At 42.6% G+C, this 144,179-nt stretch overlaps 2 protein-coding genes across 11 annotated transcripts; one reads left to right on the forward strand and one right to left on the reverse strand.

Annotated features, from left to right (window-relative positions):
- The first annotated feature begins 2,475 nt into the window (after positions 1-2,475).
- LOC103181535 (upstream binding protein 1) lies at positions 2,476-52,847 on the forward strand. Of its 9 annotated transcripts, XM_007898090.2 has the most exons (18): positions 2,476-2,538; positions 4,995-5,096; positions 19,340-19,491; positions 25,333-25,409; positions 26,512-26,617; positions 26,945-27,051; positions 27,922-28,074; positions 30,450-30,560; positions 34,494-34,601; positions 42,077-42,174; positions 42,835-42,889; positions 46,808-46,901; positions 47,303-47,393; positions 48,255-48,376; positions 48,520-48,662; positions 51,279-51,330; positions 51,414-51,499; positions 51,595-52,847. In XM_007898090.2, the coding sequence occupies exons 1-17, from the start codon at positions 2,522-2,524 to the stop codon at positions 51,449-51,451; spliced, it is 1,626 nt and encodes a 541-aa protein (XP_007896281.1). In that variant the 5' UTR covers positions 2,476-2,521; the 3' UTR covers positions 51,452-51,499; positions 51,595-52,847. The 9 variants fall into 9 exon arrangements, with proteins under 9 accessions (XP_007896281.1, XP_007896280.1, XP_007896278.1 ...); XM_007898089.2 differs by having other exon boundaries at positions 51,414-52,847; XM_007898087.2 differs by lacking the exons at positions 51,414-51,499; positions 51,595-52,847 and having other exon boundaries at positions 51,279-51,393.
- A 2,486-nt stretch (positions 52,848-55,333) lies between these two features.
- On the reverse strand, positions 55,334-117,337 carry fbxl2 (F-box and leucine-rich repeat protein 2). Of its 2 annotated transcripts, XR_488212.2 has the most exons (16): positions 117,208-117,337; positions 110,101-110,162; positions 97,007-97,061; positions 96,106-96,180; positions 95,828-95,922; positions 91,814-91,882; positions 91,636-91,731; positions 71,885-72,011; positions 70,274-70,348; positions 67,567-67,697; positions 66,246-66,306; positions 65,246-65,290; positions 60,508-60,564; positions 58,460-58,672; positions 57,645-57,826; positions 55,334-55,354 (listed from the first exon to the last, which is right to left on the reverse strand). XR_488212.2 is itself a non-coding variant. In XM_007898097.2 (15 exons), the coding sequence occupies exons 1-15, from the start codon at positions 117,235-117,237 to the stop codon at positions 57,719-57,721; spliced, it is 1,299 nt and encodes a 432-aa protein (XP_007896288.1). In that variant the 5' UTR covers positions 117,238-117,337; the 3' UTR covers positions 57,432-57,718. The 2 variants fall into 2 exon arrangements, 1 of the variants encoding a protein (XP_007896288.1); XM_007898097.2 differs by lacking the exon at positions 55,334-55,354 and having other exon boundaries at positions 57,432-57,826.
- Positions 117,338-144,179: the final 26,842 nt, after the last annotated feature.

The following is a 144,179-nucleotide window of genomic DNA, read 5'->3' on the forward strand; positions in this document are numbered from 1 at the left end:
ACAGGACTCCACGATAGAGGGATTAAGGGATATGGGGATAGGGTGGGTAAATGGAATTAGGTTAGAAGATCAGCCATGATCTTATTAAATGGCGGGGCAAGCTTGAGGGGCCGAATGGCCTACTCCTGCTCCTACGTCTTATGGTCTTATACATTGTGAAAATAAGAGCCAGTAGTATTTAGCTGTTAATGAAGCTATGGAAAGGTTTATATTAGTTTTGGCGGATCTCTTTTCCGCTTCTTTATAATTTGCAGTATGTAAATGACATTATTTCTAAATAGCTAAGAAGATTGATGTAAATTAGCCATGAAATGGAGGAGGATGATAATAATAATAATCCTTGCTTTTGATATAGTGCTTTATCATGTCTTCTAGATGTCTCAAAGTGCTTCACATAATATACTGTAAAGTGGATTGACTGTATATTTTGTGGGTGAAACATGGCCCAGCAGGTGTCCCACAAACATAATTAATTTTTAATTTTTTTTTGAAGGGATTATTACTCCTGGAAATCAACTAACAACCAAGTTCCTACTTACTGCTAGGTAAACAGAAGCGTGTGGAGTAAGGAAACATGCCCAAAGTTTCGCCCTGACCAGAAATCGAAACCAGGTCCTCTGCTTGTGAGGCAAAAGCTCTAACCACAAAGCTACAGGATTTCACTAAGCTACAGGACTCCATCATCTATACTAATAAAGTTGAAATGTCTGTCTATGCGTGTGTATCTGACAACCACGCAATAACCGATTGACGTAGAGACATGATTTATACTTCATCGGAAAGGACTTTCATCTAGCTGTGTCATTACCATATTTTGGGGGGGGGATCTCCTATTGTTGGTGAGCTATATTAAAATAATCTTTAATTAAGCCCCAAAGTATGAGGTAGTGATGGAGGAAAGCACACACTGATCAGAGAGATACATCTATATTCTGCAACACATGTATGGCTTTTTTTTGGTTGTTATAGGAGCTAGAGTATTCCCATGTGGAATAGACAGAGAGAGACACAAAGAGACTGTGAGATAGAGTATATTATAAAGTGTGGTGACTATGTGTTTTGTGGGAGGGACACAGAAAGACTGAGCGAGAGAAAGACTGTGCTAGTGAGAGAGACTGAAAGAGAGAGAGAGAGACTGGAAGACTGTGAGAGAGACACTGAGAGAGACTGAAAGAGACTGTGAGAGAAAATATGTTTAAAGGAGTCCTCCCAGCTTGGTATAGATAAATACAAAAAGTCAGTGTCTGTCTGTGTGTCAATCTACATTCTAAATTGCATCCTTTGGTTGCAAGCGAATCCTCTCTGGGATAGGCAGCCAGTGCAGTCTGGCAAGGACTTGGGTGATCGGGGAGCGGAGTTTCGTCCGGGTGTCAATGTGGGCGGCAGAGTTTTGAATGATTTGGATTTTATGGATGGTAGTGGATGGGAGACTGGCGAGGAGGGCGTTAGAGTAGTCCAGCCGAGAGGTGACAAAGGCATGGACCAGAGTTTCAGCGGCTTTTTCAGGACACTATCTTGGGATTGTTACAATCCTTTGGTTTAACATCTCTGCTGAAGGATGGCACTTTTAATAATGCAGAGCTCCTCCAGCGCTGAATTGGAACATCAGCCTGGACTGTGAGCTCAAAATCAAAGCTTGGGGGGGGGGGTTGAACCCACATCTGTCTGACTCATAGTAATAGTCAAGGCACTAGAGGTAAGTTTTTGTCTGACACAATGTTTTATTTTAAAACTGTAGTACTACAGCATACAATAAGAATGCACAGGTCCAGAAAAGACCATTGGAGTCTATCCAACCTGTATTGTCATTAAAAAAAACAACATATAAAAAAACTTCACATATAAACAGAGATTAGAATTTAACTCTAAGATGGCCTCAACATCTGAGTATCAACAAAGCAGTATCTCCATCTCTATGTGTCTATCCATTTATTTTGGTTGTGCTGCGTGTTGATACTGATACTCTGCTTGTTGTTTGTAGTTTAATCAAACTGGCTTCAGGACTTTATTTTCTTGTTACACAAAGCAGTGTGTACAAATTGAGATCGGTCACGGTCACCACTTTGCTTCCTATGTTTAAAATATGTTCTGTAAAGTTCACTAAAAGCATTAGCCGGTGTGAGTGCCGTTACTAATCACCGATTGCGCTCTGGGAAACTTGGAAAAAGTCATGAAGTTCAGTAGAACTGGCGCTTGCGCATTATAAATATATTGAGTAGCCCTTCAAATACATATTTTTTAATGCATTCAAAGTTTTTGATACTTATGGTGCCAACATGTCTGACTGTAGCATCTATTGCAACAATTTGGTGGGGCAACTGACTATCTACAATTTGCATAAGTGAAGGGGGAAGGTGTACTGTTTTCATATTAGGTCACTTAAAAGATGATTTTGATTGGACCATTGGGTACCCTAATTTGGGGAGGGGCTCAATGTACATAAAAGAATAAGCACCATGTGCTTGTGGGGGTCACTATTTTTCTTCTAGAAAACAGCAGGAGGTGTGTGCTTTGACTGTTGATGAGCAGTAGTCAGAGGTTGGTTCTTCGTGCACTTTACATTAACTTCATTACAAGGGGCTGCTAACGTGTGTAGTTTAAGTGTGATTAATGTTTGTTGTCTCATAGTTGCTTTTCTTTATATTTATCGTGTCGTTTAAGATTTAATGCCGAGGGTTGCGGATTTCATCGAAGCTACAATAAAATTCTGTGCCTTCTCGAGCTTTCTGGAAATCAAAGAAGGAGGCAATGCACAAACAGGTTCAGCCTAGGTCACAGAGGTGTTCGAAAATAAACCTGATTAACTGAAGCTTCCCAATTTGCTTTAACTTAAATAGCAGTTGGTAGTATATGTCGACATGGAAGAACTCATTAGTCAAGTTATACCTAGTTATAGGGACTTGCATTCATTAGTGAGGATTGAACACAGAAGCCACCCAGTACACTCTGCGAGGAGGAAGCGAGACATATTGTGGGTGTACATATAAGGGGGTGTAAGAAGCATCTCAGATTGTAGCCTCAAATGAAACCCATGAGTTATGTGGCGTTCCCCACGTATAACAACAACAAGATTACATTTATAGAGTGCCTTTCATGTCGGGAGGACGTCCCAGGGCGCTGGACAGTTGGGCTGGGACCTGAGCAGGGGGGAAATGGTCAGGGTGAAGGGAGGGAAGGAGCGAGGAGAGGGTAGAGCGTCGAGAGGGGAGCTGAAGGCACGGTTGAAGAGAACCGTGCTTTTTATCATTGCAGATAACCAAAACCATCTTAGAAATAACATCGCCATTTAAATCATTTTCCTTATTGTCCAGCAAACCTTGTTTATATTATTGATAATAATTTATACGCAATGGCACTGAGGAATGCTCGATTATCTCTTTAAAATGATTCCTTTTGATTTGCAAAAATAATTTTTAATAACAGGCCTGCAGGCCAACTAGAATAAGCAGTCAATTGTTTATATATTAAAAGAGGTTTCTTGCAATAAACTGAATTAGGATTGGGGGACTAAAATGTGGAACAGGAATACTTAACAGGAAATTTGAGGGTGCAAATGGCAACTTCCCTTTTTTTATGGATAGCCGGGTGTCTGACACATGTGGAAACTCATCACCGTGGTTATCAAAGCCAAAATGACAGTTCCGTGCATTCAACCTACACGTGGAAATTCCTATTTATTGGAATGGAATTTGTGCTCTCTCCCTGGAGGGATGTATCCTGTTTAACTAATTCCGGAAAGTACTAGGCACAGGTTGGTAAGAACCAAGACTTGGGGATCCTAGAGTGTGTATTGGAGTCTAACCAACTAAAACTATATAGCTTGCCATTGAGAGCATTGCCTCCCAAGCTTCCCTGCTGCTTGCCCGGCGAGGACCACCCTTGTATTTAAAGGTTTGGCTTACAGGGTTAATCAGAGCTGAGTGGGTGGATTTCCTGCCCCAGTGACAGCTGCCCCTTCATGTCCTACTTATAAACCAGTCTGGGATCAGCACTGCCAGTTCAGCTCCAAAGAGACCCTACTTACCCCCCACCAACCTCCCCTCCAAGGAGGACTTCCCTGATTAGAGGGAATTCTGTTCCAATGCAGTCTATGGCTGGAGGAGATTTCCCCCGAGTTATGGGGAATTTAAATGACATTGCTTATTGAAGAGTTCCAGAAATTGCATGATTTTAGCATTCCATCAGTGACTTTTTTACCCACAAAATATACAGTCAATTCACTCTACAGTATATTCTGTGAAGCGCTTTGAGACGTCTCAATCATGTGCTAAGGTGCCATATCAAATGCAAGAATTATTATTTGCTAAGAAAAAAATTGCTACACACCGTTTCAATTAAAATCCTGCATCTTCAATGTTTTCATAAAAATAGCATTAGGCAAACAGTTAATGTCTGGACATTTTATTTTAAAAAGGCACATAATAAACTGATAATTGTAATGTAATGACAGGCACAGTGAGTTAGTTATTATTGTTTAGATAGGCAACCGTGGATTCTCCACACACACAGCGCCCTCTGCTTTCTAGTACCCAGAAACCAGCTCCTTTGCAAATGCAAAATGCAATCCTGCAATAATCAGTCATATACGGTAATACTAAATAAATCAGGGGAAAACAACTATTAAAAACACCCAAAAGTAGAGGCAAGTCGTTTAATCCAACTCCAAGATGTGTGTACGTGATATACGATTTAAGAAAGTGAGTGAAACTCTGTATAAGATTGCCCCTCAGCAATCACACAGAAGCCATCGGAATTGTAATTCTGAAGTTGTTTGTACCAGATGTAAGTTTTGGACAGGTTGCTGAATGATTGATGTGTAGTGTGTGTCTATGTGTGAATGCCCTTATCTCCACTGGGTTTAGCTCTGACACTGACGTCAGATAAAGGTAATAAAGCAAGTGGTTCTCAGGTAACACCACCCACCGCTTCCTCTCTCTCAGGATATGTGTGATGTGCGTTTAAACCCAACTTTGTTTTGCTTTTTATCATTGCAGCGAGCTCTCGACTGAACACTCCGGACCGCACCACAAAATGTTGTTCTGGCACTCCCAACCCGAGCAGTACCATCAGTACCCAAGCAGTAACAGTTACCTCCGGTAAGCCATTCTGCCTGCCTTCACTTTACATTGCTTTGCCCTTTGCTCACCTCTCTCTGGGGGTGCAACTGAACACAACCAGCTCCAGCCTCTGTACACATGGCTTCTGCTCATCATCAGGCACTTTAAGTACTCTTTGATGTCTGCTACCAAAACCCATGCAGAATATTGCAGGTTAATAATGGACTCTTGCAGATAGTGGCTAGTGTGCTTGCCTCGCAAGCAAGAGGACCAGGGTTTGCTTCCTGAGCGGGACAAAACCTTAAGTTCCTTACTCCACACGCCTCTATTTAGCGAGCAGTAAGTAGGAACCCGGTTGTGAGTCGATTGGCAGATCGCTTTCCCCAGGTAATAATCCAATATTTTATTTAATGGATACAAAACTGTGCTTAGATATTAATCATATTTTGCACACAAAAAAAAGTCACTGGATTTTACAGTAAATCCTGCCAAAATGCTTTGGGGCACACCCCCAACATGAAGGGTATTTTCCATAGTATATTTTAATGGTAATAATCATCCTTGCATTTGATATAGCGCTTCATTGCTTTGTCTAGTTGTCTCAAATTGCTTAACGGGATGTACTGTAAAGTGATATGGTAATGATAAGAGCATTAACCTGACAGAACACACTGTGCATTAATTATTGTTGTACAAGGTTTCTCTTTGTCAAATATATGTCAAAACCTAGCATTTGACATTTCGTGTAGAGCACTTTGACATCACACATACAGATATACACTACTTGCTACCCTAGAGACACCCATAGAACAGGAAGAATGTTTGGTATGGTTCTTTGTTGATTGACAGACAATTGTAATCTGATTTTACTGTAGTTTTTTTTAAAAAGGGATGGGGGAAGAATCATTGACTTGAGGGACATAGATATAAGTTTGTCACAAGAAGAATGGAAGGAAAGTTAGGAGAATTTTTTTTACTCAGAGAGCTGTTGGGACTCCTGCCAAGTGGTAGAGGCAGTGTCCATTGTGGGTTTCAAGAGGGAAGTTGAGAGAAAAATGAAAGATAGAGGATATGGCGTTCCTGTGGGATTGGATGGACAACTTAATTTGAGAGCCGCTGCCGACTTCGTGAGCTGAATGTTCTCTTTCTGTGCTGTGAATTTTTATGATTCTACGATGATTATATACGGGTCACTTATTATAACCAACAATCGCTCATTTTGATTTCCAAATATTGCATTATTTTAAAGCGTGAAACTTATTTCAAAAGAGAAAAAAGCATTTACATGTTTAAATGGACTTGCAATCCACAGTACAGTACTGGATATAGATGTTCTTAATATTAATAAGTGTTATGAATTAATATATTAATATTAATTAATATGTTAATGTAATAAATAATGAACATGTCCCAGAATTAAGTAAGCAGGATGCGTCCCTCCAGGGAGAGAGTGCGCATCCCATACCAACAATCTCTCCAGGATTTCCGTGTGTTGATGGGATGAGTGGAACTCGCAGTTTGGTTTGGATACTCTTAAGCACGGAGATGGGTTTCGGTACGTGTCAGACACCCGGCTGACAAAAACATACGCTTAATATTGTTTGCCTACAAAATAACAAGGTCAGGGCACTTGATAGTGTAACCTCCTCCCGATGTGCAGGGTGATATAATAACAACAACAATTTGCACTTGTGTAACGCCCTCCACGCAAGGGTAGCGCCTCAGAGCGCCTCACAGTGGCGGAGCTTGACTCCGAGCCGGGGTGGGTGGCGGGGGAGGAGAGATGGCCGGAAGCACGGCCGAAGAGGGAGGTTTTCAGGCGGGACTTGAAAAAGGGCAGAGAGGGGGCCGCGCAGTGAGAGTGTGGAGGAGTACATTAGCAGCAGGTGTAGCCCCCCCAGCCCCTCTCACCTCACACTGTAGCCCCCTCTCACCTCACACTGTAGCCCCCTCTCACCTCACACTGTAGCCCCCCCTCTCACCTCACACTGTAGCCCCCTCTCACCTCACACTGTAGCCCCCTCTCACCTCACACTGTAACTCCCCTCTCTCTCACCTCATACTGTAGCCCCACCTCTCTCACCTCACACTGTAGCCCCCCTCACCTCACACTGTAGCCCCCTCTCACCTCACACTGTAGCCCCCCTCACCTCACACTGTAGCCCCCCCACCTCACACTGTAGCCCCCCCTCACCTCACACTGTAGCCCCCTCTCACCTCACACTGTAGCCCCCTCTCACCTCACACTGTAGCCCCCTCTCACCTCACACTGTAGCCCCTCTCACCTCACACTGTAGCCCCCTCTCACCTCACACTGTAGCCCCCTCTCACCTCACACTGTAGCCCCCCTCACTCACACTGTAGCCCCCCTCTCACCTCACACTGTAGTGCCCCCTCTCACCTCACTGTAGCCCCCTCTCACCTCACACTGTAGCCCCCCTCACCTCACACTGTAGCCCCCTCTCACCTCACACTGTAGCCCCCTCTCACCTCACACTGTAGCCCCCCTCTCACCTCACACTGTAGTCCCCCCTCTCACCTCACACTGTAGTCCCCCCTCTCACCTCACACTGTAGCCCCCCCTCTCACCTCACACTGTAGCCCCCCCTCTCACCTCACACTGTAGCCCCCTCTCACCTCACACTGTAGCCCCCTCTCACCTCACACTGTAGCCCCCTCTCACCTCACACTGTAGCCCCCTCTCACCTCACACTGTAGCCCCCTCTCACCTCACACTGTAGTCCCCCCTCTCACCTCACACTGTAGTCCCCCCTCTCACCTCACACTGTAGCCCCCCCTCTCACCTCACACTGTAGCCCCCACCCCTCTCACCTCACACTGTAGCCCCCCACCCCTCTCACCTCACGCTGTAGCCCCCCACCCCTCACCTCACACTGTAGTCCCCCTCTCACCTCACACTGTAGTCCCCCCCTCTCTCACCTCACACTGTAGTCCCCCCTCTCACCTCACACTGTAGCCCCCCCTCACCTCATACTGTAGCCCCCCCACCCCTTTCACCTCACACTGTAGCCCCCCCCACCCCTCTCACCTCACACTGTAGCCACCCACCCCTCTCACCTCACACTGTAGCCCCTCTCACCTCACACTGTAGCCCCTCTCACCTCACACTGTAGCCCCCCCCCTCTCACCTCACACTGTAGCCCCCCCCTCTCACCTCACACTGTAGCCCCCCCACCCCTCTCACCTCACACTGTAGCCCCCCACCCCTCTCACCTCACACTGTAGCCCCCCACCCCTCACACTGTAGCCCCTCTCACCTCACACTGTAGCCCCCCCACCCTCTCACCTCACACTGTAGCCCCCCCACCCCACTCACCTCACACTGTAGCCCCCCACCCCTCTCACCTCACACTGTAGCCCCCCCACCCCTCTCACCTCACACTGTAGCCCCCCCACCCTCTCACCTCACACTGTAGCCCCTCTCACCTCACACTGTAGCCCCCCCCACCCCTCTCACCTCACACTGTAGCCCCCCACCCCTCTCACCTCACACTGTAGCCCCCCCACCCCTCTCACCTCACACTGTAGCCCCCCACCCCTCTCACCTCACACTGTAGCCCCCCCACCCCTCTCACCTCACACTGTAGCCCCCCCCACCCCTTCACCTCACACTGTAGCCCACCCCACCTCACACTGTAGCCCCCCCCTCACACTGTAGCCCCCCACCTCACACTGTAGCCCCCACCCCTCTCACCTCACACTGTAGCCCCCCCACCCCTATCACCTCACACTGTAGCCCCCCCACCCCTCACACTGTAGCCCCCCCCACCCCTCACACTGTAGCCCCCCCACCCTCACACTGTAGCCCCCCACCCCTCTCACCTCACACTGTAGCCCCCCCACCCTCACACTGTAGCCCCCCACCCCTGTCACCTCACACTGTAGCCCCCCCCACCCCTCTCACCTCACACTGTAGCCCCTCTCACCTCACACTGTAGCCCCCCCACCCCTCTCACCTCACACTGTAGCCCCCCCACCCTCTCACCTCACACTGTAGCCCCCCCACCCCTCTCACCTCACACTGTAGCCCACCCACCCTCTCACCTCACACTGTAGCCCCCCCACCCCTCTCACCTCACACTGTAGCCCCCCCACCCCTCTCACCTCACACTGTAGCCCCCCACCCTCTCACCTCACACTGTAGCCCCTCTCACCTCACACTGTAGCCCCCCACCCCTCTCACCTCACACTGTAGCCCCCCCACCCCTCTCACCTCACACTGTAGCCCCCCACCCTCTCACCTCACACTGTAGCCCCCCCACCCCTCTCACCTCACACTGTAGCCCACCCCACCCCTCACACTGTAGCCCCCCCACCCCTCACACTGTAGCCCCCCACCCCTCTCACCTCACACTGTAGCCCCCATCCCTCACACTGTAGCCCCCACCCCTCACACTGTAGCCCCCCACCCCTCTCACCTCACACTGTAGCCCCCCCACCCTCACACTGTAGCCCCCCCACCCCTCACACTGTAGCCCCCCCACCCTCACACTGTAGCCCCCCCCACCCTCTCACCTCACACTGTAGCCCCTCTCACCTCACACTGTAGCCCCCCCACCCCTCTCACCTCACACTGTAGCCCCCTCACCTCACACTGTAGCCCCCACACCTCACACTGTAGCCCCCCCACCCCTCACCTCACACTGTAGCCCCCCACCTCACACTGTAGCCCCCCCACACCTCACACTGTAGCCCCCCACCCCTCTCACCTCACACTGTAGCCCCTCACCTCACACTGTAGCCCCCTCTCACCTCACACTGTAGCCCCCTCACCTCACACTGTAGCCCCCCCTCACCTCACACTGTAGCCCCCCCTCACCTCACACTGTAGCCCCTCTCACCTCACACTGTAGCCCCCTCTCACCTCACACTGTAGCCCCTCTCACCTCACACTGTAGCCCCCTCTCACCTCACACTGTAGCCCCCTCTCACCTCACACTGTAGCCCCCTCTCACCTCACACTGTAGCCCCCCCTCACCTCACACTGTAGTCCCCCCTCTCACCTCACACTGTAGTGCCCCCTCTCACCTCACTGTAGCCCCCTCTCACCTCACACTGTAGCCCCCTCTCACCTCACACTGTAGCCCCCTCTCACCTCACACTGTAGCCCCCTCTCACCTCACACTGTAGCCCCCCCCCCTCTCACCTCACACTGTAGCCCCCTCTCACCTCACACTGTAGCCCCCTCTCACCTCACACTGTAGCCCCCCTCTCACCTCACACTGTAGCCCCCCTCTCACCTCACACTGTAGCCCCTCTCACCTCACACTGTAGCCCCCCTCACCTCACACTGTAGCCCCCTCTCACCTCACACTGTAGCCCCCTCTCACCTCACACTGTAGCCCCTCTCACCTCACACTGTAGCCCCCTCTCACCTCACACTGTAGTCCCCCCTCTCACCTCACACTGTAGTCCCCCCTCTCACCTCACACTGTAGCCCCCCCCTCTCACCTCACACTGTAGCCCCCCACCCTCTCACCTCACGCTGTAGCCCCCCCACCCCCTCACCTCACGCTGCAGCCCCCACCCCTCTCACCTCACACTGTAGTCCCCCCTCTCACCTCACACTGTAGTCCCCCCCTCTCACCTCACACTGTAGTCCCCCCCTCTCACCTCACACTGTAGTCCCCCTCTCACCTCACACTGTAGCCCCCACCCTCACCTCACACTGTAGCCCCCCACCCCTCTCACCTCACACTGTAGCCCCACCCACCCTCTCACCTCACACTGTAAGCCCCTCTCACCTCACACTGTAGCCCTCTCACCTCACACTGTAGCCCCCCCCCCTCTCACCTCACACTGTAGCCCCCCCCCTCTCACCTCACACTGTAGCCCCCCACCCCTCTCACCTCACACTGTAGCCCCCCCCACCCCTCTCACCTCACACTGTAGCCCCCCCACCTCACACTGTAGCCCTCTCACCTCACACTGTAGCCCCCCCACCCCTCTCACACTCACACTGTAGCCCCCCCACCCCACTCACCTCACACTGGGCTGTAACTCACCCAGGAGGGCGGGCTCTGATTGGCTGTAACTCACCCAGGAGGGCGGGCTCTGATTGACTGAACGAGGCAGTCACTCAGCAGGGAGGGCAGATTCTGCGTGATGATTGGCTAAAGCTATGTGTCACTCAGCCCCGGGGAGGGCGTGCTCCGGACTCAGATTGGTTGGTCCAAGCTATCAAGTCAGCGGGACCGGGACGGCTGCTGTGCGCAGGCGCGGTTTTGGGGTCGGCGGCTGGGTGGAGGGTGACGAGCGGCCATGTTTGTGCCGGAGTCGGTGTGGGATCGGGAAGGGAACGGAGGAGGCGGCGACGACGACAGCAACCGCAGCTCCGGGGGCGCGGGCAGCGCGTGAGGCGAGAGCCGGGAGTGGGGGCGTGGAGCCGCGTCTGTGGGCGGCGCTGGGATCAGCCGCCAGTGCGTGTCTGTCAGCCCGTCCGTGTGTGTGTGTGTGTCTGTGCGGCACCATGGCCCAGTGAGCGGGGCCCGGCCCCGGGCCTGTCACAGCACCGCCCTCCACACACACACACACACACACACAGCCCGGGCCGGGGCCGGGGCCGGGCTCGGCCTCCCTCACCATGGCCTGGGTGCTGAAGATGGACGACGCCATCGAGTCCGGCCTCGTGCACGACTTCGACGCCAGTTTGTCCGGAATCGGCCAAGAGCTGGGGGCCGGGGCCTACAGTATGAGGTGAGAGAGAGGGGGGCTACAGTATGAGGTGAGAGAGGGGGGGGCTACTGTATGAGGTGAGAGAGAGAGGGGCTACAGTATGAGGTGAGAGGGGAGTTACTGTATGAGGTGAGAGGGGGGGGGCTACAGTATGAGGTGAGAGAGAGAGGGGTCTACAGTATGAGGTGAGAGGGGGCTACTGTATGAGGTGAGAGGGGGGCTACTGTATGAGGTGAGAGGGGCTACTTATGAGGTGAGAGGGGGCTACTGTATGAGGTGAGAGAGAGAGGGGTCTACGGTATGAGGTGAGAGGGGCTACGGTATGAGGTGAGAGGGGGCTACTGTATGAGGTGAGAGGGGGGTAGGTGAGGTGAGAGGGGGCTACTGTATGAGGTGAGAGGGGGTTACTGTATGAGGTGAGAGGGGGGCTACTGTATGAGGTGAGAGGGGGCTACTGTATGAGGTGAGAGGGGGCTACTGTATGAGGTGAGAGGGGGCTACTGTATGAGGTGAGAGGGGGTTACTGTATGAGGTGAGAGGGGGTTACTGTATGAGGTGAGAGGGGGTTACTGTATGAGGTGAGAGGGGGGCTACTGTATGAGGTGAGAGGGGGGCTACTGTATGAGGTGAGAGGGGGGCTACTGTATGAGGTGAGAGGGGGCTACTGTATGAGGTGAGAGGGGGTTACTGTATGAGGTGAGAGGGGGTTACTGTATGAGGTGAGAGGGGGTTACTGTATGAGGTGAGAGGGGGCTACTGTATGAGGTGAGAGGGGGGCTACTGTATGAGGTGAGAGGGGGGGCTACAGTATGAGGTGAGAGGGGGGCTACTGTATGAGGTGAGAGGGGGGCTACTGTATGAGGTGAGAGGGGGCTACTGTATGAGGTGAGAGGGGGCTACTGTATGAGGTGAGAGAGGGGATTATAGTATGAGGTGAGAGGAGGACTGCAGTATGAGGTGTGGGAGGGGCTACAGTATGAGGTGAGAGAGGGGTGGGGGCTACAGTATGAGGTGAGAGTGAGGGGGGCTACAGTATGAGGTGAGAGGGGGGCTGCAGTATGAGGTGAGAGAGGGGTGGGGGCTACAGTATGAGGTGAGAGTGAGGGGGGCTACAGTATGAGGTGAGAGGGGGCCGCAGTATGAGGTGTGGGGGGGCTACAGTATGAGGTAAGAGGGGGGGGCTACAGTATGAGGTGAGAGGGGGGGGCTACAGTATGAGGTGAGAGAGGGGCTACAGTATGAGGTGAGAGAGGGGCTATAGTATGAGGTGAGATGGGGCTGCAGTATGAGGTGAGAGAGGGGGGGCTGCAATATGAGGTGTGGGGGGGGGCTACAGTATGAGGTGAGAGGGGGGGGGCTACAGTATGAGGTGAGAGAGGGGCTATAGTATGAGGTGAGAGGGGGCTGCAGTATGAGGTGAGAGAGGGGGGGCTGCAATATGAGGTGTGGGGGGGGGCTACAGTATGAGGTGAGAGAGATGGGGGCTACAGTATGAGGTGAGAGAGAGTGGGCTACAGTATGAGGTGAGAGAGGGGTGGGGGGGGCTACAGTATGAGGTGAGAGAGAGGGGGGGCTACAGTATGAGGTGCGAGAGAGGTGGGGCTACAATATGAAGTGAGAGTGGGGGGCTACAATGTTAGAATGAGAGAGGGAGGGGGCTACAGTATGAGGTAAGAAGTGGAGGTGACTACAATATTAGGTGAGAGTGGGGTCTATAGTATGAGTTCAGAGAGGGGGCCTTACAGTAATAGTAATAATCCTTGCATTTGATATAATGCGTTATCAAGTCTTGAGCTGTCTCCAGGTTCTTCAAAGGTTATACTGTAAAGTGTGGTGAAAATTTTCCTCTTCAACCGTGCTTATAGCCAACTCTCCCTCCTCCCCCCCCCACCCACCCCGGCACAGAATCAGGCTCCGCACTGTTAAGCGCTCTGAGACGCTACCCTGCGTGGGGCGGAGGGGGGCGCTACATAAGTGCAAGTTGTTGTTGTAGAGACTTTTGTGGGCAAAACACGGCAGCTAATTGCACACAGCAGTGTCCCACAGTATGAGGTTAGAGAGAGTGGGGGGACTACAGTTTGGGGTGTGAGAGCGGGGAGGGCAACAGTATGAGGTATCTAAGAGAGAGATGGGGGGGAGGGGCTATAGTATGAGGTGAGAGAGATTGTGAGGGTGCCTACAACATGAGGGGAGAGAGAGAGTGGGGGGGGGGGGGCTACAGTAATGATAGAGAGATGGGGAGAGAGGGGGGAAAGGGTTCAGAGTGGGGGGAAGGGCAGTGGGGGAAGTGGAGTGAATGAGTGAGGGGCAGAGGTAGAAGGAAAATGAGAAGTTGTTTACAGTAGAAAGCAGAAAACATGTTTTTGAATACAGAATGAGGCCTTTTAGCCTATTATGTTTGTATAACTGACAGCTTTTTTGTCACTTTAAAAATTAATTGGCTCTTCTCCCTGTATTCCTAAATTATTTAGTACCTAGGTGATTATCCAGTTCCCTTTTAGGATTCAAGGTCAGTACTGTTTGTTTCTCTGTCTGCGCTTGCCACAGCTGTCATTGGCATACAAACAATTTGCAGAGTCATCCACACAGACTTAGTCTCAATTCCTGGTGTCAGACACTAATCTACGTTGGTACCACCTAGATCAGAAAATCTTATTTTATTTAAAAAAAGTTATTGACAAACCCCTTCTCCCAACAACTTTTAGTGACTATATTTATCACTAGAGGACTCGCCTTGCAAAGCGAGAGGACCCAAGTTCAATTCATGGGCAGGACAACACCTCAGGCAACTCTCCTGTTTACCTAGCAGTAAGTAGGAACCTGGTTGTTAGTCAATTGGCAAATCGCTTTCTGGGGGTAATAATCCCTTCCAAAAATAATAATAATAATTTGGTCACTCAATCCACGGCTGTTTTCGTGGGACACTGCTGTGTGGAATTGGCTCCTGCGTTTCGCCCACAAAATATCAGTCAATCCACTTTACAGTATACTCTGTGAAGTGCTTTGAAGTCTGTGATGTAATACGTCGCTATAACATGCAAGGTATTACAATACGTTTGGACTTTTTTTAAACTATCTTTTATACCTATTGCGTGTGCTTTAAAGGAAGTGAAGTTTCAATTGGGAGTTGGCTAGCTACTCCATTTGGCGAAAAATTGATTGAAGATATGAGAAGTAACATGTGGCATGTTTTTTGCTTTGGAACAATAATGTTTTTTTCTGTTCCTGTACATTATTTATTAAAATAATAATAAATCGGGTCACTTCAATCCACGACTGTATGTGGGACACTGCTGATCGCAATAGGCTGCCGTGTTTCGCCCACAAAATATGTAGTCAATTCACTTTATAATATATTTTGTGAAGTACTTTGAGATGTCTTGAAGACGTGAAAGGCGCTGTATCAAATCTGAGGATTATTATTCCTATTTGGGTACCCAAAGTGCAGTATGACAATTACCGTATGATTAGACATTGGTTGAGGGGTGTAAACAGACTGAATTAACCTGCCATTCCCTGGGGGTGTAAACAGATTGAATTTAGCCTGCCATTCCAGAAAGCAGATGTTTTGTTCTTGCCATTCCCAGTAAGCAGATGATTTGTTCCTGTCATTCCTGGAAAACAGGTGTTTTTATTTTTATAGATTGATAAATACATTTTTTTGGTCAGCCAGGTGTCTGATGCATGCGGAAACCCATCACCCATGCTTAAGAGCATCAAAACTAAACCTGGAAATTCCAGAGATGTTTATTGGAATGGAATGCTTGGCAGGCTTTCCTGGTGTTTGTCCAGCTGGGACCGCCCTACTTGTTAGGACTTTGTTTTGCAAGGTTAACAGAAGCTGAGTAGAGAGAGGGAGTCCCTGCCACCAGTGACTGGTCTGTCCTTCCGTGTCCTACATGTGAGCCAGTCTGGATGTGCTGTCATCAGCAGCGTCCTGTCATCAGAAATGTGTCAAGAGTATTTCCACCATCCTGCCCACAGCTCCTACACATGTCCCTCCCTTCCCAATAAGCAATGGTTCCACTATTTGGAGGTGCCTTTTAACCTTTCCACCATTTGGAGGTCACCTTTTTAAATGATATCTGAAGCCCGAACCTCCATATTTATTTTTCTGGTTTAGACAAGAGACCCCCACCCCCTTCCTTCTTTGTCACGACCAGCGAGTATGACTTGTTGCAATTCATGCGTATAAATTACTAGAGAGATTACTTTTGATATGACTTGTAGATGATAATTGTAAACGGTCCTCCGTTAGGGTCTTCTTGGAGCTGAACTGACTCCAAGGTGACATGTCTGGCAGTGGAATGTCGGAATCGAGCCAGCCCTCTGTTGCGGTCTTGGTAGTAGTCCGGTTCCTGAGCCGGGCGGGTCCGCAGTATTCTAGGGCACTACTAATGACAGCACAGTCAGCCTGGCTCATCGGCGGGACCTGGAAGGTCAGACCAGTCACTGGGAGCAGGAAGTCATCTAACTCAACTCCTGTTAGCCCTGTTATCAGTAAATATAGTGTAAAGTTTACCACCTGCTGCCTCAATCCCCTTCTCACCCAGCTGCTGGTCACTCAGCTCCCCCTCCTCTCCCTACTGCTACCGTCCCATTTCTAACCTACCCTTCCTTGTCAAAGTCCTGGAATGCATTATTGCAGGTCAACTTCGGTCACACCTCTCCCTGCACTCCCTCCTCAAGCCTCTGCAGTCTGGTTTTCGCCCCGTCCACAGCACAGAGACACTTGTCAAAGTCACAAACAACATCCTCGCTATCTGTGACCAGTGCTCCCTCTGTCTCCTTGTCCTCCTGGATCTCTCTGCTGTGTTCGACACAGTCGACCACGCCATCCTCCCCCATTGCCTCTCCTCTCTCATCCATCTTAGTGCGACAGCACTCGCATGGTTCAAGTCCTACTTAACCAACCGCCTTCATTTCATGTTTTCTCCTCCCGCCCCCGTCCAGTCACCTGCAGGGTACCACAAAGCTCCATCCTTGGCTCCCTTTTCCTTATCATCCTTCTGGATGATGTCATTTGCAGACACGGAGTAAACTTCCACATGTATGCGGACAACATACAAATCTACTTTGCCTCTTCCAGTACTAACTCTAGGTCCGTCGATGTTCTTCGACCTCTGCCACATTGCCTGCCTCCGAACACACATTACCCCAAATACAGCCAAAACCCTTGTGCACGTGTTTGTCACCTCCTGCCTGGATTACTCAAACTTACTCCTCGCTGGTTTCCCCAGCTCACTCAAAAGACCTAGCTCATTCAGAACTCTGCCGCCTTACCCAGACCAAACTCTGCACCCACATCTCACCCATTCTGGCCAGGCTCCACTGCCTCCCCATCACCGAATAGATCGACTTCAACATCCTCACACTAGTGTTCAAATCCCTTCACTCTCTGGAACCTCCCCACCTCTCTGACCTCCTCACTCTCCAATCCACCACCTGGCGCCTCCGATCGACTGGCACCGGCCTCCTGCTCATCCCGCTCACCCTCTGCCCCACTATCATTGGTTGCGCTTATAGCCACTACACCCCGTAACTCTGGAACACTCTCCCTCAATCCCTCCTCCTTGCTCCCTTCCCTTTTTCAAGTCCTGCCTGAAGACCTTCCTCTTTGACCGTGCCTACGGCCACTTCCTCCCCCCCCCCCGGCTCTGCCATTCCGCTCTGAGACACTACTCTGCGTGGAGGGCGCTATATAAGTGCGAGTTGTTGTTAGCCCTGCCCTAGCTGGACAAGCAGTGGGAAAGCTTACCAGACTGCAGAATCAGTGGCAAGCTATGCGTTTTTAGCTGCTTAGACTTTAGCAGTACTCCAATGCACACTCTGAGGTCCCCAAGCCTTGGTTCTTGCCAACCTGCGCCTAATACTTTATGTCTTTCTGCCACTCTGCCCCCACCCTTTGGAACTCCATCCCGCAGTTCCTCCACCTTGCCCCGTCCTTTGCCTCCTTCAAGACCCATCTCAAGACCCTCCTCTTCGACTCGTGCATTCGATCACCCTGCTTCCCCCCCCGCCCTCCACCCTTCCCAATCCCGACCCCTAGCTCGGGTGCAAAACTCTGATTGTCCAGCGCCTTGGGACGTCCTCCCGATCTGAAAGATGTCCCCCCCATGTAAAAATTTATTTTATTGTTGCTGCTGTTGTTTCGCTAGAAAATTGAGAAAAACAAGCAAATATTTAAAAATCTGCTGTTGAAAGTGTTTATTAGGTGTTATTAGGTGTTACAACTGTTTTGGGTTGGCTGAGAATTTTAGTATTGTGCTGTAAGACGGATTTAGGATTCGTCTGGTCTGACTATTTTAAAAGTGAATAAAAACTTTCAGTGGTTGGCATGGAGTTGTCCTGAGGACCCCTATGGTGTCTCGTGCTTTTACAAATTCCTTACGTAATTCTTGTTTTTCAGATAGATATTAAATCTTAGCACTTGGTAGCCAGAGGGTAACTTAATACTTAACTGACCTGCTGTGACTTTAAATTACTGGAGAGATTGCTTTTGGTATGACTTGTAGGGTGATACTTATAAACTTATCAAGAAATTATGTTCGTTTCAGACAAGATCAGGTTTACCTAAGCCATTTCAATGATAGCTAAATTATTTGCTTCTATTATTTATCCTTTTGAGGTTGAGCAAATAAGTCTTAAAATGTTCCTCCTTCATTACAATAAATAGACCTTAATATCAAGTTAGTTGAGCTTTAAATGTATTGAAAGCTTAGGTTTGATAAATTTGTACATTCTGTTAAATACAGGAATACCAGATCTGATGCGCCTTGCTATAATGTGAGTACGTAATCTGATTGGGTTGTGGATCTTGACATTTCCTTACCTCAAAATCTCAACATTGTTCCAACCACATTACATTATCTTAACAACATAAATGAAGTGCACTGAGGTTTTTTTGAAGCAGTCCAACATTAGAGCAGTCAGCTGGCTTTCTGTGCACGTGTTCAGTGATGGTAAGGATCTTATGGTTAGTGAGGTTGCATTGCTGCGTCTGATCATGCCTTGATTTTATGTGGGTTATAATTATCAGTTTGGCTCAGTTGGTACCATTCTTCCCTCTGAGTCAAAAGGTTGTGGGTTCAAACCCCATGTCAAGACTTAGAACCCATATAGTCTATGTTGCATTGCTGTGCTATATTGTTGGAGGTGCAATCCTTCTGATGGGCTGTTAAATGGGGTTCGTTCTTCCTGTCTGGGTAGATGCTAAAGATCTCATGGCATTATTTGAAAGGAGAAAGGAGTTTATCCCTGTGTCCTGGCCAACAGTCCTCCAAATAAAATGGATTATTCTCTTCATCCTCCTGGAAAGCTGAGGAGAGGAGCTGTTTGTGGGACATTGCTGTGCACAAATAGACTGCTACATGTGCCCACAAAATACACATAGTCCCACCGTTTTACAGCATCTTAATGATGTGATAAGGTGATAATCAAGTAAAATGATTATTATTCTATAATGATGTTGACCTACTTTATTTTACATTTAAATATTAGTCTTTTCCTGTTACACATTGTATTGATAGCCATCTTTTTCTTGGAGTGGGTAGATTGTATTGATATTCTTATTCCTGATTTTGCAGTGATGTCTTAGCCCTACCCATTTTCAAGCAAGAAGACTCGAGCCTTCCATCAGAGAATGAGACAAAACATCCACCATATCAGTATGTGCTCTGTACAGCCACATCTCCTGCAGTGAAACTGCACGATGAAACCCTCACATACTTGAACCAAGGTATGTTTAAATGTATTCAGTTATGAATCCAGTTTGGCTTATCTGCGTGCTTGTACATGTATAGGGAAAGAGATGAATTTTTATTTTCTTTATTACCTTATAACGGTTTGAATTAACTCTTGTCAAGAATGTGAGCAAAATAGCAGCCGAGACAGACTCAGTCCTCCAAATAAAATCAGTTACTCTCTCCATCCTGCTGGAAAGCTGAGTAGGAGAGGAGCTGTTTTTATGGGAGTCCGAGTCTAATCTGCGACTGTTTTCAATTTGAAATTATCACTTGCTTTCAAAAGGTACATTCTAATGCCAAACGAGCAAAGGCAGTTCATGGATGAGGAAGACCTTGTAATGCGGTGGGAGATTTGGGATGCATCTTGTTACGTTCAGTGAGAATTATGTGCGCAACTTAGGCATCAGGTTCATTTCCCAGCTGTTCTTTCCATCCCACATCTGGTCCCTGACCAGGACTGTTTTCCTCCATTTCTGCCACATTGCCTACGTCTGACCACACCGCAAGCCCAAAACTGAAAGCCTCATCCACGCATTCGTCACTTCCCACCACGATTTTTCAAATACCCTCATTGCTGGTCTCCCCAGCTCCACCGCCCCCAAAATCCAAACAATCCAAAACTCCACCACCTTTATTCTTGCCCATACCAGGCTCCACACCCCATCATCCCAGTCTTTGCGAGGCTCCACTGGCTATCCATGGCAGAACAGATCGATTTCAAGATCCTCACACTTGTGTACAAATTAGTTCTTTTACAGTCCCTCATCCCCTCCGATTCACCATTGGTGGCCCTGCTTTCAGTCAATAAGCTCTGAAAGTCTGGAAATCTGCCTCAGTTCCTCCAGTTTTCCCCCTTCCTTGCCCGTCTTCACATCGCACCTGAAGATGTTCCTCTTTGACCTGCGGTAATCTCTCCCCACCTCGCTTTCAAGCTCCGTGACTGTTGAGCATTGTGAGACACTACCCACATAAGTGAAAGCTGTTGTTGTGGTGATCCTTTATCCTGTTGGAAGCTGAATAGGAAAAGATGTGGAGTCTTGAAGGATTTGTAAATATGAGTTCTGCCTGGAAGGAATGAAGTTGTTAAAAAGTGATCTGTGTCAGCGACAGTCTTGTCGATCACCAGATAATACAACAATAATTTGGGCTTATATAGCGAACTCCACCCAGGGTAGTGTCTCAGAGCGCTTAACAGTGGCGGAGCCTGACTTTGAGCCGGGGTGGGGGGAGGTGACCATAAGTACGGTTGAAAAGGAAGGTTTTCAGGTGGGACTTGAAAAGGGGGAGGGAAGGCTTCCTAGTTTCCTGATAGTCTGCTTTGGGGATGTGAAGGGAATGATGTGCTGTCAGAAAAGTGCTATTGCTTACCTCCTTGCCTCAGGATAGTTGTGAAAGTTGAGTCTTGCTTTCAGGCAGTGAGCTTCATCTATAGAGAGCCTTGGGAGATCCTCCAGACATGAAAGGCACTATAATTTGTTTATATTGTTGTTCATCTTAGAAGTTTGGAAGTCTTGAACCCCTCCCTTTTTTAAAAACAAACAAACTGGGAGTTGCATTCTCTCTGTGAAAGAATCTGAAAGTATGCTTGTTCAGGTCCTCAAATGATAAGATGGGATGTTTCAATGCTTCATCTGTAAAGGGGGAAGGGCAAATGAAGGTTAGCTAACAGAGCCAATGCTCTTAAGTTTTGTGAGCTGCTTCGCACCTTTACAGATTATATTGAAAAGTACTGGTAATAATAATCTTTGCATTTGATAATCTGTCTTTCACGACAGGAGGCCATCTCAAAATGCTTCACAGGATGAAATAATAATAGTAATAATAATAATTCTTACATTTGGTATTGCGGCTTTCATGTCAGGTGGACATCTTGCAGCACTTTATATGATATACTTTAAAGCGCATTGACTGTGTACTTTTTTGTGGGCAAACGAGGCAGCTAATGTATGCACAGCAGTGTCCCTAATTGTTTTTCCAATAGCATGGGATCTTTAACGTCCACCTGAACAGGCAGATGGGGCCTTGGTTCAGCTTCTCATCCAAAGGATGACACCTCCAACAATGCATTGGAGTTGTCATCTTAGACTGTATGAGTTCCAAGACCCGATGTGGGGCTCGAACCCACAACCTTCTGACTCAGAGATGAGAGTGCTACTGACTGAGCCAGCCTGACACACAAAAAATATGCTGTAAAGTGTTGTGACTGCACTTTATAAGTCAATGCCTACGCTGCTAACAGTAATTGTCGTGAAAGACAGAATATCAAATGCAAAGATTATTATTACCAGTACTTTTCATGGAGCCATTTCAGTTCCAAAAACAATTGCTATGATTAATTTGTTTACTAATTAATTCAGTCTGTCTTGGGTTCTGTGCAATCCTCACAGCTTTGAAATTTACCATTAATTGCTGTCCAGAAAGATATGCTGCTGTTGCTGCTCAAGTTCAGTATCAGAGGCTGTAAGTGTATAGGCAGAATTAAGTTACTGAATTTAATAGCGTTGGCTTAGTTGGTGGGAAGAAAGTAGTTTTGGTTATAGATGTGACCTGACTGACTCACACCGCAGACTGAAACATTTCTATAAATAGTTTTTTNCACGTACTTGTATACAAAGATGCAAAAGATAGTGCAGTTTCCCTATTTTGTTCTTTAGTTTTATTAAGTCTTTAAATTGTTCACCTTTATAATGTATGTTCATTTTTAATAGCAGAGAGCCGACTGTTTAAACCAGTGCTAAAGGTAGGTTTTTAAGAGGGTTTTGAAAGCAGACGGTGGGTTTTAAGCAGAGGGATTCAGGAAGCGTAGTTGTTAAAAGCTCAGTGATTGGACAAGTAGACCAGAGTTATGCAGTCCTGGCCTGCGTTTGCAGAGCAGAGGGAATGGGCAAGAGACTGGGGTTGAAGAAGATTGTAGAGGTAGGGTGGGGCGAGGGAGTGGATGGACTTGAATGCCATAATGAAAATCTTGAAGCTGATTTGCTGCAGAACAGGAAGACAGTGGCATGAATTAGGGTTTCAGAGTCACAACTTTTCAAACAAATTTTCTTGCAGAAATTCTGGGGATGGTCTGGACAGGGCAGGGAGTGCAGCTGAGCTCTCGGAATAACAGGTGGTCATTGCACCTGAAAACAGTGGGAGTAAAGTAAACTGTTTACTTTATCATCTGACGCAGTAGGATAATGAAGCATTTGTCCACTTTCAATGAATATGAGATTGGGTTAATGTGGTTTGAGTTTTACAGTGTGTATTGGTGAGTTCACAATGTTGAAGCATATTGGTGTTGCAAGAAAGTGAACTGTTATACTGTTCATAAAATTTGTACTCGCAGATACTTGTTGCTGCCCATCCTTGGAACTCCTGTTGGTGGTGTAAATGAGGCTGTGCTGGAGGCACTATTTAAAATGAGAGCAGGTGCATACACTAACAAAAAGGGTGGGGTGGGGGGCGTGGAGTTGAGCAGCTGCTGACTTCAAAGAGAAACTTTACTGCCAGTTGCAGCTTCAGGTTCTGATGCAGACATTACTACATTAACAGAAAGTGGTTGAACAGCATGTGCTCAGTTATTTGTTGTCTCCAGGTTAAACATTATGATCTAATTATTTTGCTACACATATGTTTTGGCTGTATGCCAGTCATTAAATGTCTGCTCTACAATTTTCAAACTACCCCCAAATACTTTACCATACATTTTATTCTGGAATGTTGAGTTTTCCTGTTCAATTATTACTTTTCCTTGGAGCAGACGCATCTGCCCAACTTCTGTAAGAGTGAAAGCACTTGACACAGCTGAGATAGTTAGAACTCAGGTCAGGAAACATTTCTTCACACAGTAATTACTGTGCCCCACAAAGCTGTAAAGATGGAATCAATAGGAATGTTCAAAGGAGAGATGGAAACACATTGGGTTGTAGAGATATTAAGGGGAATAGTGCCTTGGGACGTCCTCCCGACATGAAAGGCTTTTCACATGTAATTTGTTGGTTGTTGTGTAGTGAAAGGTGGGCAATAGTATTAAAAGGTCTGCAAGAAACATTAGGGAAGTTTCCTTACTCCACATGCCTCTGTTTACCCGGCAGTGAGTAAGAACCCGGTTGTAGTCGATTGGTGGATCGCTTATTCGGGGTTGATAATTCCTCCAAAAATTTTCTTTAAAAAATAATAATTTGGTCACTCAATCCACGACTGTTTGTGGGACCATGCTGTGCGTAATTGGTTCCCATGTTTAGCCCACAAAATATGCAGTCAATTTGCTGTACAGTAAATTCTGTGAAGTGTTTTGAGGCGTCATATCAAATGCAAGGATTATTATTATTAAGATTGATAAATTGGTGTAGCAGGCTTGATTATATCAATGTGATCCTCCTGTTCTATGTCTTCAAAATGTAATAGAAGAGCAGAGATACTCAGCACTGAGCATTGTAACCTATAGTAAGAAAATAGAACTTGTCTTTTTATAGAGCTTATAAGGCTGAACATTTTTCTTTGGAAAGGCGGGTGTCTGACACACGGGGGAAACCATACCATGCTTAAAAGTATCCAAACCAAACTGAGTTTCATGCATCCCACACGGAAATTCCAGAAATATTTGTTGGAATAGAATGCACACTCTCTCCCTGAAGGGATGCATCCTGTTTACCTAACTTCAGAAAGTATTACGTGCAGGTTGGCAAGAACCAAGGCTTTGGGACCCTAGAATGTGCGCAGGCGCTTCCTGTGTTTGTCACAAATCCACCTCACTACTTGATCCTGGACTTTGTAAATAGACCGTTGGAAGCGTATCTGCTGTATCCCCAGGAGCTCTGATCCACAAAGGGAGACTGTTTGCACACAGGTTTTATATGCTGCGTCTGGGATCTTGCTGTCCCTGGAGAACGCATCATTGATGCATCAATCCAAGATGAAATGCTAGACTAAAAAGAGACCAAGGTCCATCTAGTTCACCTTCCTGGCCGTCGCATGCACATATGTCCCTATATACTATATCCCATAATGTTATTTTCTAAAAGAAAATTTATCTAATCTGTGTTTGAAAGAATCAACATTTCCTGCTTCAACCGTCTCCCTAGGAAGCCTATTCCACAGGTTCACTATTCGCTCACTGAAATAGTGTTTGGCTAGATTCGCTCTGAACCCCTTCAATCGCAGGGCATGTCCTCTGGTTCTACTATTCTGGACCAGTTTTAAACAGTCTGTCATGATCTATATTGTCTCGCCTCTTTAGAATCTTAAAGACAGCAATCATGTCGCCTCTCAATATAAGAACATATGTATTCCCACGGCTTCCAGTTTCACCATGAGGCAGTAGGTCGGAAGTCTTGTGGAAATCGATCAACATAAGTGGGTCTACTTAGCCTTATAATCCTCTGCGATCTCGTACAAAACATCTCAAAAGCATTTTGCAGTAATTTCGAGTATAGTGACTATTTTGTACATAAACTTTGTAGCCAACTAACTGACAAATGATCAATTTATCTGGATGGTGTTCACCAGGACACCAGAAGAAACTCTTCTCTTGGGATTTAGTACCTTGAGATCTTTAGCATTTGTCTGAACTCAGGCAGATAAACTTCAGTTAAATGTTTAATATGGAGGACGGCATTTCCAACTCTTCCCTCCCCTGCAGTTTGAACTGAGCAATTACAAAGATTTAGTACTTGACTACATTCTTAACAATGCTGTGTTTGAATAACATAGTTATCAGGGATATGAATATGGGGCGCACTGCTGTTTTGCAATACATCCATTAAGATGTATGTTGTTTTGTAAACACATATTTGAACTAAAATCACACTGATTCTCAATTGGGCTTTTGTGTGACTTCTTAATTTCAACAGGTCAATCTTACGAAGTCCGAATGTTGGATAACCAAAAAATGGAAGATTTACCAGAGTTAAATGAGAAGATGGTTAAGGTGAGTAACTTTTTTGTTAAATGGCAGATGGTGGTTTTGTAAGCGTCGTTGAGAACTGCTGGATGGTGAACCCTAATTTTATTTGAATGCAGTGAGAATCCTCTGTTTGAGGCAATCTGTAATGCCCATCAACACTGAAATAAGCAATTTGCCAGCTTCAAACAATATTCTTTGCTACATAAATTTTCCATACTCATAGTAAACTCTTATGCAGCTAGGCAACTAAATTCACATTTTACAGCGCTCTATTTTTCAAAGTTATAGATTTTTGTCATGAAATGAACAGATGGAAATACTTAGCTGCCAGCCAAAAAGTCTAGTGTTTTTTTTTAAGTCCCACACCTATTGGGTATGATTCGCCCATTATTTATCAGGGCTGCCAGATAGAATGCCACTAAGTTGGGGGAAGTGATTTAACTAATAATTATGTGTAGGATGGTTGAATGGCAAAAATGCTGCCTAATAATAATAATTCTTAAATTTGATATAAGCCTCTCACGTCAGGGAATGTCTCAAAGTGCTTCACAGGATTATTGTAAAGTATAGCGACTATTTAGTAGGAAAACAATATTTAACCATAATGTAAGAGCAGTAAAATAAAGACAAAATTGACTGATATTAAACTGTTTCGTGCTTTCAAAAGAAAATGCTCATCACTTACAGAAGATTCACAGTAGAACTGGTGAAACCAGAATTTTTTTTAAGGAAAAAAAAGCACGAAACACATGCAGCCAGGTGTTAGTATCTGGAAAATGTTGAGCCCTATTCCATCAGTATGTCTCAGGTGCCTGAATTGACTTGGTTTTGAGGCTTAGGTTCTTGTATTACCTTGTGTGGCAACACTGAACAGTAACATCTACTGGCAAAAACAAGCTTTAAAAAATACATTCTGTGTTTGTGTAGAGAGGGACCATAAAGAAATAAAAACTGGAATGTTAATTAACTTGTTCTTCTTGTCACAGGGAAAACATGTTATGCCTGAAAACCTAAATCATTCAGGCTATAGGAACACATCTACCTTTGTACATTGTCCAGTGGCGTAGAAAAATGAGATTGCTACAAATCACTGATTTTTGTGTTTATTATTGTAACCTTTGACTAGAGTATTGTGCGGGTTGTGTTCCATGACCGAAGGCTACAGTACACAGAGCACCAGCAGCTGGAAGGGTGGAAGTGGAATAGGCCTGGTGATCGACTTCTTGATTTGGGTAATTTTTGTTTTCTGTTCTTTGTGCCTGTCCCTCTTTATTTTCCTTCTGCGGTACATTGTTTAGAAGCTATTCTATCAAGTTAAAATTAGATTCAAATGCCCTGCAGTGAGTTTTGTCCTCAGTCATGTTAGAGTTGGGGTTGATTTGTTCTGATTATCACAGTTAATGATTATCCAAATAATTTGGGAGTTAATGCTGGCTTTAAATATTGCAATCTATTATATGTAATGTTTGTTTCTATCGTTTGTAGTGTATTAGGTATTGTAACCTTTCCTGCTTGCCCTTTAGTGATCTAATATTTTTTGTATAAAAAACACTTCACAGATATTCCAATGTCTGTTGGAATTATTGACCCCAAGACAAATCCTGCACAGCTGAATTCAATTGAATTCTTATGGGATCCGACAAAACGTTCATCTGCTTTTATTCAGGTTCGTTCGAACATTTCTATTCTTATAGAAAAAGTAGTTAGATAGAATATCTGAGAGGATCCCATACTAGTTTGTACTATCCTAATATCTGGTTGTATAAAATATTCTGTTTTGTTCATGGAATTGTTTCATTCTTGAGTGAATGTAATGAAAACCACCAGTAAAATGGGCAGGCAGAGCAGATTAAATGGTTATTTGATGGAAGTGCAAAATCTACATGCTCTAACATGAGTGTAACAGTTAACTTTCTCCTTGAGCTCTCATTGCATGGATCACAGTTGTGGAGGGTGCTGGCAGTATGTGCATCTTTATGTCTGTCAGTTCTGTTCTTAAGACTGGCACAATGATTGATATAGGGGAGAGTCCTTAGGTAACTTCTTTCGATAAAGTAGTCTCTGATCCTCACAGTTGTACAATTGAGATTAGTGTAACAAAACAGCATCCTGCTGTTCACCTCAGGATAAATTACTACTTTATACATTTGCTTAATGCAGCAGTCAAAACTCTGATTAAAAACTGAGGAACAACAACTTGTACTTTTGTAGCGCATTCCCTGTAAAAAGTTTAAAAATATTTGATTGTAGTTTCCTGACATGAAAGGTGCTATACAAATGTAATTTGTTATTGTTGTTGTAGTTCTGGGAAAGTGTTTTGTGCATTTTAAATGTTCTTCCATTCATTCATTGGAACAGTCCAAATTGCCAGTGATGTCTGAAAGGCGTAAAAACTGCTGAATCTGAAATGAACCATTTGTTGCTTTCAACATATCATGTTGTACCATATGCTGGAAATGCAACATGTTCTGCCAGTGGTTTGTGGCATTGTTGATTTTTAATTTCTAATGTGATAATAAACAACATTTTCTTACAGGTACATTGTATTAGCACAGAGTTTACTCCCAGAAAGCATGGGGGTGAAAAGGGGGTTCCATTCAGGATCCAGATTGACACATTTAAACCGAATGAGGCTGGAGAATACACAGAACATCTTCACTCAGCCAGCTGCCAAATCAAAGTTTTTAAGGTATTATTGTTTACACTTTTAAATTGTGGTGGTACTTGCACATAGTTTGTGAAAACCAAGTATTTATGCATCGTGTTTGTAATCTTTTGACAACTATACAGTAGACCCTTTTTTAAATCCATGAGTCTTCACACCACTGTAAAAAGCTTTGAAATGCTTAAGCTTTTCATGTACTTCTCTCATTGACATTATTTTTATTACTGAGGAATATAACAACTTGCATTTATATAGCGCCCTCCACGCCGGGCGGCATCTCAGAGCGCTTAACAATGGCAAAGGCCGAGTGGGGAAGGGGAAGGTGACAGTAGGCGCGGTCTAAGAGGAAGGTCTTCAGTCACGACCTGCAGATGGGGAAGGAAGGACGAGGCAAAGTGGTTGAGGGAGGGTGTTCCAAAGTTTTGGGTATAGTGACTGAAGGCACGACCATCGATGGTGGAGCGGAGGATTCAGGGGACACGGAGTAGGCTGGAACCAATAGAGCAGAGGCAGCGGGTACTGCTGTGAGGAGAGAGGAGGTTAGAGAGCTGGGGGGGTGCCAAGGAATGGAGGGATTTAAACACTAGTGAGGATCTTGAAGTCGATCTGCTCTGTGACAGGGAGCCAGTGTAGTTTGGCAAGGACTGGAATAATCGGGGTAGGACGTTTGGTGCGGGTGAGAATGAGGGCAGTAGAGTTTTGAAAGAGCTGAATTTTGTGAATAGTGGAGGAGGGGAGTCCGGTGAGGAGGGCGTTAGAGTAGTCCAGCTGAGAGGTGACAAAGGCGTGGAAGCGAGAATAGAAGCCATTTGCAGAAATGTAATGCTGGCGGTTTGTGAGGTAGGACTTGAACCAAGCAAATGCGGACCGACTGAGATAGATGGTGGAGGACAACTCCATGCACTTGCTTCCAAAACACATTTTTTGTTCCTTCTTTTCAAACTGATCACAGGAATACGTTTCATATGTTTACTTCTTTGCATGTCTTTTGTGATTATCCATATTGTTTTAGAAAATAATTTGCGTACAACAACAACTTGCATTTAAATAACAATCTCATAGGATAGTGTTTCAAAGAGCAAGGGTTGAGGAGTTGGCCAAAGGCATGTCTGAAGAGGTAGATTTTACAGCTTGACTTGAGACCCAAGAAAAGGGATGGGAGAGGAAGGGAACTGCAGAGATCACTTGGGCAACTTTCTGAAGCTAATACTTTCGTCAGTATTCCGTGAATTAATTTGATGTCTATGATAGTGAAAAAGCAGTATTGATAGATTTTTCCTCATTCATCCAGGTCTGTGTGGACTTGCACCATGTGTACTTTTGGCTCAGTATCTGGCTCATATATCTATGCACAGGTCCAATAGAGGAGCAGTTGAGAAAATATTAATAAATTACAGAAGGCAAAAAAGTAAACAAGTTTTAAATAGGAAAACGGTCAAGCTTTTAAAAGCTAGTAATAGAAAGTAAGCAACATGCATAATTCTCTCCAAATGGGCTATATTCAAACGCTCTGAGATGCTACACTGCGTGGAGGGCGCTATATAAGTGCAAGTTGTTGTATATTCCATCATCTTGGAGGAGCATAAAAGCACATCAACCTGGCACCAGAGCCTGGAGTGTAGTGCATTGACATCCAGGCGAAAAGAGTGGATCGTTTGGACACATCATTTGGAATCCAAATGAGTTTCTGTCAAATCTCTACAATCTGCAATGCATTCATTCAGTCATAATGCGTGTGATCCCCTAATCACGATACAATATTGTGTTTCATGTTGGGGCGCGCCTCAAAGCGACAATACGTGTTGGGCTCTCAAACTGGGGTGTGGGAACTGAAGAGGGTGTGGATGGGAAAGATGACCAAATATTCCTAGGCCTGTGGATATTTTAGTAAAATGTGTAAGAGGGCACCAGCCTCGCCACCCCATCTTGTGTGAAACCTTACAATAATAATCCTTTCTTTGGTATAGCACCTTAACATATTATCAAAATGCTTCACAGGATTTTACTGTAAGGCGTAGTAACTGTATATTTCCAGACGTATGAGGCTGCCAGTGTGGACACAGCAACGATTAAGGAGATCATAGGCAATATGGTTGAATCGATCCATTGTAGTTTGCTGAAGCTTTTGTCATATGGTCAAGAGATGAATGACCAATTTTTTTTGTCTGAGGGATTTTTACACAGAACACTGGGAGAAATTCCCTTTTGATTGCTGTCAACGGTCTGTAAGATGATTGCTTTTTCCAAACACACACACATACATATTTTGAAAGGGAACTGAGCTCAGTAGTTTTTTTAAAATGGAGAATTTTCCTCATGAAAGGAATGTAATTGTAATGAGATAGTCCTGACTTGATGACTGTTAGTTTTAGATGCTATTTATTTTCCTTATTTTCTAGCCAAAAGGAGCAGATAGAAAACAGAAAACTGATAGAGAAAAAATAGAGAAACGAACACCTCAAGAAAAAGAAAAGTATCAACCTTCATATGAAACGACAATCCTGACTGAGGTAAAATACAAGATCGGCAGTTAAGGAAGAGCAATCAGAATGAAGCAGGTGCCGTTTTTCTGAAGGGAATCCTAATAACACAGTAAAACTAGAGTACTATAATCCCAATAATTCTCTAATATAATTTGTATCTAATCTGCACCTATTGCCTTTAGTACTTGTATATAAAGATTGCAGTGGTCTTATCGTGCTGTTAATTTTCTGTCTTTTATCCTCTTTCATTTTGTATTTCTATTCTAGTTCTGTAGATTGTCTTTCCTTTTTTCTCTCCACCCTCTCTCTCTCTTCCCAAAAAATAATGCAATAATTTGTGGATGAATAGGGAGGTAAACATTCAAGTATGGAACACTGAAAGGGCTTTTGGCACACAAAGCCCATTTCCACAGGCCTTGTATGATTTACATTAATCGTTGACTCCAGCGTTTATTTAAAATTTTGAAGGATATTTTTGAGTAATTTCCTGATCTTCAAAGGTAATCGAATAGACTAGCCATCCGTCTTGCTGCTGCTTCTGACTAATTTTCACTGACCACTCTATCTTTTCACAAAATACAATTCTGTGGTGTTTCATGGAGGAGTTTGATTATCTCTCTCTTCCCGTATCCTTATAACTTTCAATTCTGTTCCTCAAATTGAAGTATAGCCACCATTTTATTTATGAAGATGGTGATGTTATTTCCTGGGAGTCTCAGATTGCCACCCTGTGAAATTTCTTATCTCTTCTCCAGCTTGAAGGGCTTTATTTCGGACATATGTCCTCCAGTTCTATGCTCCTTGTCTGTGTTAAATAGTCTTCTTCCATCTACCCTGCGTATGGTTGAAGCATTTTATAAAGCATAATAATATTCTTTCTCAGTCATTAATTTTGTGAATGTTTCTTCATAAGTCAAGAGCTTTAGATTGGTGGCATTATTATTGACATTCAGTCCTAACATCAATTTGTCATTAACTTTTGTACATAGGATCTACATCATTGGATCCATTATTTCAAATGTTATCATTGAGTTAATCAACTTGGGCAGATTTACTTAAAAAAGGCCTTGTTGGTCAGTTTTATATTGATAGGAAACATGGTTAAATGGTCAATAACAGAATTAAATTATTTTCTAATATTGCTTATTGGACATTGTGCTTTATGTACCAATGTCCATTATCTTACATTCACTGTATCCACACTAAAGACCATTTCTTACACCAATCTGGCCTCTTATTTTTAAAATATCATAAGTACATTTTTGTCTTATAACTCAATTTTAACATGTTGGTCTTCCCTGGCATGCTATGGTGGTGCATTGTGCTTCTAAAAAGAAAATCTTGGAACAAATTCCATCATCATCTTTCTCTCGATTTTCTACTTTATTTGTGAAGCCTCCTTCACTTCAAGTGTGTCATTTAGTTCTTCCAAAATCTAGTGAGTCCATACTGACTTGAAGGTTACAGGTTTGAATGCACTGTTATCTGATCTCAGACAAGGCAACAGTTGAGACCCTACAATTGACCTCAGCAAGCCTGAGTTAGGAAGGGAAAATCAACCAGGTTTTCTGCTTGTATGCTGGTGGGTGTTTGTATGGACATCGGATGAAGTCAGGATGCCCCACAGTTGTACAGCTTGACGAAGATCATACACAAATGATAGTCATTTAGGCAAGGTACTAGAGGGTGATCTTGGAGCCATATCCCAGTAAAAGGGAAGAGGAGTCGAACATTTTTAGGGCAGAAGGGAAATTTGGAAGATTTAAAGAGAAATAAATGCGTTTTTGTTTCTCCTTAGATCGTTGTTTCTTTTGAGCATATTTAATATAATTTTCAAAATGCAGTCTGAAATAGTCTGACTCCACTGGGTTTCAGAGTAGTAAGCCTGGTTTGGTGTTGGATAAGCATTGGAATGAAGGTTACAGGAACCAAAAGTGGTAGCTCATCTTAATGCATCAACAATGGATTATTTCAAACAAGATGTTGTGTGAAGTACTGGGTTGGTATTTAAAAGAAATTTATAGTGTAATGTTGATCAATACGGGAAGAGAAGTATGTGTGCCCAGAATTGAATGAAACTTGCTCTGTTGTATAGTTCATGGGATTGAAGATCTATATGTTTACAAAAGAAGCAACTGAACAACAAGGAGTATTCTTCATTTTAGTAGGCAGTTAGTTTGGATTTTCAACTGTGGTAAAGTTTTTGCTGAGGGAAAGACGGTGGTGAGTTCTGTGTTAGGACTGTTAATAGGCAATTGTACTGTGTATGAATTTGTTGTTGCTTTCAGAAAAAATCTGGCAATGTGCTGTCATTGGGGTTCATCCCAAGAGAGTGTCTTGAAACAGTTTGTTAAAAATTGAAGTACAGAAATACTTTGACCCTAGTATTCTGCAACATTGGGTTCATTTGGGGATCTATTTCCAGGAGATCACGATTGGATTAAAGGAGTCAAAGTGGTGAGATGTTTGCACCAATAACAGCTGGCTATTTTTTAAAAGTGTATGTTAAGGATAGTAATGGAATGACTGACAGATTGCTGTTACTGAAGCAATTTAAAAGTATATTGCTATTTAATACCTCTACAGGATGTTCAAAATCAGTATGTTGACTGGCTGAAGTAAGCAAGTAGAAACATTGTGCATTCGTGGGTGGGCAAAACTATGTTTCTGGAGTTTTGGATGGTGGAATCTGATTGTAGAGTTCCTGGTTTATGTTTTGTGCTCATCACCTGTTCAAATTTGTTATCACGTTTTTTTGTGGGTCCTATGTAGCTCGACAACTGTTTAGGGTGCTGCTCATCTAATATGGCAGTACCCTAACTTGCAAATGTCCAACCACAGAAGGGCAAGTGTTAGTAGTATAGAGTGGACTTGTAGGAAATTTGTACATTTAACGGAAACCTGGCTCAAGTGGGAATTAGTCCTAATCAAAAGGCTGTGAGTTTTAAGTCCAAAGTCTCTTTTGTGCACCTCTATTAAGTGAACAAAAACAACAACAACAACAAGATTGCATTTATAGAGCGCCTTTCACGTCGGGAGGACGTGAAGATCAACATTTCTGAGCCAGGCTTGAAGATGGACCACTACAACAAAGAAACATATCTTGAGAAGACAGAAACTGGCATCCAGCATGCCATGCTATACTACTCTGTAACTGTTGCTATCTGATCAGCTCAATAATCATTACCGTATTGAAACATTCAAATGCCCAGACAATCCCATAATCCTGGCTCGAAAATGTCTGAATTTAGATTGAGAAATTCTCTTGTAGTTTACGTTTCATTGACAGCTACCCTCAATGTGAGCTGCGAGAGGGTTTCTAAGACATCGCTGGAACAATCATGATATTGGGGTGTGTGTGCTACCCTTTGTGTAAAGGTCATATTGTAAAGGTTGCTGTGAGCTCTCTGTAAATGCTTTTGACTTAACTTGCAACGAAGTAAGTTTTTTTAAAAAAAACACACAACTGATTTTATGCCAGTCTGCCTGTATTATTGTGGTTTACAAAACAAAAAACATTGCACTAAAAGTTTGGAAGTGAGCAGCTGGATGTGACCTTCTCTGCTTGTAAAGATCTTTTTTCAAGCTCTAGGACCAAAGCCTCAAATGTTTTTTTAAAAAAGTTTAAATCTATTGCATGACAATTACTTGTGCTATATGTAGTAGGTTGTTTGTTTTCACATTCTGCTCTTGAGGTACATTTGCACTGAATGCCAAAGTAGTGCCAGATCTGAAAAAAATTAACCTTAAGATCATGACGATAGAATTATGAGTCACTTATGTGTGGGTTAATTGGAAAAGGGCTGTAGTTTAGCAGTGTCATAGTATCTGACAAGTAAGTTGAAGACCCTGATTTTCTTTCTATGAAATTTAACATTTTAAGTCAATGTTAAAGCTTTCGCTACTAGTGTGCTCATGATGTACTGTATAAATTGATCCGAGTCTTTGGTATCTGTCCAGATGAGGCTTGAGCCTATTATTGAAGATGCACTTGAACATGATCAGAAAAAGTCCACCAAGCGGACTTTGCCAGCAGACTGCGGTGATTCTCTGGCAAAGCGAGGCAGTGTAAGGACTTCTGCTTACCTTTTCATTGTACAAGGCCGCTTGTGCAAGAATACAATCAAAGTGTTAGATATAGGATAAGATTTGATGTACGTACAACATTTGCCGTGAAAGGAAAAAAGTTTGGGCTTGTTGTGCAAAATGTTGAACTTCTTAGCCCTTAAAGGAATTTCCTCCTAAATCTAACACTTGATGCAGATACTCTTATTTCCTCAAAAGGCCACAAAAATTTGTAGCTGCAGTTAGTATTATTTAAATTGGATTGTGTTAATCTTCATCACATTTCAATGTTTGAATCCGCAGTCACGGTTTTAAAGCAGTTGAGGTAGAATATTTAGGGAAATAAATACGGTGCAAGTTTTTACCTCTGCAGTTCAGAAAGCTTTTGATTACTCGTGAAATGATTTAACACTACACAAACAATTTTCTGAAAATATACTAAATTATAATATCTTGATTTTTTTTATATATTGGTTTTTGTGGCCTAACACAGCAAGAAAGTGCACGATTTAACAGGTAGAAATGATTCGCCACTTTGCATTTCATAACAAATGTGTCTTTGGGCTTTTTCCCTATGCTTTTGTTTTCCTCTTTCCTCCCCTTCCCCACTCTCACTAGTATACTGTTTTTTTTCCCTATTCTTTCTTTAAAACCCTTTTGCTGGTTTTGCAGATAACTCATTTGCCCATTTTAACCCAGACTGGCTAAAATTTCCTATATAATGAGATACAAACAATTTTACTGTGTAAAGTTATAGTGCTGCAAATCAAATCGCTTTTCTGTTGTCTTTATACTGTCAAATATAGAATTCAGTTGAAGGTAAACTTCTGATTTTATACAGATGTCTTTAATGCACGAGGCACCACTACAGATATTTAGTTTATTGCACTAATTCATTTTTATTTTCTTTACATCAGTAAACAAGTTTCAAGATGGAGGTTATTACTTTACCTGTTAATATTGCAGCAGTCTTTTATAGTATGATATTGGCAAATCCTGGCAAAAATATGTGGATAGCTAGAAAATATCTATGTAGGATCTATTTATATTGAAAATTGAGACATTCAATGAAAATAGTTTCTTTCTAGGGAAATGATGAAATAATTATTTTCATGGATATGCATATTTGAAGGGATAAAAAGTCCTGAGATATCTATGAATAACTGCCTAGGTACTTTCCCAAATAAGAGATCCTACACTTTGAAACTTGATTTAACTTTGCAAGTAAAATGAGTAGTTGAGAAGAAGGGCTAATAATATTTAATTGAGAAAGAACTTTGAGATGCAGTCTGAACTTCTCAAAATGCTCCTGGCTTGAAATGGTTGATTGTTACTTTGAGCTATTTTGAAAATTGTCGAATTCGCCATTCTCTTGTACCAGACAATTTCTATTCTGCTATTCTGCTATCTCATCTTAGTTGTAATTTGTTCCAATAAACACACCGAGGTGGAATGACAAGTAAATTACAACTTTGGAAACAATTTTTCAGACATGTTTGAAATTAATGTAAAACGAAAGGAGACATTCTTGGCTTCAGTTTTATATTAAGCTACATACCTTCAACAGTTTTACATATTCATGTCTATAACACTTAAAAGTTTTCATCAAAATTCTCAGGGACCAGAATCTTAATTTGGACATTTCTCACTTCTTTATATGATTAGGAGGCGGAGATTTAAATGTTTTGATAAAGTTATGGTGAGAATGGCAGAATTTTATTTTTCCTAAATAAGTCAGTTTAGTTGGCAGTAGTTGCATGTGAACAGCTTTGAGACTTTTTACATGGGAGGCCTGTAAGCTTATTTGTACATTTGGGAGTTAATATACCACCCACAAATTGCTAGAACTGGCTGGACCTCACAATGTCTTCTATAATTATTTAATCAAACACTTCAACAGTTTTGGAGCTGAATTAATATCTAATAAGGGTACATTATTGAAATTAACAGGTGATCAGTAATCTGAGTCATTTATCTGAGTGGATTTTTATCAAACTATTACGATAAATAATATTGTGCTATATTCAGATTTATAGATTTGGGGAAGAAGATTTATTTATAAATAAGAAAGCAAAAGGCTTCCAGTTTTATGGGAGTTGGCATGCTGGATGGAGAATGATACATTTGGAATATGTTCACTTCCTTTCTTTACTCTCCTTGCCCCTATTTAGCTTTTGAAGCTTTGCATAACTGAAAAGCTAGGAGTGGAATATTTTATAAAGTGACTTATGTGGTCAATAATAATGTTATTCAGACCATTTTGGTAGAGCAGACTTCCTAAATTGCTACACTACTATACAATGCAAAACTACATTTGTATAGCGCCTTTCATGTCGGGAGGATATGAAAGGCTACTATAATGACGTGAAACATACTATAATATTTTAAATGCACTTGCATATTTTTCCCTTCTGATTGTATCTTTGGCTTGTTCACTGCAAAAAGTGAATTTTAACTTTGCAGAGATCACCCCTGCATCCATAAGAGTTATTAATCCTACTTGAAACTTCCCAATTGGAATTGTGAGATAATGAAGAATGTATGAGTTTCTGATCCAAATCCTAAAACTTGAGCCTGAATTTGACATCCTCAAAGTGCTTGTACTGAATTTGCCTGTTAAAATACGTAAATAGTCAATATTTCTGGATCCATAAATGTTATGTTTTTTCAAGATTATGTGCATTGTTTTGTTCAACTATAATTATACAGGAAAGAGAAGAGAACAAATCTGGCAAGACATGTTTTACCCCGTAGGAATGGTGATTCTGGTTAATCATAGGCCAGCATCGATGGTGTCTAAAGACTATCCCATAAGAAGTGGGAAGTAACATAGATAGAGTGAAATAGGAAGTAAAACAAAGCGAAAGAGAGGAGACGATGCCAATATTCTCTTTGTTCCTGCAAGTGGAATCATATCTACTGCAATCTTGGAATGTGGCCTTGTCTTATTGGCCTTACAGAGTGCCTAAGGTTAACCATTGCCTACAACTAAACCCTATGTATTACATACATGGCTGTACCCATCCTACAAAACCCTTGAAATGGAGAGGATTGAACATAACCAGAAGTTGTGAGACTAGATACTGAATTTAAATATACAAAACTAACAATGTTATCAATATTAAAGGTACTTAGCCACTAAGATAAAGCGCATAATTCTTTTAAACCTTCAGACTTTTAATTGAACAATGCATGGAGAGTGTTTTATTGTTTTCTTCCTATCTCACAGGTTTTCACTTAGTGTTGTCTGTATTATGTTGCCCTAGAATCTCCTGCAAAGAATTTCTGCTTGATGATCAAACTTGAATGCTAAGTTACTGGTGGCTAACAAATTACAAGCAGAAAAGCTGCTGTTTTATCATGCCAACCAACCATAATAAAAAAGGAGCAGCTTAATGTGACGTGCTTGTGGCTGAATACTTTGAACACTTTTGCCACTGTTAAATGCTGTGGCTAAAGATAATAGATCAACTAGATAATTATTTGGGGAGGACAAGTTTGCAGGGCTGTGGGTAGAGCGCAGGGGAGTGGAATTGAATTGGATAGCTCTTTTTAAAGAACCGGCACAGACACGATGGGCTGAATGGCCTCCTCCTGTGCTGTATAATTCTATGATTCTATAAACAGAGAACAGTGTCAGGTTTTCCATGTAAAAACTTTCCAGACTGTTTTCTTCTCATTGGCCCTATCTAAATAACTAGCCAAACTGGAAAAAAAAAGTGGGAGCAAAGCCACCTCTTCAGATGCAGTTCCTGCCCTTTAAATAGTAACAATCAGAAGAGAAAAAAAAACAAGCAAAAGGTCTTATGCATGTACACGCTTGGCAGGGATGAAATTGTGTCATATATTGGTAACGTCAAGAAACTGTGACAGAATCATATGTGACACAGTGTCCTGGAAAACATCAAACCAAGAGTCAGTTAACTGTTAACTGTTGCTCATAGCTGGAGACGAGTATAAAAGAGACATTAGAATTGCCTTTCTTTGTACTAAAGTTAGATACTGTAAGTCTGAAAGGTTTCCACTTCAAGTGAAAACCTTACTTTGATATTAATGACATTTTGCTGGCTTGTGAACTGTGAGATATTTTTGCTTATGGGTCAAGCCTGCATAAATTATTTAGTTACTTTGTATAATTATTCATAGCAGTGAATCAACCTCTTTTCAGAATATAAAAGAAACTGGAGTCTTTTATGTTTACACTTGAGGCTTTTCAGTTCTGGCTGATTGATCAAGGCGGACAGTTTCAAAGCTTCAAAGCTTCCAAAAGTTGACATCCAATATTACCATCATACACTTCCAGGATAGATAACAGGGTAAAGTCTTGAGAGAATTGGAGTGGATTGACCAATGGTCTACTCTTACCTGGAATTATTACTGTTCTAAAACTCCCTTTGCTTTGTTCCAACAACTTTTTTTTTAATCCTATCACAGACCATCTCTCATTACTGCAGTATAATATTGCTGATTTATGAACCAGCCAGGCTAAGGAAGATCATTGCTTAGAAGCATTCAAGACAGTTTTTGGAGCTGAACTGCCTTGGAAGTGGCATAAATCATAGAAACAGAGATAAGAATTCGGCCCTTTGACCCTGTCCTTGCCACTTTTGAAGATTGTGGCCAATCTGCAACTCAATTCCATCTCCCTGCCCTCCTCTCTCCATATCAGTTAATACCCCAATCTAACAAGCAGATACAATTTGTCTTATAAATTCTTCAAATCACTGCCTGCACTGCCTGCTGTGGGAGTGAGGATTCACTTCCTGTACGAAAAAAGGTTTCTAGTCCAGTCCTCAAGTTTCCACTTGCGAGACAATTGAGGACTAGAGGTCATAGTCCTCAATTCTCTTGCAAGAGGAAACAGTTGCCTGTCAAATCCCTTCATAATTTTATACACCTCAATCAGATCCCCCACAACTTCCTGAACTCGAGAGAATACAAACCAAGTTTTTGTATTTGATCATAATTTTGGCCCTCCACACCAGAAAACGTTCGCCCACTAATACAATCAATTCACTTTACAATATATTTTGTGAAGATATTTTGAGATGTCTCAACGATGTGCTATATCAAATACAATTATTATTATATATTCTAATCATTCCAGTAAATCTACACTGCCCACTTCTGGCCAATATATCCTTCGTAAGTTTTGAAGCCCAAAACCACATCGCTGACTCCAAATAGGGTCTGACCAGCATTTTATACAGCTGTAACATAATTTCCTGACTCTTGTATTCCAGCCTCCTTGTGACGAATGCTGACATTGCATTAGCCTTTTCAACAACCTTCTGCACCTATATGCTACTTTTTAAAGATTTATGAACCTGAACACCTAAATTTCTTTGTTCATTAACACTGCTAAGAATTTCTCCGGTCAGAATGTAGTCAAACTAAACATTCTTAGGTCCAAAATGAATCACCACATTCAACTCCATGTGCCATATTTCCGCCCATTCTCTTAATCTGCCTATCCTCCTTTGCATTTTCCACTGCCTCCTCACAAGGTACCACACCTTCCAACTTAGTATCATCTGCAAACTTGGATAGATCCCTTCTACACTTTCATCTAGATTGCTAATATATCAGTGAAAAGCTGCGGCTCCAATATTCCCTTTATCTCAACTGTGTCTCCTAATCAATTTCCCATTCATGCCAACAGGTTGCTTTTAATCCCACGTCTGTTAATTTTAGCCATTAATGTCTTCATTTAATTGTAAATCAAATAGTAAATCGATTAATTGTAAAACTTCAGGCCTGGCTTCTAGTTCAGGTAAAAGGATAGTATGCTATAAGCTACAATCACCCATCCACGTGGCTTCTTAATATAAATTAGGATCTTGAGATTACATGTATGTTTTTCAAGCTTCAACTACTCTTGCATCGTGCTTAATTCAGCTCCATAAGCTAATATCCCGCAATTTATAACTGGTGTCTCACATTCCCTATAAATTCATGTGAGATTGAACTGCTTTCTTAATATTGGACAAACATTTTTTTAAAAAATGAACAAGAATTAGTTCTTCCACATTTCTTTGTTGAGTTTAGCACCAGTTCTGATAATGGTCATGAAATACATGTTTACTTACTTTCTGTCAGCTTTTGCGTCCAACTAAAGATAGAATAGTAATTGTATTGTATGTTTCCTCTGGGTGTATGAAACATAATAAAGAGGAAGAAACTGTTTCCTGTGGCGGGTGAGTCAGTAAATTTTAAGATAATTGGCAAAAGAACCAGAGGGGAGACGAAGAGAATGTTTTTTCACCCACAGAGTTAGGATCTGGAATGCACTGCCTGAAAGGATGGTGGAAGCAGATTTGATAGTAGTTTTCAAAAAGGAATTGGATAGGTATTTGAAAAGGAAAAACAGCAGGGCTATGATGTAAGAGCGCAGGAGTGGGACTAGTTGGATAGCTCTTTCAAAGAGCCGACACAGGCACGATAGGCCGAATGGCCTCCTTGTGTGCTGTAAGATTCTATGAATTGGAGTTTTGGGTTCTCATCCGTGCCTTTGTCACCTCCAGACTTGACTTCTATAATGTCCTGCTCTCCAGCCTTCCCAGCTCTAACCTCCTCAATCACCAGATCATACAGACCTCCGCAACCCACATTCTTTCCCACACTAGCCCACCACTGTCATCCTCATCTGGCTCACTGGTTACCTACCGCCAACAGATGTACTTTGAGATCCTTACCCTTGACTTCTAATACCTCTATGGCTTGCCCCACACTACCTTTGTGATATTTTGAGTGTTATAGCCTACCCACTCTCTGCGTTTTGTCAACTTGGCTTGATTCTTGTCTTTTGCCCTTTCCTTGCCCCAGCCCTTTGGAGCTCTTCCAAAATCCCTCTCAGTTTTCAAACTCTGTCCAAAACCTAGTCGTTTATTGTATCTTCGGCTACTGTTTCCTTCCACCCTCCCCAACCTCCCTTCCAACTATGGCACTGAAGTTGATGTTCTGGACTAAATTATACTAAAATCTTTAGCCCCTAGATTAATCATAGCATGATATGTTCAGTATCTTGGTCTTGTGAGGTGTGCTTGAAGCAGGATTCTTTAGTTGAGACAAATATAATGCATCCAGGGCTAACCAGGTTCCTAGATGTTTAGTGCAAGGTTCTACAAATTTGCATTCTATCTTTTGTTAGCGACATGCGCTTATTTTTATAGTATCTCCATTCCCTTTCTTGCTTACCAGGTTTTTTTTTCAAGTTTCGCTATAAACCCCCCCCCCCCCCCCCCCTTACCACCAAAAGAAAGTAATTTAGGTGTTGGAATTGCAGATACTTTTGTCTATGTACTTGCTGGTCTTTAAATGCGTAGTGTGAAGAGTATTTTCAATTCCTCTTAATTTTTCTGCTTAGACTCCACTACACGTGCACCATCACTATAATTTATACCAAGCACAGACTGTCCTTGTGCTGTGGTTATGAAGGATTCGAAGTTCTAATCTTGATTTTGTTTTACATACTACAGTGTTCCCCGTGGCCAGATAATGCATGTGTGAACAGCAGCCCTTCCACCACTCCTGTGTTTACTTCGGGACAGCAGAGTACTTACAGTGTACCTGACAGGTATAGTCATGCCAATACAGTTGAATACAATTGTGTTAAAAGTTTTTTTTAGGTCAGCCAGGTGTCTTGACACATGCAGAAACCCATCACCATGCTTAAAACTAACCAATCCAGACTGAGAATCCTATGTATGCCACCGACAAGTGGAAGTTCCCATGCGTGGGATAGAATGCACACTCTCCCATTAGGCACAGGCTGCGAAGTGCTGAAGTTTGGTGACACAGCGTGTGTGGGGTGCTGCGGGAACCTCGCCAGCTAAAACCACATAGCTTGCCATTGAAACGCTGTCTAGCAAACTATTCCACTGCTTATCCGGTTAGGACCACCCTTCTTGTTAGGCGTTGGCTTGCACGGTTAACAGAAGTTGAATGGGAAGAATCCCTAACCCAGTGATTGGTCTGCACTTCCAAGTCATGCCATTGAGCCAGTCTGGCTGATCTATAGTAAGCAGTGCCCTGGAGTACTGTGGACCTGCCTGGCTCAGGATCCGGACTACTGAAACAGGCATTTATTATTTTGGTGAGACAATGATAAACATAACCATCTGTTCGTGCCTAAGTCAGAATTGCTGTCAAGGACTTGGGGAAGACAGATTAACATTAAGTAGTAAGATTTTTCCTGAAATTGAAACTGCATCTCACAAGTGCTATTGTTTTGCAGTAACTCCTCTTCACCAAATCACCATGGAGAAGGGACAACACAATGTGAAGTTGAGGTATGTGTGGCTCCTATTTTTGCTTGTATTTGGTAGCATAGTATGTGGTTTGCAAAGTAAGGGAAGAGGCATTCAGGCTTGACTGTGTGTACTCTACACGTATTGTCATGTGCTACCGAAAAATGATGTGTGTAGCACATCACAGAAAAGTGACTTTCTTGTGATGTAGTAAGTTGTAATATTTATTCTAGAAGTTATTATTATAATTGTGCACATAATCATCTGGTCAGTCCCAAAGTCTAACAATATAGTCCAGCACTACTTCATCTTTCATGTTCCTCAGTTGAATTATTTGCTAAATAGCTGTCTAATTCCCTCTTGAATTTGCTGATGCAATCTGCCTGTCTCCTTTCTGGGTAACATCCTCGACACATTCACCATTGTGCAAAATAATTAAATCTGAACTGTTCACTTTTTCACTTCTGAGTGCAAGTCAATGTCCCGGCACAAGCTCTCTGGGACGCTACCCTGTGTGAGGGGTGCTATATAAATACAAGTTGTTACCCCCTTCATCTGGATTTGTGTTAAACATATTAATATACAGGTTATCTATGCCCTTGGGGTTTTTGGAATATTTCAGGAAGACCTCACTTGAATCCTCTCTTAGTATGAATATTCCCAGCTTCTGTATCCTATTCACATCACTCTTGTCTAATTGCAGCTTTCAATCTTGTTGATCTTGACAATTACTGATGCATATATTGCTGAGTGAAGTAGTAACAACAGTACAACAACAGCAGCAGCAAGATTACATCTGTATAGTGCCTTTCACGTCGGGAGGACGTCCCAAGGCGCTGGACAGAGTACAGCATTTCAGGCCCGAGCTGGGGTCAGAGGGGGGAAAGAGAGGGGAGGGGAAGGGCGGTGGCGGATGGGATGGTCGAAGAGGAGGGTCTTGAGGTGGGAATTGAATGAGGCTAAGGAGGGGGAGTGGCGGACTGACTGGGGGATGGAATTCCAGAGGTTGGGGGCAGAGTGGCTGAAGGCTCTCCCGCCAATGGTGGGGCGGGTGGGGCGAGACCATGAAGGGCTTTGTATGTGAGGACCAGGATCTTGAACTGGATCCTCTGAAGGATAGGGAGCCAATGGAGTCAGGCGAGAGTGGGGGAGATGGGGTCACGGAGTTTGGTGCGGGAGAGGACACGGGCTGCAGAGTTCTGGATTATCTGCAGCCTGTGGAGGGAGGAGTTGGGAAGGCCGACAAGCAGGGCGTTTGCATAGTCGAGCCTGGAGGTGATGAAGGCATGATCAAGAGTTTCAGCGGCTGAGAGGTGAGGTAGTGGCGGAGTCAGGCGATGTTATGGAGGTGAGGGAAGGCAGAGCAGGTCATGGCTTGGATGTGGGGGGAGAAAAGACAATTGAGGGTCTAACGAGACACCGAGGCTCCTGACTGACTTAGTGAGTTGAAGTGTGCAGCCATGGAGGTTGATGCTGCCAGAGCCTGAGGTGCTGAGGCGCTGGTGTGAGCCAATCAGGAGGGCCTCAGTCTTGTTCACATTCAACTGTAGGAAATTTGCTCTCATCCACGACTTGATGTCTGACAGACAGTCTGTCAGGACACAGTGGTCCTGGAGTTGAGGGTGGAGGCAGAAAGATAGAGTTGGGTGTCATCCGCATACATATGGAAGTTGACCCCATGTCTGCGGATGATTTCACTAAGGGGGAGCATGTAGATATTAAAGAGGAGAGGGCCAAGGACAGAGCCCTGGGGATGCCAGATGTGACAGTGCGGGGACTGGAGAAGAAACCGTTAGAGGCAACAAACGAGACGGTGAGAGAGATAGGAATCGAACCAGGCAAGGGCAGGTCCGTGAAGATTGAGCAAAGAGGAAAGGCGGTGTATAAGGATGGAGTGGTCGACAGTGTCGAAGGGGTCAGAGAGGACAAGGAGGCAGAGGGAGTCCTGATCATTAGAGATGTTTTTGAATGTCATTAGTGACTTTGACCAGGGCTGTTTCCGTGCTGTGGGCAGCGCAGAAATCGGATTGGAGGAGTTCAAAGAGGGAATGGCGAGAGAGAAAGGAGAGGAGCTGGGACACGACGACTCGTTCCAGGACCTTGGAGAGGAATGGGAGGTTAGAAATGGGGCGGTAGCTGGAGAAGGAGGGATGGGTCCAGGGAAGGTTTTTTTTGAGATGGGGGTGATGACGGCTGTTTTTAGGGGGGTGGGAACTGAAGCGGTTGACGAGGAGAGGTGCCAGAAGGTGGAGCTCGGAGAGAGGTGGGGATGGGATCGAGGGAGCAGGTGGTGGGTTTGAGTTTACGGACAGTCGTGGTGAGGGAGGAGGGAGAGATAGGGTTGAAGGAGTATGGAGGGGATGGGTGGGGGGTGGGCCATGAGGGAGAGGTGATGTGGGGGTGGCTGTGGACGGGGCTGAGGTGGCTGAACGTATCCCCTCGGTTTTAGATTCGAGGAAGTCCAGCATCTCCTCACAGTTGGAGTTTGAGGAGAGGATGGGCGAAGTATGGGAAGGTGGACGGAGAAGACGGTTAGTGGTGGAAAAGAGAAGCCTGGGGTTGTCCTTTGTAATTTAACAACCGTAATTTTCTTTTTAAAATTGGAATAACATTAAAGCTTTACTGTATGACATTAATATCCTCATAAAGTGACATTGATATCTACAAATCCATTATCTTATCGTTAGCCTTTACTGTTCCTTTTGGTAGAAGAACTATGAAACCACTCATTTCTTGTTCATACGGTCAAACTTGCATAATCGGACTCCTTAATCCACTATCTATTCCCTCCACTTAACTGGGTCTGACTTCCTTCTTGTCTTTCGTGTTCTCAGTTCCACCATGGGTGACCGTGCTTTCAGCCACTTTGCCCCCAAATTCTGGAACACTCTCCCTCAATCCCTCCACCTTGCTCCCTCCTTCCCCGTCTTCAGGTCGAGCCTGAAGACCTTCCTCTTCAACTGTGCTTATGGTCACTTTCCCACACTTCCTGGCTCAGGGTCAGACTCCGCCACTGCCAAGCTCTCTTGGGCGCTGTCCTGCATGAAATGCGCTATATGAACGCAGGTTGTTGTAATCTTTATAAATGCCTAAGACGTACATTTACCTGCGTCCCATTTAGTTTCCTTTCAAAACCACTTTTGATTTCTTTACACTACTCCTCTTAATCACCTCCTAACTCGTAACGTTGCTCCCCTCCCCTCATTACTCCCATGCTTACTTGGTTCTTGAATCGTGGGAAATGATGTCCTTACCAGTCGGAACATGCGCACTTACCGGTCGGTCAGCCACATTGAATTGTGGGAAACATAGTCTTCATCTGTCGACGCATGCGCGGAAGAACTGCTATTCCCACTACGATTCCAATGTTTGCTAGTAAATGCTCATGTGATGGGTCAAAACATGTTGAATCGCAGGTGATGTGGTCTTAGCCTGTCACTGCATTAAAACTGACTGCGTTGAATTACACATGGGCAGTGTAAATCATTGATTAAATAGGATTTTCTACGACTTCAGCCTGCAACTTCGCGTAAGTCATATTAAATGTTATGGTCCTGACTGATACAATTTATGTGAGTTTTACTGTAGTTAAAATTGAGCCAATTTAGTGAAAAGGGTCAATATAGGATGTGATGTAAACATTATAAATTTAATGGAACTGAATGAATCAAAATCTCACACAGTCTTACCACAATTATTCTTGATGTATTCAAGGCTCTGCAAATGCATCATCCTCTTCCATTATTCTTCCCCAATGTTTTTCTATGCCTCAATTTCTGTTACCTTGTAAATTTAGACTTAAATAAATTGTTTTTGTTTTATGTTAAGTGGCAGGGGCTGAAGGTAGATTTCTTCCAATTCATGCTTTTAAAATGCTTAATCTTTATAAGTTGAGAATTTAGCTGTAGTATACAGGTTAATAAAATGTGTGACTTTGTATATGTAACTTTTTTCCTCTAGCAATTGTATCCAACAGCTACAATACCAGAGGCTCAACAGTGGTTGCTTAAGAATAGATTCTCAGCATACTCGAGACTTTTTTCAAATTTCTCAGGTACTGATTGTGATTCCTTTTTGTTCTATAATGTGATTTATTTTAGTGTGTAATTACCTTTCTCAATGGGTGGGGTGCGGTGGGGGAAGAAAACCTGAGTTGGCATCGTCCCTGAATTGGCCCTGTGGGGAGTTATTGCTGAGCAAAAAGGGACCGAGAGATTTGCCTGCCCACTCAGCTATACGGTTTGTATGGCAGGAGATAGTGAGGAGAGAGAAGAATTTTAAAGCAGGTGCAGATGCCGTTGCACTGAATGACAATTTGGAAGTAATGTTTGCTGATTGTGCAGATGTGATTCTTTTGAGCATCTTAAACCAAATATATTGCTTATCTTCTGTTAGTTCCCATAGAAGCTTCATAACTAATTGGATATTTATGATTGATTCTTTCTGAATTCTCAGGTTCTGATTTACTAAAGTTGACAAGGGATGATTTGGTACAGATCTGTGGCTCAGCTGATGGGATTAGACTGTTCAATGCACTTAAAGCAAGGTACATTTACACAAACTAATTTGTTACTTGCTTTCTGTTTATAAGGGATTTGATTTATGGGTTTAAGTAATCTGGCTGGCTGGATGGATGGTTGTTGGACACTGAATAAATATTAAGGCAGCAGTCTGGGGTGTATATGCTGTGTACACCTGTGAATTTTAGTTGATAATGTTCCACAATAAAATCTGAGTCGCTAAAATGCTATTTCTCTGTAGTATTGGGAAAAAGTATGGTTATGGTGATCGGGTTAATGGATAGATTTTCAATGTGCGTATTTAGCTTTGAAGAACCAGTGATTAGTTTATGCACTTGCAGAGGGTGGAAATCTACAACAAAACTATATTAAAGGACGGGTTTTCTTCTATTGGGATGTGGGTCCCAACATTTAATGACTCCAAAACAAAATCTAAAATATGGTCTTCGGCTTTTCAATTGACTGGTTGACTTGTGAGAGACCAAAATGTCCGACTTCTGGTCACCAGGTCACCGCTGATGTCACTTCTGGGAGGCCGTAGAGGAAATGATGTTAGCAATCTGATGATCCAGAAATTGGCAATTTGGTCTTGTTGAATGCTGGCCAGCAATGCTGCGCACCCACCGCGTGGCGGTGTCATTGTGGGTGCGCAGACGGTGAATGTACAGCCTCACTGATTGGAGAAGCTCATGTCTTATAAACTGGTTGGGATTTTGTAGACCACTCCCCCCAACTACCCTGTTGTGGAACTCAACTGTAACTTATGCTTTAACATGACTTACAACTTTGGAGCACCAACATGTGGTCCAATAGACTGCAGAGATACAGTGTGTGCAGTATTGTCTTGACTTGTTGTGGTAATGCTGCTTTATTTAAATCTAATGTAGGTCTATTAGACCACGGTTAACCATCTATGTCTGCCAAGAATCTCAACGTATGAGAAGTGTTTTGCATTTGGAGAGACCACAAGATGATGAAAATGGAGAGAGCAACAACCGTGCAATATATGGTATGTATATTTGTTTATATTTGTTTTGGGGTTCAAGCTCTGCCACTGTTAACACTCTGAGATGCTACCCCTCGTGAAGGGTGCTATTTAAGTTGATTTTTACCCTTTCTAAAAACCTTTCTTATGTTCCTCAAACTGTTCAGTGTATCACGCTATCTACCTGGAAGAGCTGACAGCAGCAGAACTTACTAAAAAGATCGCCAGCATCTTTAGTATATCCCCAAATCAGATAAGCCAAGTTTACAGACAGGGACCTACAGGCATTCATGTCCTGGTCAGTGATCAGGTAAGTAAGTCTGTGAAATCCAGTGATTCGTGCTGGGTGTGGGGTGGTGGGGGGTGTGGGGAGAGAAGAGTATTGAGGCAGCAAGTCTCTTGTTGACTCATTTGCAGTGAATGTGATTTGCGGAATCTCGTGTGGATTTGTTGGATGGAATGGTTCCTGGCACAGTGCTGCAATACTAGCTTAAATTTTATCCAAGGATATATATATATAAAGATATACAGTAAACTCCTGATAACAAGAAAGTAGCTTAACTTGTCACTACCACTTAAGTAGCCATGCTGTCAATATCCCAGCTGCTTCCCATGCAAAATGTTAATTAGGGATTTGTCACTCTGTTTAACATGTAACTAGTTGCATTCTAGACTTCTAGACTTAGTTCGGATACCTCGTCGTATAAGATAGTGTCTTGTACTGCAGAGGTCTGACACCCTATCCTGTAACTCGTGTCATCAGACTGGGAAAATGTTACCAGTGAAGTTCCACAAGGGTCTGATTTGGGATCTTGTTTAATATTTTCATAGATGATCTGGAGCTCGGAGTCTCAAGCACAATGCAGATGACACCAAGCTAATGATGGTTGTAGATTGTGAAGCTGAACAAGAGATAGGTTACAGGTGGATTGAACATTCTTGGGAATTGGGTGGACCAGTGGCAGATGAAATTCAATGTGGAGAAATGTAAAGTACTTCACATGGGGACAAAAAATCCAGGAAGGAACTATTATTTGAACAGAAGGGAAATAATACGTATGGAAAATGTTAAGGACCTTGGTTTGATTGACAATAATAATAATAATCCTTGCATTTGATATAGCGCTTTTCACGTCAGGAGGACGTCCCAAAGCGCTTCACAGAAGACACTGTAAAGTGAATTGACTGTATATTTGTGGGCAAACGCGGCAGCCAATTGCGCACAGCAGTGTCCCACAAACAGTCATAGATTGAAAATTACCAATTTATTTTTGTTTTGGAGGGATTATTATTAGGTGTGTGGAGTAAGGAAACTTGCCCAAGGTTTCGCCCTGCCTGGAATTGAACTCAGGTCTCTCGCTTTCAAAGCGAGTGCTTTAACCACTGAATTGAAGCTCTCACTACAATGCTCTGTGGCAGTGAATAAAGCGAAATAGTAGGGCAATCCTGCCACTGTATAAATCATTGATGAAACTGTACTTAGACTACTGTACAGTTCTGGTCCCTGTAGTACAAAACGGATATGGGAGTAATCGAGAGGATACAGGGGAGAGCAAACACAATGATGGAGAGACTGGACTATGAGGAGCGACTAAGTAAATTAGAGATTGAGAGGCAATACGATTAATAATAATAATAATAATCCTTGCATTTGATATAGCGCTTTTCACGTCGGGAGGACGTCCCAAAGCGCTTCACAGAACACTGTAAAGTGAATTGACTGTATATTTGTGGGCGAACGCGGCAGCCAATTGCGCACAGCAATGTCCCACAAACAGTCGTAGATAGAAAATGACCAATTTATTATTGTTTTTGTTTTTGGAGGGATTATTATTAGGCGTGTGGAGTAAGGAAACTTGGCCAAGGTTTCGCCCTGACCTGCCTGGGATTGAACTCAGGTCTCTCGCTTGCAAAGCGAGTGCTCTAACCACTGTCTTTAAGATGCTAAAGAAGCTAGACAATGTAGATCACATTGTTTCAACTAGCCCTGAATAATAAAACCAGAGGAGACAGCCTGCGGTTGAAGGTGGATAATCTATGGAAACAGTATTTCAGTGAGCGAATAGTAAACCTGTGAAACAGATTCCCTAGGGAGACTGTTGAAGCAAGAAATGTTGATTGGTTCAAACACAGATTCGTTTTCTTTTAGGAAATAGCCTTATGGGATATAGTACATAGGTAGTTTGGGACACATGTGCACACGAGCACCAGGAAGGTGAACTAGATGGATCTTGGTCTTTTTTTCATTGATAGTTCTTACGTTGTGTGGGCGTTCAGCAGTGTTTGGGCCCAAGTAGTTAGCTGCGTTGCAGAGGCCTCTTGTCTACTGTGCCACTTCCTGCCCTATCTTATGAAAGGTGGCCACAGGACAGCCCTCCAAATAGACCAGAAACATCTGTAATGTATCTGAGTGCCCAACCTCTGCCATGCAATCTGCACTGGACCCAGAGGCCCAGGAGGCCTATACCTAGCTCGCCACACTGGGTAACTCATCGCTTGAGCTCTTTTCACTTCAGAGTGATGAATTATCCGGAGTTTACTGTTATTTCTTTTGAATCAGAATACCAATATGAAACTGGAAAAGTTCCTTTAAAAGTTTTATAACTGTTTTCTAACAGCAACATTATGAAGGGCAAGATAACTTGACTAGATGATAGGGTACAATTTGCTCTGCCCTACCTCAATGACCTGTCTTCTCGTTCCAGTATCTAGTCAAAGGTTGGGATTAACTAGAAAACAATAAAAGCTTACTCTGCTTCTATGCATTGTCCAGGTGTGCCTGTTGTGAAAGTATTTTTTAAAAAAGTACCTGTCCCAAAACTATCATCCATTCATTTGGACAAGCATTTACACCAAACGAGTCAGTGTTTTAAGTATTTAAATAAATGTTACTCGCACTTTCTGGAAATGGTTTATTGTCTTGCAGATGGTTCAAAATCTCCAAGATGAAAGTTGTTTTATAATCAGCACTGTGAAAGGTAATGTATATTTCCCTTCAACTACATGTTTCTGCTTTAAACCAAATTGACAGCACAGAACATTTTGTTTCTTTTTGTTGCAGCTGAAAATGGTGAAGGCCACCACGTGATACTGAAGTAACCTGTCCAATATAACAATGAATCTAGACTATGCTTTTGCGTATTGAAGGTACGTTTATTATGTCAAGAAAAGGACATTAAACAAATCATGTAAATGTTAGAATCTGACTTCACTGTACAAAATGTTTCATATTGAAAACGCAGCTTGACTGTCGAATTACCTTACTGTGGAGTTAAAACTTCTGGGAATATCACTGCCACCAATCAGCACCCTCCCTGAATAATCTAAGGCTGCAGCAAGCTCTATGGTAGGCCTGGAAGGCCCAGAAATTATGATTCAAAGTGGTCTTCGTAACTCATGAGAGGAGGAAAAAATGGCCAGTAGATCTAGTTTTGCACAATAATTGTCTCTTTGTGAAGCACTTATGCTTCATCGTGCCTGTCTTGATTATTGGTTGAGATTGTTAAGGTGTGTTTGCCATGTTATTTTATATGTTTGCCTTTTACTTCATGTGCCGCCATGCGTTTTACTGCCTATATACCAGTTCTCAACGTGCCCGGTTGGGAGCAGTTTCTGCAAGGTCTCCATAGAAGCCTGCTGCATTCTAGGAAGAAAAAAAGCAAAGTTGTATAAATTCAGTTATTTTGTGAAATCAGCACATTTGTTTATTTTAAATTTGCAGCTTGCACATGTTTGAACTTTCTTTTCACTCTGTAAGGCCAGAGTAGTTTTTTTTAAAGCAACAGCCCTTAATTGTGGAGTTTGTTCTCATTTCTGCTTTTGAACAGCTTTTATTTTAAAGCGTTCAATTCTAAATCAAACCTTTTAACTGTAAATAAAGGACTGCTGTGAAAGAAACAGCAGCTGCTCAGTTTTGTTAGCGACTGAGATTTGCTTTTAGATTAGAGGAAAGAAATGTTCAGCAGTTAAATATTTTATAAATTTGTAAATGTGCATTCAAATATTGCGCTTTTATAAATGGCATCTAAATGTAGTTTGTCCTATAACTTGTTTTTGGATTTGTCATAACTGTGCCTCTGTGACCAAATCTCACTGCACTGATATGTGAACAAAATCAATATTGTTCACTTACCCTTCAATGGGTTTTAAGGGATTGTAATTTTCATTTGACAATCAATGTTTTTTTTGTCGGGTCCTGCACAAGTCAATATTTTTCACCATGGAAAAGACTTCTTAGTGTAGATGTCAACTTTAACCTGGCCTTCCGAATTGCTTGAAAATAAAACAGGAGACAAAGAAGCTCCTGGCATGGAATTTCAGATTGCAATGTAGGTACACTGGTGCAAAACAGCCATAGGTAATGTCCAAATAGTATTATGTTTTACTTAATTTGTGATTAGAATAAGCACCAGCAACTTTTGTTACACCGGCTTTAAGATCTTATTATGGTATGTACAAGCATTCACATTACCTCTGTAATAAAGTTTTCAAATCATTTTTGTAAATGTCTCTTTAACTGTGTAAAGTGTTAAATTTACTTACATTTAAACCTCAAATGACACAATATGATAGTGTTGCAGAACAATGGCGTCGTGATAGGATTTCACCTTTACATTTCTTGTTCAGTTAGCTTGCACATGGGTTAAGGGCCAATAGGATACAGTACTTATAGCCTTGGTTTGTCTGCAGTTCTGATTAAGTTATGTCCCTAAACTCACATTTAGTGCAGTATTGGATTGTATGATTCAATATTTCATTATGTAGCACATTTCGCACTGAATTGTCAAGAGAATGTTCAACTATTCTCCTGTTAATTAGCTGAGTGTGTTTGCTTTTTGTGTAGTTGACATTTACATAATTCACTGTCCATCTCCTCAGAGCAGTCTGGCTAGACTGACTGATGTACGCTGTTCCAGGAAGTAATTTTTATGATGCTTGTTCACTGTTCGTAGGTAAATAGGAATTGCTCTTGATGATTTACACTAAATGACTCCTTCGGTCTCATGTTAGGACTGTATAAAGATTGAGTGTCCCAATTGCTAACTTTAGGTAATGCTTGCTTGGTAGTTTTTCTTTATTGCCCACAAAATATAGTCACAACACTTTACAGTATAAATTCTGTTACATCTCTAGGATATGATAAAAGTGCTGTCTAAAAAGCAAGTATTGTATGTTCATTATTCAGATGGAGATATTAAATTGATGCCAGTTCATGTGAATGTTAAAAATCCCCTGGCACTATTTGAAAAAAGGATGTTTATCTTGGTATCCTGCCCAAATTTGTCATGGCTATTTATAGAATATTACTGTGCTCAAATTGTCTAATGCATTCACCTACACCCTTCACTGTAAATCCTTTGAAATGTCCTGTGAAATAAGTTATATCACAATGTAAGAATACTTAGAGGTTACCAGTGAATGATCACAATTTAAAATGAAGAATGCATCTTTTGTGTGTGATTTTACACACAAAACAGTAAATGCAAATACACACATACTGCACTTGCAGATCTATGAAGTGGTTTATTAACCTTTGCTAGTTGGATAATGTGATTGGTCCTTTTACAGCTAAGCAAATCATTAAAAATGGATGACCCAGTTGAAGGCCATTTGAAACCCATTTTTTCATGTCAGTGTTTGCTCCTCTAAAAAGCCCTCCATCACTTTCCCTATACTGTCTCTCCCTTCAAAATCTACCTTAAGACCCATCTCTTTGACTGTGCCTTTTCAGACACCTTCCCCAGTGGTAGCACTCTCGCTTCTGGGTCAGAAAGCTGTAGGTTCATGCCCCATGTTGGCACTTGAACTCACATAGTCTAAGCTGACACTCCAAATGTAATGCTGGGGGACGTGTTGCATTGTTGGAGGTGTCATCCTTCAGATGAGATGTTAAACCAAGATACCTACCCGTATGCCTGTTAAGGTTGATGTTAAAGATCCTACCGCATTATTTGAAAAGAGAAGGGAATTTCTCCAGGTGTCCTGGCCAACAATCTCCTAAATAAAATTGTCACTCACTTCATAGCTATTTGTAAAATACAGTTACTCCACTGAACAGTAAATCCTGTGAAGTGCTTTGGGATGTCCTCTGGTCATAAAAGTCACCGAATAACTGTAAGGATTACTATTATTCAGTCAGATCCGAGCTGCCTGTTAGAAAATCATACTGTGTGTTCCTTATCAATGCCATCTTTTCTAAATGTTTTGACATAATCACATCCCAGATTATGATCTCAAACAGCTTCTTTACAACTGACATGAGACTCAGTGGTTCCAGTTCACTAATTCATCCTTTTACCTTGCGTTTAAAAAAAACTTTTGCCACTCAGCAGACCTCTGGGACAACCCCTGTAGCTACAGACTTTTTGAAAATGATAAGCCAAGCCTTTATTATTTCATCTCAGGTGCACCCCATTGGGACCTGGAGATTTATCTGCTTCAGGCTGCATAAACCCTGACACCCTGTCAGGCTGACACTCTTTTTACCTCTACATGTCCTATCTGTTTCTCGATATTCCAACATTATCTGCCTCTAAATAATGGTTTATATGGTCTAATAAAATGGTTTATCTCTGAATTTCTTTTTCTTTCCTAACCCTATAATACCCTGTAAAACAGACTGCTAAATAAACCCTGAGGTTTGCATTGTTGGTGCAGTCACACTGCAGGACAATTTTGCCATAATTTTCTTGTACTTTTTACTGGAATCCTTTTTTGATACGTTCTTGGCAATGCAATTTTTGAACCTGAAAGTTGCCCAAAAATTCGAAAAACAATTTTGCCTCTCTCTGGCCAAGCTGGAATAACATTGAAGTCCTGTGAAGTGCTTTGAGAAGTTTCAGCAACATAATTAGGTACTCGTATCAAATGCAAGGATTATCCTCTATTGTAATTATGAAAGAAGTCTTCCTTTAAATGAAAAATAAGCACGTTTAAACCATTCATTGCTGTCCATGCAAACCTTTTAGTTTCTTCTGTTCTCCAGTTGTCCAGTTTAGACCTCTAGTTACAAAGAGAATAAATCAAAAGAAGTTAGTTAATTTCAGGATGTACACAGATGTATACCTTTAATTGTACATTGAAAATATCACTGACAAAAATGAAAGCTGAGAGAAAATCTCGTGAAATATTGGGTACTGGGAAACAAATTTAGATTTTTAAGTAGCAAGAGGGCCCTGAAATTCTTATTTGTCAACATAAATAGGCAATGTTTATGCCTATTTATGCAAACATAAATCCTATCTTACTGGTATGACAATTTATAAAACTAAAGGTATCAAGCCACTATATGTGTAAAACAAATCCAGCAGTTGGAGCAAACTGTGGGTCGGTGGTGTCTTAAAGATGATTGGCTTCTAACTGTTCATGCTCATGTGTAAGTGTGATGGGAGTGAAGAGAACCAAACATGTTGTCCACAGACAATGGCCAAATTCTTTAATACTCTACTAGAATTGAATACTTTGAAGTCCCAAACTGAACTTCAACACATGGTTTGTTAAGATCAAAGGCCTTTGTAAAGGTGTTTGCAGACCTCTGAAATAGTTTGGGTTCAAAGTCTCACCATGGGGTTAAGTCCAAGCTGTTAAAACACAAATAATCAGTTTTGTCCCATTTCCATAAATCTCTAAATTCTCCATTATTCATTCTAGGGACATAAGTGAATCTAAGGCCTTGGGCCAAAGAGCAGGTCACCACTGAGAAGATTTCATTAGGAGAGAAACAAAGCCAGAGGTCTGATTGTAGTGCCCTGCATCTCAAAAAAAAAACTTTTTGGAAAGTAAAACCATTTGTCCGTAATACATTCCTTTTTAAAATTGTATTCATTATTTTATTATTGCTTTTGCTGTACATATATAAAAAATAAATGTAGAGATTGCTGGTATATATCCATCCTTATTTTGTGAAAACTAAAGAGCGATTCCCAGTGTTTATTACAAGGATATAACTATTTTAAATTTGGATACACACACACACACGACTATTAATTCCCACTGCAGACAAACCCTGGACAAGGAAACAGTAATTATGAGTTTATTCCATATCTTTAAATTACACTTTAGCAGTATGATTCAAATTGTAATAAGATACACAGAAAAGAGCTGTTATAAATACAACATTGGATAAGAAATAATCAATTTTGTGCCATTTCTATAAATCTCTAAATTCTCCATTATTCATATTTGGGACATAGGTTTTCTCTGTCTTGATCAGACGGGTTTAAAAAATAATTGTTTTCCAGGTAAAGTTGAATGAACATATATTCAGATTGTCAGGTCTTATTACTATGGTTAAATTTAGAACATAAAGGGAATGCTAACACGTACTGCCTAACACAGCCTGTACAGTGTTCCCTCTGCAAAGATGGTCAGAAAACAGCCATTTTCTGACTACTACATATTGTCTTTTAATGTTAGTATCAAAAATTACATTTCTCTATTGCAGTATGCAAATTGAGCTTTTAAAATCAGGGTTAGTCCTAGAAACAAATCATGCCTTATTCATATTCAGATCAAGCTAAATATTTCAAGTTGCTTTAGACACACAACAAATTATGTTTTCACACAAAAGTACAACTGATTTGTATCCTGTTTAAACAAGATGTCCAACACATTTAGTTGCTAAATCAAGTACAATGTTCTGAAAATGAAAAATGCAACACCTCTCACGTACTGGATAATGTAAAAAGTGCAGTTTTGTTACTATGTTAACCTAACCACTTTTAATATATAGTGCCACCAAACTAACACCCTTTCATTTAATAACACTGCTGTACGCATAGAAATAAATGGTGAAAATGTGAAGCTTCATAACAGATTTGTTATAATTATATTACATCAAATCTGAAAATGAAACAACATTTTTCATTCCAAAGAATGATCCCAAACTTTATACCTTTTTGTGATAGGCTGCTGTCTGGGGCCCCATTAACCAAATTTATTTTCAATCAGTTACATGCATATTCAAATACCCAACACATTACAATGCAACTGCTTAGCCACGCAGTCTGTAATTTTACCAAACACTGAATTTGTCACACAAAGGTCATCACTTTGAACGTAACGTGGAGGGGAAGGAATGAAGCATTTATATGGAGTTTATTCAATGGAAGCATTAACAATATGGATGAATTTTCATTCTACATTCACAGACCCCTCCCCCAGACTTCCCCTTTCACTCTAGGTCTGGATTTAGACCTTTTTTTCCCCCCCTCCATTTTCCTTGCCAGTAACAACAAGGTTGACTTGCAGTTACGTAATGGAGTGGTGTAGTGATATCTGCCAAGAGTTTTACCCTAATTAGGAGTCTCAAATCACCACCATCGCCGTATTAATTTTGAACAACATTTTTGAGGTGAAAGCTTGATGTCAAAGGATAACACAGCATCTGCAGAGACGTTGTCCACTACCACCCATTGATGGTGGTGGGGTAACTGGGGCAAAATAAGCATGAACCTTTATGTCTGGAAGATGGGCCTAAAAGAGAAAAATAAATACAGTTAAGTGTTAAGTCTTCTAGTTGCACAATCAATCACAAAAAGCTGTACGTTTACTGGTACAATCAAATATTTAAGCAGGACCTGTTTCTAATAGTGCCTAAGGGATCTCACTATCCACCTGAACAAGCAGACGGGATCTCATTTTAACATCTAATCTGAAGGTCAGTATCTCTAAATTAGCAGTGCACCCCCAGCACTCTATTGCAGTATGAGCCGAGACTGAGGCCAGTCCCTATATGGGGCTCAAACCCCAAACTTTCTGACTCAGGAAAGAGTTCTACCAACTGAGCCAGGCTAACAAGACTTTGTCAAACTCAGTCTTTGTGGTAAATTTGTGGTCATATGAAGCATCAGTTGGGTTCGGTTCCCCCCATGGAATCCTGAACATTTCAATGAGATCTCTCCTACTAAACAGTCTTTGTTTCAGTCTGCTCACAGGGACCTGGGTTAAAGCTCTTAAAAGCTGAGGCAACTGCAGCATTGCCCGCAAGATGTAGCAACTCAGACCAAACAAACCTGGTATTTTTGCTTGGCATTTTTCCTGTTACATTTCCTCCTAGAATCATTGAGCAAGTCTTGTTTTACTCTAAAAATTAAAAAATGTTTTTACCCGAATTCTTTTGATTCCTGCCCGAGTGACTTGTTGACAATCATACAACTCTATTCTTTCGAGGTTATGACAGTTCTTCAGGTGTTCAAGGGTCACATCGGTAATGAGGGGACAATTGTCAAGTTCTACAACCTCGAGTCTTTCATGGCCACATGGACTGTTGCTTAGGTGGCGAATACCGTCATCCGTAATTAATTCACAGTGAGATAAACTCTGCAAGACAAAAACCAAGACATGAACATAAATGTTTCCGCTTTAAAAATATACCAGGGAGATCAGTACCATCCGTTTGTTTGCATCATATATACTGGCCTCACGAGTGTTTCAGAACATTTTTCTTCACAGACCTTTCTTACATACCAGATGAATGCTTTACCCAAACTCAAGAGATAGGAGACACCAAATAAAAATTCAAAGGGATGCACACCAAGCTGAACCTCATCTACAAACCAAAATTTCTCTGTTGTGAAACAGTTGAGAATATTTATAAATAAAGTACCTGGGCAATAGTGATCCAGATTACATCAAATAAATAACCATTTCAGCTAACTATAGGATCAGAATATCAAGCACTCAATTAGCCAGGTTTAATGTTCATCTGGCATGTTAAATACATTACCTGGTAATGGAGCAGTGCGTCACAACACAAGGAGCTACCACCTTTGATCTCCTTGTCTGTGTTACATTAACTGAACTAGGGGGCACTGTAATTAACCTCAGTCTAGGTTTGTAAGAGGAGGAACAACAAAGCCCACTCCTAATCACCATCGATTTACTTGTCCTGTAAAATGTGGGTGTGGACAAGTCAATCAGGACAGAATCATACTCATCTAATGATGGCCCCAATGACTGAGGTGGCTGTCTAAGCTCACCGGTGAAAAACAGCCATTTGGATAAGATTCTGGGAAACAACCAGTACATTTAGACCTGTATACTGACATCATTCTGAGTCCGTGCTTTCAGGCTATCGATGAAAATGGATGAAACCTTTTTTTCTAAAAAAAACTTATTTTGCAACAATTCTTTTGCCTTCTTTCTCTAAACTTTATTTTATGCACATTTCATAAATGGCTCCTAAACCAACACCGTTGCTCACCCTTTTCATGTTTTAAGAGCAGAATACCATTGGTTGTGTGCCTACATTTTTTCACTTAAGAGTCTAGGTTGCCATCTAGTGGAAAGCACTTGTAGTTGCACATTCAAGAAAAAGGTTAGACTATTTTTTCATCTGCACCTAGACCTGGCAACATTTTTCATCTGAAAGATTAAAAGACTGCTGAACAGTAATACTTTAGTACATTGGAACTGAATTTGCAAGATTTGCAAAAGATTTGTAAATTGAGGATGCAGTAACTCAAACTCAGGCAGTTGAAACTTTGATCAGTGTTTGAGCAGAGTTCCATAGGTTCAGGCCTGACACATCTGAGGTAATTGCCCGTAGGATTAATTATCTATAAATTATTTTGCGAATCTCACAAATTAGACCCTTTTTTATCCAAAGGCAAAGAAAGGTTTCTTATAAGAAATATTCTTTTTCATCAATTACTGATCAAAATATATTTGGACTACAAATCCAAATCAAAGGTTACACATTCAACAATTGCAGTTTGGATTTTCCTAAAGGCACACAAAACAGTGAGCCACACTCAAAACTTCTCTCAATCAAAAACACCCCAATAGAAACTGCTTGCAGTATAACTAAGTCTTTGCTGTAAATTACTCCCCTTCGCCAATATGATTCTGCAGACATAACTTGCTATATAAGAACATATTATTGTATCAAGTTCATAACTTAATATAAAAATCTCAACAAAACACATGGTCAGTTCCTAAAATGGCCATTCTTGAAAATAATGAAACATTAATTCAAACAATCTTGGTCAAAGTTAAGTTTTCAGGTTATATAAGTGTTTCCAGATGGATAGATAGGTGGATGAAGTGATAGAAATCTCCATCATACATCCTCATCCCTTTCCATAACGTAGAAAAAAAGTCTAAAAACCTAATATACAATTGAAATGATGGAATTACAAAATCTATCAACTCACCAATGCCTGTAAATAAGGGCAGTGAATAGACAGCTGAATCAACGTGTTGTCTGTGATCTATAGGGAGGTACAAAGATATTTTTCAAACAAAACAATTTTTTTAGAGACATATAAAGTTATAAATTGGTGAAAAATATATTTTCAGTACCAACAAAGAGTTCCTTCTAACAAATTTATATATAAACTATTAGACAATACTGGGGTAATTCAACCAATAAAAGCATCTGAACATACAGTGAATAAAAGGTCTCGGTTATCCCTGAAATACTTTCATTACATACCTGGAGAAGACATAGTGGACATTTTAAACAATGATATTACATAGACTATGTACCACAGAAGCAGGCCACTTCGCCCAGTGAGTTTATACCGGGTCCTGTAGGGCTGTGGTTAGCCCAGGTTTGATTCCCAGGAGGGGAGAAGCCTTAAGCACGTTTCCTTACACCACGCCTATGTTTACCTAGCAGTAAGTAGAACCCGGATGTTCAGCGCTTGGCAGATCACTTTCCAGGGGTAATAATCCTTCCAAAAAATAAATATTTAACTCAATCCACGACTTTCTGGGACGCTACTGTGCACAATTGGCTGTTGCGTTTCATCCACAAAATATACAGCGAATTCACTTTACAATATATACAATGAAGCACTTTGAGACAATGTGATAAGGTTCTAAATCAGATGCAAGATTTATTATTATTATTTCTCCATATGAGCCTCTACCCTTCCTAATTTATTTTCCCGTACTCCTCTACTTTAACCACATATTCCAGTAGCAAGTTCTACACTCTCAACAACAACAAATCACATTTAAAGAAGTTCCTCTTAAACTTCTTTACAGAACTGCTTGTGGTTACCTTTATATGTCCCCTTGTTTTGGACTCACTGACCAGTGGAAAACGACTACTAATGTGCACCTTTTCAAATCCTTTCAGAATTTTAAACATGTTTATCAGGCTCAATTATCTAATTTTCAGAGAGAAAACTCAAACTAAATATTGCATAATAGCTTTCTTGATAGCTGTATCACCCTAATGAATCTATGCTGCCATGCTTTCCATTGCTATAAAATCCTTCATAGTAACCAAAGCTGAATAAGGTATTCTGAATTGGTCTAATTATGTCTTTGTATAAATATAAATTATTTCCCTCCCCGTGTGAAGCCAAACAACATTGATGTTGTTTTTATACTGTGTTTTTTTTTGCACAATTCACTGCGAAAAGTGGAATGTAAATTAGGGGTGAGCGATGCGCTTTTGGAACAAATTGCTCTGGCAGCATATCAATTCACACTGTTCAAATATAATTGCAGTAAGTGCAAATCTATTGCACCCAAATAAACTGCATTCAAAGTTCTTGAGTGGCCCTTGGCTATTTGGGCCTCTCAAGAACAGTCAAGGAACCTTTTTTAAGTGAACGTTATGTAAGAGCTGCCAACTATTTCAAGTGGATGTTGGTTACTCTTTTTTGTGTCATACAAAGGCAATGGCCATTTCCAAAAACGTTCCCCTCATGGCATACTTTAGTGCAAGCACGATACAAATATTGAATAATCAACAACTTGCATTTATACAGCACCCCTCATGCAGGATAGCATCCCAGAGCGCTAATCATAGGTGGAAGATGAAGTGGTTCATCGGACTTAATGGTCCATCGGCAGATCTGGCTGGACCTCATCAAATCCTACCACCGCCCTCGCCTCCACTAAATCGTCATTCTACTCCAAGACAACCTTGGAGGCCAAAACAACCCGATTCCTCCGTCCACCCTCTCCACATCTTGCCCATCCTCACCTCCAATGCCAACTGCGAGGCAATGCTGGACTTCCTCGAATCCAAAGTTGAGGGGATCCGCTCAGCTGCCTCTGCCCATCCGTCTAAGACCCCCTTCCACTTTCCCTCCTACACATCCCACCCTCCACACTATTGAACTTATCTCCCACTCCTCTCTCACCACCACTATAACCCACATGAAACCAAACACCTGCTCCCTCGACCCCATCCCTACCCCTCTCCTTACCTCCCAGCTCCACCTCCTTGTCCCTCTACTCACAGACATCATAAACCTCTCCCTGTCCACTCGTACTGTTCCCACCCCATTAAAAATGGCCGTCATCACTTTTGACCTCAAAAAACCCTCCCTGGACCCATGACTGCTCTCAAATTACTGCCCCATCTCCAACCTCCCTTTCCAAGGTCCTGGAAGGAGTTGTTGCTTCCCAGCTTCGCTCCTTCCTCTCCCGCAACTCCCTTCACAAACCCCTCCAATCGGGTTTCCGTACCGCCCACAGCACAGAAACAGCTCTGGTCAAATGACATTCTACATCTGCAAGCAGGGCTCCCTCTGCCTCCTCGACCTCTCTGCTTCCTTCAACAACATTCACCACTCTATCCTCATCCACCACCTCTTCTCTCACCTCAACCTTCACGGCTCTGCACTTGACTGGTTCAGATTGTACCTCTCACACCACCTCCACTTCATCTCCACAAATGGTTTCTCCTCTAGCTCCTGCACCATCTAATGCGGTGTTCCTCAGGGCTCTGTCCTTGATCCCCTCCTCTTAAATATCTATATGCTCCCCCTTGGTGTCATCATCCACAGACATGGGGTCAACATATATGCGGATGACACCCAACTCTCTCTCTCTGCCTACACCTTCGACTCCAGGACCACTGTTGTGCTGATAGAATGTCTGTCAGACATCAAGTCCTGGATGAGAGCTAACTTTCTTCAGTTGAACGTCAACAAGACCGAGGCTCTCCTGATTGGCTCCCGTCAACGCCTCCACACCTCAGGCACTGACAGCATCACCATCCAAGGATGCACACTCCACCTCACTAATTCAGTCCGGAACTTTGGTGTCTTGTTTGACCCTCAACTATCCTTCCTTTCTACCACACATCCATGTCATGACCCACTCTGCCTTCCCCCACCTCCGCCACACCACAGGCTGCCGAAACCCTCATACATGCTTTCATTACATTGAGGTTTGGCTATGCAAACTCCTTGCTTGTTGGCCTCCCCAACTCCTCCCTCCATAGGCTGCAGATCATCCAGAACTCTGCAGCTGGTGTCCTGTCTCGCACCAGCCTCCATGACCCTATCACTCCAATGCTTGCCCGACTCCACTGGTTTCTCATCATACAGAGGATACAGTTCAAGAGCCTGGTCATCAGCTTCATGGTCTTGCTCCCTCCTACCTCTGCGACCTCCTAATCCCCTACCATCCTGCCTGCTCCCTCCGCTCAGCGGGCTCCGTCTCGCTTCATGTCCCCCGCCTCACCTGCCCCACCATTGGCGGGCGGGCCTTTGCCATTCTGCCCCCATCCTCTTGAACTCCAACCTGCAATCACTCCACATCCTCCCTTGCCTCCTTCAAGACCCATCTCAAGACACTCTCCTTCGACTGTACTTTTGATCACCCTGCTTCCCCCCTGCCTTCCACCCTCTTCAATCCCAAGCCACAGTTCGGGCCTGAAACCCTGTCTGTTCAGCGCCTTGGGACGTCCTCCCAACATGAAACGCGCTATACAAATGTAATTTTGTTGTTGTTGTTGTCATCCATTGCAGGTAAGCTATGGTTACAATTGTTGCAGATTGCTTGTGTAACAAAAGCTTTCATTTATATAGTACCATTCAAGGTTAATGCTTCGGAACACTGTACAAAGATAGTGTTGAACGCTGAGCAAGGGAGATGGGGAGAGGAAAAGGTGGCCACATAGGGGCAGTTGAGAGGTTGGTTTTAAGGCAGGACTTAAAGAGAGGGGCATGATGGAGGGAGGGGGTTCCCAACATTAGGGCCACTAACGAAACATAAGGAAATTGATAAGCAGCAAGTATTAGTTTGTCGAGTGGAGGGAGCAAACAGAGGAGTGGGTAGAAGGAATTTATAGGCAAGTGACAACCATGAAACTGATCTGCTGGGAGCCGATAGAGCTTGGCTAGAATTGGATAATAGGCTTGAGGAGTTTGGTGTGAATGGGAATGCGAGCAGTGGAGAATTTAAGATCAAGTGGATTAGAAAAATCGAGCCAGGATGTGATGAAAGCATGAATGTGTGCACATCCTGTGTGCTGTGAACCTGTCTGCACTCCTCACTAAGAGAGCAGAGGATGGGGGGGGGGGTTCAAGACCCCACTTGCAACTGTGCCTTGCAAAGGGCGGCAGAACCCCGAGTCGAGGAAGCTTTGGTCCCTCCAGCTAAGTGGAGCGCGCACAGGCAAACCTCCGTACCCCCATCCCCCAGCCACAAGGGGCAAAGTCTATTGTGTCCTGTAATGGGATAATAACATGTTGTACTTTCCTCTATGATGGGTGTTGAGATTTTCTGAGAAAAGGGTAAATATATATCCACAAATAAATATATATTTTGTTAAAAAAGCGTTTCAGCAGGATTTGAAATAAGATAGGGTCAAAGAAGGGGTCATGGCAGAGGTGGCGGAAGGCAGTCCTGCTTCAGGGATGGATGTGGGGTAGGAAGGATAACTAGGGATTAAACCTGATGCGAGGGAGGTGTATGGGTTTGGTGAGTCTGAGAGATAGGCAGGAAGTTTAAGGAGTTCAGAACCACAGGTGAGAAGACGTTAATGGGAGCCAAGGCTTCTGTCTTGTCCATGCACTCAGTCTCTCCACAAAGTACAAAAAAAGTGTTTTAGCTTTAACACCAGAACAGGTACAATAAAAAGTCTATCATTAAAGAGTCCAGATTGCTGTAGAACGACTCAAATAATAATATCCTTACCAGAATACACTCCTCCAGATCCATCTTTTCAAGTTCATGACAGCTCTGGAACATATTTCAACATATGGCATTTGAATCACAGAATATTATGGGACAGAAACGAGTCATTTTCCCCATAACATCTGTACTGGTGTTTATTCCCACATGATTTACCCTAAAAGAATCCAATCCAATTCTCATGCTTTCTCCTCATATCCTTTATATTCCTGGCAGAGAATTCCACATTCAAACCAAACATTTTTTTCCCCTTTTGTGATCCTCTTAAATTTAAGTAAAATTACTCATTATTCAGTCACCGTGACTGGTGGAATATAAGTTTCAGAACATTAGCAAACATTTATACGCTTATAATCTTCAATTCCTCGCATTTTGATAGAACTATTAAAATTGTTTTAGGCTTGTGTTGCAAGCTAAAAATTTAAAAAGACCTCCTTCCATTATAAAGATATTTAAGGATAAAGTATACACATATTATATATATGTAATATTATATGAACATCATATGCACTATGTGTAAACTAGGTGCAAACGTATTATAAATCATCTTAAGTGCCTGTGCATAGAGGTAATAAGAAAATGATTGTTAATGACATAATACATATTTTTCACTGGATGTTAATTATACGCACCTGGCTTAAAGATACATAATATACATGTGCACAATACAATATACACAATATAGTAATCCCCTGTCTTATTGGATTCTGGAGCACGTCAGACTGGGCCCAAACCTTTCACCATGCTTGCTGGCCTTCAGTGGCCAGGGATAATGACTTTGACTAAGTTTGAATCCTGCGAGCAGAAGATAGCTTATTCACTATTCTGCAGTATTCCAACAATTACAATGCCAGTGTTAGTGTTTGTGTATACTGTATCCTAAACTATCTTAATAGTGGAAAGATGATCCTCAATTTTCAGATATTTTTGTATTCTATAGATCTCATAACTAAAATATTTAAAACTTTGCAAACCAAAGCCAGATTTTACCCAGGACACTTACCCTGGCTAATATTGTAAAACCAGCATCTGTCAAATGTGAACACCGTGCTACCTCCAAGATCCTGAAAGAATAACGCAGCTCTCATAAACCAATTCTAATCTCAGTCCAAAAACATGAAAGCTATATATCAAATCTGTTGCACATCATTATACTGCACAACTTGCACCTTCTTATTTTCTTCTCATCCCCATCATTTTTCCACTTCATCACAGATTTATTTTGCTTTTTAATAGTTATACAGGAATTTGATGCTTTCTTACTGCTGTCTTACTCATTTTTTGTCTTTTCCATAATGACTGTTTACGCTTCACAATTGCTAATGAACCATCAGTTGCCTTTGTGTGCATTATTAACTTTTTTTCCCCCCTCTCACCTTGTCCTCTTATCCACTTAAGGAGCTTTTGCAGCCCACTATTTCAGCCCTGAAGAAGGGTTGTACTCTTGCTGGTTAATTTGCTGTGAATATCCACCATTTAAAAATGTTATTTCAGAATTCCAGCATATTTTTCTCTTTATGTATGAAAGTACAGTATTTTAATACTGCACATTGTCAGCCTTGTTTAAATTTTACATTAAGTATTCACCGGCACACTGATATCCTCTACCTTGAAATTCAATATTACAAAAAAAAATTGTTTTGGTAAGTTCATGTGCAGTTTCAGTGCTGATGTGCAAGTTATTAAAAAGACTACTTTGAATTGTTGCTACAATTACAACAACAAATTGCATTTATATAGTGCCACTCATGTCGGGATGATGTCCCAAGGTGCTGGAGAGTCAAGGGTTTGCAGCTGGCAGTTGGAATTGAAAGAGGTGGGGGCCATAGGGGATGGGGGTTGTAAGTTGACTGAAGGCATGGCTTAAGGGGAAGATCTTGAGACAGGCCTTGAAAGAGCTAAGGGAGGGACGAGACGAAGGGAATCTGGGATCGAGTTCCAGAGGGGGCAGAAGGTCTGAAGGCCGATTGGACATGGAGCAGCCCAGTACCCACTAAGTGGGAGCAGGAAGGTTGGTAAGGTATTAGTAGATTGGAGGTAGGGAGGAGCAAGACCATGGAGGACTTTGAAAGTAAGGACGAGGATCTTAAACTATGTCCCCCGGGGGATGGGGGTGATTGGTTTATGAAGCCTGGAGCGGGAGAGAACACAAGCTGCAGAGTTGTAAATAATCTGCAGTTTGTGAAGGAAACGCTGGGATGTCCAGTGAGCAGGGAGTAAGTATTTTCAAGCCTGCACATAATGAAAGCAGGAACAATTTTAGATTTCATCACAAAACAGAGTTCAATTCAGTTTTACTACAGATTATGATAATTCATACTCACTTTAGTCTGGGGCAGTTCAGTCCCAATGCAGTTACAGAAGCATCAGTAATGTTTCCACATCCAGACACACAAAGGAACTGAAGTTTATGACAGCCTCTGCAAACGCTTACTAAACCATCATCTGTGATTTGCTGCAAAACAAGCAAAGTTTTAAAATTAAGAAGACTCCTAATCTCTTGGTTAGAAATTAATTAAAAATCCTCTCTGGTGATGAGAATATAACAAACTCACCATTGACAAATTGTGAGATGGGTTTTAACCTTATCAATAGTAAACATTTCAGTAAATTACAACAATTCTGATAACGGATTTAAAAAATGATCAACTGACTTTGGTAATGGCTTCAATGATGCACGTAACTTAATCAAGCTTAGGAAACTGATAACACTCTTAGTAATCTAAAATCAACCCCACTTCACAACAAATATTCAGAAAGTCTTATAATACAGCAACAATTAAAAATTAAATTTAATAAAATGCAGAATATATAGGACCAAATACTTTTTATTCAAATGACAAAAGAAAATGCTTAGATTAATTTTTTTTAAAAAATTCAGAATTGATGCCCATATGATGACCAATTGAAAATTATGGTAATTAAAACAGTATATTTATCCATTTAAATTATTATTTAATAGTCAACGATAGCACAAGCCATGCACAAATGGATTACACAATGGCTCGAGATTCTATCAGGAGAAGTCAACCATACAGCAAACAGACTGTCTCACAAACGGCTTTTCCTCCAGCCCCCGCACTGTCTCGTGCGGTGTCCCTCAAGGCTCTGTCCTCGGTCCCCTCCTCTTCACCCTCTATATGCTCCCCCTTGGTGACATCATCCGCAGACATGGGGTTAACTTCCACATGTATGCAGATGACACCCAACTCTACCTTTCCTCCTCTACCCTCAACTCCACGACCACCGATGTCCTGACAGCTGCCTGTCCGACATTGAGTCCTGGACGAGAGACAACTTTCTTCAGCTCAAAGTGCGCAAAACTGAGGCCCTCCTGATTGACTCACGTCAGTGTCTCCGCACCTCAGGCGCTGACACCATCAGCATCCAAGGCTGCACTCTCCACCTCTCAAAGCCAATCAGGAACCTCGGGGTTCTGTTCGACCCTGAGCTGTCCTTTCTTCCTCATATCCGCACCACAACTGGCACCGCCTTCCATCACCTCCGGAACATCGCCAGACTACGGCACTACCTCACCCCTCACGCTGCTGAAACACTGGCCCACGCCTTTATCACCTCAATAATAATAATAATAATCCTTGCATTTGATATAGCGCTTTTAAAAGCGCTATATATTTGACTGTATATTTGTGGGCAAACGCAGCAGCCAATTGCGCACAGCAATGTCCCACAAACAGTCCTAGATTGAAAATGACCAATTTATTATTGTTTTGTTTTGGAGGGATTATTATTAGGCTCTGTGTGGAGTAAGGAAATTTGCCCAAGGTTTTGCCCTGACCTGCCTGGAATTGAACTCAGGTCTCTCGCTTGCAAAGCGAGTGCTCTAACCACTGAGCTACAGGACTCCACAAGACTGGACTATGGGAACTCTCTCCTTGTCGGCCTTCCCGGCACCTCCCTCCACAAGCTGCAGGTCATTCAGAACTCTGCAGCTCCTGTACTGTCCCGCACCAGGCTTCGTGACCACATCACTCCCACCCTCGCTCACCTCCACTGGCTCCCCATCCCCCAGAGGATCGAATTCAAGAATCATCCTCACCTACAAGGCCATTCACGGCCTTGCTCCCTCCTAACTCTCTGACCTACTATCCCCCTACCTACCTGCCCGTACCCTCCGTTCCTCTGGCTCCGGTTTGCTCCACATCCCCCGCCCCAACCGCCCTACCATCGGTGGCCGGGCCTTCAGCCTCTCAGCCCCTCGGCTCTGGAACTCTATCCCCCAGTGCCTTCGCCGCCTCCTCCCTTTCCTCCTTCAAGGCCAGTCTCAAGACCTTTCTCTTTGACCGTGCCTTCAGCTCCCCTCTCGACTCTCTACCCCCTCCTCGCTCCCTCCCTTCCTTCCCCTCACCCTGACCATTTCCCCCCTGCTCGGATCCTGACCCAACTGTACAGCGCCTTGGGACGTCCTCCCGACGTGAAAGGCGCTCTATAAATGGAATCTTGTTGTTGTTGTACTCACCTGTACTAAACTCCGTACCCCTATCACACGAGTTCTAGCCAGGCTTCACTGGCTCCCTATCGCTGAACAGATCGATTTGAAGATCCCCACACTAGTTTTTAAATTCCTTTGCGCCCTGGCACCTCCCTACCCCTCTGACCTGCTTACCTACATACCTCCTGGACCAACCCACAACCCGCTGCCTCCACTCAACTGGCTCCAGCCTTCTGCATGTCCATCGTGCCCTCTGTTCCACTATTGGTGGCTGTGCTTTCAGCCACTACATCGCAAAACTCTGGAACGCTCTTCCTCTATCCTTCTGCCTTGCCCCTTTCTTTGCCATCTTCAGGTCACGCCTTCCTATTCAACCGTGCCTACGGTCACGCTCCCCCCCCCACCTCCACCAACCACCCCACCAAGCGCTGTGGAAGTCATTCTCCTCCTAATTACAGCAGTGGAAGCAAATCTCTAATGTAAAAATACCATAATTAACTCAGTTACTAAATTGTATTTTGAAAGAAAGCTTTAATTATAAATGCCATAAAATCTGGAGTAAACCACAAGATACTTACTGAACATGCCTGTAAATTAAGCGTTACTAGCTCTGGGCAGTAGAGCTGAATATGTTTCAGTGATTCATCATCCAACTGCAAAAACAAAATGGAGTCTACAATGGCATTTGTTTTAAAATATCAGATGTTCAAGATTAAAATGCAAGATTACAATAACAGATAAAGGCTAAAATTAAAGCAGTAGTTAAACTGTTAATTGATTAGAATGCAGCTTGCTAACATATTTATTGACCAATCAAGGAGGCTTAAACTCAAAGCGGGATTCATTTTTATGGCACAGGCCACCCTATTGCTATTTTTCACATTTCAACAAAGAGAGTGATAGTCAACAGGTTATTCAATTCTAGGAGGCATCACAATTAAGCCTTAACCTGTCCTCTCATGTATCTGATATGCACACTTTGCGGCAGGAATCTCTGGATAGCAGTCAGAAGAAAGAAACCTGAGAAAATTCCCTTCTGTGGCCCAGGGGGATTCTGCAAATGTGTACAGTTCTCACTCCTGCCCTGCCTGAAATCAACTAACTAAGCACAGCCAGGGATCGAAACTGAGATATTTCAGTTCGATATGGATATGTTTCATTTTAGGCCAGAGGTTTATCAGATGATAAATACAGTAGCTTTTGATAACCAAACAGTAATCATTTGCACTAAAAATTAATGCATGAATTTTGATGCCTCAGCCAAGTTGCTTCTGTCCTGGTTTGGCCAGGAGCAATTATATAATCCTAAAGTTGGATAGTCATATAGTTTAATTACTGGAATATGAACTCATCTTGGTCCTAAATATTAAGAAAACCCAAGACGTTTTGAAGGATTTCTTCAAATTACACTAAGTGAGATACGTTGTATATTTCTTAAACACTATAAAATGTAATAATCCTTGCATATGATATTCATCGCGACGTCTCAAAACGTTTCACAGGATATACCATAAAGTTGTGTGAATGTCTATTTTGTGGGTGACAATTTACTGGTCACCCATAGCTACTGTTGTTACTCTTATAGGTATTAAGAAGGATCCACATTAAGATGTACACAACTTCAAACTCAATGTTGAGGAGAAATCACGTAACAAAAATGTTAACTGACCAACATAGAAAGCAAAAACGTTGAAAATTGATAGATGACTTTCTAAAGTTGAAACGTTCATTTTTTAAAAAAAGTTGCATAAATCTTGTTCAAGGAAAATAATAAGATACAGATTAATTTGAAAGCAATAAACAGTATAACCATTATTTTTTACTAGAATGGTCTTCACAGCAAGAACCAATATTGAACAAATGAGAAAGGAATAACTAAAGTTACGTAATAAGAGTTGAATATACTTAGCAATGTGGAGTTGATGCAATGTACAGAATTCACTTCTCAGTCCCAAGAGGACATTCCACTATTAAGGAGTCCTCTTAGATACTGACGAATATTAAAACTCCAAAATGGCCCATTGGGTGCCAGATTCTTAAAGTGTTCCCCCGTTAAGCGGTCTGAGACACTACCCTGCATGGAGGGTGCTTTATGAGTGCAAGTTGTTATTGTTATCTGTATGACAGTGTATTCATTAGTATGCTCAGATGAGAATGCTTGGAAAAATTGGTATAACAAAATTACCAACCTGTGTGCAACCTCTCAACAACATGGCCTTCAGACCATTACATCCTCTCACTAGAGCTTCTATCCCATCCTTGGTCACCTGATCACACCAGGATATGTTTAAATGCTCAAGGTTTGGATTGCCATCACTGAAAGACAAGAAAGAAATGTAGTTCAGTTAAGGTATACTATCATTTAGAATTTTAAGGCTGCAGAAGCTTTAAACTCTACCAAAACCAGATGCCATTTCCATAATAGACTTGAATAGAACAACTTTAAGGTAATACTGTTAAATTGAAAATGTAGTTCAACCAACTGGCCATTTACAATAATACTTGCATTTGACATAGTGCCTTATCACGTCTTCGAGATGTCTCAAAGCGCATCACAGAAGGTACTGGAAAGTGAATTGACTGTATATTTTGTGAGCGAAACGCGGCGGCCAATTGCGCATAGCCGTGTCCCACAAACAGTCGTGGATTGAGTGAACAAATTATTATTATTTATTTTGAAGAGATTATTACCCCTGGAAAAGCAATCCACCAATCGACTAACAACCGGGGTCCACTTTACTGCTAGATAAACAGTGGCATTTGGAGAAGGAAACTTGCCTAACATTTTGCCCTGCCCGGGAATCTTGCTTGCTCTAATCAATACATTACAGAACTTCAAAACACAAAATATATATTTATTTTCAACGCTGATTGGGTTGACCATTTAATAATTTTTTGCTTCAACTATCCAATTTGCTTAAAGTTAGTTGCACACATTGAAACTAATTTCCGACTCTGCCCCGCAAGTTGGTCATTAACTCTCCAAAATAAGCAAATTGTAATAATTTATAATAATAATACTTGCATTTGATATAACGTTTTATCAAGCCATTGAGATGTGCTTAATTTGTGTTCGTATATGCTTCTATCAATATAAATGCACTTACAAACTGTAGTTTGGCATGGAACTGAAGTGAAATGGTGGTTAGTAGTAAGGACAAATGCTGATACTGATAAAATTAATTTACGAGAGAGGTAAAATAAATCACAGTGCCAGAAATTTAAAATCACCATGACAGATTTGCAATATCATAATTGTTTAGGGGCTGCATTTCCCTACTTTTTTTAAAAAAAAATCAGTTTCAAAGCAGAAGGAAAAGTCTGATAAAAGAAGTCACTTCACGTGAGCATTAAAGCATTTATAATATTGCAGAACACAAAATAGTTTATTCTGTTTTTTTTATTTATACCAAACGTGTACTTTAAAATGAAATACACCATTCAGTATGGAATTTATTTCACTCGTGAATGAGACCTATACAAAATCAATACATCAATCAATCTATGTATATCTATATATGTGTACACATTCACATATACACACACAATGCACAACTCACACTGCTAAACCACAAATCTTCTGTCATTTCATAAATCAAACCACCTGCTACAATTTTCTGAGCACAAATCAATCAATTCACCCTAAAATATGATTTAAATACCAGTCTCTCCCCTCTCTCTCTCTCTATCTTTTAACACCTTCCAAATGCTAACCTCGTCTCTTGACTCGTTAAATTCAGTCCCCATTCCTCTGGTCTTTTATTTGAATGGTCTCTCACAGATGCTTTAAATATTACTGTCTGTGTAGATCAGTTCAAACATCACTTATTTATCTTCCAAATAAGTAGGTTGGAATAACATTGGCACACCAACCCTTGACCATTAAAGAGCCAGGACAATGAGAAGTCTTATCCTTTTACCTCCCCCCAGACAACCTAGCCACCACAACCTACTGTCCATTTATCTTCAGTTAATTCTGGAAGAGGCCCTTGTTAAATTTGAAATAATATGGTAGACCAAAGATAAGGACACCAAATTGTGGCAAGTTAAATGCATACTAAAAAAAAACCTCCACGTTTGTGCCAGGGCAAAGAGAATCAAAGCACAGGTAGGTAGTATACAATGTATAAAGATATTGAAAAACATTCAAAGAAAACAAAATCACATCTGAAATGATTGGTTTAACATTTTTGTAATTTGCTGATGCTACGACAAATACATTGATTGTACCTATCTATAACTTAATAGAGGCTTGTTTGGAATACAATAAATCAAAGCCTGATTGGCTCTACTTACCAAACCATGAAACAAATAAATTACTACAAGCCTTGCAGAGAGTGCCAAACCCTTTGCATATCTGAACAGTGGCTCCAACACAAGAAAAATAAAATCTTCTAAACAAGTAAATTAAACACGCAATAGCTTTACCAAAGCCTCTGATACCATCAACGAACCAGATTGGTGAATGCCCTAAAATCTATTCAGAATTTTGAAGATATGTAAAGCAACAGTCACTTCCTTTCTAATGAGAAATCACACAGCATTAGATTGAAATTAATTTTAGACAAATTGTAGACAGATGAACCTCAGATGGAAGAAACTTTGGATAGGATATAAGAATTGTCCTATCCAAATGCCAAACAATACAAGGTGGATCTACCACCACAGAGCATGAAGGTAACATAAGAACAGGCAAAGTAAGAGTCTTAAAGGATTTATTAAACATTACATCACTTGTGATCACAATAAACCATGAATTCAAATGGAACTAACATAACATAAGATTCAAATCCCAGGAAGAGATCCCTAAATTATTTCAGGTGCCCCAAACATGAACACTACTGGAGGCCTGTGATCTGAATTTCCCATCATAGCCTAAGGAATGGCTTCTCACATGAATAAGTTGTAAATTCTGTGTCAATAAATATTGCAAATACACAAGAATTCCTGGAATGTTGCATTAAATATCTTGGAACTGATTGATAAACTGTTCACTTACCATTATAAGCCTTTAGTACAGATGCTTTCTCTGAAGCCTTGTCCACAACTGAGGGAGAAATTCTTGCACAGTAATGCTTGTCCTCTCAAATGGAGGCTCTGAAGGGCACTGTGCCAAATGTAGCCCTCCATCTGAGACAATGGGTCCTGGCGCAAACTGCATAAGAAAATATGGAACAAGAAGAGGCCGTTCAGCCCATCAAGCCCATTCTGTCCATAGACCATATACAATCTGCTTTACCAAGGACTCCACCTAATGCATTCAATCTTCTGAGGCAACCAACCACAAATAAAACCTCCAAGATAAAGCTTTATGAACTTTTCCCTGCCTTCAAAGGTGACCATGAAAACTCCAGGTTACTAATCCAACTTTAACACCCACATTATGTTGAGTCCTGTAGCTCAGTAGTTAGAGCACTCGCTTTGCAAGCGAGAGACCCGAGTTCAATTCCAGGCAGGGCGAAACCTTGGGCATGTTTCCTTACTCCATACGCCTAATAATAATCCCTCCAAAGCCAAAAACAATAATAAATTTGTCATTTTCAATCCACGACTGTTTGTGGGACATTGCTGTGCGCAATTGGCTGCCACTTTCTCCCACAAATATACGGTCAATTCACTTTACAGTGTATTCTGTGAAGCACTTTGGGACGTCCTCCTGACTTGAAAAGCGTTATATCAAATGCAAGGATTATTATTATTATTATTATTCAACTCTGGCCAGTTATATTCCATGGAGGATCCGTTCATGATTTTAGGAGCATAGGAGCAATCATATTCCACAGAGAATTTGATCATGCATGATCAAATTTGTTCCAATATACCTGAGATCAGAGTTTTATTTGACCCTTACAGGTTACTAGGATTAACATCTCCTCTGATTAGATATTGTGAATGATCCAACATATGAGTATGTAATGAAGAAGGGACAAGAAAAGAAACATCTTCAGTAAGAAAACAGATAACATTTAATATTGGCTTAATAGTCTTGTTTAGGCCAGCAGTTTTTCAGTAGCTTTATTGTGAAATTTGCCATAAATCTATTTCTGGGTAACCCCATCTGTTCAGGATGATATGGGTCTTCTCATGATGATGAGCCCATGTATATGGGTGGGCTCCTTGTAGCTCAAGATGTACACTGTAACATAGCAAAGTCTGAATGACAGCAAAACTATATCTACATGATGACAGGACACAGGTACTGAGTATAAATGCCTTTTTATACCTCACTCCAGTGATGAGGTCTAGAATCACAAATTTGTTTTAAACTTTTACATCCTGCCATACTGCTCAATATTTGATCAATTTTATAGTCAAGCAGAAATGAGACTAGGCCCACATACACTGAATGTGAGCATTTTATTCAAGAAGACAATCAGAGTGACAAACAAGCAGGATTTTCGTTGCAATCCACTCAGCATATTCGTCCTTTCACAACACCTCAAAAGGTTAAAAGTGCCTCTTAGTTGTCCACGCTTAGATTGAAGAACAGTTCTCAGGTGGTATTGTTCAAGGTATTTATTTGCAATTGTCTGTCATTCTCACATCACATCATATGACGACCACCATTATGCATGGAATCCACTTATACTACCGAGACTCAACTTTGTGTTTTACAAGTAAGGCAGGTCAGTTAAATTGTTCAAGTAAAGACATCTAGTAGAATCAAGATTATATGCCCAACAGTCTAAAACCAGACACACCATGAAGGGCAGATCCTGTTCCAGCTTTACTTGGGAGAATGTTCTCATTTACAAGGATCCTCTTGTCCGTGATTGTTCAACACCTTGAGAGGGAACTCAGAGCAGCCAATCATGTAGACGATACGATGATCCATCAGGTGGGTAAAAAGACTGCCATGATGATGCTTCAGTTGGATAAAAAGATTGCCATCTAAAGACAAATGCTTTATGAATAGTCTGGGTGTTGAAGAAAGACAAAATAGAAGAACTTGGTGCTCAGGTTATTCCTTGTACAGTAAACCCCCAAAGCAAGTTTATTGGGATTCTTATGTCTGTTTAAAAAGTATGGATTTGGGAGTTCTTTTACTAGCAATCAGCTTCCATTAAATACTGGCTTTAATCCATTCTTTCATTCACAGTAGAGTTCAAGATTTTTATGTCCAATTTGGAATAAAGAATTAAATTCCAGAACTTTACTTTCAATTCCCTATGAACTGGGATAGAGTATTCTGTCCTAGAAATCATTTCCTGAATTTCAGGTCCAGTTAAGTGCAGTTTTCCTTATCCGGCCATTCAATGACTCAAGTTCCAGCACATCTACAAAAAGTTCCACATCATCTTCCAATGGCGGTTATCGAAGATGTACATATTTGTAGACACACAGTAGTCAATGTGAACACAGAAAGGTGTCACAAATGGCTATGAATCGATGACCAATTCATCTAAAGGATTGCTGGTTAAACTGCAACAGTATACCAACACATTCTCTGAGGTCCTAAACCTTGGCTTTTGCTGTCCTGTACCCAATAGTCTCCAGATTTTGGTAAAAGAATCCTACTATGCAATTGAAGAATCTCAAAAAAGCAATTAGCATCACAATGAGGATCTAGGTAACCCTCAAAACCTTCTCAGATCTTAACACTAGCAACTTATATCCTTAATTTGGAAGCATTTTAGGACATTCACCAACAGCAAACAATCACCAAAAACTAGATCTAATGCACACAGATTTACAAGTAAGTAGAAGTCAGTTAGTGAAAACTCCAAAAGTAATAAGCCTGGCATTTGATATAGCGTCTTATCACGTCTTCGAGACATCTCAAAGCACTTCACAGAATATACTGTAAAGTCAATTGACTGTATATTTTGTGGGTGAAACGCAGCAGCCAATAGCGCACAGAAGTGTCCCACAAACAGTCTTGGATTGAGTGAACGAATAATTTTTTTAAAAAAAGGGACTGATTGGCTCGCGCCAGCGCGTCTGCACCTCAGGCTCTGGCAGCATCAACCTCCATAGTTGCACACTTCAATTCACCAAGCCAGTCAGGAACCTAGGTGTCCTGTTCGACCCTCAACTGTCTTTTCTTCCCCACATCCAAGCCATGCCCCTCTCCGCCTTCCTTCACCTCCGTAACATCGCCTGACTCCGCCACTACCTCACCCCTCAGGCTGCTGAACCTCTTGTTCATGCCTTCATCAGCTTCAGGCTCGACTATGCAAACGCTTTGCTTGTCGGCCTTCCCAACTCCTCCCTCCACAGGCTGCAGATAATCCAAAACTCTGCAGTCTGTGTCCTCTTCCGCCCCAAACTCCGTGACTCCATCTCCCCCACTCTTGCCTGACTCCATTGACTCCCTATCCTTCAGAGGATCCAGTTCAAGATCCTGGTCCTCACCTACAAAGCCCTCAATGGTCTCGCCCCACCCTATCTCTGTGACCTCCTAACCTACTGCAACCCGTCCGCTCCCTCTGCTCAGCCGGCTCCGGCCTGCTCCACGTCCCCCGACCCACCCGCCCCACCATTGGCGGGAGAGCCTTCAGCCACTCTGCCCCCAATCTCTGGAATTCCATCCCCCAATCACTCCGCCTCGTCCCCTCCTTAGCCTCCTTCAAGTTCCACCTCAAGACCCTCCTCTTCGACCATGCCATTTGCCACCCCCCTTCCCCTCCCTTCTCCCGCCCTGACCTCAGCTCGGTTCTGAAATGCTGAACACTGTCCAGGGCCTTGGAACGTCCTCCCGACGTGAAAGGCGCTGTACAAATGTAATCTTGTTGTTGTATTACCCCTGGAAAAGCAATCCACCAATCGACTAACAACCGGGTTCCTACTTACTGCAAGGTAAACAGAGGTGTGTTAAGTAAGGAAAGATGCCCAACATTTCACCCTGCCCGGGAATCGAACCCAGGTTCTCTCACTTGTGAGGCGAGTGCTCTAACTACTAAGCTACAGGACTCCACAATTATCTAAATGCCAATCAGTGGTTGCTGATTCATGACCCAAATGCTTAAAGCACTCTCAGTACTTTCCTAACTGTTTAGAAAGATGCTCAAAGCACCTTTCCAATATGAAATAAGATGATCCAAGGAATATCAAACGTACTGCTCTAAACACCCAACAAATATAACCTCATTAGTTAATCAGTGGCATAAGGGTGTTCAGTTTATAAAATGTTTCCAACATGTAATTATAAATTTTCAATCATATATCTTGGTAATTACATCTGAGCTGCCGAACAAATTGCATCGAAGGCAGGAAGAGTTGGTATAATAATGAAAATCCCCAAAGAACTTCAGTCCAAAGGAGAACAAGATTGAAGGGGGGATTTGCAGACTTTCACCTCTGAGATTCGGATGTGCATCAACTCCATACAGATGGATACAAATCCTGGAGGCGAAGATCAACCCCAGGCTTCTGTTCTCTACCACATCTTGACTCCTCCGTCCACCCCGCGCAGGTCATCTCCTCCAACCTTCACTGCGAGGAGATGCTGGATTTCCTTCAATCCAAAATCAAAGGAAACCGCTCCGCGGTCACTGCCCTCCAACTTCCACCGACCACCCACCCCTTCCCTCCCACACTCCAACTCCTACCCATCCTCCCCTACACACCTTCGAATCCCTTTCCCCACCCTCTGTCACCAACCTCATCCTGTCCTTGAAATCCACCACCTGCTCCCTGGACCTCATCCTCACTCCACATCTCCCAGCTCCACCTCCTTGCCGCACTTCTCAGACACCATCAACCTGTCTGTCTCCTCTGCCTCTGTTCCCATTCCCCTAAAAACTGCCACCATCACTCCCACACTGAAAAAACCCTCCCTTGATGCGTCACAGCTATCAAGCTACCGGCCCATCTCCAACCTCCCCTTTCTGTCCAAGGTTCTCGAAAGAGTCGTCGACTCCCAGCTGCGCTCTTTCCTCTCCACCCATTCACTATTTGAACCCCTCCAGTCGGGTTTCCGTGCTTCCCATAGCACGGAAACTGCCCTGGCCAAGGTCACTAATGAAATCCTGACCATCTGCAACCAGGGCTTCCTCTGCCTCCTCGTCCTCCTGGACCTATCGGCCACATTCGATACTGTCGACCACTCTATCCTCCTCCACCGCTTCTCCTCCCACCTCAACCTTCAAGGCCCTGTCCTTGAGTGGTTTAGGTCGTACCTCTCCCACTGTCTTCAATTTGTCTCGTGCGGTGTCCCTCAGGGCTCTGTCCTCGGTCCCCTCCTCTTCACCCTCTATATGCTCCCCCTTGGTGACATCATCCGACATAGGGTTAACTTCCACATGTATGCGGATGACACCCAACTCTACCTTTCCTCCTCTACCCTCAACTCCACGACCACCAATGTCCTGACAGCCTGCCGGTCTGACATTGAGTCCTGGACGAGAGACAACTGTCTTCAGCTCAACGTGCGCAAAACTGAGTCCCTCCTGATTGACTCACGTCAGCGCCTCCGCACCTCAGGCGCTGACACCATCAGCATCCAAGGCTGCACTCTCCACCTCTCAAAGCCAATCAGGAACCTCGGTGTTCTGTTCGACCCTGAGCTGTCCTTTCTTCCCCACATCCGCACCACAACTGGCACCGCCTTCCATCACCTCCAGAACATCGCCAGACTACGGCACTACCTCACCCCTCACGCTGCTGAAACCCTGGCTTTATCACCTCAAGGCTGGACTATGGGAACTCTCTCCTCGTCGGTCTTCCCGGCACCTCCCTCCACAAGCTGCAGGTCATTCAGAACTCTGCAGCTCGTGTACTGTCCCGCACCAGGCTTCGCGACCACATCACTCCCACCCTCGCTCGCCTCCACTGGCTCCCCATCCCCCAGAGGATCAAATTCAAGATCCTCATCCTCACCTACAAGGCCATTCACGTCCTTGCTCCCTCCTACCTCTCCGACCTACTATCCCCCTACTTACCTGCCCGTACCCTCCGTTCCTCTGGCTCCGGTCTGCTCCACACCCCCCCGCCCTACCATCGGTGGCCGGGTCTTCAGCCTCTCAGCCCCTAGGCTCTGGAATTCCATCCCCCAGTGCCTTCGCCGCTTCCTCCCTTTCCTCCTTCAAGGCCGGTCCCAAGACCTTTCTCTTTGACCGTGCCTTCACCTCCCCTCTTGACTCTCTACCCCCTCCTCGTTCCCTCCCCTCACTCTGACCATTTCCCCCCTGCTCGGGTCCAACTGTCCAGCGCCTTGGGACGTACTCCCGACGTGAAAGGCGCTCTATAAATGCAATCTTGTTGTTGTTGCAAGGCCTCGAGGTGAAATGATCTTGGAAGTCACAAATCAGTCCCTCATATTTATAGAGTACAAAAACAAGTTACCTAGAACCTAGCCTTTCCCCTGGCGACTCCCTCGCAACACTGCACAGCTTCATCTTTCATCTTCTTAAACAATACTTTTTCATAGCACCAAATGTACATAATATTTTTAATATTTTTAAAAATCAGAATCAACATTTCTACCAAGACAGGGACCAGAGTCCATTAATTTTGTCTTAGTTCAAACAATCTGATTATTTGGAACAGGTAAATTACATCTACATAAACACTGAAAGGATGAGGAACTCTGATAAATTCCATGTCCCAGATGTCAAGTTAAGTTAACAATTCTTCAAGGAACACTTCAAAATCGAGTCATTTCTAAAACAGGATTTTTTAAAGTTACAAAAGAAAATGGCATTGTTTATTAATAGTCGATGAAGTAAATAACAACTGCAGCCACCCTACCAAAAGGAATCAACACAATAAAATGTTAGAAAAGCAACAACAGGCATTTATATAGTGCCATTCACATGGATAGCATCTTAAAGGGCTGAAAAATTGTGTAAGTTGATGCTGAACCAGGGAGAAAGGGGAGACGATTGGCAGCATGGTCAAAGAGGAAAGTCTTCAGGTGCGGCATGAAGACAGGCAAAGAAGTGTCAGGGTGGAGGGATTGAGGCAGGGAGTTCCAGAGGTTTGGGGCATTGTAGCTGAAAGCACGACGGCCAATGTTGGAGTGGAGAGATTGAGGGATGTGCAGAAGGCCCGAGCCATCCAAGCTATAAGCAGGTTGGAGATAGGGCATGAAGAGATTTCTAGGTGAGGACAAATATCATGAAATTTATCTGTTCTGTGAGAGGTAGCTCATGGAACCAGGCAAGGACTGGTGTGAAGGTGGTGCGGAGTATGGTACGGTAAGCGTATGGGTGGCGGTGTTTTGAATCAACTGGATTTGGTGAATGGTGTAGCTGGGGTGATTAGCGAGGAGTGCATTGGAAAAATCGAGGCAGAAGGTAACAAAAGGATGGATAAGGGTTTCAGCTGCATTGAATACGAGGTATTGTTGGAGATGGGCGATGTGGTGCAAGTGGAGAAAAGTGGGACCAAATGTGGGGCCAAAGCACAACTTGGGATTGAAATGTACGGTGGATCGTGCACAGGGTCAATGAATCTGAGGGACAGGCCCAGGAAGTTAAGGAGATCGGAGCCACAGGTGAGAAGACATTGACAGGAGCCAAGGAGGCGGCTTCAGTCTTGTCCATGTTCCACTGCCATAAACTTGCACTCACCCAGACCCTGATGTCTGACAAGCTGGCGAACAGAATGTTGGTGGACCTGGGATTGCAGCTAGAAAAGGAAATGTAGATTTGGTCGTACGTTTCAAATCCTTGCAGATAATTTTGGAACATCTAGTATAATTGTGATATCAGCCTCCTCAAGTGGGGACTCCAGGATAGAACCATCATGTTTAAGAACAAGGATAGTGGCAAGACACACAAGGACAAAGGCAACTGTAAATAACTTGAAGTCAAAATATGTTTGCGATTATTGAACAGCTGCTTTAGACTGTTTTAAGTTAAGTTGGTAGTGATGGAATCACATTTGCCACAGGAGTACTTGAAACTGCAAACAACTCGCATGTTTATGGATCACTGAGCTGGGGGCTGACTAGTTCCACCCGCAGGATAACGAGTGATCAACCTGGTCAATCAACAGTCTCAAGCCATGGCCAAAATATGCATTTTCACATGGTGCTGCAGCCATTTTTGATGGCCAGTCTGACCTTTGATTTTCTGAATGTATGCTGGCTCAGGAAATCCGATGATGCTAATATCCCAATTCACAACTACAAGTTTAATGTATCCACTCTTTTTTCAAGTAGGAAGTTGAATAGCTACTTCAGTTTTCAAACTGCCTTGCTGAGATCACTGAGCGGAATTTCTCTTCCATATTTGCAACCATCCTGCAACCATATTTTAACTCCAAATATTAGACTAGTACTGGAGAAGTACTGGACTGGTGTTGAATATTCCTAAAGTATTAAGAAATCTGTAGCACACTTCCAATGGATCTCTTACTACCAAGTCTTATTGCTGATCTCTGTAGAATGGATTAAAGCGATATGATATCTTAATGATGGGCTTCAATAAGAATACAGAATTTTTCCTCAGAAGATTTTCTACAAAAAATAATTCCTTAGGGGATGATTGAAAACTGTTTTAGATTAAAAATACTCTCCCCATCAACAAAGTCCTCCTCAAACTGATATGCCAACACCCTGTGCCACACAAGGATAGAATCTAAATTGCATTTCAACAACTCACCTCTGATACAAATAATAATAATCCCTGCATTTGATATAGCGTCTTACCAAGTCTTTGAGACGTCTCAAAGCGCTTCACGGAATATACTGTAAACTAAATAATGCTCACTCTCAGTCAGGTACTACATTTCAGGGAGGAACAATAAAGAAAAATGACCTATTGTTCTCACACACATTCAGCATTAGCAGAGCCTAGCAGGCAAGCTGCTCCAATAATAATAGTACTTGCTTGTAGCACCTTATATTGTCAAAACATCTCAAAGTGCTACACAGAATTTATAAAGATACAGTGACTGTGTATTTGTAAGCAAACACTGATCACAAATGAAGGAACCGAAGTAAGCAAAAACTAAAAATAGTTAAAGGAATTCTTTCACCAATGTTTTCTTCAAGTTTTTTTAATCTATTTTGAAGTCATCTTTAAATTTGAATGTATAACACCAGTACTTCAATTTTACATTTAGTTTGAATAAAAATTTAATTAAAACAAATGTATTCCAAACCTTCATCTTGTCACATCTGTTACATAAAGATCCAAAGAATTATCTGGAGTGACCATTTTCATTTAGTTTGCTGCAAAATACAGTATCACTACCTTTCCTTGCAGTAATGTTATATTCTCTGTTAATGTACAACTGTACATTAGCAGAGAACTGGCAACAAGATGCAATACTTCAATCATCATGTTAATTTACAAATAATGCAAAATTAAATCATTCAAAAACATATAAGGGTCATGAATCATTAAGGTTTCATTTTGTTACCATACTACAATCATTACAAGCCAATAGAACAAAAATCTGATTCAGTCAGTAGATTACTTACTGCAGGACATTTTTTCAAAATCTAAACACTAGAGGACAGCATTTACAACAGTTATTCATCTCATTTCAGCCAATGTTCATTTTAAATGCATGAAATATTAGTGAAACCTATAGAATACAATTCAGTACACATCGATATGCTGCATATTAAGTCAAAAAGCTATTTTTACATAAATTCAAATTTAGTAAATGTTCATACTTAGCTTGCAGACTTTGCCAATGCAATCAGCTAATCCTCAATTACCCTGTTTAGCACAGGCTGAATCCAATGCTATTCTCTCACAGTTTCATCTAGGGTTTGACATACTTCCTTGCTTTCTCTAGCCCTTTGCAGCATCAAAATAAACTGTACACTCTAATAGCCATAGTCTCCAAAGCAGTTAAACCAATAAAGGTGCTTTTATTTGACATTTTTAACCAGACGATCAGAACATTACATTTTGAAAGGTTATGGCAAAAGGGCAGGCCACTGGGATTAAGATTTGCCAAGTTAAAACTGGTGAAACAGGCTCAAAAGGCTGAATGACCACCACCTTTTTCTGTTATCCTATGTTCCTATATCTAGTTTCCAAAGCGCACAATTCAATGCAAGCAAGTTCTGTTCTAGAGATAGACCTGAAGACCCGAAGGGAGTAGGCTTTCTACAACCTGTGGAAGGAGTGGATTTGATCGGCCAAAATGACCTTTCCTCATTCTATGTTTATGTATGTCATTAATTTTCATAGAATTATACAGAACAGGAGGAGGCCATTCGGCCCATCATATTTTAAAAGAGCTATCCAAATCAATTACACTCCCCAGCGCTCTCCCCATAGCCCTGCAAACTTGTCCTCCCAAAATAATTATCTACTTCTCCCTTAAAAGTTGTTATCAAATCGGCTTCCACCACCCTTTCAGGCAATGCATTCCAGCTTGAACTGATAGCATCTCCATGGGAGTTTCTCTTCTTTCTCTCTCTCTCTCCTCTTTCTCCCACCCCCACAGGTTGCAATCATAAAACATTTGCATTCTTTCCCACTGATTCATCAAGGATGCTGACAAATCTACGGTCAAAACAAATGTGTGTTACAGTATTTCATTATTTAAAGAGAATGGCTTACATTTTGAGTTGTCATGACTTAAGGACTAAAAGCAACTTAAGTCTGTTTAGTTGCAAACAATTCCACTATTTTAATGAGCATTAATGTCAGAAGTTCAGCAACATTACTTCAGATCACAGAATACTGAAAAAAAATCTGACTGGAGGGGCTCACTATTGGTTAGAATGCTCTGGGTTAGAGATTTAAGCAGTTATGGGGAGGCTGAGATTAGTGACTTCATATAAATGTTTAGAAAGTACTCACGGTAGGATCAAGACTACTATACTACTACTAATAATAATATTTGCATTTGGTACAGCACCTTTCATTTCACAGGATATACTGTAAAGTGACTGTTATTTGTAAGTGAACACAGTAACAACTACTACACAAATCAAGGGAAATTCAATGGTAAAATTATACTAGTGGATGTTGTAGCCTTTTCCATTTCACAAGTTGGGGAGCAAACCAATTACTGCCTATCCCAGAATTCTAAAAACATAACAAATGAATCTTTCAGATTTGACTAACAGTGAAGCGAGGATGATTCTCAAGGTGATTTTCAAAGGGTGGGAGGGAGCAAGGTGGAGACTCCCTTTAGGATGGATCAAAATGGCTGAAGGCTCACGCACAGATAGTGGGTTGGAGTGGGTAAGGCATATGAAGCAGGCCTATGTTAAAAGGGAGTTCTTTTGGTGTCCTGGAAAACATACTCCCAAATAAAATTGGTCATTTGTTTCATGGCTGTTTGTGGGACTGTTATTTGCAAGTGAACACAGCAACAACTACTACACAAATCAAGGTAAATTCAATGGTAAAATTATACTAGTGGATGTTGCAGCCTTTCGCATTTCACAAGTTTTTTTTTTGTGCGCAACTGTGCTGGCACGATTGCCTACAAATAGTCACTATTACAGTAAATCCTGTGAGGCACGTTGAGACCTTCCAATATGATAAGGCACTTTACCAAATTTGATTTTATTATAATAATAACCCCTTGATTTGATTTAGCACTGTTCATGCCAGAAGGATGTCTCAAAACCCTTCACAGGATATACTGTAAAGTGGAGTGACTATTTTATAGGCGAATGTGGCAGTCAATTTGGCACAGCAATGTCACTTCAATGCCATAAAATGAATAATTAGATTTATTTGGCAGATTGTTGGCCTGGACAACAGGAGAAACTCCCTTCTCTTTTTGAATAGTGGTACGGGATCTTTAAAGTCCACCTGAACAGGATCTTGGTTTAAGGACAGCCACTCTAGCAATGCAGCGCACCCTAGTACCGCAATGGAGTGTCAGCGTAGACTACGAGTTCCAAATCCTAACACAGGTCTTGAACCCACAACCTTCTGACTCAGAGGCAAGAGTGCTACAACTAAGTCAGACTGACACACATTTGCTGAAGGGAGGGAGTAGCCAGGTAGTCACAGTATGTTGCAGAGGGAGAGCGGGGTGAAGCCATGGAGATATTTGAAAATGAGGATGAAAATTTTCAATTCAATCCATGGTGATGGTGGGGCATGGGAGGGTGGATATGGAGCCATGAGGATGGGGATGATGGGCTTGTGGAGCCTGATACAGGTTTGCACATGGGCTGCAGAATAGGTTAATGTACCAGCAATTAGCGTTAGGCTCTTAGTTCAACTGGGCACTTCAGTAGCTGCTATTTATCTGGTTCCTGAAGATTTTTATCCTACACTTTGAGAAGTTTGAGTTGGATGATTCTGTTTTGCAGCTTGTCAATTATGATTCATACAAGTTTATTTTGTACCAGACATTTGGTATTAAAGATTTTATTAGAAGACCAACAACCTACTTCCAGAGACAGAGCAAGACTGCTTGCCAATACCCACCTCTACTCTTAACTTGTGGAGGGAAGGGGCCTCCAGTCTTTTAGATCTTATATCCCACCTGGGTTGACCTGGGGTCCTAAAAGACCCTGTGTCCAACTATTAGCATTTGAGAATAGGGTCAAAATTGACTCCTACTGCCTACTTGGATTCAGACCACACATTGACAACAGAAAGTGTAGAAAGATATCTTGATAAAATCAAGACAAGACTGATCCGTGACTATTTCTTCACTGATATGAAAGAGCTAGAGAATTTATTCAATCTGGCAATGGGGAAAATCACTCATGCCGAGGAGAGGCAACCTATACATCCTCATTTGTGGCAATTGAAGGAAATTTGCACACAGAAATCTCCACAGTAGCAATGGAGTGAGTGACTAATTTATCTGGAGGATTGTAAGAAAGGAAACAGAAAAACTCCTTCCTTTTTTTTTGAATAGCATTACAGGACTTTTGATGTTTACCTGAAAAGGGAGATGGGACCTTTTTTAATGTCTCATCCAAAGGATAGCCTCTGACAATGCAGCACACCCCAGTACTGGAGTGCGATACATAAATGAAAGGCAGAACATTTTTGGATCGACAGAATCTTTGTCAGTCACATTTATAAACATACATTCTACAGTTTATTGCTTAACATACTAGAAAAGTTTAAATTTACATGTTGATGTCAAAGATTGAGATTAATTTGGATAGAATCTAAAATTGATGAGTATGCAGACAACTGTTTACTGCAATAAAATCAAAGGGCAACTATCGAACACTAAAACAAGAGCTTGCGGACAAAGATGATTAATGGGCATTTTAAATGCCAGCATTTAATTATGTAAAAGACATGCTCATTATGGATTTGAAATTATGTAGGTTTGGAAACATATTAAAACAAATGAGACTGCTATCATTTATCAGCTTCGTTAGTATTAAATAAAATGTTGAAACCCTGTCAGTTTGAGATCATGAAGGATATTTATGTGAAAAAGCAATCTGTAGTTCTAAGAATAAAACCATTTTTGCTGAAGCCTAAAACCGAGCAAGGAATCAGTGGCAAGTCAAGCTGGCTGGAACCTAAAGAGTTCGCTTTTTAAAAAAATCTGGTTTCATCATTAGAGACCAGATATACATTTTTATGTAAACAAACACTATAACTTTGTTGTTATTTTCTTAGCTCTTTGCCCCGACTCACACCCGGAATGACTTTCTACAGTATAAAATTACACAAGTCTTATTCTAAAATAAAATTTGAGTTTAAGACACGAGAATAATCTTTTGACTAAAATGTCATCTCTCCCATTGATAATACATACTAAATTAACTTATTCTTTTCTTTATAGGATTCGTGAATCTTAACTATGTGTTTACATAGGAATTTAAGATCTGAAGGTGGTCATTTGGCCCAGTGATGTCTTTCAACCATAGACATGGCATTGTGATTAACCACTCCCTTCCCCATATCCCACTTTTTTGCCTAAAACATATTTCAGAGCGAATTTTATATAAAGGTATACAAGATTTTAGATGGGATTAGGAAGTAAATCCAGAAAAATGCTTTCAGATACACCAAGGTGGCAGAACAAAAGGGAACAGGTTAAGGTTGCAAAGAACAATTTTGGGACAGATGCCAGAAATATTTTACACAAACAGTAATAAACAACTAAATCAGGTTACAAGGAAGAAGGTTTGAGACCAAGATGTTGGACTTGTTTAAGAAACAGCTCAATTCAGCAATGGAAGGACAGTAGGGTGGATATTCTGGAAAACTGAGATTAAGTAGACCGAAGGACCTTCTTCATTCAAACTCAAACCTCTCTCATTATCTCTTATAATATTCATAACCTTCCAAATACCTATGCGTCTCCTTGAATTGCTCAATCGACCATTGCTTTTCTAGGGCTGTGTTTTCCAAATCTCAGCGCTCTGCAAGAACTTCATCCTTGCCTCAATACTAGCCTGTTTTACCTCAATTTTAAGGTTTTGCCCCAACGATTTATTGGCCCATCAGGGGAAAACATTGCTGTGTTTAATTTGTCAATTCCCTTCATAATCTTGAATACAATTAAATCCCCTTCATCCTCAGCTCTGGAGAATACATCTCTAACCTTCAAATCATAGTTCACCGTCCCCTCCCCAATCCCTGGTATCATCCTTATGAATCTATGATGCATTCTTTCTCAAGCCAGTAAATCCTTTGTGTTGAAACATCCAAAAACAAATACAATACTTTACTTCAAGTATTGTGGTCTCACTTGTACTTTCCTGCTTTTTTATTCTATACATATTGCTCTGAAACCAGTATTCCATTAGCTTTCTTAATAACTTTCTATATTGTAAGCAAGCTTTTTGTGATTTATTTTCAGCACACTTGAGTTCATCAACTTTTGTTAAGACGTTTTCCCATTTGACACACATTTTTAATATCAAAATACATTAGCTCACATTTGGCTACATCGAATTGCAACTACCATTCTTCTACCCAAATCACCATGAACCACAGAAGGTTGGAGGATTTGTTTGGTCAGCTGGTTGTCTGACACATGTGGAAACCCACCATCAATCTTAAGAGTATCCAAAGTGAACAGTGTTCCATGCATCCCACCAAAACATAGAAATTCCAGAGATGTTTATTCGAATGGAATGAGTACTCTCTCCCTGGTGGGACGCATCCTATTTACCTAATTCCAGAAAGTATTAGACCCAGTTTGGCAAGAGCCAAGGCTTGGAGATCTTAGTTTGCACTTTGGGATCCTCCTGGAGTCTAATCAGCTAAAACCGCATGGTTTGCCATTCAGGGCACTACCTGGCAAACTTTCCTGCTGCTTGTCCAGTTAGGACTACCCTACCCGGCTTGCCGGATTAATGGGTGGGAAGTGTCCCTGCCCCCAGTGACTGATCTACCCATCTTGAACACTGGGCCAACCAATGGAACATGGAGGCAGGTGCCCAGAAGTGCTGAATCAGGGGAAAATATCGCTGTGTTTAATTTGACAATTCCCTTCATAATCTTGAATACAATTAAATCCCCTTCATCCTCAGCTCTGGAGAATCCATCCCTAACCTTCAAATCATAGTTCGGCCCAAGGGAAGAAATCAAGGGAATGGATTGGAATGTACAAGGGGCATCAGTCCCAATTCTTATCGGTACTTCGGGGTCATAGAGGACAACAACTTCAGCCTGGATACTGTCCTGAAGGACCATGCTGAGAAGGGGTGAAGGGCACTCTGGTCATGCTTCTCCCTCTTCAAAGACAGCAAGGTTCCAATGCAGGTCAAGCTTATGGCATACAAGATCTGTGTGCAAACAATTCTCCTTTATGGAATTTGTGGATGCAGCGGAGAGGCTTCTTCTGGTCCATTTGCAAAGCCCAGGATCAAGCAGTGAGGTGCATTGTGGGCAAACACAGGAAGAAGGTGCAGAGAGGGGGGGCTCCAGCCTACCCTGATCTATCGCTAAGCATCCTGGACGTGGACAACCTATTTCCTAAGGCCCCTTGCGTGGGAACCTGGATTAGCAGCTGGTGCTGAGTTAGCCTGATATTCGGCACTGGACTTGGACCTTGAGAACCTCAACATGGCTAGCACGTCACAAGCCATTATGTAAAGGTTCTCCCACCAGAAGCCTGAAGGCAGATGCCCACCAGATAGCTGAGGATAAAAACTCTCTGAGGTTTGGGGCGATAGCTGCTGGAAAGCATTACCTGGAGTCTGAGTTCATGAACACATGTACTTGGTTTGTATATCCAGCACCTGGACTCCAACTTGATTAGTCTGCAAAGAGGCAGCAATTGCTGCTTAAACTCCTTTCTAGAATTAGGTAAGTAATGAAGAGGAGAGAGTGCGAATTCCACTCCAACAATCTATCTTTAGTATTTCCATGGATAGATGGGATGCATGTAATTCTCAGTTTGGTTTGGATACTCCAAAGCATGGTGATCGGTTTCCGCATATGTTAGAAACCCAGCTGACAAAAAAAAACTCCTCTTCTGCTCTGTTTGGCCTTGACATCATTCCTATAGTGAAGCTCTCAAAACTGGACACAATACTTCAACCATGGTCCATCCAATAAATTTATACAAGTTTAACATTACCCCATTTTTTATATTCTAATCCCCCATTTGTAAAACCTTCCATTAGCTTATTTGCTGACTTTATGCATAATAATGTTAGGTCTCTCTGATCTCCGCTCCTTTTAAAATTTTATGATTTAATGCATATTTCCTCTAATTCTTGCTCCCAATTTGCATTCAATTTCATATGCTATCTACCTGCCCAATCCACTATTCTATGTCCTCCTAAAGTTGCTTACAGCTCTCTCACAGTTGGCCACACTCCCTATTTTTGAGACAAATGCAAATGTTGATATTGTGCTTTTATTCCTAAGTCCAATCATTTATAAAAATAGAGAAATGGTGCCATCACCATGATCCATCACTGACCTCTGGGGCACCATTGTTTACATCACTGACTGAAAAACATTAATTTACCCTTCTCTCCATTTTCTGTCCTTCAGCCAACTTTCTATCTATGCTGTCACATTTTTATTCCTATCAAACGCTGTAAGTTTTTCAACAAGTCTCCTATGCGACTTTTTCAAACGCCTTTTGAAAATCCATGAAAAAGTTACAGAATATTTCTCACCTTAATGCCTTCAATGAATTGTTGGTTATTGATACACAAGATGTTAAGTCCAGATGTCTCAGTTTCGTGCAGAATTTACTAAGGCTAATACAAGTGCTGCAAAAAAAAAAGTGACTTTAAATATCATCCACCTTGCAGGTAAAACAAATCAGTCCAAATTTTATTGGATTCTACTCACCTATCATTAATTTTTGTGCAACCATTGAGATTTAAATGTTCAATATTCTTACAGTTCTGTGCAAAAGTCCTAAAGATAAGAAAAAATATGCACTCAAAATGTTGAACTCAAAAATTCTAAATATCCCAAAAAATCATAGAACATTGCAAAAGTACCTTCCCTAGAAAAATGTTATGCAATAGTACAAAATTAATTCAGATAATTTAATAGAAATTTCTACTTGCTTGACTATTTTCAACTCATCAGTTTCCACTGTTCACTACCAACATTTAGTTCTCCCAGAATATTCCAGGGTTTTAATAGCCAGTTGGTCCTTTAAGTGCTCTAAGACGCTACACTGTGCAAAAGGCACTATATGAACACAAGTTGTTGCTGATTTAACATCTTATTGAAAGGACAGCACTTCCGACAACATAGTGCTCTTTCTGGTACCAACACCAGCTTGTATATGGAACTTATGTAAAATTCAGCACATGCTTCACGGAAAATAATTAAACCTAAAAATTGTGTTATGTTCCTCCAACATAAACATTTATCAGTAATTCAATCACAATGGTAACTGTGGCATGTTATACTGTATGGCTGGAAGGAGGCCGAAATAGAAAAGAAAAATCAATGCTTTGTGGATGTATCTTATTCTCCCTGTCTGTTTTTTGTATTTAGAGGGAACAAATATACATTACAAAATTACATTTGTAAAGCGCCTTTCTCATCAGGAAGATGTCCCAAGGCGCTGAACAGTCAGGGAATAGGACCCTAGCTGAGCGGGGGGGGGGGGGGGGGGGGGGGGGGGGCGGAGTTGGGATCATGGAGGTCAAGGAACGTAGGAGGGTGCCCGAAGGCACAGTCGAAGAGGAGGATCTTGAGGAGTGCCTTGAAGGAGGCAAGGGAGGGAGCAAGGCAAAGGGAATGTGGGATGGAGTTCCAGAAGATGAGGGCAGAGAGACTGAAGGACCGAACGCCGATGGTGGGACAGGCCGGGCTGGGCAGGGGACATGGAGCAGGCCGGAGCCTGCTGAGCGGAGAGAGTGGACAGGTTGATAAGGGTCAGAGAGGTAGGATGGGGCAAGCCCGTGGAGGGCCTTGAAGGTGAGGACGAGAATTCTTAAACTCGATCCTCTGAGGGATGGAAAGCCAGTGGAGCCAGACGAGGGTGGTTGTGATGGGGTTATGGAGCCTGGGGTGGGAGAGGAAATGATCTGCAGAGTTCTGGATGATCTGCAGCTTGTGGAGGGAAGAGTTTGGAAGGCCGACAAGCAGGGTGTAGGCATCGTCAAGTCTAGATGTAATGAAGTTTCAGCGGCCTGAGGGATGAGGCAGAGGCGGAGTTGGGAAATGTTGTGGAGGTGGGGGAAGGCAGAGAGTGTCATGGTACGGATGCAGGAGAGAAAGGACAGTTGAGCATTGAACAAGCCATTTGATGTGCATCCGTGGATGCCGATGCTGCTAGTGCCTGAGGTGTGGAGGTCCTGATGGGAGCCAATCAGGAGAGCCTTGGTCTTGCTGAAGTTCAACTGTAGAATATTAGCTCTCATCCAGGACTTGATGTCCGACAGACAATCTGTCAGGATAAGCGCATTATAGAGAATGTAGGAGTGATCTTAAAAGAGCGATAAGACAGGCTAAAAGATCGCATGAGAAGAGGTTAGCGGGTAACATAAAGGGGAATCCTAAAATATTTTATAAGCAAATAAAGGAAAAAAGGTTAGTTAAAGGTAGGGTGGGGCCAATCAAAGACAATGATGGCAATCTTGTTGTGGAGGCAGAGGGCATGGCTGATGTACTAAACGAGTACTTTGCATCTGTCTTCACAACGGAAACGGATGCCCCAAATGCCACAGTATTGGATGACAGGGTAGAGGACGTAGATCAGATTACTAAAGACAGAGAGGAAGTTCTGAAAAGATTGCCTGGGCTCAAAATTGATAAGTCACCAGGACCAGATGGGTTTCACCCAAGGTTGCTGTGGGAGATACGGGTTCAAATAGCGGAGGCTTTGGCCATTATATTTCAATCGTCATTGGACACAGGAGTGGTGCCAAGAGACTGGAGAGTAGCTAATGTTACCCCACTCTACAAAAAGGGGCAGAAAGACAAGCCCGGAAATTACAGGCCAGTCAGCCTAACTTCGGTAATAGGAAAGCTACTGGAGACCGTAATCCGGGACAAAATAAATCTCTACTTAGAGGAACACGAGGTAATTAGAGACAGCCAACATGGATTTGTTAAAGGCAAATCTTGCCTAACAAATCTAATAGAATTTTTTGAAGAGGTGACTGCGAGGGTTGATGAGGGAAATGCGGTGGACATTATTTACATGGATTTTAAAAAGGCTTTTGACACAGTACCGCATAAGAGGTTAATAAAAAAACTGGAGGCCCACGGTATTAAGGGGACAGTAGCCGTTTGGATTAGGAACTGGCTGAGTGACAGAATGCAGAGGGTGGTGGTTAATGGGTGTTTCTCGCAATGGAAGGAGGTGTGCAGCGGTGTCCCCCAGGGATCGGTATTGGGACCACTGCTCTTTCTAATATATATTAATGATCTGGACTTGGGCATAGGGAGCACTATTTCCAAGTTTGCAGATGATACCAAGTTAGGTAGGGTAGTAAATAGTGAAGAAGATTGTGACGGACTGCAGGCAGACATACACAGAATGGTGGAATGGGCTGACATGTGGCAGATGGATTTCAATGTAGATAAGTGCGAGGTGATACACTTAGGTAGGAAAAATGATAGGAGGCAATATAGGCTTGGTAGCTCAATCTTAAGGGGGTGAACGTACAGAGAGATCTGGGCGTTCAAGTAAGAGATTCATTGAAGGTGGCAGAGCAGGTAGATAGGGCAGTAAAAAGGGCATTTGGTGTACTGAGCTTCATTAGTAGGGGCATAGAGTATAAGAGTAGGGAGGTTATGCTTAATCTGTACAAAACACTGGTTAGGCCTCAGCTGGAGTACTGCGTCCAGTTCTGGGCACCTTACCTCAGGAAGGATATTAAGGCACTGGAAAGGGTGCAGAGGAGATTCACGAGAATGATACCAGGAATGGGGAAGCTTAGCTATGAGGACAGGCTGGAAAAGTTAGGACTTTTCCCATTAGAGCAGAGAAGGTTACGCGGGGACCTGATAGAGGTCTTCAAGATCATGAAAGGTTTCGACAGGCTAGATAGGGAAAAGCTGTTTCCGCTGGTAGGTGTCTGTGACTCGTGGTCACAGTCTTAAGATATCTACCAAAAGAAGCAGAGGGGAGGTTAGAAGGATTTGTTTCACTCAGCGAGTTGTTAGAATTTGGAATGATCTGCCCGAAAGGGCAGTGAAGTCCGATTCGATAACAGCTTTTAAGAGAGAACTGGATAGGTATCTGGGGAAGACAGGTTTGCAGGGTTATGGGGAGAAAGCTGGTGAATGGGGTTAATAAAAGTCAGTTGCTCTGTCAAAGAGCCGGCACAGACTCGATGGGCTAAATGGTCTCCTTCTGTGCCGTAACATTCTATGATTCTATGATAGCAGTGGTCCTCGAGTCAAGGATGGAGGCAGAGAGGTATAATTGGGTGTCATCCGCGTACATGTGGAAGTTGACCTCATGTCTGTGGATGATGTCACCAAGAGGGAACATATAGTTTTGAAGACAAGCCATTTTTGGAGACAAAATGGAGCTGGTGTGAGAGATAGAATCTGAACCATTCAAGGACAGAACCTTGAAGGTTAAGGTGAGAAGAAAGACTTTCCAAATGTGTCTGGAATTCAATTATTGTTCAAAAAGCGTCGAAACTTTGGAATTTAGTTTGTGTTCTTTATAGTGTCAACTGCTATTCTTCTTCCCCAAAGTCCTTACCAATCACAAATCTTGGGAAGATAAGAACTAAGCACCGAAGAGCCAAAAGACCACACATTTTACAGTTTTACTTCATGATAATGACGACTGTGTTTATAACAGCTCATTTCACAAATTTTTGATTTTATTAACATTACCAGCATTAACAAACAGAATTGGTCTTTAAAATACCAACTTACTTAAGAGAAGCATCACCGATGCTGAGACATCCTCGAAGACTCAGCTGGCGTAGGAAACCTCCACATCGTTTGGAAATGTTTTCCACTACACGACCCTACAATCAGAAAGATTTGCAGAAAATCAATAATAAATAAGTAGGTAAGTATAAATTTAGATCAGAAGAAGACCAATCTGGTTAAAGGAAACAAATGGACTCATGTGCTTCTTTGCAATTCTACAATTATCAATGAATATTACCTTAGTGTAATTAGGTGCATGATAAATATTCAGCCCTTACCTCTATGTCTGTCTGGAAATTAAACAAGTCAATTCTCTGCCAGTTGCTCCCATCAAGTGCCAGGATATTCCATGCCTACATTTTTCCCCAAAACAATGTAAATAATGAAAGTTTAATATTATGGATATTAAAATCATTTTCTTTGGCACTTAAGACTCTGAAACTTAGATTCAGTCTGATAGATCCTGTTCATACCTCAAGTAACACTCAAGTCAAGTCCCTTTGAATGTCACAAATAAAAGTCCAAGTCTCTCAGAAGGACCCCGGAAAGAATGTGCGTAAATACAAAATACTTGTATTTGATGTAGGGCCTTACCACAGTAAACTCAAAGCATTTCACACAATGAACTATTTATGAAGTGTAGTGTCCCTTGTTTCATCAAGGGCACCACTAACACCAGGGTCATTTTCTTTGGGTGCCAAAATAGAATTAGTTGGCAAAACAGTTTTAGATATGTCATTTGCTGAACCTTATTCAAATCAACCAGTAATCTCACTCATGCCAAGAATGCTATTCCAGTACTGAGGGATGATTAAAGTCAGTCCAACTTCTTGTCCAAGAGCTCCAAGATGTGCCCCACATGAAGAGCTCTATATAAATGCACGTTGTTGTTGTCGTCAAATACACAATATACAGGAATTGGTCAGAAAAAAACAATGAAATCTTTCAGCATTTATTATCCCTTCAAATCACTTAATGACGTGGACCCACCCTATCTCTGCAATCTCCTTCGCCCCCATTCCAATGCCCATACCCTTCACTCCGCCAACTCTGGTCCACTGCTTGTTCCTCACCCCCTGTATCTGCCATGAGCAGCTGAGCTTTCAGTTTCCATGCTTCTGCAATGTGGAACTTGCTCTAAGAATCCCTTGCCTTGAATATAGTATTGTAATACTGTACCTTGGAAACCTGTGCACATCGACATAAAGTGATAACATCCAGGTAGGAAAATATTCTGTGGAAAAAATAGTAAAACTGAATATCAGATATAATACATTCAAGGGTAATTTTACCAAAGGTGGCTAGAGATTATGTTAAAGCAACATGGTATAGTATAAAATTTACAGTGCCCAAATAAAACTCACCACATTATAGCATTTTTTTTACAAGCTACAACATAACACTTCAGCAAATAAAAATTGATGTACCCATAACAAGTACAAAAAAGGGAGTGAATACGATTCAAATACTTTAAAAAGATGATATAAATAACATATGTAAGAAGACTATTTACTTGGATTATGACGCCACAGAAAAAGGTCACAAATTCAAAAGATAACAAGTTTCAAGCAAGAAAGACTAGAGGAAATAAAATCGCCATTTCTGAATACTGGATATATGAAATAAGCCCACAGGAAAATTAGCCATACTGTTAATTCTTAAAACATGGACTAATGTCATATTGACTGGAGTAAATTATTGGGCTAAGGTATAACAGGAAAAATGGAGCTCTCCATGGAAACAATATTTCCTGTAATGCCAGAACCAAGGAAGCAATTTCTAAAAGTAAGTGATTGTGTGGATGCAATCCATAAATAACCAAGAATTTTGTGTGTATAACTTTAGGTTTAGAGACAAATCTTTGCAAACTTAACAGAGTAGAGTGAAAGGAAACCAAATGGCCTTTTCTCATTCTGCTCTCCTTTAAAAATCAGGCAAAATTTTACTCACCAACAGAAAAACTGATGGGAAGTTCTGGGAACATACTCAGCTTTTATTCGCTTTTTTAAAAAATTGTAGAGGAGCACAATCATTAAACTATGCAAAACTGATAGTTTTCTTTACAATGGTTTTAGCTAATGGTTCATGTCTTCAGTCGTAGAATAAGGCAAGATCACTAAAGAAGTTTGGATGAAGAAACATTTATAGCGCATTTAATATCCTTCCAGAAGCCTTCCAACTACAAATGCGAGAAAGTGATGGGTTTCCTCGGGAACAAAATCAAGAGGATCCACTCAGATGCCTCTTCCTCTGCACCACTCCTATTTCTTCCCTAGTCTCCACTCACTCTTCCTTCCATACCTTAATTCATTAATCCCCCCCTCCCCCCCAGTCAATTCAATCCTTTGCCACTAAATTGCATCTTAAATTTTAATCTGCCTGAAGTAGCAATACCTTAAGTAAGAAAGAGCACTGAAAAATTACAATGAACCAAAAAAATTTGAAAACAGTTCAAAGCTGAACTGAGTGACAAAACAAACAAGAGTAGACTAGGATTCAGAGTTGAATTTTTTTAGGGGAAAAAGTTCCTACAATAAGCTCATAATGGAAAAATCCCATTAATGGTACCCAAAGACTGCTAAAGATACAGACGCACATCACTCACCTCTAATGTCTGAGTTACATAATTGATTATAATGGGTTTTCTTAGAGCCTCTAATCAAGATTGATAAAAAGGACTTCCATCCTGTCCACATCAACTACTAAGTGATAATTCCTTTCAGTGGAAAATGAAGTAGATAAAATTTCAAAACCATGACTAAGGAAAAACTCAAACTCATTCAAAAAGAACCTAAGGCCTAAGAATTCCTATGTGGCAAATAAAATGGATTTGCAATATTAAGTACAGTAGAACCTCACTAATCCGGTCACTAAAGGGACTGGGCAAAAGTGACCTATTTAGTGAGGTGACCTGATTACTGAAACAGCTCGGGTGATTCAGGTCACTGAGGTAATGCTAAGGGCATTGGTAACGGGCAATGGTGATGAACATTCAACAACCATACGTTGCAATCTCATTAAAATAAAGGCACTGTCATACTTAAAACAAAAGCTGTCATGTATTCAGCCATCCTTTTGAGAATGCAGCCAACTTATGTTCTGCCAATGCCATAGATCACAGCTAACTGTCTGACTTTTGTCCCCACTGTTTTTGATTAAGTCCACTCTCTCACGTAAGGACAACTCCTTCCATGGTGGCATGTTTACAGCACTTACCAAGAATTGGTTACAGGAGCTCAGGTTAGGCCACGGGCACCGGGCGAAGTTGATTTTCCGTTTGCGCCGCTTCCAGAATCCCAACACTCCCTGCGTGGCGCATGCGCAACCAGAGCCCACTGCACCCGCAGTAGCAGAGCTGAGGAAACAGCGCGAGAAGCCCGAGGCCTAGCGCACTGTGTACTGTACAGGTTAGCAGCCGGGGGACTGTGGTGGGTGGGGTTTGTACCGCATTTGAAGCGGAGGAAGGTGCTGTTGTGGCCGCAATCAATGATTGTTGTCCTGATTAATGAGGTGCCCGGTTTACTGAAGCAGAAAGCCTATCTTTTAACAAAAACAGAAGTCGCTGGAAACACTCAGCAGGTCAGACAGCATCTATGGAAAAAGGAAAGTGAGTCAACGTTTCGGGTCCATGACCCTTCGTCAGAACTCAAGTTTTCAGCAGTAATTTACATTTAGTCTATCGTTTAACATTGACAATGAGAGAGACTGTGAAAATGTGCCCGCAATTGTCAGATGGCTGGATTACTGAGGTGACTGCAAACCGGGTTTCTACTCTATATTACCAACACTTTATTTCAGATACGTTAATCATGGGTCTAAACTGTCTGTTTACCTTCTCTCTTTTGATTTTGAGTTTGCTGGATGATTATTAATCACGTTAAATATATTGTTAAGGTTTATCTGCAATTTGGATTAATAATGAATGCGAGGATTATTATTATCTCTATTTTTCTCGTCATAGAATTTTTGTTAACAGCAAAGAAGAAGGCCATTCAAGCTTGTCAAACATCAACGACCTTGTCATGTATACTAAATATTTTAAATCAAATATACTAAGGAGACTATAATAGACAAAAGTACATCTGACATAAGGAAGGAGTTACATGTACTACCCAACTAAGTAAACAAATCACAAATTTAAATTCAACATGTAAAGTGCATAGTTTACATTAAATTGCAGCCAGGTGACTGACATGTGTGGAAACCCATCATCGTGAAGTCCTGTAGCTCAGTGGTTAGAGCACTCGCTTTGCAAGCGAGAGACCTGAGTTCAATCCAGGCAGGGCGAAACCTTGGGCAAGTTTTCTTACTCCACACGCCTAATAATAATCCCTCCAAAAACAAAACAATAATAAATTGGTCATTTTCAATCTACGACTGTTTGTGGGACATTGCTGTGCGCAATTGGCTGCCGCGTTCACCCACAAATATACAGTCAATTCATTTTACAGTGTGTTCTGTGAAGCGCTTTGGGACGTCCTCCCGACGTGAAAAGCGCTATATCAAATGCAAGGATTATTATTATTATTATCGTGCTTAAGGGCTTCCAAATCAGTCAGAGCTCTACATAGCTATCTGGAATAAACTCCACTCTCCCCCTTGAGGAACACACCCAACTTACCTAATAGGCACAGGTTGGTGAGAGCCATGAGTGAGGAACCTCAGAGTACGTGTTGAGGTAATGTTAAGAGTATAATCAACAATATTGTCATTGCTTGTCAAGCTAGGGCATCCAGATTACTTATTAAGGCTATAACTGCCCCTCGAAGTCCTACAGACAAGTTGGCTGGTCTGTCATCAGCAGTGCTTCAGAGTAAGGCGGATCTGCGATTTTGGAAATTGACTATCAAGACTGTCACAGATTTGAGTAGATTTCAACATTCCACTCCCAATCACGTCACTTTGGCGGCATGTCAGCTCAGCAGGAGTCCCATTGCCATTCCCATTGATGGGAAGGGGACTCTTAATAAAATGTGTTGAATTGTTTTACAAAGAAGCAATACCTCAGAAGACATATTGAGAAGGGCGAATTTAGGTTAATCATCGGAAGTTACTACAGTGGAAGGTGCTTAAGGAAGGACACATCAGGGCAGTCCGGTTTAACCGGTTTTCTGAGATAAACTGAAGTTCTCTTACTTCTTCCCTTTCCACCCAGCAGAGTGGCCGCCCCGCCTCCTCCCTTCCATTGCTGCTCCCATTGGATGGGAAGGGGAGCAGTTAGGGGTGTCTCCAAGGTGTCTATCACCTCAAAGCCATCTCCGCTCCCTAAAATCCCAAACCCAGCTGCTTGAGTGCAGGTGGCAGAAAACCAGCCTCATGGTTCACCACCAGCTGTGGCTCGAGCATCTTCACACCTAATGCCGCTCCCTGTCACAAGCAAAAACTGCGCACTACTCAAACATCATATTGGAGGCCAACAATAATTTCAAAATCCTGTTCTCCACTGCCCACCACCTCTTCCTTGCGCCCCCTCAAGCACCCTCAATCATCACATCTAACGCCAAGTGCAAAGAGGTCATGGACTTCCTTAACTCTAAAATTGATAACATCCGCCTGGCAGCAACATCCTTCTGCCCTGTATCGCCTGCCACCACCCCCATTCCATCTCCCCTCACCCACCCCGCCCTCAGCTCCTACCACAGCCCCCATCCTACATTCATTTGCCCCCATCTCTCCTTCCTCCCTCTCATCCACCATCACCCAACCCACCACCTGCTGCCTCAACCCCCTTCACCACCCAACTGCTGATCACCCAGCTACCCCTCCTCTGCCCATTACTGGCAGACACTATCAACCAATCTCTCTCCTCAGGATCAGTCCCACCCCCCTCAAAACCACAGGCATCAACCCCCTCCTTATAAAAACCTACCCTCGATCCCTCCAACCTCGGTCACTACCACCCTATCTCAAACCTGCCCTTCCTTGCCAAAGCTCTGGAATGGGTTGTTGGCAACCAACTTCACGCACACCTCTCCCTCCATACTCCACTCCAACCCCTCCAGTCCGGTTTCCACCCTGTCCACAGTACAGAGACAGCGCTCGTGGAAGTCACAAACGATATCCTCTCTATCTGTGACCAGGGCTTCCTCGTCCTCCTGGATCTCTCCGCCGGATTTGACACAGTCGATCATGCCATCCCCCTCCACCGCTGGTCCTCCATCATCTACCTCAGTGTGACCGCCCTTGGTTAGTTCGAGTCCTACCTTACAAACCACCAGCACTGCATTTCTGCAAATGGCCTTTCTTCTCGCTTCCACCTGTTTAACTGCAGGGTAGCTCAAGGCTCCATACTTGGCCCCCTTCTCTTCATCTATATGCTCCCTCTCGGTGATGTCACCTGCAGACACAGGGTTAACTTCCACTTGTATGCCGATGACACTCAATTCCACTTTTCCACCTCCAGCTGCTACCCCCAGTCCCCTGATGTTCTCTCAGCTTGTCTGTCGGACATCAAAAGCCGGATGAGAGCAAATTTTCTGCAGTTAACCATACTCTTTGGCTCCCGTTGACGTCTTCTGTCCAACCTCCTCAACCTACTCGACCTGTCCTTGAAACTTTCCGAACCTGTGCGCAACTTAAGCGTCAGGCTCGATCACCAGTTATCCTTCCTCCCCCACATCCGGTCCCTGACCAGTACCGCTTGCTTCCACCTCTGCCACATTGCCCGTCTCCGACAATACCTCACCCCAAAAGCTGCTGAAACCCTGGTCCATGCCTTTGTCACTTCTCGGCTGGACTATTCTAACGCCCTTCTCGTCAGTCTTCCCACCTCCACTATTCACAAAATTCAGCTCATTCAAAACTCCGCTGCCCACACCAAACTTCATTCCCCGATTACTCCAGTCCTTGCCAAACTCCACTGGCTCCCTGTCACAGAGCAGATCGACTTCAAGATCCTCACTCTAGTGTTTAAATCCCTCCATTCCTTGGCACCACCCCAGCTCTCTAACCTCCTCTCTTCCTATAGCAGTACCCGCTGCTTCCGCTCTACTAGTTCCGGCCTACTCTGTGTCTCCCGAATCCTCTGCTCCACCATCGGCGGCCATGCCTTCAGTCACTATGCCTTGAAACTTTGGAAATCCCTCCCTCAACCCCTTCGCCTCGCCCCCTCCTTCCCCCATCTTCAGGTCGTGTCTGAAGACCTTCCTCTTCGACCATGCCTACAACAACAACAACAACAACAAGATTCCATTTATAGAGCGCCTTTCACGTCAGGAGGACGTCCCAAGGCGCTGCACAGTTGGGTCATGACCCGAGCAGGGGGGAAATGGTCAGGGTGAGGGGAGGGAAGGGAGGGAGAGAGGAGGGGGAAATGGTCAGGGTGAGGGGAGGGAAGGGAGGGAGCGAGGAGGAGGAAGAGAGTCGAGAGGGGAGCTGAAGGCACGGTCAAAGAGAAAGGTTTTGAGACCGGCCTTGAAGGAGGAAAGGGAGGAAGCAAGGCGAAGGCACTGGGGGATGGAGTTCCAGAGCCTCGGGGCTGAGAGGCTGAAGGCCCGACCACCGATAGTAGGGCGGTTGGGGCGGGGGACGTGGAGCAGACCGGAGCCAGAGGAACGGAGGGTACGGGCAGGTAGGTAGGGGGATAGTAGGTTGGAGAGGTAGGAGGGAGCAAGGCCGTGAATGGCCTTGTAGGTGAGGATGAGGATCTTGAAATCAATCCTCTGGGGGATGGGGAGCCAGTGGAGGCGAGCGAGGGTGGGAGTGATGTGGTCCCGAAGCCTGGTGCGGGACAGTACACGAGCTGCAGAGTTCTGAATGACCTGCAGCTTGTGGAGGGAGGTGGCGGGAAGGCCGGCGAGGAGAGAGTTCCCATAGTCCAGCCTTGAGGTGACAAAGGCGTGAACCAGGGTTTCAGCAGCGTGAGGGGTGAGGTAGTGCCGTAGTCTGGCGATATTCCGGAGGTGATGGAAGGCGGTGCCAGTTGTGGTGCGGATGTGAGGGAGAAAGGACAGCTCAGGGTCGAACAAAACGCCGAGGTTCCTGACTGGCTTTGAGAGGTGGAGAGTGCAGCCTTGGATGCTGATGGTGTCAGCGCCTGAGGTGCGGAGGCGCTGACGTGAGCCAATCAGGAGGGCCTCGGTTTTTTGCACGTTGAGCTGAAGAAAGTTGTCTCTCGTCCAGGACTCGATGTCGGACAGGCAGGCTGTCAGGACATCGGTGGTCGTGGAGTTGAGAGTAGAGGAGGAAAGGTAGAGTTGGGTGTCATCCGCATACATGTGGAAGTTAACCCCATGTTTGCGGATGATGTCACCAAGGGGAGCATATAGAGGGTGAAGAGGAGGGGACCGAGGACAGAGCCCTGAGGGACACCACATGAGACAGTACGGGGGGTGGAGGAGAAGCCATTCGTTGAGACGAAGTGAAGACGGTGGGAAAGGTAAGAGCTAAACCATTCAAGGACAGTGCCTTGAAGGTTGAGGTGGGAGGACAAGCGGTGGAGTAGGATAGCGTGGTCGACCGTATCGAATGCTGCCGATAGGTCGAGGAGGACGAGGAGACAGAGGGAGCCCTGGTCACAGATGGTCAGGATATCATTGGTGACCTTGACCAGGGCAGTTTCTGTGCTATGAGCAGCACGGAAACCTGACTGAAGGGGTTCAAAAAGAGAATGGGTGGAGAGGAAAGAGCGCAGTTGGGAGGCGACAACTCTTTCCAAGACCTTGGAGAGAAAGGGGAGGTTGGAGATGGGCCGGTAGCTTGATAGCTGCGACGCATCAAGGGAGGGTTTTTTCAGGGTGGGCGTGATGATGGCAGTTTTTAATGGAATGGGGACAGAGCCAGAGGAGAGGGACAGGTTTATGATGTCAGTGATGTGTGGGACAAGAAAATGGAGCTGGGAGATAAGGAGTGGAGTGGGGATGGGGTCAAGGGAGCAGGTGGTTGGTTTTAGGGATAGGATGAGTTCAGTGACAGAGGGTGGGGAAACGGGTACGAAGGTGTGTAGGGGAGGATGGGTAGGAGTCGGAGTGTGGGAGGGAAGGGGTGGGTGGTGGGTGGAAGTTGGAGGGGACCCTGGCTCAGCCTCGGCCATTGCTAAGTGCTCCGAGACACCTCCCAGCGTGGATGGCGCTATATAAATGCAAGTTGTAATAAGTGAATTAATTCAAAATGTATATTATCTTTGACAGAAGAAATTCAATACTATGAAAAGTGCCAACTTTCTAATTTATAATAGAAAATGGAATCTTCTTTTTCCATGCAGATAGGGAAGGACTCCAATTAGGTAAGATTACTATGATCTAGAATTACATATTAAATTAAGGATAGTGTCAAATTAAGTCATCCAAGTAAATTTTAATGAAAAATTTGAAAATCTAAATGAAATAAATGTGACTGTCGAATCGCTACAATTTACAAAATATAGTATTCCTAGGGAAGTGCTGCTTCTAATTTCAGTTGCAGCTTTCTTTTATAAGCATTTTGAGATTTAGTTTAATTTAGTCTGCAGTCTTAGTTTGTAAATTTAAGCACAAGTTCTTTAGTTCATTCATTATTTTTACGTTCACTTTGTAAGTTGTTTAGTCCTCAAGTTCATGTTAGATGAAGTTGTAATGGAAAGCCAAGAGTAATAATAATACTTGCATTTGATATAGTGCCTTATCAAGTTTTTGAGATATCTCAAAGTGCTTCACAGAAACGTGATTACTGTAAAGTAAATTGACTGTATATTTTGTGGGCAAAACGCGGCATCCAATTGCACACAGCAGTGTCCCACAAACAGTTGTGGATTGAGTGACTAATTTATTTATTTATTTTTGAAGGAATTATTATTGTGGAGTCCTGTAGCTCAATGGTTAGAGCACTCGCCTGGCAAGCGAGACATCTGGGTTCAATTCCAGGCAGAGGGCGAAACCTTGGGCAAGTTTCCTTACTCCACACGCCTAATAATAATCCCTCCAAAACAAAACAATAATAGATTGTTCATTTTCAATCCACGACTGTTTGTGGGACACTGCTGTGCGCAATTGGCTCCTGCGTTTCACCCACAAATATACAATCAATTCACTTTACAATCTATTCTGTGAAGCGCTTTGAGACGTCTAGAAGACGTGAAAAGCGCTATATCAAATGCAAGGATTATTATTATCATTACCCATGGCAAAGTAATCCGCCAATCGACTAACAATCGGGTTCCTACTTACTGCTAGGTAAACAGATGCATGTGGAGTAACAAAACTTGCCCAATGTTTTGCCCTGTCCATTTTTACTCAAAGCAATACAAATAGCCAACTTTTCTGCAAGCACATCTAAACACTTTCCTGAATTCAAGTACATGCAATGTAGCTTCAACTTAGTACAGAAAAAAACATAGTATAGAAAAAACGGAATTGTTCTAATGCTTCAAAACCTTGTATTCTGAAATGCTATACCAGAAGTAGAAATGTTCCCATTCAAGTTTGTAGTTTAGTTTCCCAGGAAGAGATGGGAGGATAGCTAAGGATGCTTTATGTAGAACAGCTTACATAGTAAGGTCACATAAATTATGAGTAAGTGTATGAGTAACTTCATAAATTAAGAAAACTCCGATATCATTCAGAAATTAGTGGAAACAAAAATCTGCTGACAAATCCAAAAGTCTACCTTAATCAGCAACTGCAGTGCGAGCAAGTTAAGACTTTGTGCACGCACAATTTATTCTTCTATCTGAAAGAGCTCATGCATTTTTTATTGGTCATCCAAGTCATAGCCTTGATCACTGAAGCATACAATTGTTACCTTGCTGCAGAGCCTGGAAAGGTCATTTTTGCCAAATAAATACAACTCTAATCTTGAACTCAACTGAACCCACCTAATTGAATCCAGCTAATATAATTCTCAAACTGGCCTTATGCTATTGTAACGTATGGAATACTGAATTGAACCCAACTAATATTGGACTGTTGGAATCACAAACAAAATCACAAACAAAATAAGAACTGTGCGTTAAATAGTAATTAAATAAAGTAGACGCTTGTAGAAACAAATGTAGTTTCTTGGCTTGAGCAAAGTTAAACAATATCCCTGCAAATATTGAACTTAACTCACGATAATTAGACTGTTTACATTGGACAATTCAGACAGCTAAATTACATTCCACACTTACCCACTCTTAGCAAAATAATATGTTCCATTTTTTCCCCCACAGGTATTCACTATAGAATTTGCATTATCCCTGAATTATGCTTAAAAGACATTTTTTAATCAAAATACTGCCCCTAGATTTAGGGGATTTTAATATAACTCACTGAAGCTTAACTTGTTCGCCCAACTTGAGTCTCACCTACAATAAGCAACTTTAGTGAATTACGGCACAGAGAAGAGCCAGACGTGCCCCAAAGATGCTTCATTGAATTTAACGGTGCCATGCACTTGAGACTGGCCTGGGAGTCAACCCAGACCCGCTTCCCCCAACCCCAGGAAAGTTGGGAATTATAGTCTAGTTGCTGATGCTTCATTTTCCTGAAATCCAGATACCTTCCAGACAACTTCAAATCCTCCATTGAACTCAGTCGAGTCACTCTAGAACCCATACCTACTTGGCTCTTCCACTACTTTTTGGTGGGATGTTTCGTGTCAGTATTACCAATGCGAGCCGACCTCTATAAATGCTTCCTCCCTGCTTTCAAGCCTGCTGCTAATCCTCCCAATACTCTTTCTAACGATTCGTTGGACTCTGCTTTTATTCTTTCAAATATTAATTTCGTCAATATACATTATTGAATTGGGAATCCCTTCTAGTATTTGCAACAGTTTTATTTTTTGGAAACGTCTCTTTGTGCTGATCTTATGCCAAATAGCATTCTCTACAAACAATAATAATAATAATCCTTGCATTTGATATAGCGCTTTTCACGTCGGGAGGACGTCCCAAAGCGCTTCACAGAAAACTGTAAAGTGAATTGACTGTATATTTGTGGGCGAACGGGCAGCCAATTGCGCACAGCAATGTCCCACAAACAGTTGTAGATTGAAAATGACCAATTTATTATTGTTTTGTTTTTTGGAGGGATTATTATTAGGCGTGTGGAGTAAGGAAACTTGCCCAAGGTTTCGCCCTCTGCCTGGAATTGAACTCAGGTCTCTCATTTGCAAAGCGAGTGCTCTAACCACTGAGCTACAGGACTCCAATATCTTCCAAATGTTAAGAATGTTAGGTAAGCACTTTTTTTGGACAATTTAAGCTGCCAATATCCCCAAAAACAATCCAATGTTGAACAATGTTTTGCTCCATATATTAACGAGTGTACATCTTCAGAGATTTGTATTGCATAATGCTCTTAAGACTTTTTAAAAAAAACTGATGTGGGTCTAAACATATCCATAATGTTTTAACTATGATCACAAAAGTACTCATCCAGTCAGTGGTGGGCTTCATGACATAATTAAAATGGGAATGTTTAAAATAATTCAAAAGGTGAATGAAGAAGAAAGTGGACTACTAGAAAGTGAGGAAATATTGGAAACTATTCACAATTCTGTCCATTCTCATTTTCTTTAATGTTTCTTTTAGCCTTTCTTTTGTGGCTTGTGTTTGTTCTTGTAGATTGTCTCTTCTGGTCACCTTCGGTCCTGTGATCTCTCTTTTTCCACCAAGTTTTCCCCTCTGGACCTTGTAATTTATGTCTGTATTTCCTTGCATAATGTCCATATCCATTGCAAATATGCATTCCTTTCCTGCACTGAACATCACCTGAGAGCATGCTTTAATCTCATTCTTCAGTTGTTTTTGCTTTCGTCTTGGTCCATATGTTTGTTTTATTCCATACAACTTATCTGAATCATTCCAGTTCCTCTGTTCAGCCAGTTTATCTATTTCCATTTTTTTTTATCAGCTTTTTCCATTTCCTGTGTGTGGGTCCTTGACATTTTCTTTTTTTTTTGTACAGCTTTCCCCAAGACCATGTCTTCCTGTTTCAACAGCTTACTGCATGGCTTGTTGCCGCGAATTCTGATCTGAGTACCGCAAAATACTGTGTAAATGATTCTGTTAGGCCTTGCTTCCTGGTTACAAATAACTCTCTTGAGTGTCGAAATACTTCCATGCCTCTTATCCTGCCACACTTACAAAAAACAGCATAGAATTTTGTTGTCTTGTAGCAGCAGGTTCGTAGCTATCACAAATATTCCAACTGGTGCCAATTATGTCAGAAATTTCTTGTTAGCTTCAATGGTCTTGGTATTTACAAACATCTTGATGGGTAATCTGGTTCCATTGCTCCTGAAATAATTTTTGCGTGTTTCAATGTACCTTTCCAGCCTCTTAGTTTTTCCAGTCCAAGTTTGGTTCCTTCCGACACCATGTAATAAGTAGAGTACTCACAAAGTACCGGCTACTGAGCTTGAGTCTCGATCCAAACCAGTACACTCCAACCCATGGCAATAACCATACCCTATGCCCCTTTTCGAGTGTTCTTTTATACATCATGAATCAATCCCATCGGCTGTTAATTGATTGTCATTATCTCTTAAAGGGATCTCACCCCAAACAGATTGAAGACAGGAATAAACAAGTCTAACCAAGGAAATTACATTTAGTTCAATACTTAAACACTGTAAGACTTCAACAGAGTTGCAGCTTCAGTTTTAAAGCCAGGCCAATAGCTGTTTTGTAAATACAAACAATACTACAGTGGAATGCTGGTTATCCTCACTAATTATCCACAAGTTGCGTGCGTATGTGCAAGGTTATGGGGAAATCATTTACCAATGCTGTACCAAGACATCATGAGACTAGTAATCTAGTGCCCATGGATGCACCTTCACGACGACAATAACAACAACTCTTAAAGGGATCTCGGAGAGATCCCTTTAAGAGACAATATCAATCAATTAACAGCCGATAGGATTGATTCATGATGTATAAAAGAACATTTGAAGAACCATCAGCGGCCGTGCCTTCAGCCACTATGCCCCAAGGCTCTGAAACTCCCTTCCTCACTCCCTTCGCCTCGCCCCCTCTCTTCCAATTTTCAGGTCTCGGCTGAACACCTTCCTTTTTGACTGTGCCTTTGGTCACCACTTCCCCCTCCCCCTGGCTCGGTCCCGGGATCTGTTACTGTGAAGCGCTCTGAGACGCCGTCCGGCGTGGAGGGTGCTATATAAATCCAAGTTATTGTTGTTGTTGTACCAAGACATCATAAGATTAGTAATCTAATGCCCATGGATGCACCTTCATGACTAATAGAAGGGGATACTTCCCAAGATACAATTTAATATTTACACTCCACCAGTGAAAGTAAATCAAGCAAAAAGCCTGCAAGTTCTCAAAAACAAATTACAGAACACATTCTTACCTTAACAAAAGTTCTTTTGGCAGCTTTTTGTTTATGGGTGCTTCATCATTGTTTGAGAAAACCTAAGCAAATCAAAACACAATGATCAGAAAAACAAAAGAATTTAAACAGAAAACAAACGTCCAAAAGAAAGTAATCTGAAATTTGCAATCCAAATTTTATTTTTCAACACATTAATGGAAGCATTTCTTCAGCCAATTTTGGGAAGGATATTTGATGATAAATCTATGGACATCTTAATTGCTGGGAATGTCATCTCTTCACTGAATCAATTTTCAACGTTGGTGGTGTTTTAATGCTTTTTCTTTGTCGTCAAGCATACTAAATCTCATTAGAACTTGTGGCAGTTCTGTCTATTGAGTGAAATCAATTTAAATGTATTCTTAATCACATATATGTGGAAGGCTTCCTTCATTTCTCTCACGTTCTTTTTCCAGATAACTGATCACATATCAGTAAGACATACCAGTGATTTTTGAAGTTATGAGACTCCAGTACTCATATGAGTCAATATTAAATGTAGTATCTGATTAAGGATCACCTTGAATCATTCCCTGATCGTAATAACTACCCTCTAATTGCAACCAAGAAAGATTTTGGTGAGTACACTACGACCTATCGAAAATTTATGTTGATACAGTCCAGCAGAGAATAGACGAAGCAAGATTGATAAAAAAAAATTATTGGTGATGACATCATGCTAAATTTTCTAGAAAACAATATTAACATGTGCAATTAACCAGTTAGTAGGAGGAGAGCACACAGAAACTCTGAACTAAAGGATGACACAATCATATTTGTCTGGTTTACAAAAAAGGTTCTTCAGGATTACATTTCAATTTAAAACTGATCAAAGAAGCAAAATTCTTCTTTTTGTTCTCCACTCCACTTCTTCCCGAACAAGTCAAATGTACAGAGTTGAGGGATTAAAGCCTGCAAATTCTTGGCAGTGCAGTTCAAGGCTGAAGCAACCAAAATCACACTGGTTAAAGACATGCAAGATCTGGAATGCATGATATCTTGAAGCAAATATGTAACTTGTTCAATAAAACATTACTCAGGTCAGAGTAGTCCCCAGATTACTTAATTATGGACATTTCCTTTGAAAAATGGAAGTGGATTTTAAACTGAAAAGAAATGCAAATAAACAGTTCTATCGAAGTTTAGAAATGGAAAGGTCCTTTGTGACATGAGGTACGCAGCAGAAGGAGGCAAAAAAGAAATTTAATAAAATTTTAGACTTGACAGATATTTACCACTACATTTCACACAAATGTGCCTCAAAAGGCTCTTTCATTACTAATAAAAGTTTATAAATTTGATGGAGTTCTTAACATCCCGGCACTAACCCTGAACATAGAATCAAAAGGGTAGAATAAGTACCTTTGAAGTAAGGAAGCTGTCATTGAATGGAGTTGCTGAATATGAATATGTGAAAAAAATCCTTGTAACTTGTTTCGAAACAGCATATTTTCAGGGATAATTTCAAAAATCAAATGCAAAAAGATATACATCAGCCACTGAAGAGTATGATACACCCAAATTATAATGCTCGTCATATAAGAAATTCTCTGGAATAAATAGTAATACTGATTTTACAATCTCAAACATTGGTTTTGGTGAACATATTTGTAAGATGGTTGCCAACTTTCAATTCTCTCAGAGATTTCTAATCAGCAGATATAAATCTTTTGGACACTTCACTTTAGGGAACAGATAGGTAGGTAGGTACTTGTTGACACCACAGATATTATTGACTGCTTTGGTGCCTCTGTCTATTGCTATCAGGGAGACTTACAGATTGAAGTTCATTTCAATACAAGCCTCAGAACAAAACATGCCTTTATTCATTCCTACCTCTAATGCACAAGGACAATCTGTGTTAGTCTCTTTCCTCCCAAGTCAAAAACAAAAGACATCTTATGACATTTAAACCCATTCGTAATATTCCAAATGCTTGAACAAGAAGAACCCTTTCAAATGTAAGCTAATGCAGTCAGATATGCCTATCTATGGGATGTTGGAGAAGACTAATCACAAAGTAACATTTCCAAATACTGTATTTTAACAACATGCATTTGATGATTGTACTGAAAACCAATAGTTGATTGAAATTAAGACAAAACATTTCAAACTACAAGGCTTTCCCTGAAGTATAAATAGATTTTACAGACAAAACTGAAGCAACTTAACTTCAAACATATGTGACATCAGAATTCCTCCAAGACTAGATCAATGTAAGACTTTATAATTGCAGGGAGTTAAAACAAAAGTAAAAATTTTACTTGACATATGGCTCAATTTCAATGTCGTAATTTAATTTTTCTAAAGCTGGGGGGGGGGGGGGGGGAATTCCAAAGACCAGTCAAATGAAAATAAAGTGTTAGTCAAAACATCAAAACTAAAGGGAAGGAAGGAACACAGTGAGAGAGCATTTATTTTACAAAATAAGTTGGCAAGATTAGTTTGGATGAAGAAGGTCATTGGCCCATCCGAATAGCCACCGTACCATCTTCCAATCACGGCATTTAGCTTGTTTTTGAATGAGTCCAGGGTCTTGCCTCAACCACCCTTGCTGACAACCTGTTCCAGTCATTCATTACTCTAAAGATATAGAAAATGTTCCTGGTTTGATAAGTCCTGAAATTACCCTTTGCCACTCTAAACCCATGTCTCTTTTTCTCCTGTCTCAGTGCATCCTAAAGTATTGTTCTGGGTTCACTTTTTCCAACCCAACCTAACATTTTAATAGACTGCTAAGTTCCCTCGCCACAAAATGATAGAAGAAATAATTTGTGAATTTAAATAACATTACCTTTCCATTATATTGATAGTATAAACATCCAGCCATGTTTAAATTTCTTGAACATCCAATTTTGGTAAATTTGTGTCATCAAGGTAAAGGATGGCTTCTCTGGGAGACTTGGAAATTAGTAGAAGCGGGCATGATTTTACAAAAGGAGGGATAACATTTCAAAGTGTTATACAAAGATAAGTACTTCATGGATGGGACAGAATTTCCCAAGAAAAAGAGATCTAGGAGTGTTAGTTGACTTGTCGCTCACTTTATCAAATGCTAAATCAGTTGAGTTTATACATCATTCTCAGGCTATACAGTGCTTGGGTCAGACTGCAATGATACTGCATACATTTCTGTTCTAGCGACATAAGGATGCTGCTTAGGCTCCAGAGGCAGGTCAAAGGAGAGTAATTATGATGTTCCCTGGTTTTGGAGGAATAAGCTAACTATGAGCAATGATTAGACAAGCAAGGGCTCTTCAGTCTTAAGACAACACAAAGGGGACCTCAAAGAAGTGTTATCAAATTTTAAATGGGGTTCAAAAAGTAAACCCAGATTAATACTTTAGGATGCAACAAGACATCAGAACTGGAAGACAATACAAATTTATATAGAGCCTTCCACTTCAGGAGGATGTCCCAAGGTGTTGATGTAGAGTTAGAGTTGTAAAGAGTAATTTCAGAACAGATATATTAAAACTCACATAAATTGTATCAGTTGGAACCATAACATTTAATATGATTTGCGCGAAGGCCAAGCTGCAGGCAAACTGTATAAGTCGTAGAAAATCCAATTTAATCAACAACCTACACTGCACATAGAACAACAACAAATTACACTGTACAGCGCCTTTCAGGTCGGGAGGACAGTCAGAGATTTTGACTCAAGCAGGGGGTTGCGATCAGGAGGGTTGGAGGGCAGGGAGAGTAGGGATAGGAGGGTTACTGAAGGCGCTTTAGAAGAAGAGGATCTTGAGAGGTGCCTTGAAGGAAGCAAGGGAGGGAGCAAGTCAAGGGACAGTGGGATGGAGTTCAAAGGGTGGGGGCAGAGAGGCTGAAGGAATAACCGTCGATGGTGGGGGGCCGGGAACGTGGACCACCAACATACAAGTGGGCCCACTAAAACAATTTACATTTATTTAGGGTTTCCTTGGGGAAGTAAGCGAGTTCTCCATGGAGCTAAACTGACTCCAAGGTGACATGTTTGGCAATGGAATGTCAGGATCAAGCCAAATGTCTGTGGTGGTCTCGGCAGTCTAGTCCCTGAGTCAGGCAGATGCACAGTATTCCAAGGCATTGCTGATGACAGCACAGCCATCGAAAGACTAGCACCAGCATTTTACTTTATCATCGCATTTAAAACCTTATAAGATCGTCTGCAAAACGATACTTCGACGAGCTTCAAAAGCCCAGGCTTGTCTATTCGCTGTTCATTCCTCTAACCAGAGGGACCATCCTCATTGCTCTCCTGTTTGTGAAACACTACTGTGCGTAAATTGGCAAAAGTGTTCACCTACAAATCCAGTACACTTTACAGTAAAACTCTATTAAACACAATGTGATAAGGAGCTATATCAAATGTAAGGATTATTATGATGTGCATACCCCACCTCTTTTCAAGACCTTTGCTTCCAACTCTGATTCCACAGCTCCCCCCAACTTGGTATCATCTGCAAATTTAACAATTTTACACCAAGTCTGTGAATTCAGGTCATTAATGTAATAATAATCTTTGCATTTGATAGCGCCTTATCATGTCTTCGAGACGTCTCAAAGCGCTTCACAGAATAGACTATAAAGTGAATTGATTGTATATTTTTGTGGGCAAAATGCGGCAGCTAATTGCATACAGCAGTGTCCTGCAAACAGTTGTGGATTGAAGCAACCAACTTTTTTTTTGAAGGAATTATTACCACCGGAAAAGCGATTCGCCTATCGACTAACAACTGGGTTCCTACTTCCTGCTAGATAAACAGAGGTGTTTGGAGTAAGGAAACTTGCCCAACATTTCGCCCTGCCGGGAATCAAATCCAGGTCTCTCGCTTGCGAGGCGAGTGCTCTAACCACTGAGTTACAAGACTCCACAGGGACACACTTAGATCTGCTATTTGACATTCCAGTTTTTGCTGAATACTTTGTTTAGTTTGCGTTTAGTACAACTGACCCTCTATGTCAAGAAGAATGATGTGCACTGCACAACAGCTTAAAGTGAGAAGCACTTTATTAAGTTGTGTATTGCTAGTTTATGTGTTTAAGAATAAATAATCCTTGCATTTGACATAGTGCCTTTCACATCAGGAGGAAGTCTCAAAGAACTTCACAGGAATTACTGCAAAATGTAGTGACTATATAGTTTGTAGTTCCTCTGACACATCTCTTTTGAAGTTTGAAGAGCCCTACCTTGTCTAATTGTTGTTCTTAGCTAATTTGTCTAACACTGAGGAGCAACCTCAATCCTGTTCTCTGGCCCAGCCTCTTGGGCCTGAGTAGGCCTCTTATGCTGTAGCAACCAGAACTATATAAAGGATTCCAGGTATAGCATGACCACTGCACTTTATAGTATACCCTGTGAAGGACATTGGGACATCCTCCCATTGCGAAAAGCGCAATATCAAATGTAAGGATTACTATTTTTAATATTATTGCTGTCTATTGTTTTGATATGGTGAGCGAGTCAACTAGCACTCCTAGATCTTTATCAATTTCCCCTTGGCAGATTCTCTCCCACCCACAGCCAAAGCAAACATAAAGTTTAGACAAGATCTATCCTGCAAGCCAAAGCCATAACAGATAGGACAGTCTTAGATAGACAGGTACTATTCTGCATGGTTACACACATTGATTCACTTCCTATTTTCAGCTTCTACTTGCTACTCAAGTAAGAAACAATCTAAGGCCCAATGCAAACCAATTGTTTTCTGGACTTATAAAACTGCTCTACAATGTGAAAATGGATAGCCACTATTTAAAACATGTCTTGCTTTCATTTGGGTAGCAAGGTGGAGAAAGAAGGGGCTGACATGAAAGTCAACAAAAATAGGGAATTACCACTGTTTTGCATCTGATTATCCAAATCAGCAAACAAATCACCTTTAATATTACAACTATCTTGCAGATTGCCATTTCTAATATTTTGTCCCTCTCCTTCACAATTGTCAGATTCCATCACTCCTTGTAACACCACCGGCTCTCTCTTCAGTCAAAAGCACGGGGAATTTTGAAGCATTGTTGAATAATTCAAAGAAAGAAGTGTTACAGAGACAATAAGAGTGCAATGCAACCAGCTAATAATCAGGCAGACTATAAACATACACACACTTCACTTGACCAGACCCTTATTTAATACCAAGGCAAAGAACATGACTTTGGAGTTGCCAGTTTCTCTAGGTGAAGCTCAATATGACAAAAGGCTTAGTTATTTTAAACCCAGAGGTCACAGGGTGAGGGATCCATTAGACTGGAAGCACAGACTGCTATTGTTCTCCAGTGTCTATGAACTGCTGACATCTGTGTAAAACACTGCATTCAGACCAGACTCTGGACCACTGGCTACAATGCACCAAAACGTGTAAATCACCATCTTCTATTGTTTTAGACCCAATAGTAATTATTATAATTCCACATCCCTCTCCTTCAACACGAAGCATCCCAGTTACACACAACAATTTGAATAAGCAATTTTTTAAAAAAAATTTTTTTTTATTCATCTTACACTAGTGACCGATTGCAATATAAAGTCATGTTTCTCGGCGCCTCGGGACGTCCTCCCGACGTGAAAGGCGCTATACAAAATGTAATGTGTTGCTGTTGTTGTTGTTGCTTATCTCTCCATTCCCCTCTGTCACACCTCTCGTCAAAAAGTCTATTGCACACGAAAAAAACAAAGCAGGATTTAAGGCTACAGCGTTGTGTGTGTGTGTATGTGTGTATATGTGTATGCATGTGTGTGTGTGTATGTATGTGTGTGTATGTGTGTGTATGTATGTATGTATGTATGTATGTGTATGTATGTATGTGTGTGTGTATGTGCTCGGCTCCTGCACTGAGACACTGAGAGACAGAGACACACAAACACTCGGGCCCGGCCCTGCCCGCCCTGCCCGCCCGCCGCCGCCTCTCCCTGTTACTTTACAGCTGTGTTATTGTTATTGTTTGGGTGTGAGACCTGTGGTGGAGAGCTTCCTCCTCCTCTCTGGCTCTTCACCTTTTCTCTTTCTCTCCCCCCCCCACCATGTTATATATAACAACACACACACACACAAAACGCTGGTGACATGACCTGAGGAAGGGAGGGAGTGAGGAGCTCACCTCAAACCTGCCCCTGGCGATGCCGTTCATGTCGCCGCCGCCTCTCCTCCTCCTCCTCCTCACGCTCCTGAAACCCGGCAACCCGGAGCCGCGAGACCAACCGCCGCCTGACGTCACGCACGCACGCACTGCCCACGCACGCACTGCCTCACGCACGCACGCACGCACGCACTGCCGCATCCTCAGAGCTCCTCCCCCGGCGGAGCCACAAGGAAACGCGACGTCAACGCTGGTCCGATTGGGCGGCCTTCACGCCGCCCGATTGGGCGTGTTTTTGTGCCTGTGCGTGTGAAAAAAAACGGCTTTGGGCGGTTTTGCCTGATTTTTTTTTAAATTGATGAATAACATTTTTTCTGGTTGGGGGGGGGGAGACCTTTTCTGACACGGGTTCAAAACGCTAAATAGGCAACTCTGTTACCCCCCCTCCATAGCAGTCAACGCATTACATTGGGCTACTTTTTGGGCTCGTGTTGGGTGGGACTTTGGGCGACAAACGTGTTTTAATCGCTTAAAATCAGGCGGCGGCAACGCCCGCCCTCAACCTGGAGGGAGGCCAGGCGAGCCCCTCCCCCCCCGGCACTGAACCAAACTGGTGCGCGTAATGTGTGTTTAAGTGTTTATTTTTATTATGTATGAAAATAACTCGGGTCAGTTCAAGAGGAAAAGGAAAGAAACGCCAGGGAAGAGCCAGGGCTGTGCGTCGGGCGTAATTTGGGTGGTGCGTGATTACGTATGCGCGTCCGTGCGTGGCGTTCCTCCTCCCACTCGCTCTTCGCCCCGCCCCCATCCCTGCGTCATTAATAATAATAATAATAATCCTTGCGTTGGACGCAGCGCCTTATCGGGTGTTGGAGACGTCTCAAAGCGCTTCACAGGATATACTGTAAAGTCTATCGACTGTATATGCATATTTTTTTCAGAGCGCTTGACAGTCGCGCAGCACAGTGCCGAGTTTGGGGGTGGGGGGGGGGAGGGGAAACTGCAAACGCCTGCAAAATGCCAACCAACCGCAACCCCCCACCCACCCCACACACCCACCACCGTTTGCACAAAAATTTGGAAAATTCGCTTGGCGCGGGCAGTGATGGCATTGCCACTAAATCAGGCATGGCACATACTTATCTACTTCCACGCCAGCAGAAATTGACAAGAAAAATAAAAGTTTTATTTGGTTATGTGAACAACCATCAACCAGTTTAATAGTATCCAAACTAGACTGACAGCTTCACATTTGTATGCCACCTACACATGGAAATCTCACTGTCTGGAAGGGAATGCACACTTGTACCTATTTATCTAAGTGTTAGGCACAGGTGGGCAAGAAACAGCTATTGAAAGTACTGTATGGCGACCTTCCTGCTGCTTGTCACTACCCTACCTTTAGAGCTTTGGGTTGCAGGGATAACGGGGACCAAGTAGGTTCCAAGTAGGACCCTGGTCCAAGTGACTATCTGCCACGCCATATTTTGCCACTGAATCAGGTTGGCTGGTCTGGCATCAGCAGTGCCCTGGAGAATTGCCGGTACATCTGTTCATGAATAGGACTAACAGGTCCGCCGCAGATGGTTGACTCTATGCCGAAATTCTATTACCAAGTATGTCACCTTACTCCTCTCTCCCCCAGCAGATAGTCACTAGATGGTCATTTCACAATCCGAAAAGCACAAGTTTGAGTCCTCCTTAGGTGAATAGCAGGTACTTGGAACTCCCTCCAAGCTTCATGGTAAGCAGCACAGCTCAGTGTCAGTGTATGTGGGTATTGCCACCGTCCTCCTGCACAACAGCTCGGACAAACCCCCTACCTCCTAAGCTATGGTTCCACCAGTTGAAGTGTGAAGTTTGAGCAGCAGCTACTTACCTCTCTGCGAACCATACACTGGACATATGAATGTGTGTTCCTGAACAACAAAAACAACAACTTGCATTTATATAGCACACCTAATGCAAGGTAGTGCCCCAAAGCGCTTGAACCAAGAGTCCAAGATATGTCTTCCAGTAGCTGTCAGTCCCAAGCCTCAGAGTTTCCTCATTAGCTATTTGACAAGCACTTGCATCTGAATGATGGAACAGGACAGCTTGTGATTTGCCAGCCACCCTGATGCTCTAGAAATCCAAGTTAAGCAAACTCAACACCAATTGCATTATACAGGTCTTCTTCACGTGAGTGGCTTTAGCAAGTAGACATGCCCACTTTGAAGCTGACTCTGCCTTCAGGATGCTCAGCAACAAGTCAGTGTCTTTCAAATGCTTATTCTTCTGGTGTGGATTTTTGTGGCATTTCTGTTATTGTGGGCTCATTGGTACTATTTATAATTTACATATGTATGTGTAGCAGCCTGCCTCAGTTGGTAGAACTTGCCTCTGAGTCAGAAAGTGCAGTGCTGAAGCAGTGCTAATTTGCTGGAGGTGCCAACCTTTGGATGCGATGTTAAAGATGGTGTGATGGGGGTACAGAATTTTGTGAGTTTCTGTCTGCCTGTTTAGGTGGACATTAAACATGCCATGGCACTATTTGAAAAAAGAGAAGGAAGTTTCTCCTGGTGTCCTGAAAAATAATCACCCAAAATAAAATTGGTCATTCATTTCATGGCTGTTTGTGAGACATTGCTGCATGCAAATTGACTGCCAGGTTCATCCACAAAATACACAGTTCCGGCACAGTCTAAAATATCCTGTGAAGTGTGTGGGATGTCCTCTCAAAGTATACCAAATGTAATAATTGTTTTGAGGAGCAATGTAATATACAACCTGAGTGAGCATCAAGGTGCCATATCAAAGGTTGATAAGATACGGATATATGCCCGATTTCTCTATATAGTGAGTTGTCAACTTCAGACTAGGGATACTGCAAGAGGATGTCAATAACTTGAACATAGAAAAGCACAAACACTGGAGGGAGAGTTACTCCATGCCATTGACCCATGCCTAATGACAGCTAGTTTCAAAGTGGCATTAACTGAGATCCTGGAGCAGATGGGCAGAAAAATATGTGTACATGAATGCATGTTTGTATGTATCTGTGCTTCTGTGAACCTTTGCATGTGTAATTATCTGTTTGTATACTACTACTAATAATAATCCTTACATTTGATATAGTACTTTATCATGTCTTCAAGACATCTCAAAGAGCTTCACAAAATATTCTGTAAAGTGAATTGACTCTATATTTTGTGGGTGAAATGTGGGTATATACAGTGTATGTCCTGGATTGGATTATAAACATTTTACGATCATTTGCTCTAGGGTAGGTGTTCAACTACTTTTAACATACACCTGTTTGTCTGGAATTTTAGTGAAAATAAGAGCAATTGGTGGATCCTGGAAAAAGAACTGGGAGGTGATTGCCTGCTGTGATCACACATTGACATAACTCTGCCTCCCCATTGTTACCACAGGCTAGAATACCAAATTATGCTGTAGGTTACCTTACTGAAATTGTAAATGATCAAAGCATACAATAAATGAAGCCAAACAGAAAACAGAGTAACAACAATATTAAAAGTGGTAGGAAACACTCTGGGCATAAGTGGGAGCTAAAATTATGGTTTAACATTTTGGTGCATGCTTAAGACACATGTAATTATATCCAGATGCACATGTTTTGTGTGAGCATAACTACCATATAGTTAAGCATGCAAAATGTGTCTTTTAAAGAGATAGTTTAATGGTCATGTGATGTTTTTAGACATAATACATACGAAAATAACGAATAATATTTTCTTGTTTACTGTAGTATAATTGAATTATTGGATAATTGGTACTATAAGGCTTGAAAGAGGCCTTGTAGACTTGATCAGAGGATATAAGGGTATTAGTCACAATTGCTGATTTGTAAAAGTATTTGGGAGTTCTGATGTTCACTAACTTTTATTTGTGTACTGTCTTTTGGGATTACGATTGGAAGGGTTGAACAGGAGGCCGGAACCAGCAGATCAGAGGCAGCGGGTGGGGGAATGGGGGGGTAAGCAAATTGGATAGGTAGGGAGGCCGAGGCCATGAAACAATTTGAAAACAAGTGAGAGGATCTTGAAATCGATCTGTTCAGTAATTGGGAATCAGTGGAGCCTAGCAAGGACTGGTGTGATGGGGGTACAGAGTTTTGTGCGGGTGAGAATCCGGACAGAGTTTTTAATTAATTGAATTTTGTGCATTATATAGCTGCGGGAGACCAGTAAGGAGGGCATTGCAATAGTCCAGCAGGGAAGTGATGAAGGTGTGGATGAGGGTTTTGGCTGCTTTTGTTGTGAGGTACAGATGGAAGCAGAGAATGTGACGGAGATGGAAAAAAGGATGTCATTTGTTACTTTGATGAGCACTGTCTCTGTACAGTGGACAGGACGAAAACTGGACTGGACTGGAGGTGACCGAGTAGGGAGTGGAGAGAGAGGTGTAAGTGAAATTGATTTGCAACGATGCGTTCCAAGAGACGGGTCTGAAGTTTGTGAGATTGGAATAATCGAGAGTGTTTTTTTAAGGAGAGGACTGATGACAGCAGTTTTGAGGGGGAGTGGAACAGAGCCTGAAGAGAGGGACCAGTTGATTTGTGTCAGCCAGCAGTGGGCCAAGGAGGGGGAGTTGATTGGGAAGGGGGTCGAGACAGCAGGTGGTGATGGGGGAAAGGGAGGAGGGAAAGATGGGGCAAATGAGTGGAGGGTGTGGGCTGTAGTAATGCGGAGAGGGTGGTGAAGAAGGCATGGGGTTGGGGGGGATAGCATATCTTGGAGATAAAGAAGTCCTGGACTTCTTTGCACTTGGTATCAGAAGTAAGGATCGAGGGTGCTTGAGAGGGAGTGTGGAGGAGGTGGTGGGTTTTGGGGGGAATTTCTGGCCTTGAGGATGACCTGTGAATAGAAGGCGTTTTTTCTTGAGAGAGGGAGCGGCGGTAGGTATGAAGGTGCTCAAGCCACAGTTGGCGGTGAACCGTCAGGCCAGTTTTGTGTCATCTGGGCTCGAGCAACTGGCTTTGGGATTCGAGGGAACATAGGTGACTGTTGTACCGGGGGAGCAGGTAGATTTGGAGATGATCCTGGACTTCAAGGGGAGAAGGGAATTAAAGGTGGAGAAGAAGCGATCATTTAGCAGTTTGATGGCTGCATCAGAATCACTGCGGGTGGAAGGCCAGAGGGAGAGAAGGTCCGAGGATGAGAGAACGTTTGTGAGGGACTCAGGCAGAAGCTTTCTCCATGGGCCGAAAGATATGATGTAGGGCTTGGAGGAGGGGAGGGGGATACGGGAGGAGAGAGAGATGAAGACATGGTCAGAGATGGCCTTGTCTGTGATGGACAGACCAGAGATGTCTAGAACCTGGTGATGACAAGGTCACGGGGGTGGCCACAATTGTGGGGCGGGTAATTAATACGGAGGGTGAGGTTTGGGGTGGAGAAGAGGGCAGTCAGAGGAGATGAGGCAGGAGGAATTGAGGTGAAGATTGAAGTCGCCAATGATGAACAGGCGTTCAGTGGGGAGGGAAAGGGATGAGAGGAGACTGGAGATAAGGAGCCAGGAGGTTTGATGGTGGTGGGGGCGGTAGACTAGGAAAATTTTGAGGGAGAGAGGTGCTCAAATGAGGGGAAACAGCCAGAGGAGTAGGGGGATAGACCAAGGGATAACAACAACAACAACAATAGCAACAAAATTACATTTATAGAGCGCCTTCACATTGGGAGGACGTCCCAAAGCGCTGAACAGTTGGTGTCGGGGCCCAAGCATGGGAGAGTGGTGGTGTAGGGGTGAGGGAAGGCAGAGAGGTGGGAGGGAGACCAAAGGCAAGGTCGAAGAGAAGGGTCTTGAGACCGGCCTCGAAGGAGGCAAGGGAGGAAATGAGGCGAAGGGACCGTGGGATGGAGTTTCAGAGTGTGGGGGCAGAGAGGCTGAAAGCCCGGCCACCGATGGTAGGGCGGGTCGAGCAGGAGACATGGAGCAGGCCGGAGCCTGCTAGACGGAGGGAGTGGGCGGGTTGGAAGGGAGTCAGCAGATCAGAGAGGTAGGTGGGGGCAAGTCCATGGATGGCCTTAAAGATGAGGATGAGCACCTGGAACTCGATCCTCTGGGAGATGGAGAGCCAGTGGAGTCGGGCGAGGGTGGGAGTGATGGGGTCACAGACCTGCTGTGTCAGAGTACATGAGCTGGAGAGTTTTGGATGATCTGCAGCTTGTGAAGGGAAGAGTTTGTAAGGTCGATGAGGAGGGAGTTCCTGTAATCGAGCCTTGATGTGACAAATGCATGGGTGAGGGTTTCAGCAGCCTGAGGGGTGAGGCAGTGGTGGAGTCTGGCAATGTTGCGGAGGTGGTGGTAGACAGTGCTGGTCATGGCGCGGATGTGGGGGAGAAAGGACAGTTCAGGTTCCTGACTGGTTTAGTGAGGTTGAGTGTGCAGTCGTGGAGGTTGATGCTGCCAGCGCCTGAGGTGCAGAGGCACTGACACGAGCCAATCAAGAGTGCCTCGGTCTTGCCGACGTTGAGTTGGAGAAAGTTGGCCCTCGTCCAGGACTTGATGTCGGACAGGCAGTCGGTCAGGACGCCAGTAGTCCTGGAGTTCAAGGTGGAGGCAGAAAAATAGAGTTGGGTGTCATCCGCATACGTGTGGAAATTTACCCCATGTCTGCGGATGATGTCACCAAGGGGGAGCATGTAGAGGTTAAAGAGGAGGGACCGAGGACAGAGACCCTGAGGAACACTGCACAAGACGGTACGGGGGCTGGAGGAGAAGCCGTTTGCCGCGACAAAGTGGACGTTTGGGAGATGAGGACCACCCCACAGTCCCGACAGTGAGGGGTTGGCAGAAAGTGTAGTCAGGAGGTTGAGGCTTCGATGAGGAGGGCGGGTCATCAGTGGACAGCCCTAGGATGTCAATATACTCATCCAGGATGATTACTTAGAGGGGGAAGGGGTTTGGGGAGGGTTGCAGGTTATGGGGGGAGAAATGACCATGGCCTTTGAGGGGGAAGGAGAGTTGGGAAGGGTGTGGATGAGGGAAGGGGGGGTTTGCCGGTTAGAGACCGGGGAGGGTCTTGCAGAGAGAGTGGGTGATAGGGCAGTCGGGGTGGCTGCTCTGGGACAACCATAGATGCGTACGGCGATGAGCACGGTGGAGGATGCCTAAGCTGGAGCAGAGAGAGGCAGTGGAAGGGTCCATGAGAGAGAGAAGGCGAGTAGAGCAGTGGGAGAGAAGGACAGAGGTTGAGTAGCGGAAGGGGAGGAGTAGAAAGGGGGGCATTTTGAGGGTGGGGGACTGGCTCGGATCAGGGGCAGCAGCCAAAATGTGCAGGCCGAGGAGGGAGGTGAGAGAGGAATGGGAGAGAAGGAGGGAGATTTTAGAGAGAAACTGTGAAGAGCTTTGGGTCGTCCTCCCGACGTGAAATGCATCTATATGAGGTTGATGGGGGTTGCTCTACAGCAGTGGTGGTCAACCTGTAGGCCACGGAGCCATCAAGAAGTGGCACGAGTCTAGGCAAGTCTGTGTTCAATTGATAATGTGTTTTCAGTTTTTTCTTGCTTAAATATTTCTTGATTTATGGCATACATATTCAATCAATAAAATTTATTTTGTTGGCTGACCATAAAGGTGGGCAGCCCCTGAACTAGAACATTGTTACAAGACAGGGTGATGGGAGACACTGGACTTGTTCGAGAAACAGCTTGATTGTATAAAAGGAAGATAATATGACAGATGGGAACAAATGCGCTAAAGTGTGAACATATATTGTAATTTGGGGTAATACTAAACGTTTTTGAGGAATAGAATGCTCTCATTTGGATCTAACTTAGCCTTTCTAAGACATATATGGTTGTTTTCCCAACTGAATCATATTTGCAGCCTTGTTTTGTTGAAATTACTTTATATTTTCTTAGAGGTTTTTTTTTGCAGTGAAAATGTAGAACTGCATCAACTGCAACAGTCTGAGGTTGAAAGATCTGCAGCTCCCTCCATTCCTCGCATTCCACTCCAAAGGAACAGGCGGTGAATGAAGGCTAGGGATCAGAAGTATTATTTTACAATGCGCCTCTGGTTCTGATTCTATCAACTTCCCTTACTGCTCACTTGACTGAACCAGATGGTGCACGACCTTGGCGTTCTGCTTGACCCTGAGCTGCGTTTCAAAATCTGGATCCGTTCCATACCATGACAGTCTTCTTCCAACCTCAGAACATTGTCCATGTTTTGGGTTGGCCCAGTGTCTGACACATATGGAAATCCATCACCATGCTTAAGAGTGTCCAAACCAAACTAAGAGTTCCATGCATCTCATGTATACATGGAAATTCAATGCGCACTCTTACTCTGGAGATACGCATTCTGTTTACCTAATTTCGGAAAGTATTAGGTGCATATTGGCAAGACCCAGGGGTCAGAGACTCCAGCATGTGGTTGGGAGTACTGCTAGAATCCAACCAGCTAAAACTGCATAGCTTGCCAATCGCAGCATTGCCTGGCAAGCTTTCCCGCTGCTTGTCTAGCTAGGACCACCCTACCCATAGGGGCTTTGGCTTTCCGGGTTAACAGAAGCCTGAGTGGGAAGATTCACTGCCCCCAGTAACTGGTCTTCCCCTACAGGTCCTGTGGATGAGCCAGGTTGGCTGTGCTGGCCTGGAGTATTGCAGACCTGCCGGCTCAGGAAATGGACGACCAAAACCGCACAGTTTCCAACATTCCATTGCCAAACGTATTATCTTGGAGCCAGTTCAGTTCCAAAGAGACCTTGCTTACCTCCCCCACATGGAGGATAGTTACTAGTTGGTGATGTGCCCATTATGAAGCTGACTCTGCCTCCAGGATGCCTAGCAACAAGTCAGGGTAGGCTGGAGCCCTACCTCCATGCAGCCACAAATCCACCTCAATGCTTGATCCTGGACCTTGAAATGGGCCGGTGGAAGCCCCTTTGCTGCATCCCCAGAACCTTGGTTTACATTCTTACTTCATCCCCATTGCTACTGAAATGCTTTTGGTCTTTCAAGACCACATGTCTCCCCATTGACCTCCATAGCAAATGTCTCAAGAAGCTTCAAATGATCCAGAATTCTCCCCGCTGCACAAGACTCAGCACACACATTACACCAATTCTTGTGAAGCTCGAATGGCTTCCAGTACCTCAGACTATCAAGTTCAAGAGCTTTGTCCTGCTCTTTAAGTTCCTCCAAAGTCTTACCACATTACCTACTCTGTCTCCTCCAGCCCTACATTCCAGCTCATACTGACCCTAGTCAATAACTCAAGATTTCTTACTGGGTGATGGTAACTTTCATTTCTTTACAAAGATTGGAAATGAGATCAGGTTTCCAAGAGGAGTTCCAGAGGATTGGTGTGTGATACATCCGGAGCCCAAGATTCTATGTTTAGAAATCCTTTTATAATTCATTGCAAAACTCTGATATTTATAATATAGAGTATTTAATTTGTCATCAAATTTGGACCTATAGATACTTCAATACAGTAAAACTCACATAAGTTGTATCAGTTGGGACCATAACATTTAATATGACTTATGCAAAGTCCGAGTTACAAGCAAACTATAAATCGTATATAATCTGATATATTTAATCAATAATCTACACAGCGCATGCGTAATTTAATGCAGCTGCAAAGTATGCATGCGGTACTTTGCAGCTGGTAAGTGCCCATGTAGTGACGGTCAAGACTACATTTCCTGCGGTTCAATGAGTCTTGACCCTCACCGCATGCGCACTTACCGGCAGACATTGGCATTGCATCGCAAGAAATGAGGGTCGAGACTATGTTTCCTTGAAGTTCTTCTACACATTGAGAATCGTTTCATACGATTCAATGCAGCCAGGTGGTAAGTGCCCATGCGTCGACTGGTCAGGGCATCATTTCCCGCAATCCAAGGCAGCCGGTAAGTGTAGGAGTAATGGAGGGTAGAGCGGCAGCGTTATGAGGATGATAAGTATAACTAGTGCAAGTAAATCTAAGTAGTTTTGATAGGAAACTAAATGGGACTTGGGTACATGTATAACTTGGGCGATTATACAATTTATAAAGAAAAGATTTGTGTGAATTTTACTCTATTAATCTTTGTTGATGATTGACATCAACTTTTTGCAAGAAAATAAATAAAGAATGTAAATCTTGCAAACTCTAAAACTAAACCCTAGCAAAGATCAAGGAACGTTTCGACCGGGATATCATGAGACATCTTTTCTGTTTACCATCCTGGTAATGGTTTTGCTGTTAAAGGATGTTAGTCAATTGGCGGATCGCTTTCCGGGTGTAAAAATCCCTCTCCCTAAAAATAATAATAATAGTTTGGTCACTGAATCCACGACTGTATGTTGAACACTGCTGTGCGCAATTGGCTGCCGCGTTTCGCCCACAAAATACACAGACAATTCACTTGTCAGTATATTCTGTGAAGCGCTTTGAGACGTCTCAATGAGATGATAAGATGCTATATCAAATGCAAGGATTATTATTATTAGAGTAACAAAACCAGTTGTTATATTAAAATTTATGTCTACAATTAATTATTGAATGTGCAGCAAAATTGAATTGCGGAAGTTTGGAAAGTTTGCAACCTTTTCGCACTCTATTTTATAAATGAACAAAGTGCAATATTCACTTATTCAAGTGTAACAAAAACTTGCCTATGTAATTGTTGCCTCAAAAAGTGTAACTGATGGCACTTTCTTAGAAGGCTACTCAAGTGGGATCATGTGTTATTAAAAAAAATGACTGCAGCTTAAAATAAAATACCAAATTGTTCCATTTGTAAAGAGACATTATCCCTTTTCTTTGCTTACAATACTGATGAAGGATAAAGTTAACTCCACAAAATGAATTGATTTTCATAATGCAGTGACCCACCTTGACTCAAATCGTGCCACTACGTCACAATGTTTGTCAGAGACAGGGATAAAAAGTTTTCAAAGGGATTTTTTTTGGTATAGATAGTGGTGCTTCGACTTTTTACAGGAATATGGTCTTATATATTTAAGCCACTGACCTTTGCTCTTTGTCCCAGCTTTCTGGTTGTATGATTGGCAGAAACCTTGGGGCAATGTGTGCAAGTCAGTGGCATTAGTATACAAATCATGTGTTATGGATATGGATCCCTGCAGTAAAATGTGAAATAAGTTTAAATGGATGCATGGGGAGCTTGTTTTCACAGACAGGTTTCTTTTACTGCTACTCACCTATATGTGGAAAAATGTAATTATGGAGCACTGCAGCCTGAATACTGCCATGAAGAACTGCAAATCATCAGCCAGCAACTGGAAATCAGGTTTCAATTATCTATAGCACTGCTGCTATTCCAGTTAAAAGAAAATATGGGCACATACACACATCCCTATAGTTGCTTAATTTCAAAATGAGTTAAGTCGAAATGATAAACAATTTCATAGTACACAAGGCTTCACAAAATGTGCATTTATTGTTGAATTCAATCTTAATGCAGCAGTAGTTTCCTGATGACCTTTATTATTATATTCTTTGTTCACTTCCCCCAAGTTGTACATTATTTTATAATTATAATCCTTGCATTTGACGTAGCGCCTTATCACATCTTTGAGATGTCTCAAAGCGCTTCACAGAATATACTGTAAAATGTAGTGACTGTGTGTTTTGTGGGCAAAACGTGGCAGCCAATTGCGCACAGCAGTGTCCCACAATCAGTGATTATAGGCTTTGGGTAAAAGGAAATATTTCACACCCGATGTCCACTGTCCTCCGACTCTGCTGCCACTCAGGAGAGCAAACCTCCCACTCCGAGCGAGGGCCCTGGGGGGGCAATAATAATCCTTGCATTTGATATATTGCCTTATCACATCTTTGAGACGTCACAAAGAGCTTCACAGGATATACTGTACAGTGCAGTGAGTGTGTATGTTCTGCCCCTTCTTAAATTGTTCAGCAGCATGAATCACTTAGATTTCTGCTTGGCAAACAATAATTAGCTTCACTTAATGCCAACAGTAACATGGAATGTCAGGTCTGTGAGAATGACTGTGGATGATGCCCACGGACAGAGTGGTGAAAACCAATTTGATACAAAAGGCTTTCAGGAACTTTTCATATTTTAAGGCATAAACAATTTAAAAAGACAGCTTTTTTTTTAAGGACAAGAAATGCGGCCTTGCTGAGTAACATGGAGCATGGAGTTTTCCATGTTACGGATCTTCTTCAGGATCAATCAACAACTATTAAATAGTTGACCTCTTGAAAGACCTCCATGGCCTTGCTCCTTCCTACCTCTGTGAATTGCTAAGGGCATATCAACCTGTCCGGTCCCTCCACTCAGCGGGCTCTGGCGTGCTCCACAGGTCTGGCCGTCAGCCTCTCAACCCCATGCTTTGGAACTCCATCCCACAGTTCCGTTGCCTCGCTCTCTCCCTTGCCTCCTTCAAGGCCTGTCTCAAGACCCTCCTCTTCAACCGCACCTTCGGCCACCCTCCTCCCCTATCCTCTTTTCCTCCTTGCCGCATAATCCCAACCCCATGCTCGGGTCCAAATCCCTGATTGTCCAGCACGTTAGGATGTCCTCCCGATGTGAAAGGCCCAATACAAATGTAATTTGTTGTTGTTATACAACCACAACAACTTGCATTTATATAGCGCCCCTCACTCAGAGGAGAGTCCCAGAGCACTTGACAGTGGCAAAGCATGATGTTGAGCCGAGGGGAGGGGTAAGAGACCGTAGGCACAGTTGAATAGGAAGGTCTTCAGGCGTGACCTGTAGATGGGGAAGGAAGGGCCAAAACGGAGAGATAGAGGAAACATGTTCCAGAGTTTTGGGGCGTAGTGGCTGAAAGTGTGGATACCAATGGTGGAACTGAGGGAATGAGGGACATGCAGAAGGCCGGAGCCAGTCGAGCGGAGGCAGCGGGTTGTGGGTTGGGGGGTAAGCAGGTCGGAGAGGTAGGGAGGTGCCAGGGCATGGAGGGATTTTAATACAGTTTTACTTCTATTCTCCTGCTAGGAAGTCTTCCTTCTGGCAAGTAGAATGTCTCAGAATTCATGATGACAACTGTGGAAGGAAATTCTGGAGTAGTTACTGCCTTGCCATGCCAAAGCTGCCAGTCAACAGCAGATTGAAGAATACAGCTTTACTATATTTTAAACATTCATCTTTCATCTCAGGAAACTATGTCCTGATACTTTTTTCCACCTCTGTCACATTGCCCGCCTCTGTCCGTATCTCACAACCAATGCCTTCGTCCACGCCTTTGTCACTTCCTAGCTGGACTATTCTAACACCCTGGTGTCCCCAGCTCCACCAAACACAAAATTCAATTAATTAAAAACTCTGCCACCTGGATACTCACCCGCCTGAAACGCCGTACTCCCATCACACCAGTCCGTGTCAAGCTCCACTGACTCCCAAATACCGAACAGATCGATTTCAAGATCCTCTCACTCGTTTTCAAATCCCTTCATTCCCTTGCACTTACCTATCTATCCATCACCTGTTGCCTCCGCTCAAGATGGCTCCGGCCTCATGTTTGTCCCTTGTCCACTCCACTCCACCATCTGTGTCTGTGCCTTCAGCCACTGTGCCCTGAAACTCTGGAACTCTCTCCCTCAAACTCTCCACCCTGCCCCCTTTTTCCCCCACTTTCAACTCCCACCTAAAGACCTTCCTTTTTGATCGTGCTTACGGTCACCTCTCTCCTGCCTCTCCCCCTGGCTCGGTGTCAGACTCTACTACTGTCAAGCACTCCGGGACGCCCCCCTTTGTGATGGGCGCTATATAAATGCAAGTTGTCATTGTTGTTCTGAACATCAGTCTGCTTTATATTCAGAAGTTACTCACTCTTTGTTAACATGTGGGATCTGAAACAAACTTCCATCTAGTGATGAGGATTGATGGCGGCATTCTTATTAAACCATTCTTTGAATGTTTGGGGGATTGCGGTTGCATGAGGTATGAAAACATTGGGATCACTTAACAGATAAGTCAGACTTATAGGCTACAGAGAGTATCCTTTGTCCTCGCACACACTTCATAATTGGTGCAAAAAGAAATGGAATAGCAGAAACAACATTTGTTTGAAATTTCAATGACAAATTCCAGTGTTGATCAAATTAAAGTTCGCCTCAGTAATATTCACAATAATATAACTTTCCTGTTAGACTTGATTTTAAGGGCTATTGTAATGGAAATGAGGCACCAAAAATATGGATCTGTTGGTTGGTTACCACTTTGAAATGTATCTGCAAGGTTGAAGTGGCCACCAGCATAACCTCTGTGTGTCACAGATTCCAATGCACATCATGATTCCAGCAGTGGTGGATTAACGTGTGGGCCTACAGGGCTTGTGCACAGGGGTCCCAGCTAAATAACCCTGTTTGTGAGCTGCAGGCATAGGCAGCAGTGTAGTGGAAGGGAGCAGGTGGTGTTTCTCCAGGAAATCGACAGTGAGCCTGTGACATGGGATCTAGCCCAGCCCGGCTACAGGCTCATCCCCTGCCCCTGCCCCAACTCCAGGATCCCCTCACACCGTGCGGTGGGGCTCTAAATGTTCCTGGTGCCCAAGGTCCGAAGAATTGTGAATCCGGCTTTAGATTCCAGTGCCACAATGTACACAATGCTATTTTTTATACTTATCAAACAATGCAGGTTAATGTCTCTCGTTGACTGATCAGCCACATTTCTCCCACAAAATGTATAGTAAATTCATTTTACAGTATATTCTGTGAAGCACTTTGAGATGTTTCAAAGACGTGATAAGACACTTTATCAAATGCAAGGATTATTTATTATTATTATCATATTTTGGTAAATAGGTATAATATGTATAGGTCATATTCTGTTGATACACACATATATTCTGTGATTCCACTTCTTCTCAAATTTAAAGCACTACCAAATGTCCACACACACAGTGGTTGGCCAGTGTAAGTTGGCCAACACAATTAAGGTGCTTTACAGAATGTCTGCCATAAGGAGAGGCATTGTGCCACAAAGTGAGTGAAACCATTGGCATCTATTTGTTCCTAGAAGCATGTTTCAATCTCCTCTGCAGCAGCTGCACAATACAACTATGATCCATGTGGGAGTGGGAGTAAGCATCAATTTACAAGGCCCACATGGATTGCTTGGCTCTAACTGAAGGGAAATGCCAAAAGCTCTTTAACCCCAGCAGACAACTCCTGAATTAAATATATTTGGAATTTCAAGCTGAATGAAATGTCAGTTATTTCTCTCTGAATTGAAAAGCACCTAACACCTTTATGCTGCTAGCTTCTTTAAGAATACTTCTAATTAATCATGCATTGATTTGGTTTCTATGTCGAGAGCAGAATTCTGGAGATGGTTGAGAAGGAGCAAGGCAGCCTAGAGATAATAATAATAATAATAATCTTTGCATTTACTATAGCAACATATCTTTGAGATGTCTCAAAGCGTATCCACACAATAAACTGTAAAGTGAATTGACTGTATATTTTGTGGGTGAAATATGGCAGCCAATTGCACACAACAGTGTCCCACAAACATTTGTGGATTGAGTGACCAAATTTTTACTTTTTTTTAAGAGATTATTACCCCAGGAAAAATGATCCGCCAATCACCGAACAACCAGGTTCCTACTTACTGCTGGGTAAACAGAGGTGTGTGGAGTAAGGAAACTTCCCTCAAGTTTTACCCTGCCCAGGAATCGAATCTGTCTTCTTGCTTGAGGGGTGAGTGCTCGAAACACTATGCTACAGGACTCCACAATGTAGATCTGTTGTAGATTAGATAATGGGGTCTGATTTGCGATACTTTTAAACAGGATTCCTTAATAAGAAATTAAGGCACATAACTGCAGGCTCCTTCTGGTAGTATATCATGCCAATCCACAGGATCTTGCTCTTAAGTGATCTAATTTCAGACCAAAGTATTCACGGTCAATAGAAATTCAAATGGGATTCATTTTTAAGGAGTAGAATTTAGTGCAATTTCAACTAATATTTTAACCCCTGGAATACTGACGATAAGTTAATTTGTGCAGGAATATTTGGGTCTTGAGGTATGCCAGCAGGTTTACATGTTTGAGGCTCCCATATGCTGGTTTAGATCTTAAAATCGACCATCCTTACGGGGGAAGGTAAGTGGGGTCTCCTTGGAGCTGAACTGGCTCCAAGGTGTCATTCCCTCCAGGGAGTGACTGTGTATTCCATTCCAGACATAGGAACATTTCTATGTGTAGGAACTCTCAGTCTGGTGTGGATCCTCTTCAGCAAGGTGATGGGTTACCAATGGGTGACCAAAATTGCATTAGAGTTTAATTTGTATTGTATCGTTTGCTCCCACCCCAGCTTGGGTGCCCATTGCAGCACTGTCAAATGCTTTGACTCAACCTCCTGGTGTGAAAGGTGCTAGAAATGTAAATTGTATTTAAAACTCTACTGATTCAGAGATTAGAAATTTGCCAGATGGGAATTTTGAATTGAAAGCAAGTCCTAACATATCAGTCTATATAAGCACGTGAAGAGACCTAACATGCTGATCCTAAAACACTGTGAAAGCCTAAACCCAAGTGAAACTGATTCATTAGAATTGGTTTGTTCAGTTTAGAGTAATTTGAGCCCTAATTGGAAAAGGAAGGTTGTCTATATCAAATTAGTGGTTAACCAAACAAAATGAAACCTGTAAAACTACATGCTGGATTTTATGGAATCCTGTAGCTCATTGATTATAGCACTTGCCTCTCAAGCGGTAGACGTGGGTTCGATTCCTGGCAGGGTGAAATGTTGGGTAAGTTTCCTTACCCACACACCTCTGTTGACCTAGCAGTAAGTAAGAACCCAGTTGTTAGTCAACTGGTGGATTGCTTTTCCGAGATTAATAATTTCTTCAAAAAAAATTGGTCACTTCAATCCACGACTGTTTGTGGGTCACTGCTGTGCGCAATTGACTGCTATGTTTTACCCGCAAAATATACAGTGAATTCACTTTACAGTATGTTCTGCGAAGTGATATGAGACATCTTGTGATGTGAAAAGGCACGATATCAAATGCAAGAATTATTGTTATTATTATATGTAGATCACATTCATAGGTAAATGCCTGGAGCTGACAAGGTCATAAATTGAGGATTATCACCAGAAGAAAAAAGGGTGAGTTTTGTGCAAATGTGTATGCAAGGACGGCTGTTATTACAAATGACCACTGAATTTGAGCTCATTGCAGCATTTAACAGCGAATTGGATAATTCATGAAGAAAAATAATAAAGGATTCAAGCAAAGAGCAGTGGAATGGGATTGGAGTCATTTGCCACAGTGGCACCAGCACAGACCTGATGGGGTGAATGACCTTGTTCAGTGCTATGAATTTTCTATGATTTGTGAGGCCCTGCTATTCCTCTATTTCGTAGTTTCAATTAATTGTCAGCCTTGCTAAGTTGGTAGCAATCTCGCCTCTGAGTCTATATGGGTTATAGGTTCAATCTCCGTTTTAGGACTTGGAATTCATATTGTCTAGGATGACACTCCAATGCAGTGCTGGGGTTGCATTGTCGGAGCAAGCTGACTTCCTTCGGATGAGACATCAAACCGCGGTCCCAACTCTGTTCAGGTTGATGTTAAAAATCCCATGGAACTGCTGCTTTCACCTACAAATACACAGTCACTGTACTTCACAGTACATTCTGTGAAGCCCTCTGAGATATCCTCCTGACATGAAAGACACTATACCAAATATAAGGATTATTATTGGTTACAATACGTGTCCATCAATTTTTTCAGTTCAGTGAGGAACTCTTTTCAAATTAGCTGCTTTTGTTTCTGCAATTAGCATCCACTCATTCAAGAGAAATTAAGACATATTTCATAAGGAAGAGAGGCTCCAACTCTGAAGATTAACATTATTGCAAACAAGGTCAACGTTGAACCACCAGTTGCTTTTAGGAGCAGGCAGCGAAGGCCATTTGCTACATGTTAACGGCCCCACAGATTTGACAGTACCTGGCCGTGTTTACTCACCCATGGTATTCAAAGGGTTAACAATAAATTGTACGGAAAATTTTTCTAAGGAATTTAAGGGATTAAGTGGGGGGAACATCTGGAAAATCAGTTTGAGAAAGGACAGCTAGCATGGATTCAGGAAGGGAGGTCACGGTTCACTAACTTGCTGGAATTTGTGCAGATATGAGTGACATGATGGACAATGAAATGCAACGGATGGTATATGCTTCTATTTTTAAAAAGCTTCTGACAAGGTTACTCATTGGTGATTAATGGATCATGCAGATCATGCAGTAGGGGAGTGCAGTAGCTAATTTACTTTCAGACCCTGCTGTGCATTTCCAGCATTCTCTTTATTTTATTTTTCTTTCTTGTAATATTTCTCCAGTGTGACAAAAGTAGGAACAGAAGGTGGGCATTCAACCCATTAAGTCTGTTTCACCAATCGATGGCAAGTCTTTTTCAACCACTTATCTTTATCTTTCCTCTCTCTCTTGCTTCCCAAATATCTTGCATATCTGTCTTACTTTTAAACATCCTCATGCACGATACACAGTTACTTCACTTTATAGTAAATCCTGTGAAGCTCTCTGAGACATCCTCCTGACGTGAAAGGTGCTATATCAGATTCAGGATTATTATCCTTATTGATTGAGCATCTACAACCTTCTGAGCAGCGCATTTCACATTTTCACAACCCTCTGTGGTGAAGAAATGTTTTCTGATCTCACTTCTAACTGTACTTGAAGTACTTTATGTACTTAAGAAAAGTACTTTTAAGTACTTCTTGTATTCCATTGTAGTTGTCAACAGCTGCTTTCTGTGGAGCTGTTCGTGTTTGGATCCATTTGAATCACTTCTTAAAATGTCCTTCCTCTATCATAGTGGAGTCCTGTAGCTCAATGGAAAGAGCACTCGCCTCACATGCGAGAGACCTGGGTTTGATTCCTGGCAGGGCGAAATGTTGGGCAAGTTTCCTTACTCCACACACCTCTGTTTACCTAGCAGTAAGTAGGAACCCGGTTATTAGTCGATTGGCAGATCGCTTTTCCGGGGTAATAAATCCTTCAAAAAAAAATTGTCGCTGTTTATAGGACATTGCTGTGCACAATTGGCTGCTGCGTTTCACTTACAAAATATACAGTGAATTCAATTTACACTATATTCTGTGAAGGACTTTGAGAAGTCTTGAAGACGAGATAAGGTGCTATAACAAATGCAAGGATTATTATTATGATAGTGTATTTTCTACAGGCTATGACTTGCCATGAGTTAGATGAGCTGTCTTTACCATTGACACACTATAGATGTCTTTCCTATTTCAATGATCAAGAAATGGGGAACAAATCTCAATAAATATCTCCCATTATCTTCAAGGAGCACCTCTTTTCTTTCATAGCATTTGGGCGTAATGGTTGGCCGAATAGAGAATGCCCAGAGGCTTTCCTGTGTATGAGTCCAAGAGTGATCTCTACAGGGAATCACAGGACTTTTTGCATTCAGATCATAGAAGTTATTAAATTAATGCCATGTAACGGTTTGAATAGACATGTGGACCTGGTTCAATTCCACAAAATTATATATAATTTCACATTAATTGTCATTTCCATGGTGGAAGCTGGCTTCTTGAGGACCGTTTAGAAGACGTGAAATGCGCTATAACAAATGCAGGAATTATTATTATTATTATGTGTGGGATTGATCTTTCTCCATCCATCTCTTCCCTGCAGCATATTGCAGGGCCCTGGGTTTGGTCCACACATAAGGGAAGGGGTATGGTATGAGCAGTGATTTATCTTAAGCTGTTTTTGCAGATGGAGGCTGTGACACAGATGCTCCAATCATCCAACTGAGCTCTTTCAAGGTCCCGTTCCCACCATCTTTTACTGTATGTGTATTTCCTGGGCATATGGAAATAAAGATTGCACAACCCCACAGGAGTCATCTGGTTGTTTTGTTGTGGAAAGAGTAGGAAGGTCCGTAGAGCTGTAAACTATTTGGAAACTTCATTTCCAGTGGACAGAATATGTAAGTGCCAGAACCCATTTCCTTTAATCAGTTGGTGGTCAATCATAACATAAAGTATTCTTTGGGTTTGTGAAAGGCTTTTTAGGCCTTTGTCATGCTATCATATGAAGAATCTGCCAAGGGCTCCTATAATAATAATGATAATAATAATCCTTGTATTTGATATGCAATACAAATACAAAATTATATTTGCTTAGCGCCTTTCACATCAGGAGGACGTCCCAAGGTGCTGAACAGTCAGGGATTAGGTTAGGACCCGGGGGGGGGGGGCTTGGGATCAGGAAGTGTGGAGGGCTATGGGGTAGGTGGGTGGCTGAAGGCACGGTCGAAGAGGAAGGTCTTGGAGTGTGCCTTGAAGGAGGCAAAGGAGGGAGTGAGGTGATGGGAATGTGGGATGGAGTTCCAGAGGGTGGGGGCAGAGAGGCTAAAGGCCCAACTGCCAATGGTGGGGTGGGCTAGGCGGGGGATATGGAGCAGGCTGAAGCCTACTGAATGGAGGGAGTAGACAGGTTGATAAAAGGTTAGCAGGTCGGAGAGGTAGGAGGGGCAAGGCCATGGAGGGCCTTAAAGATGAGAACAAGAATTTTTAACTCGATCCTCTGAAAGATGGGGAGACAGTGAAGCCGGGCAAGGGTGGTTCTGATGGGGTCATGGAGCATGGTATAGGAGAGGACACGAGCTGCAGAATTCTGGATGGTCTGCAGCTTGTGGAGGCAGAGAGATACAGTTGGGTGTCATCTGCGTACATGTGGAAGTTGACCCCATGTCTGCGGATGATGTCACCAAGAGGGAGCACGTACAGGTCGAAGAGGAGAGGAGTGAGGACGGTGCCCTGAGGAACACCACATGGAGGAAAAGGCATTTGTGGAGACAAAGTGGAGTGGTATGAGAGATATGATCTGAACCATTTCCAGAACCTTAAAAGTTAAAGTGAGAGGAGAAGCAGTGGAGAAGGATAGAGTGGTCCACAGTGTCAAAGGCAGCAGAGAGGTTGAGGAGGAACAGGAGGCAGAGGGAGCCCTGGTCACAGATGGACGGAATGTCATTTGTCACCTTGACTATGGCTGTTTTCGTGCTGTAGGCAGTTTCCATGCTGGAGGGGTTTATAAAGGGAGTGGCAGGAGAGGAAAGAGTGAAGCTGGAAAGCAACAACTCTTTCAAAGACCTTGGAAAGGAAAGGGAGGTTGGAGATGGCGTGGTAGTTAGTGAACAGGGATGGGTCCAGAGAAGGTTTTTTTAGGATAGTGATGATGATAGCTATTTTTAGGGGGATGGGAACGGTGCCTGTTGATAGAGAAAGGCTGACGAGGCTTGAGAGTAAAGGGGCGAGGAGGTGGAGCTGGGAGGTAAGGAGAGGGATAGAGATGGAGTTGAGGGAGCTGAAATGGTGATCTGAATAGCTTTATCGGTGATTGTGAGGTCCAAGACACTGAGGCCCCGGGTAATCACCAGGTCGAGTGGGTGGCCATGAATGTGGGTGGCAGAGTGGATGTGAAGGGAGAGTTAGTGAGAGGAAAGGAGAGAGAAGTCGGTGGAGATAGAACAAGAGGGAGTGACGTGAAGGTTGAAGTCGCCGATGATAAGGAGGCATTCAGAACAGAGGCAGAGGGAGGCTAGAAGGGCGGAGATGTCAGAGATGAAGGTGGAGGAGGGTTTGGGGGGAACGAGGACATAGTGCCTTATCATGTCATTGAGACATCTCAAAGCGTTTCACATAATGTAGTGTAAAGTGAATTGACTGTATATTTTGTGGGCAAAATAATTTCAGGTTTGCACCATATGGATGACACTTCTTGCAATTTCCCATCTTATAGGGATGTGTCAGAAGTCTTTCTAGCTTCACAAGGTTTCTCTGACTAGTAAGCGTGATTTCTAATTTACTTGGATTTTTTGGAATATATTTCTAAATGTACTTTAAAAGCTGGCGAGGGAGGGCTTAGGAGGTGATGGGTGATGTGTCTAGAATTGTTGTTTATAGTATCTCTATTAAAAGATATAGGAAGGTGATATTGTCTTACAGAGTGTATATGTCTGTACCTAACTTGTGCAATTGTGTAATGAGTGCCATTCACCTCAAAGCCGTTTGTGGGACGTTGCTATGTGCAAAATGCCTACAATCACAACACTTGGCAATAATTAGTGTAGTTCACAAGTTCTTTCTACTAATTTCACTATGGAAAAATTAAATAAAAGCATTTTGTTAAATTCTCCGAGGGGGCTGGATGATACAGTGCAATGCCACACTGTTCTTCCCACTCTGAGACCTATATTTGAGTCCAACCCAGACTATTGGGATGAATGATTCTTTGTTAACTGAAAGGATCCTATGTGAGTTGAGCAGAGGCAGTCTCAACCCAGTTTCTAATAGACTTGAGAATACAGCACTGAACAACAAGTAATATGGTACTAATTTGTCAATTTTACTCAGAGGATTTAAGGGAAATAGAAATGCCTGATTTGTGTTGCACGGGACACTCTTCAGAGGTTATAATAATAATAATCCTTGCATTTGATATAGCACCTTGTGACGTCTTTGAGACGTTAGGCTGGGAAGGGGAAGAGTAGGGGGAACACGTTTCTGCAGCTGTTATATCTGACCTGGGAATTCTTCGTGTTGACTATTACAAGTCAGAAATTCTTGGCACTTTGAGATACAGTTCAGTTAATTTCTTATGTGATTAGTCAGGAATTCTTTGACTTAACATTTGAATTGAGTCTTTGTTCTATAGAGCTGATAGACTTAATGCTGTATTCAACAGTGATTTCATGTGATAGTTCATTTATGAGTAAACATGTAGTTCCTGAATCAACTCCAAATCACAGAAGGCAGACATGCTTTTTGTGATAATGTACTGGCCAAGAATCGCCCAGATAAAATTTTTAAAAAGAAATTATTAGCCCCGGAAAGATGATTCGCCAATCATCAACAACCAGGTTCTTACTTACTGTTAGGTAAACAGAGGCGTGCGGAATAAGGAAACTCGCCTAACAATTCGCCCTGCCCGGGAATTGAATCCAAGTCCTTTCGCTTGCGAGGCAAGTACTCTAACCAATATGCTATATTGTCACCAGTTATATACAGGAAGGGAGCAGACAGTGGCAGAGAATGAATAAGTCCATCTTCAGCTTTTCATATGAAGAAAACATATTTGAGGTGAAGGACTTGGTATGTATGGGGTTAAAGCAGGTGTTTTCAAAGTGCCTGCAGCTCTTTTTTTGGAAGCTGTTGTGTGGACGGTATAAGAATGTTTGGTAGCAGTCCTTGCCTGAGGGAGAGGGAGATTGGAGAAGGAGAAATAGAAAAGCTGAATTCACTGCCAGCAAAAAAAATCAGTGCTCATCAGTGAACTGAGACTCTTAAGCTAATCAGGAACTGTGCTTATTAAAGGATTACTTAATACAGTATACTTACTTTCTAATAGTTTCAATATTGTATATATAGTGCCACCTGCATCTAGGGATTATTGTAGTTTGATTGTAAAGAAGGATAGTGTTTAGTTAAGGTTAGTACACGTCTGGTCTATGTGGAAATAGCCAAGAGTTTCAGGCTTTGGTAGGCGAGTGCAAGACTGCACCAGTTCAGTAAGCAAATTACTGCATGTGATAATTATTAACCCTTGGCTACACAGCTCGACAACGACAAATATAAAAAAGGCTATAGCTTCTGTATTGTGAGAGACAAAGTCTGCTTCCAGGAACAACTGTTAGATCTTTAAGGGAGAAGAAGGTTCACATAAAAGAGATTAAAACGGTGGCATTGATATTGAGTGGTGACAGTGTTCCATTTGTTGGCAAAGAAATTCCTAAGGAGGCGACTTTACTTGAATTGTGAAAGCAGAACAAGATGCATAGGTTTAAAATTAAAAGACTTAACAACAACAACAACAACAAGATTCCATTTATAAAGCGCCTTTCACGTCAGGAGGACGTCCCAAGGCGCTGCACAGTTGGGTCATGACCCGAGCAGGGGGGAAATGGTCAGGGTGAGGGGAGGGAAGGGAGGGAGCGAGGAGGGGGGAAATGGTCAGGGTGAGGGGAGGGAAGGGAGGGAGCGAGGAGGGGGAAGAGAGTCAAGAGGGGAGCTGAAGGCTCGGTCAAAGAGGTCAATATGTGGAAAAGATTCCCAAGTCAGCAATGAAGCTGCATTGGATTAATCTATTTTTTTAAAAAAAGTGGTCATTCTTTACATTTGATTCTGGTCAGTACATACTGTTATTTACTGTATTAAATGACTAGTTATTCAAACAAGGGGGAGGGAGAATGGTATCCACGCTCGTATAACGTACTGAAAGATTTATGCACTTGTGAGAAAGTTGTGTAAAATTCCCCCAGCACAGTGGAAGGTCCCTAAACTTCTAACCCTTCCACATTATTTTTGTGTGTGCTGGTGAAAAGGGATAGGGGTGGGAAGGTTTTATTTTTGTTCCATGTAGGGTACAGTTAGTGAAAGAACACTTTGTATACTCTGGCGCTGTGAACCAGCTTCTCTGCCAAAAGGCCCATAGCAGTCTTAGCACTGGATTCTATACCATTTAACAACATTGTGTTCCATCTATTTGCAAAGAGGCCAGGCAATAATCTTTACACTGGATCAATGTATCAGCTAGGGTCCATCAAGATGCACTTGATAGTAACTAAATGTAGGCTTCACACAATACATTGTGAGCATGTGACCTGGCTCAGTTGGTATCATCTCTTGCTTCTGAGTAGAAAGTTGTAGGTTCAATAAAAATAATGATAATCCTTGCATATAGCATAGTGCCTTAACACATCCGTGTGATGTCCCAAAGAGCTCTACAGGGTAAAAGTGATTTGACTGTGTATTTTGTGGGCAGCAGCCAGTTGTGCACAGCAATGTCTCACAAACAGCTATGGAGTGAGTGATCAATTTTTTATTTTGGGGATTGTTGGCCAGAACAGCGGGAGAAGCTCCCTTCTTTTTTCAAATAGTGGCATGAGATCTTTAACGTTCAACTGAATGAACAGGCAGATTGGATTTTAGTTTAACATCTCATATGTAGGATAAGGAAGGCATCTCCAACAATGGCACAACCCCCCAACACTGCACTGGAGTGCAAGTTTAGACTATGCAATTTCAAGTCCTGATGTGGGGCTTGAACCCACAACCTTCTGTCTTGGAGGTGAGAGTGCTACCACTGAGCGAGGCTGATGCACAAATTCCATCTCAGGACTTGGAATCACATAGTCTAAGATGACACTCCAATGCAGTGCTGGGGGTGTGCTGAATTGTCCTTCCAATGAGAGGTCCTGTCTGCCTGTTCAGTTGGACTTTAAAGATCCCATGGCACTATTCGAAAAGAGAAGGGAGTTTCTCCCGATGTCCTGGCCAAATCCCTCAAATAAAATTGATCAATCACTCCATGGTGTTTGTGGGACATTGATGTGTGGAAATTAGCTGCTGCATTCACCCACAAAATCCAGAGTCGCACCTGTTTACAATATACCCATTGAAGCGCTTTAAGACATCTCGGCGATGTGATAAAGCGCTATATCAAATGAAAGTAGTATTATTAATATGCACTTAGGCAAAGGAAGCACTATAATCTGTTCACTACAAGAAAATTAGGAGGAGCTGGAGTTGATCTGCATTTACTTTGCTGGAATGAAGAGTGGAGCTTTAACCTGACTTCGGGACATCTGGAGACTGCCTGCGGCAAATCTTGCTCCGCAAACATGTGCACATCTTGCCCTCATCACTGAAATAATATGTTGATGACAAGACATTCAGTCATGCTTGAACTGCCATTAGATTTTGGGGGGAAGTTATCTCCCCTACTCAAATAACAGTAGCAAAGGCCAGGAAAATCACCTGAAAATCAGACAGCTTTGCTCCTGGCTTGTTTTGTAATTTTACTGCCGTTATGTGACTAGCAGAGATCAGAGGAATACAATTCTAATGGCATTTTGTACATGTTCAAACATCTCAATGTCATCGCATTACCCAGCCAATGACGGCAGTGTGGCTGTACAGGCTCAAGGGTGTTTCCGGCATCATCCTGCACCAAAACTTTGTGCTGTGAGATTGGATTTTCTTCACACAGAGACAACGTGAGTGGAAACTCAGAAATAAGTCTTGGGAGATCTGGAGCCAGGGAACTTGTTGATTTTACAATAGAGTAAAACTCACATAAGTCATATTAGTCTGGACCATAACATTTAATATGACTTGCGTGAAGTCCGAGCTGCAGGCGAGGTGTATAAATCGCATAAAACCTGATTTATAATAATAATAATCCTTGCATTTGATATCGTGCTTTTCACGTCTTTGAGACGTCTCAAAGCGCTTCACAGAATATACTGTAAAGTGAATTGATTGTATATTTGTGGGCGAAACGTGGCAGCCAATTGCGCACAGCAGTTTTTCACAAACAATCGTGGATTGAGTGAACAAATTATCATTGTTTCTTTTTCTTGAGGGATTATTATCAAGCGTGTGGAATAAGGAAACTTGCTCAAGGTTTGGCCCTGCCGAGTATCAAACCCAGGTATCTTGCGTGCAAGGCGAGTGCTCTAACCATTGAGCTACAGGATTCCATGATTTAATCAATAATCTACACTGCGTATGCATAATTTAATGCAGCCGGTAAGTGTACATGCGTTGACAGGTCAACCCCACATTTTCCAGCTATTCTTGACTCATCAACGCATGCGCACTTCTTGGCAAGCATTGGAATCGCATTGAATCGTGGGAAATTAAGTTCTTCTGAGACTGCGTCGACGGATCAAGATTACATTTCCTACAATTCGATGCAGCCGTCCAGTAAATGCACATGCGTCGATTGGGTCAGGATCTCATTTCCTGTGATTCAATGTAGACAGAAAGTGTGGGAGTAATGGAGGGTAGGGGAGTGGCATTACAAGTTAGGAGGTGATTAATGCAAATAGTGCAAAGAAATCTAGGTGGTTTTGAATGGGACTCGGATTAATGTACATCTTAATAATAATAATAATTCTTGCATTTGGTATAGTGCCTTATCACGTCTTCCAGATGCCTCAAAGTGGCTTCACAGAATATACTGTA

Source organism: Callorhinchus milii, unplaced genomic scaffold (assembly GCF_018977255.1).
Source record: "Callorhinchus milii isolate IMCB2004 unplaced genomic scaffold, IMCB_Cmil_1.0 Scaffold2, whole genome shotgun sequence".
NCBI classification, from domain to species: domain Eukaryota; kingdom Metazoa; phylum Chordata; class Chondrichthyes; order Chimaeriformes; family Callorhinchidae; genus Callorhinchus; species Callorhinchus milii.

Excerpts from the sequence above, each read along its gene's own strand:
- LOC103181535 (XM_007898087.2), top strand. Across the intron at positions 19,492-25,332 it reads CCTCACATACTTGAACCAAG|GTCAATCTTACGAAGTCCGA; the intron begins GTATGTTTAAAT and ends TAATTTCAACAG. Across the intron at positions 46,902-47,302 it reads ACTTTTTTCAAATTTCTCAG|GTTCTGATTTACTAAAGTTG; the intron begins GTACTGATTGTG and ends CTGAATTCTCAG.
- fbxl2 (XM_007898097.2), bottom strand. The coding sequence starts at position 117,237 with ATGAACGGCATCGCCAGGGGCAGGTTTGAG. Across the intron at positions 96,181-97,006 it reads GATGTGCACAGGTTTCCAAG|GCATGGAATATCCTGGCACT; the intron begins GTACAGTATTAC and ends GGAAAAATGTAG. Across the intron at positions 91,883-95,827 it reads ATCGGTGATGCTTCTCTTAA|GACTTTTGCACAGAACTGTA; the intron begins GTAAGTTGGTAT and ends TCTTATCTTTAG.